Source organism: Hippocampus guttulatus, chromosome 13, assembly GCF_054856545.1.
Source record: "Hippocampus guttulatus isolate MCC_2025c chromosome 13, RoL_Hgut_1.0, whole genome shotgun sequence".
In the NCBI taxonomy this organism is placed as follows: Eukaryota; Metazoa; Chordata; class Actinopteri; order Syngnathiformes; family Syngnathidae; genus Hippocampus; species Hippocampus guttulatus.
This window is the reverse complement of record NC_141273.1, coordinates 8,327,982-8,472,160: the sequence shown is the minus strand read 5'-3', so window position 1 is coordinate 8,472,160 and position 144,179 is coordinate 8,327,982. Positions and strand designations below refer to the sequence as shown.

General features: G+C 42.0%; 1 protein-coding gene across 1 annotated transcript; it reads left to right on the top strand.

Moving 5' to 3' along the window:
* The first annotated feature begins 125,172 nt into the window (after nt 1-125,172).
* On the top strand, nt 125,173-127,728 carry sox11a (SRY-box transcription factor 11a). The gene has a single exon (XM_086127849.1). It carries the CDS (start codon nt 125,403-125,405, stop codon nt 126,567-126,569), a length of 1,167 nt encoding a protein of 388 aa, XP_085983975.1. The 5' UTR covers nt 125,173-125,402; the 3' UTR covers nt 126,570-127,728.
* The last annotated feature ends 16,451 nt before the right edge of the window (nt 127,729-144,179 follow it).

Sequence of the window (144,179 nt, the reverse complement as noted above, 5' to 3'; positions counted from 1 at the left end):
ACAAAATCACAGTCAGTGTTTATTTGACCAAGTATCCACATTCAATTCTGCCTTTAGAGTATTATTTTACAAGCACTCGGCTCATAGGTTTTCGCCAGCATTTGTCCAACATGATGTGAGCAATGTGGCTCGAAAGACAGAAACGCATAAATGAGTGCCAAGAGGCGTGCGCGACATGAGGGATAATACAAATTTGCATGATTACGTGGACAGATGAGTGATTTACCTGCGCTTGTGCGTGACAGCCATTTGACATGAAAGATGCATGAGGTGTCGACGTGATCCCGTGTTCTTTAACTGTAGTCAACGTGGTTCCGCCTGTACTTGACGTGTGACCACCAGGACGATAGACAGAGGGTTTCTCTCCTGTTTTCCACTGCGGGGACAAAGATGAATCATATGATACAATATTTGCTGCATTCAGCACTTTCACAATAATAACCGATTGTGATTCCAAATACTTCCAAATGTTTCTAGTTCGGGTTTAAAATAATTTCCAGTTGATACATTTTGCTGAAACTGTATTTGCGGATATAGTGTGCTGCCATTGTTGTTTGGATTGCAAACAAAACATGGTTGCATGCTTGTGTTTTTAGCAGTCACAGTGATATATTTCTCTTTTTTTGTTGTTGCAGCTTGGAGCTCCTCTGTTCAGCCTTTTAAATTTGAACTTGAGTGTGTTCAAAGACATGAGCAAAGTGAAAAAGAAGCCCGTCATGAAAATGGAGGTCATAGCCGGCAAGAAGCTAGGTTGGTAATTTTCGGACATGACAGTAATACGAGACTTTGGAACAGATTAGGGGCAGCCAGGTGGTTGACTGGTTAGTGTAGAGGTGCAGGGTTCGATTCCGGCTCCGTCCTTCCTGTGTGGAGTTTGTATGTTCTCCTCGTGCCTGCGTGGGTTTTCTCCGGGTACTCTGGTTTCTTCCCATATTCCGAAAACATGCGTGGCAGGTTAATGGAACACTCGAAAATGTTTCTAGGTGTGAGTGATTGTTCGTCAATGCGTTTCCTGCGATTGGCTGACAACCAGTTCAGGGTGTCCCCCGCCGACTGCCCGAAGACATCTGAGACCGGCCCCAGCACGATCCTTGTGAGGATAAGCGGATCAGAAAATGGATAGATGGAAAAGATCGTGCACTCCTTTGTGCTTTCCTGAAATTAAAAAAAAATATGCCGTAGTCCAACACATGAAAATTCAAATGTGATCGAAATGGCAATTATAACTTCTGCAGCGGTATTCCACTTCAGAACAGTATGGAACTACAAAAACAACAATGCATTGAACACATTAGTCGGAGCAACAATGGAGTAGAAAGAGTATTATCTTCTCTAAGTTCAGGTCACTGATGGTAACGTCGTTAACTCCCTTGACTTCAGTGCAGGCAGGCAGTGTGGGCGCACTTCTCACTCAGTGACAGTGAGAATGTGAGTGTGAATAGTAATCTGTCTCTATTCGCCGGCTAATTCATTGGCTCCTGAGCAGTCCAGAATGTAGTCTGCCTTTTTCCCAATACAATAATAGAATAGACTCCATTCCAGCTGACATAGGCTCACCGGGGGCCTTCTCGCAGGCTGGCCCGGTGAGGACAGATTTGAAAAATGATTAGTTGAACAGTGGCGTTAATAGTTTAAGTTACATAGGCCAGTTCTACTTGATTCTGAAGGCCCTTGCAGATTTAACTGACATGGCAGAATATGGAGGCTGATATCGATCCATCCATCCATCCATCCATCGATTTTCTGACCCGCTTTATCCTCACAATGGTCGCGCAACGTGCTGGAGCCTTTCCCAGCTGTCACCCTGACACCCTAAATTGGTTTCCAGCCAATCACACATAGATGAACGACCACTCATGCTCACACTCACACCTAGGGACAATTTAGAGTGCTTCATTAACTTGCTATGCATGTTTTTGGAATGTGGGATGAAACCGCAGTACCCGGAGAAAACCCACGCAGGCCCGGGGAGAACATGCAAACTCCACACAGGAAAGCCGGAGCTGGAATTGAATGTGGTACCACTGCACTGTGAGGTCGATGCGCTAACCACTCGACACCGGGCCGCCCAGGTTGATACACGATTGGATAAAATAAATAAATCAATAAATACGCATCCACAATACACGTACTGGAAGGAACACAAAAAATGGAGAGAATAGACTGCTGGGACTTAATTACATACAATTTCATTGCACACATCTTAGAGTATAGGCTGTAAATGTCAGACATTGCTTCTCATCGTGTTTAGGCCAGCACGGAAGGCCTTTCTGGCTCACTGCCCAAATAGTATCGGCCCATTATGCTTGAAACTCCATCGTACTGCAAACGATACCTTGCGGTATTAGCTTTTTTTTTCAACAGAATGGCATTATTGAGTAGACTCATCTCGAGCCGAGTAGGCAAAATTCAGGGCAAAAGGCAAAACTTGATGGAAGGTGTGTCAACATTTTCCAAGCTTCTCTTAAGTTTTCCAATTAGACTTTTAAAAGTATTATCTGTCTAATTCACTTGCTCCATTGCCTCAGGGCAAGATACACTGTGCCGCTGCTGCCGCACACATTTGGCAAAATCACGCCCAGCCTATTAGAAAGTAAATGCTACGACGGTTTCGCACATGCAACGTTATCCTTCTCCTCTGTCTGATACACCTGTGGCCAAGCAGTCTAACTAAAGTTAACACTGTAATAAGCCATTAACATAATGTTTGAATTAAAAAAGGAAAGAGATAGAGAGAGAGAGAGAGAGAGAGAGAGAGAGAGAGAAGAGGGAGAGGATTATTTTTTTTTGAATGTAAGCAGAAGTCTGAGTTGTTGGTTTGGGAGGAGAAATATTTGATTAATCTTCTTAACACGTTTCATGTGCAGATTCTTTGAGTTAATTTCAAGGACCATGCCTAAAGGAGATTACCTCCCCATGCTCCTGCACATTTGCTCATGAGTGATTTTGTTTATTCATGTTTTATATTATAATGCTCCTCTTGCCGTCTGCCCGCCACGGAACTACCAGCAAAAATGTAATTTATTTCCCGCTCGCGCACACGATGGAGACAGCTGATAATGTCACCGGAAAATATGAAGACTGCTGGGATGGGACCAAGGAGCATACTATTTATGTATGGAATATAAATAAAATGTTTTGTGCCATTTAAAAGAACCTAGATGAGACACACAAACCCAGGCATGCGCCTCTGAAAGTTAGTCAGGTTAGCACTGTCGAGTTCCTAAGTAGAAGTTCGGGAGTTGCACTGGGAGTCTTCAGTTCACATACAGTATCTGCCATCTCCCTGCAGATCTACGATGACATGATTCATTCCCGAGGGTTCATTCAAAAGGTCAAAAAGGCGATTCACAGACGTTGCACATAGCTGCAATCACACTTAGCGTCGGAGGCTTTTGCGAAGCTTGTTTTTGTACCCCCCCCCCCCACCCCCCTTATATGAAACAACATCTACAGTGAGATGTCATGACATATAAGACACAGCCTGCTCATATATCATTGTCTCCCTCTTCAGGCCTGCTAATATGGATTTATCCGCTGCTCTCACAGTGATGGGAGGGCTGACGTAATTGTTTAGAGGAGGGCGATGATGACCCTCTTTGCCCGGCGGATGGTCCGATTTATGGCCGGCGGGTAACCATCTTCAATATACATTGCTTGCTGTGTCCTTGCTTTATTGATCCCACTGCTCACAAGTTCACAACTTCCATGTTCCTGGCGCTGTACTTGACAGGAAGGAGGTTTAGCAGGAGGATGAGGTCAGACAGAAGAAGGATGGATGGAGATTAAAGGACACAGGAGGTGGGATGAGACGGATGGCACTGAAAGGAATGAAAAACCAAGACGGCGGGAGAGGAAGCAAAGGGATGAAATGAGAGGGAGGAACTTCTTCCTCCTCTGGGAGAATGCCGCTCAAGACCAGGTCAGAGAAGGTTGATACTTGTGAGGCATCCTGAATTAGTCTTCGCTATGGTGGAAATTTGCTTGTCAACACTTCCCGTACCTCTTAGAGGTGTGGATACAAAACTGAGGTGTAAACACGGTCAGTATCAGAAGCAACCAGTACAATGTTCCGCTTCTTCCCAACTTCAGTACACTGCCTGAAACATACAACTTAGTATCTAAAATCAGTCTGTTCTCTTCAATTTAAGTTCTGTCGAATGTACATTTCTAACTCTTGCCCATAATTCAAGAAGACAATAATGTTACAGCCACCCATTGGCTCCTGGAATTTTTATCCTAACAGGATTCTCAGTCCAGTCATGCGCACACTGGCAAAAGAATACGTCGTCAGTCGGCACAAGGGGGCAAGCTCAATTACCCCGCAACGTTTTTAATGTCTTGATTTAATTGTTCCATATTCAGGTCCTAGTAGTTTTAATGAGCATGAAGCTACACTTTGACAAGATGGTTTATTTATACTGTCGAGCCTCTTGTGGCAACAAGCTCAGAATTCTACAATGTGTTGTTGGATCTCTGCTGGGCTAGATCACCGCGGTCTCAAACGATCACATTTCTTGCAAATTCATCCGGTCTTAATGCGAGTGGCCTGGAACTGCCAACTGTTCCTCTTTCCCACTGCAATGACACCCCAATTTAAAAGTGCGTCTGCCAACTCGGAATGGAGCTTGAACCAGGCTTGATTTTTCAATTTTAAACCCAGTTTAAAATGGATTATTCCCTGGATAGGCGCAGGTGATCCACACGTCTCCCGGCATCCTTTCACCTTTTGCTCTTAGCACTTTTAAAAAGCCTTCTAACACTCCTTCAAGCCCGGGTGGCCTTGTACAAGATATGTGCACAAGCATGTGCCATCCTGCTGACAGGCTCTCACTGTACTCCAAAAAAAGCATACGGTACGTTTGAAGGGATCATGTTAGTTCCTCAAATCGCCTAGGAGACTTTGAATTTCATTCTGTGGTATCTTTCATGAGTCCTTTTTGAGGGATCTCTCCTTGGGGCTTATGTTAGAGACACAGATGCTCACAAAACCCACAGGGAGGGTGAAAAAGGCAACCAAGACCAGGACACGTGTTCAACCTGCCAGCCCCTAAGGGAGGACAAAGCCGAGGCTTCACGATGTTTACGTCAACCCCTTGTACAGCCTAATTGGCTTTGCAATTATGGGATACAGTCGAGGTACAGTTTTCCAGTGCATCCTATGTGTATTTATGTGACGCGCTAACACATTTGCTCTGTGGTCATGTACACTAGTCACTGTTAATAAACTGACGGTTCGCTCCTTTGCCAGTGCACTGTTGGAGCGCTCATTGGGGGCACACAATGAGTCCATTTTTACATATATCTCAAATTTGTAACTCAAGTCAACCCTGTGATAAGGATTTGTCGATGACATCACAGTGGAAGTCTGTTCATTGATTTTTATTTTTTATTTTTGGTATGTTTTTTGAAAAGTGGATCCCAATGGAGCAAGATTGTTTCTGGATGTAGTCTGCAGGTCCAAGGCTGTCTCTATGCTACTTTGTTCAATTGACTATTTTGACTTTGTTTGTTTGTTTTGTTCCCAAATTGCCAAATTCCAAAAAGCATCATTGCAGAGTAAAGGGAAACATGAAATAAGATATCTTCACATCAGGATTAGCCTCTTCCAAATGTTTAAAAAAAACAACAAAAAAACACCTTGAAATATAATCACATATGTGCCATTACAACTGCAGCATGTACAGACCGACCGGATGACATGTTGATGTGATTTGGACCTGATCAAAATATTGCCATGGAATATGTGAATTTAAACACAATGATAGCAGCGATAGCAGTTTTGGGTTTCTTGAAAATAAAGTGAATTTAGACAAAGATTTATTGTCCACCTCAGATTTCATTTTGTGTCTGTCTATTTACATATGAGTGTCTTGATGTTCTTTTTTACCCAGTTGGATTATTTTTGACAGGTTTTCAAGTGACGTGTGTCAACATCTCGCAGTAACAACAGAAAGTAAAGTAAATAAATAATTGATGCAAATATTACAATTAATTATTTGGCCTGAAATAACCAGCTGATAGGGTAGTTATATGCTGGTAACCCACATTATTACTTCTTCGGGAGTTGCTTTCAATTTTTTTTTCTGACTTGATGGTCTAGGCACCTCTAATTAAACCACTTTTAGCATCCTATGCTTTTGAAGTTTTTACTTTTTAATTTTTTTCTTTGTTTTTCTGTGACGTAGACACATATTTATATTGGTCATTGGTGGTCATATATAAATATGTCTGATTCAACAGGTTTATTTTTGTTTACGTTTATAAGAACTGGTACTGGGCCACATGCGAGTAAAACAATTGTAATAAGTCAATCGAACCATGTAATGTAAAGTCCAGTCAGTGTGAAGGTAGAATCAAAACAAACTGATGGAGTGAAGATAATTGTACAGTGAAATATATCCGCTCGCGTGAATACGATTCGATAATGACGCTGTTGTATTCTTTTACCTGGGTGGATGCCTAGAGGACATACCATCACTCATTATGGTTGTGTGTGATCCAAAACTAAAATGGCTCACCAAATTATCCCAGCGTTTGTGTCTACCTGCCCAATTATGATTGATCTCTGCAAGAGGAAACAAAGTGCCGCATTTTATTTGCATGTTAAAAGCCACTCACTCTACTCACTAACATCCCCCCGCACCCCACCTTTCCTCCCTCCCCCAGCCATTATTATCTCCAATGTGAAATGCTTTTTAGGTATTCATAATTTATTTGTGTGAGGGGACGGCACAATAGACAAGCCTGTAACCCTCTGCCAAGGCAGTTTTTTTTTAAAGATAATTGAAAATCTCATTTGCATGAAGAGAAAATCAAACACTCATTTCCATACATGAGATTATAAGAAGATAACTGCCTGTGTTTGTTGTTCCATATTCGATCCGAGCACTTGCACCTAATTGCTAAATGCTGCAAATAGGTCCAGGATGTAACCTCCAAGCAACTCGATGTTAGCGACGTCATGTCGTCTTATCTATTCCAATAAAGTTTGTCTGTGCAACCAGGCATATTTGTGTTTGTTGCACGGCCACTGATTCCAAATTAGGAACCTGAAAAAATGCATAGCTTTCAAACTGGCGAGCGGCCAACTTCATGGACTGCAATTGCAGCCCAGCAGGACGTTGTAGCGGGAAGCACATTCACAGGGTTGACGCTGGCAGTGGAAGCTAGTGATCTTTTTCTGTGTTTGTGTGCATGAGAGATCAGAGGTGTCCTGTTTCACCTCTGACAAAAACAGCCCATATATTCTGTCTCGACCTTCTACCACACCCTCTCTTGTCAACACATCCACAAATGTCTATTCCAGAAGGACACCATTAAAGACCGAGCCTCATCCTCCCTTTTCTGACTTGAAGCTCATTAATGCAGCCTCCAACATGGGTGGACACCAGGAGATTTCACACAACACCCACTCCCCCCCCCCACCCCCCAACCCTTAATGTTTCCTCGTTTAACACCCACCCCAAAAGGAAAATGTGATTAATGAGATTTATTTAGCAGGTAAAATTGCTCTGAGCATGACTGGTCATAACTTATCGTGCACAGATGACACTTTTCAGTCCCAAACATTATTAATCAATTGAGAAGCAGTTAGCTGTTTTCAAATGAGAACTACTAAATATGTCCTCGGGGACTTGCTGTTGATCAAACACTTTACACACTTACTCGTAGACTGTAGAAATTAACGCTGTAGTGATTACTTATTTAATGTACTATCCATTTTGAAACACAAAAACTGCACCGTGTGCACCAACTGGGATGTCAAATGGTTCTGCTAATGATTGGATTAAATGAGAAACTGGATTACTCTCAGGGATGGTGATGAAATTAAAGGGGGAAAAAATGAGTAATGACCAGTCAACATCCTTTCAAGAAATATACGCTTCTCCTTAGGGTGTGGTTTGGCTGTTCCAAAGCAGCAGTTTTATCAGAACTGGATTAAAAAAAATGCTCATTTGATTTAGAGAAGAAGAGCAAAGAATACCAGTGAGTTTCCCATTTGGTAGGTTCACTTTCTGTCCTGGCGTTTCCAATGGAAAACAAAAGCAGGGATACTATGAGGTACTGATTCAGCATTGCTCAGTGCGACACGGCCATATGGATGATGCCAACCACTGCTGGGCGCTCATTGGTCCAGCACTATTGTTACTGCCGTGTCATGATCATTTTTTAGGGTACATTCTTAGAAATAACAAAAATAAAACCTCACTTTAATGTTAGCTTACTCTGCTTCGGTGCCTTCTTGCTACTTGACTGTCACCACCTGTTTTCTTTTGTTTCTGCGTTCTTGCGCTCCTTAATTTCCACTTGAATAAAACCTCCTTATCGAACAGCTTCGTGTGGAAGTACAAATATCAGAGACCCTTGTGGTTGACTCATTTTGGCTCCAAAGTATTGCAAGAGTAATTATCTCTTCCTGTTGACCTGTTGATCTGGCTGGCCTATAGTGGATATGAAGGTAAGTGTGGCCACCATTTTCCAAAGAGTTTCGATCAACTCTTTCCCGCATGAATTCAGGGTTAAATCTATTTTGTACCTTCCCCGGATCCAGTATTAAAACACACTCAGTTGACTGCATATATACACACACACACACACACGATCGCTGTACACAAGGCATGTGACGACCTCTATTGAAGTGCTGGGAAAGGACAACTGTCAAATTAAATGACATGAGGTATATTTTATTTCTCTGTGTGCTATGCATTTTCGTCTGGGGCTCCAGCGCAGGTAATTGAAAAGCATTGCTCAGCATAGCGTATGCACTCAGACACGCGAGGGGGCCACCATTACGGTTCAGCGTGGCCTGCAGGGATGAGGGAATGGAAGGATAGAAGGGACAGCGTGCCATGATAGAAATTTAGATTAACTGGGACCCTCACACTTGGCTCAATGTCAGTCCGGGGAATGGAAAGGCATGTTATCAAACTTCACATACAAGCGGGACAAACATAATTGTCTCCGTTATTAGTAGCTGTGTTTTGCTGCTCTTAGAAACAGTTAACAATTTAATTACGGCAGTTTATGAATACTTATAGTACACTAGCACTTAAAAAGATTCTCTTTCTTATGGCCTTGTGCGCCGTAAATGGGCAGGGAGCGTGAATACCCAGTTCCTCATGTAATAAGCATATAATTAAACCCCTCTGACGATTACATCATGCATTATCAGCCTAAGCCAGATCCATTACCCCTCTTCGATCAATGGCTCGGCCACAATCGGCCTCCTACTCTGACCACACCAGGGACCGGCAGCCAGTCAGCTGCAGGCATCTTTGCTACAGTGCAGCCACAGTAAGTGCTGTTAGTGACATCCAACACCCAGGATACTTAGTGCTAGGTATAGAAGGAAGGAGGAAGTGGGAATTAGTCCTGATGAGGGCAGTGAGGAGGCGTCAGAGAGTGCATGGTGAGTCATGCTCTGGAGCCTGCAGCTTCACAGATGGCCATGTCCAAAAATAAATTCTTCGAAAAGATTACAGCGATTGTGTGTAGGCTTCTATGGAGGAAATCTGAATGATATAATAAATGCATACCTTTAAACTATCTGACTGCTGCGGTCGATCTCCGTTTCCTGACTCACCAATGGTCACAAACTGTGGGTCGTGACCAATAGCACAAGATCACAGATACAAGCGGCCGAAATGAATTTTCTCCACAGGTTGTCTGGACACTCCATTAAAGATAGGGTTTATAAATGTGGTCATCCGGGGGGAGGATTCGGAATAGAGCCTAAGATGAGCCAGATAAGGTGCCAGGTGAGGATGCCTCGTGCATACCTCCCTTGGCCAGGTTTTCTGCCATGTCCCGACAGAAGGAGGGCCCAGAGACGATCCAGGACATGCTGAGAACGATCCCACGGAAAAGGCCAGTCGAAGTGGTTTAGAAGAGGGAAGTCGACAAGTTTGCAATTACCATGTTAGATAATACATAGAGATCAAGCAAACCAGCTTTGAGCTACATTAAGTCAATAAGTAATTTGCCAGAACTCACTGAATGTAACAAATTCCTTGTGTGTTCTACATACTTGGCCAATAAAGATGATTCTGATTCTGATGTGGGGGATTGCATCAATTAGATGTGTGACAACATTAGCACCAGTATGTGGTGTGACGCATAAAATGCTTTCAACACAACAGGGTGGGAGAAGTGAGTGTGAATGTCAAATTTCACACCTGGTTGTGTGTGCCGCAGCCATTAAGTGAGACGTCAGAAATTCATCCGATGCAAATGCAGCCAGTTTGGAGCTGGCGTCCACTTGGTAACCACGTGATAAGCATTTCTAATAATTTATAGAAAGGCCAGAGAGATTTCAATCATATTTTTGGTAGTCAGCGCAAACATATGTGTATGTACTTCATTATATTTTATAAAACATAGTGTACTTCAGTCTTAATCCGGCAGCACTGACAACCCCTGATGAGAATTGTAACCGGCCCATGTTTGAAAGCGATAACCATCTCAGAATTGGCCTCGAAAAAGCTTTCATTTGCTCAGCGTATGCCCGGTTTTAGATGAAGCAGAGGGGAATTGGGTAGTTTCTGTCAAAAAATAAATAAACAAATAAAATAAAAGCAGGTGAGTGCTCACCTTCAAATAAAATCATGAATACTCGTCTTCGATGGTTTTATTGGCAGGAAGAAGCATATGCATGCCATCTGCCAATGTGGTGTGAGAGACGTATGAGATTATCTTTTTTTTTCTTCTGCCAAATCCCCTACTGCCTGTCAGAGAGGTCTGAGCAGAGCGACCACAGGCCCTGCAAATAGATTAAATCAGCCCAACCTCTTTCTGCCTCCATCTGCTTTCCCCTCGTTCTCACTGGCCGCCTCTCACCCTGCCCTCTATTCATCTATTCCCCTACTCATCCATCCATTTCATCTTTTTTCACCCCCACCTCCCATATACCCCTCTGCTCCGGCTCCTGCTCCTTTTCACCAAAATTATTACATTACACATCCAGTGAACATCCATTAACTGGGAACATATTCACCCCCACTTCTTCCTCCACCTTCCTCTTTTTCTTTTCTCTTTTTGCAAGGAATCGGCTGTGGCAATGTTATTTCCGATTCGACAGCTGTTAAAGCTCATTCAGAGCGAACAACGGGAGATCGGAAGCGGTGAACCCTTCACAGAGGGAGAGGAGTAGGTGTTGATGGAGTTTCTGGACAGGTGAGAATTGGAGAGAAGCTGTGAAGTTGAGACCTGACGAGATGGAAGGGGAGAGAATCGGGGTGGGGGGGACCATTAATGGAGGCCCCTTCTGAAGAAGGAGGTTGGCTAGGAAGGAGAATACAAAATGGCAAGAGGAGGACAAAACTCTCGTTTTAGTGTTTGACATTTATTTAAAAAAAAAAAAAGCACATTACAACATGTGAGAAGGGTTTGGGCATGTTTGACTGTGGTCACCTCGAGCGCCTTCCCTTTTTAAGAAATAACTGCACAACACCAACCACCAAATAGTAGTTTGAATGACTGATGAACTGGTGGCATGCTGATTGACTTTCTGATTACAAGCTATCAATGAAGAAAGGATAAAGGGTACGCAGCGCACGCCAGGACAGATTTCATTTCTAGAATTTCTCCCCATGGAGTCAGCTTCTTTTTCACCCTTTTTCCTCCCAGGGTGAACGGGCCGAATGGCAGGACAAAACTCAAAGCATTTTGAGGAAAAAGCAGCTTTGAGAATGGATGGACTTTTTTGATTTCATGAATTCAGATCATCCATCCATCCATTTTCCGAACCGCTTCATCCTCACTAGGGTCGCGGGGGGTGCTGGAGCCTATCCCAGCCGTCTCCGGGCAGTAGGCGGGGGACACCCTGAATCAGTTGGGTATATATCCGTTGCAGTTGATTCAAATGTATGAAACTAACATACAGGAAATCATCTGGATATTTTCGAGGAAAACAGTCGGAACTTTTTCATTATGTAAAACTGAAACTTTTTTTTTCAAAGAAAAATGATGATGGTGAAATAAATTTCACTGTTTTACTTAATTAAGTCAGTGGTCCATCCGGTCACTTGTGTTACAATTCATAATCAAATCACTAGGATTTGATTCTCCATTCAGCTAATTTTTCCTGTATTAGTGGTTGGGATTTCAATAGGTAAATATTTAATACGCTTTTGTACTGCCTGAAGGTTTTAATTAGTATTACGTTTGTGCAGTATTGGATATAAATATAAAAAATATCAGTGGTTTGTAAAGTATGTTAGGGGAAATATTTCTTGTTCAAGTGTTGACAAAATGTATTTTTATTTTGTATTTCTTAATTTCTCTCAAAACGACTAATTCCGAATAATATTTTTGGGGAATGAACACAATAAATTTTGATTTCATCATCATATATTTTTCTAATTCTGGAATTTCTTCCTGATAACATCCTTTTTTTTTTTTTGTACAGGCTTCAAACCATCAACAGCCAGGAATCAAACCCATCTAAATGAAAAGCAGCAGCACGAAGCTGGTCAACACCAGTGAAAAAAAATGACACAATAATACTGATAATAATAAAAATTAAAAAAAATATTCTCTATCGTGAATGTGTCCCAGTGCACAAAGCAAGTCCCATGAGTTTCATTTTGTTTGTGCCTCCGCTCTGCTCTTCTTCCGTATTACTTCCCATTCTGCTCGATTTGCACCGTGATTTTTGGTGCACGGCTCGCTTTGAAATATATTTTCTGCTTGAAACCTTTGTAAAGCTGCGTATGATTAGAAAGTACACTTCACAAGTAACGCACGTACGCCAGGGCTGCGTCTCAAATGCATTGCGTCCTGTGCGCTGCTCTGTATTTATATTGGGGTTTCACTTGATGAGACACAGATGGAGTGTGTCAAAGATGAAAGGGAAGAAAGTATGAAGTATGACTAAGGTTATAATGACGCTGAGCTGAGACCCATGGAGACAAGTACACATTTATTTCTCTCTGTTTTCCATTTGCTTGAACCGTTGAGCCTCGCACCAGATCTTTTCCCCCTCAGCACAATTATTGAGGTCCAAGTACACACCAGCAGTGCAAGCAGGACTAATACCAAGACCGATCGGTCGATCGATCCAACACAATATATGTTTAGCTGATCCTGTTCCGAATTCCTTTCAGTAAACAGTCTGCGCTCAATACTGTCACAGCACGTTTGACTAACACTTCCACGCCAGGCCACCCAACCAGCACGGCGGTGACTCATGCTGCATGTGGGGGTCAGGCCAGAGCTACTTGAAATTGACCAGCAATAACATGCACCAGAATGATGGTGGTGGTGGCAGTCCTGAACTGTCATGTCACTGTACAGTATTGCATAATCCAGCCCCCCCCCCACCCCCACAACCTCCACCCCGCCATGTGCACCTACAACTTTTGTATTTCATTATGAATATTCTTTAATGGCTTTCAAAAGTTTTAATAGCAGTTTTCTTTTCACATGGGTCTGATAATGAATCACTCTAAAGTCGCGTGTGTGCCTAATGAGAGCGCCCACTGTTTTGCAGAGACACAGTGATGAGAGGAGCCTTTCTTATGAGTGTCGTGGATGTGCGGGTATGACGGATTAGTGGCATTTCTAGGTCGTGAGCTCAAAATCTTTGAATTAGTTTCATCACATGAATATATATATATATATATATATATATATATATATATATATGTGTGTGTGTGTGTGTGTGTCTATTATCCTGTTCATTTTTTTAAGTGTGCAATTTCTTCTGAAATCCCTCTTTTTGTGCATTAAAATGATTTCAATCACATTATCGAATTAATTTTGAATTGGGGCGACATGGCTGAGTGGTAGAGTGGTCATCTCCTAACCCAGAGGTTGCAGGTTAGTTTCCCGGCCCTACTGACCATGTCGAAATTTCCTTGAGCAAGATACTGAACCCCCAGTTCAGTATCTGATGCTGCGCCGTCAGTGTGAAGCGCTTTGAAAAAACAGCATAGATTGCCATTAACAGCACTCATTCAGACACCTGCACACTACAATTACTTTTTATGTCTGATGACAAATAGAGAGGGGAGTGCAGACACTGTGCTCATCAAGCACTTTTTCTGATGAATCACTGTTATGTCGGCGGCAATGTCGCTTTTGAGGGAGGCCACGGTTCGATATTTTCACTCTGTCTCCTCTAAAGCAATTGGCAGCTGTCCGTTTCCCACAAATCGACTGAAGGAGAGGGCGGGCAGTGGGTGAGCTGACATGATGAAAGAGTATTAGTTTGTGTGAGGACCTGTCCTGGAGTGAAGGTCATATGCAGAAATTATGTAACCCACTCATGATGCTTTTTTTTTCCCTAGTAGGACTACCTTTAAGGAGCCTTTTTAAAATGACATAACCAGGATTTTGGAAGAGTTTGAATACATTTTTTCACTTAGGAATTCATGTAAAGTAAAAAACTTAATTGTAAAAACTCTTGACCCATATTAACTGTCAGATAGTTAAAAAAAAAGAGTTAACCAATGGTTACGTGAACCAATTTGCATGCATCTCAACTTTAACTTTGATGACAAATAAGCAGGTAGAGGGAAGATTACTGTTTATGTTTGGGAGGAGAGTCTCTTAACATACAGACTTAATTATCCACTTCATCTAGTATATTCTGTAGTGCAGTTTTTTTGTATGAAGCGATATTTTATTTTCAGCTCAATTTTTCAGTTGATGCTGTTTTACAAAAAAAAGTAAATCACTGAGCTGAAGTCTCACAGGATACTGTCACCAGATTTTTCAGTGGTGCAATGTGATGTTACGCACGACTGCTATTTGAACTCTGTATTTTGGATCGGATCTAGAGGCTATTTTTCATTTCAAAATTTAAGAGATGCAGCTGTATGAATAAAAGCTGGTTCAACTATCAACAAGGTGTTCCACAAACTGCTTGAAAAGACCGTACACACAATGTCCAACTTGAAATTCCAAACCTGCACAACCGTAATTTTCCAGATGAAATGCCGATTCCTACATTATGCAGTGTTCTCCTCCTAGTTTGGCTTCAATTGCTCGTGTACATATCGACCCAATACTATTCTAATAAATTGCAATGAATGAGAATGAGGCTTCCTGGCAAAAGGATCCTGTGAGATGGATCCGCCACACCAACTAATGTGGTGACATACAGCCGTGTTGTTCCCCCTCCACAGGCAAACACACTCTGTTTTCAAATCAATCAGACTGTGTGAGTTATTCACACAGTCCAACATCAAAAAGGCATTACTTATCTAAGGAACCTTAATTTCCAATCCGTCTGTCAAGTGATTTGAAATATGGAATCTCATTACTTTGAACAAGTGGGGAGGGGGTACAACATAAATCATTTTATTTTCATTTTACACTGACACAGTCTGTTTAGAAGCGGAGGGATGCCAAAGAAAAGTGGAAGTTGAAGAGTGAAAGCGACAGCTGGAAAACAAGATGTAGAGCTCTGAAGTGACACCTGCAAGGGCAAAGATAGAACGACCGATGAATCATCAAAACAAATAAATAAATAAATAAATAAGAAAACCAATATAGTTCCAGTTAGGAATATCATCAAAAACAAGAAATGATTCTCACTCATTTTTTTTGCCGTCCGTATTCCTTTCTCAATTGCACTGGGCAAAAATATGACAGTCTCAGTGTCCAGCAAGCAGTACACAACAGTGGTACCCTTGAAAATTTAGCTGTGCCATATATTGGAGGAACAATGACTATAACATAAGAGCAAAACAGTTGTTGACATGAAGACGACCCAAGGTATCTTAAGTGGATGAAAAGCCAGCCAACGGCACTTCATTCTTTGGCAGATACTGTATACCAGAGGGAGTAAGTCACATTTGTGCAAGTCACAAGTAAGTATTTCTTGAAAACCTTTAAATCCACAATAAATCAAGCAGAGTTGCCAACAAATTTTAAGGAAGTCGCATTAAGTCATTACCTGGTTCAAGTAAGTCTTAAGTCAAGCCATAACATCTTGCTCAGTCACAACATATGTTGGCGTGGTTTATTTTATTTTTTTTCACTGATCATCAAACAATCAGAACATTATCTCCAAAAATTAAATGAACATTTCGGTGTCGAAAAATTAAACGGACAGCTTAAGTGTATGAAATGAATGTAAACACTTGAAATATTTACAAAAATGCATTTTTTTTTCTCAATTGGTGAACTGAACTTTCAAGTTAGCTTAGCGAGCAAGCTGCACAGTTCACGCAGCTATCTGATGGTCACTGATGTTGTAATCTTTGAGTTTTAGACCACTCGATGACTGTGTGAACAGTTGTCTTAAAACAAGATTCTCACTGAATGGCTAGAATATATTGTGACACATTACAATACATGCAATATCAATGAAATTACGGTAACACCAAAAAAATATTTTTTAGGGATACCTCTGTCAAAGTGGTCGGTAAAACTTTACTTTGAGTGTGTAGCTTTTGTTGTAAGCAGTTATCAAGGTATTGGTCATTTGACACTGCAACATTTACTTTCATAGACCTGTAAAAAAGACTGATTGGGGGGCTTCTTTTCTACGAATTATTCATGTCACCTTGGGAGGGATTGAGGCACAAATTGAGTGTTGGGCCGGTTTAAATCCATCACTGTACCACATTCTAATAATTCATGTCTCTTACAGAGTCTCTAAATTATTCATTTACCATGATAATGAAAATATGTTAATTAGAGAATTGTATCGGGGTTGGTGGGGGCGGGGGGATGCACTCAGCCATCAAAATTGGGATGAGTAATTATTTAAGCATGAATTTGTGAATATGACTTATTAGGGCCTGTCAGGTTGTTAAAATATGAGAAACTCTGTTTGATAAAAGGCAAAGACTCATTTTAGGAAATACTGTATGGTCCTCATAATACAAGAGTGCATGTTGTAAAAGTTATTGCCTGCACAAGACGTATTATTTTAAATTGACGGCGGGATTCCCAGTTTCTGCATTGACCACATAGGTTTTAATACTAATTTGAACCAGAGCCCAAAGAGAAAAAAAGAACACGTATTCTCTCCAAATTGTTATCTGTCTCTCAGCTGCTTGTGATTAAGCGGGGCATTCAATAGCTCTCTCTCAGTCTTCAGTGCTTAACGATGAGGCCAGCGAGCCATTTCCAAAAGGGAACTATTCTCAAAGTTTATCAACAGCTTCAAGTCAAGTTGCTCCTTCTCCTTTTGTGATAGCACCTCTGGATTTCCCTTCCTCCCGCCACGGGGGCACGTTAGAAAGGAGGGCTCTGTCATGGCCCTATGGCAGGAAAATGTCGGAATTCATACCATGCTGTGCCGCGTGATAACACTCGCTGGCATGACACATCCCACCTCCGATTACAAGCACAGTATTCATTCCTCGGCTTCTCGCTGTCACCTTGCCCGGGCATTTAGCAATTTGCAGCAGAATAATGGGCCCTATCGAGAGAAGCGGCCCTGTCTGTGCAAACATGTTACTGGGAATTACTTTTAGTGGGGTTTGCCTGAGGATGGCTTGTAGATGCACAAATACATGTTTCAGTAGAAACCAAGCTGGTGGGGTGACCAGATGTTGTCTTTTTCCACAGACATGTCCCCTCTTCGGGATTATATATATATATATATATATATATATATATATATATATATATATAGAGGTCGTAAATTAGGATTTTTACAAAAGGCCTTAATTTCAATTTGATAATTGAAACATTGGTCGAGAATTACTATACAATAGTACTAATTATAACTACAAAATGTTCCATATTTATTTTACAAAGTAGATAAAAATATTTGGACAAAACTTCTCAAAATACTGTCACATAAGTGCCCACATCAGTCACTCACAAGGTATTAAATGTGATGGAAGATGCATAATAAATCTTCAATTTAACTAAACATATATTCTTTGTGTTTCTGTTTATTGCCAGCCATCCTGTTCTATTTCTAAGTCCTATGGTCTGCTGCTTCGTCATAATTTATGCAGTCATTGGGCAATCTGTGTCAATAATTGAGGTCAAGAAAAGTCAAGACCAATACAAGGTTAAAGGTTGCATGATGGTTGTAAAACAAATGAATATTTTAATATATCAAAAAATACTTTCAGAATTATTTTTCTGGGAAGAGTTTAAGAAAATGTGTATGTTTTTATGCAACACTACAAACACAACCTCTCTTCGTAAATCCAAGAAGTGTTTAAATGTGAATGTACCTGTATATGAAGTAAAGTAACTGCTGTCCCCAAAATTGCAGTCCTGAGAATTAATCCAAAGACGGAGTTCAAGATAAAACCAAATTAAAATATATTTGATTCCAAGATGATCAACATTAGACTCTGTTTCAACAACAAAAATAGGGTCACAACACAAAATGTCAATTGAGAATCAAAGGCCCTTGATCCTGATATTGTATTGTATGATAGTGAGAGCCAGATTATAAAATCTGTCAGTAACTATGATTTATCAGCTGATCGGCATGCCCCTCCCTGGTGGGATCTAGCGCCAGGCAATGTGGTCTGACAGCAAGGATAGTGCTGACTAATGTCTCTCTATGTGCCTGTCTGGTGCCAGAGCTGATGTAACTCTGCCAGGAAGCAGTCTGTTAACAGATATTTGAGTCGCTGGCGCTGCCAAGACTGAATCACTCCATTCTTCAATGGGTATTTTTTTTTAATGCCTGCTCTGTGGAGATTGATCAAATTTCCCAACAGAATCGAATGAATGACCATTTGCCGGATTTCAAGTTAAGTGAAAGCTGGGCCCCAGGCAGAGCCCTCTTGTTTGCCCTTGTTTTCAAAAACTTGGGAAGTCCTGCAGAGTTGTAGTGTGCATGCAAGGGCAGTCTTTGACAGACTGGTGAAACAAAAACAATATGGGACAATGTCATTGCGGTCTGCGGGACCGAAAGATATAGAATATGTTAGGTTTTGGTTTTTAACTGAAGTCTGCCTGTCCTGCGCCTGCGTGTGTGTAGTAAGTACATTTGTAACACAGATTGTCTGTCGCTACCACTGACGGACATACTTGGCCAGTTTGGCATCACGATGGAGGGATGACTGACAGACTTACATGCCCTTCGCTGCTTGTAAATCCACTCATCCAGAGGCAAAATACCAACTAACGTGATTATATTTACGAGAAGGTATTTTGATGTCACACAGTTTTTTGGCAATGCAGACAAGTGAGCTAAAAGTTTAAATCCCTGGAGAACCCACGGGGTCAAATTTGGCCCCTATAAATTCTGCTACTCAAATGTTACCCTTAAATCCCAAAGTGCCAGATTTGGCCCTAATCCTAAATTAGGATTAAAGCATTGAATATTTGAAAAAAAAAACATATATTTTGGTGTTCAGTGAACATATAGCAGTCATTTAATGTATAATTCATCTTTTTCCAAAGAAGAAAAAGGTTCTTGGGTTCTCCAGGGTTAATACTGTTTCATTTGGTATATCACACGTACTTTTCCCTGGTGTGTTATTTTTCTCCTTCTGTGACGCACCAAATAAAAATAGTTTTTGTAATGTGGTCTATAGATGGAGAAAAATAAAATTAAAGAAGCTGTACTTTCATTGTACAGCATGCGGTTATTATTCCCGAGTAGGTATGATGTTTCAAAATATGATAACTGAGTTATGTGCTTTAATATTTACCGGGTGATAGTTTCAGCGGTCTTTCATTACAGTTCTGAAATGGATTACCAACAAAAGAAATATAGCTGCATGAATGCGTGATATACTCAGAGGTGGACATTCCGTCATTAATGGAAGCCTGATTTTATGAAAAAGGATGACTGTTGACCAAAAAAAAAAAAAACTGGAGAAAGCATAATTTCCACTAACTGGGTGAAGTACCGACATACCTGTCATGTTAAAATGAACAAATATGATGGCAGAAATATGTTCTAAAGTACAGTACTTTTGATGTGAAAGTATTTCCCCTTCCAAAATAAAATGTATCCAGCTTCCAAAAATAATGGCTTAAGCCTTCAGGAGAAATGTATAGTGTAATGGTTGGATAATGGAATGAAAACAGCTCTGTGATGATTTCTTTTTGTTTGCCTTCCATTCAGTTCATATCTCCTAGCATGATAATTGACAATTTATTCAACTTTTAAAATGACTTGATTTCTACCCTCTCTGCCTTCCAGAAAAGCACTTTAAATCTTTTAATGAACCTCCTTGCGCTGGTTCATTTAATTTCATTTTAATACAAACACTTCTTCCTGCAACTGTTTAACAATGATGACCCTGAAGAACCCTGACACAAATTCACTGTCTTTGTGTGAGTATATAATAGCCAAAGGGCCTCATCTCTCCATTGACCCCTTGCCCATACGGGGGTGAATTATGGCACCTGAGCAGCGCTCTAATGCGGCAGGTCCTGACACGGAAACATCAGTCCAGAAGGGCCGATCTAGGCGGACTAATGATCCAAATGCTGCTAAATGGTGGCCAATGTTGGAGCAAGACAGTCAGACAGAGAGAGTGAGAGAGAGAAATAGAGCTTATTAGGGTTGATTGCCTCATCATAGTAAAGGATGGACAAGTAGAAATACTATGGAGTTCATTTCTCCGGGGTTTCTGCCTGGCTTCGTCCCAGGCTAGGATCAATGCATTATGGACCTGATCTAGAGGATACCAAAGACCATTGCACTGCTGTCAGTCGAGCTTTGACTTAATGTCTTGTCATTTCTTTATCAAGCCCCCGACCCTCCACACACACATACACTATATGCCAGAGAAAGGTCAGCTTTTAATGTGTTTGGTGGTGTTTTTAATTTGAATGAGATTCGATTTTGCATCGCACTCACCTTGTTTGTTGATGATGTCGCCTTTTTCCTCTCTTGGAAGGGAAACAAACGTTGTGTCCTCTCGAATCTAAACACATTCCGCCTCCTACTGACAGTGTAGAGAAGTGTTCACCCACCCCTTCCCCCACATCTCCTGTCCCTAACTTGGTTGGACTGAGAGCATGTGATGACAGAGCCACCGCCACAGGTAACAACAATCCTCTCCTGAATTTTGGTTCCCACTGGCCCAGGACTCAACAAATTCCTGGCCATGTCTGTGGTCTCTACCCTCTGTGGATCCACATTCCAGCCCATCAAGAGCTTCCCAGTGTTCAGCCTCACAGGGGTCTGGTTACAGTGGACCTCAAGATGGGGGGAACCCCCCCCCCCAAAAAAAAACAAACAAACAAACGGTGGGAATGTTTTCAAATCCTGCATCTCATCATTCAGTCATCAAGTTTAGTCACTGGGTCTCTTGTTATTTTCGTTCCACCTTCCTTATCAGTGCTCAACGTTGCTGTCAAAACCATCATGTAATCAGCACATTAATTGTGATATCTCATTGGGGGAAGCAGTCAATGCGACACAGTAGCATTGTAATGCGTCATTGCGATTTTACGAGCATCATTCTCTTCTCAGAATCTGTCCAAGAATACTTCCTATAAAAATGAGAGATTTAGATGTTATTTGACATAATTGTTGGAACGTATGCATTAGTTCAAAGCAGCTATGTAGCTCTGTAGCTCTCAGAAGTAGTATTACCATTCTGAGCACATGCCCGAGACGAGTTAGTTCGCTCATCAATTATTTTTATTCAATATTTTGACCCAAAATCCATTTTAAAACAATCTTCCAGGTATCGTGTTACCCTAAAGAGATAAACTGATGTGGGAGGTCCACTATAAAGAGTCATTGATGTAACTGGTAGAGTGTGTCAAGACAAGTAGACTGACCGATGAAGATACAGTGATCTAACCAGCCAGCTACTGGTGCCAGATGTAAGATTTGACATAGAGATTGGTCAGTCAAGATTTTATGACTTCACTGGCTAATTATTGGTTCTGCTTGTTTGATTGGCGTCTTTGCTGGCCACTGTTAGAAAAGCTGGCATACAGGCCACTCCCTGGTGCTGTGCTATGACTGACATGTACATTGGCTAATAATAGACTGAGCTTGGTAACTGGAAAACCTGTCGTGTGGCTGATGTCGACATGGCCAATTATTATTGAGTGAAATAGCTCGCCAATCACTGGTGCTGTATATAACGATGGACATGTAGACCGACCAGTGTTCATAGTCTTTACAGTCGGGCAAACACAATGCAGGGATGATTGGATGAATTGATGGAATTCCGGATTTCTAAATCCTGGGGCTTTTTTCCAAAAAAAAAGGACATTTTATATGTTTATAAAACGGCAGATTTGGTTTGCAAAACCTCGTCACAATATCTTGTCACAGTGAGCTACAGAACAGGTGATTCTAGTCATGTTCCACCAATTAAAATGTGTTCCTATGTGTACATATTGTTGCTTTACTCAGCACAGCAAAAGGGAAAGTGCTTTAATTGTGAGAGTCCGCTTAGCAGCCATCATGTTTTACACATGAATAGCGTGTGCATGTCTACAGCTGTCCCAAAGATTTACTCAGTTTGCATTGCTTTCCGACACCACTATTTTCCAATATTGCAAAATTCACCCATCATTCCATCAGCCTGGGACTATATGTGTCACAGTGTGACAGGTGATATAATCCTAAAACTCTAAAATCAGATTCCATCTTCCCAATCTTTGTTCGCTTTACTAAAGCTGTCATTACTGAGGTAGAGACAGAAACACTGGAAGTCTAATTTTAGCGATTCTTCAGAGGATAGGTACCCATAGATTACAGTTTTGTAGTCTGTGTTTTAGATGCAATCCCTTCCACTCGCACACCCCTCCATCCTATCTGCTTTATGAAGTAAGCCTTGCCATATATGTTGCATCGCTCCCTTGGCTAATCTCACATCATCACATCAGGCCTGTAGTATTGATTTCCAGGGGAAAGTAGTCCTAAATTGCTCTTCCTTTGTCAATCTGGTCCTTGTTACCAGGCAACAGGATGACCCGACTCTCTTCAGCTGCCCCCAAGACCCAACACACACACAGTGGCTTTGGCACTGTTGATAACAATGCTAGAAATGCAATCTATGAGCACCTTTCCCACTCTCTCTTGTGCAATGTGACATGTGCATACTGCCCATACTAAATCAATGTTTCAGTTCACAGCGTCATTCTCAGTGAAGATATTAAGTTATCCAGACCAATGTCTGGTGTGGAGGGCAATCATTGCTGTAGCATACTGTATATTGGTAGACATTGAGATTGACCAATAAAGAATGTGTGATAAAACTGGCCAATCAGGGGTGCAGTTGTAGACTGGCCAATTGACTCAATAGAATACCGACAGTCAGAGACTTTGCGGCATCCTTTAAATCTAAAAGTTATCAATTGGCTAAAATATGCACGGCATCCCAAGTTTGATGGTCGGAAGCCGGTCTAAATTGTGGCGCAGGGGTTGTAGCAGGATTTTCGTGGATTTGATAAGTGATGGGAAAATGAAGCTTCAAGACGCTTCATAAACCAGTTGCTGTATTTCTTCGACTCTAGATGGCACTCTCTTTTCAACATAGGGCTGAAAGCACGCTGAATTGTAATTTCCTAAATCCCATCTAGAAGAGCCAAAAACATACAACACCTGGTTGATGAAGCATCTTGAAATTTTATTTTCCCATCACGAGATTTGATGGAGGTGCAGGTGAACTCTGGTGCCTACCAAAATATGACCCACAGTGTCAGAAGGCATGGAGACGCAGAAAGAGGCCAATCATGTCCCAGCACGCTGAGCTACATTGTAAAGGAATGAAAAAACTTTGAATTAGCTCCCTTGAAAAACCTTTGCTTATCAAGATTTCAACAATGTACCATCTGTCTGCAATGTGTTCTGCATCCCAACTTTGTATGTGTGGTGATGATTTAGTATCATTTTGTTGGATTATATATATATATATATATACACTGTATATATATATTTTTGGTTCATCTTGATACACTGTAGGATGTGTAAGATATAATTTAATATCACTGTAGCTTCAGGCATTTTAGTTCAAGATGGTGTTTGAGGTAAAAGCGATGGCTGTCAGGCTAAATTCCAGTGACGGTGCCAAGCTCGAGATAAATTGTCACTGGCTTTTAGACAGATCAAATATAATTATTCAAACAAAATCCATCATATTAATCACATTTTGGACAATGCTCTTCTTGCCTCTCAACTCATATCTCATTTGTCACACCTCCACACCCCCACAAATTCTAGACATTTGAGTAATTTCTCTTTCATTCAAATATTGGATCTCAATGGCACGCTGGAGTGGACACGCACACATCCATACATTCCTGGCCTCGGAAGTCTGTGGGGGGAGAGGAATTAATTGTGGACCACCTGCTTGTGTCACCTGGGACACATTTCACATGATTGAGCCAAATGTGTGTGATTGGACACACATGACAACATCCAGGAAACAGGGCTGGATGAGAATGTGGGTTTTTGGCAAGGAAAAAAACATGCATGTGTTTGACTGAAGACAGCCCCCGCCCTCTCGCTGCCCCTCTTCTCCTTTTGCTTTCCCATTTCTTCCCTAGTGTCTCTCATTCCAATAAGTTATTCCAAACAAGTGATGGATAGGGATGGTGGTTTTAATGAGAAAACAGCAGACAGAACAGGAAATGAAACAGTGGTCGTCCATACAAATTGCTGGAATGGGCACATCTACATTAAAGCAGCGTAATAACCTACACTGCATTGCTTTATTAAGGTGTGGAGTAGAAAAACAAAATAAAGCCAACAATTGCTTCCGTGCAGCCTTTTAGAATGACTATCTCATCATGCTTTGACGTGATCATTTTTTGGTGTCCTTGTAAAAGATGCAGTGGATTTCACACTACTTACCGATTGCCGCGAGTGTTTTCAAATTCGCACAGGGAAATCTCGCCGTTTCATTGAGGTGGGGGGTAGGGGGGGGGGGGATTGGATCATGAAACCAATGAATGCCACTTGATCCCAATCGTATTTTGTTATTGTCCAATGCAAACTATGGATCTCCAGAGAGTAGAGAGAACATATTGCTTTTTGTTGTCAAACACACAGGATTTTCTTTCCTGCATATTAAAAAAAAACAAAATTAAATTTGGTGACACATAGTTTGTGTATAGGTGGATAGCGGTGAGCACATCTGCTTCATAGTTCTGAGGTTCGAATCTCGGTTGCGGCCTTCTGAAAAAAAGCTTGATAGGTTTACCGAAGACTCTAAATTGCTTGGATGCAACCCTCCTGAGGATAAGCACTATAGAAAAGGGATGGGTGCATTTTTGTGTTCATATTTTTCAAGTTGGAAATAATGGTAAAATAAATTGATGTTAATTTCAAACAGATTTTATGAACTACACTGCTGCATTTTTGAAGTACAATGTTTTTTTTCTGTTATTAGCAATACAAAAAGTCGATAGATGGTCGTATAAATAAGCGACGTAGGTGATTTGTACTGCAGTTGTGCAGAACAAATTTTGAAGTGGAAAAATATTGTTAGTATTCTTCTGTTCCCACATTCTACTGTTTCCAGTCCTATCAAATATCATTTAAAATATTCCCAAAAGCCCTCCAAAAAATTTCCTTTGATTATCACTGAACTGAAGTCTTGCGCAATAGGTTGACATCGCACGGGATAGCCATTCTCTGAATTTTTCCTCACAATTTTGGGTTGAATTCCCAAAGGAAAAACTTAAAATCTTCCACCGTATTCTGTCTTATTAATAAAAGCTTTGCTGTTCTTTTCAGACGTCTGTCCTTAGCAATGCTAGCCTAATAAACATCACCGCCTATTCTTGAAACCATTTTTTTTCTCACTATGTTCATTCAATCGCAGCATGGGGGGCTTTATTTCCCTTTTGTGGGCATACAGTATATTCCGAACACCGAGCTGAGAAATAGAAATCCCTCGCCACCACGTCCTTCCACTGATGAAATTGGCTCCCTTTGGAAAGTAATCCAAATGTGACAGCGGACGTGCCCGTGCGAATGTGTGTGTGCGCACAGCGGCCGCAGCCTGAGGCAAAGCTCCTCTCTATGTATCTGATCCAGGCCTAATGAAGCTGAAAGGCTGGCAGTTGTGAGGAGCATCTGCAGAGCCGCAGAGTGATGGGCATCTTATTCCGCTGCCGTTTCCCAGCGGGGGTCGGCGCACATCTGAGGGCCCTACTTGCCGTTTGCACGAGGACTGTGCCCCCGTGTGCCCGCGTTGCAGAAGGTTACGCCACATATGCTCTGGGTACCATCTGGAAGGTCATCTTGACCTCCACGGTGACTTCTCATGCTGCCCTGGAAAAGGTGACGTAACCAGCCAGCTCACAGTCTGAACACCTCTGAATCAAATCTTGATGAATATGCAAACCAAAACAAGTAAATATTTTCAGCAAATGTAATGAATGGAAACACTTCTTGTACGGATTTGTTTGTTTCTCAGTTCAGTTGAGCTCAGCTGTGAGCATGCTGGCTGGGAATGGAACTGCCATGTTTTGTCACTCACTCGTGAATCACCGTCGAATGACCCAGCCAGGTTGTGGGTGAAGAGGGATTGCACTAAGTGAGGCTCATGCACGTCACAAATTATTATATGCTACGTATTTTTGCCAAAACCACCTCTGTCACAAATTGGCAAATTTCCTATTTTTTCCCAAATTTTTACTATTTGTCAGTCCGCGTGTGTGGGTGTTAGTTTAACAATTTATTAACCAAGCTAAATGTTGAAAATGGCTTGCTCTCTTTGACAATGTCGAAAAAAATGCAGTTTTTCAGGTTGAAGGTTTCGCCCGATGCCAGTGATTAATTACAGGTGCAATGTTTCTTTTGTGTGCCCTGCGATTGGCTGGCAACCGATTCAGGGTGTCCCCTGCCTACTGCCCAGGTGACAGCTGGGATGGGCTCCAGCACCCCCCGCGACCCTAGTGAGGATCAAGCGGTACGGAAGATGAATGAATGAATGAATGTTTCTTTTGTTTGTTGAATAATAACAAAACATACTCTCAAGACGCTCAAAGATGCTTCACAAAAATTAGATAACAATAAACAGCATCAAGAGATGTCAGTGAAGCAGTCAACCACCGAGATGGGACGCCTTCTACTGCGGCAGACAACAGACAGGTCCCAGGCAGGAGCCTCAGTTAATGCAGCTGGATTGGCAAAGACGCCGCCATCGGTCGTTGGATTTCGATATCTGTGCCCGAGGAGCCACACCGATGTTCAAGATAGTGCCACTATCACACAGTCACTGTTTGTTTGTGCAGAAGAATGGGAGAAGGGTGAACAAGATCCACCACAGAATGGAAGACGACAAGAGCGAGCTGAGAACAAGAGAGTTAGCTGCTAACGGATCTGATCGCACAGCCTATCACAGCAGGGCAGTAGGCGGCTACACCCTGAATCGGCTGCCAGCCAATCGCAGGGCACACAGAGACAAACAACCATCACACCTAGGGGCAATTTAGAGTGTTCCATCAACCTGCCATGCATGTTTCTGGAATGTGGGAGGAAACCGGAGTACCTGGAGAAAACCCATGCAGGCACTGGAAGAACATGCAAAATTCACACAGGAAGGCCGGAGCCGGAATCAAACCTTGCACATCTGCACTGTGAGGCCGACACGCTAACCAGTTGCTCAATGGGCTGCCCCAATTCAGTACGGTCAAAAGAAATTCCATTTCCATCACTCCACTTTTTTCTGTTGTACACGATGCCGGTACCCCATGTCAGTCATCTTGTTAATTGCTATGAGGTGCAGCAAGGAAAATCTTCACTGCTTATTGTCACTAAACAGTAGCTTTGGCAAAAGCTTAATCCGTAACATTCTGGGTCAGCTCCGTTTGCAGAGAACATAAAAAAAAAACAGAAAACAACAACAACAACAAGAAATTGGCACTGATGGGCACCATTTGTGTGCTCCATCTCTGGAGGATTATGCACAAATCAGCCGCCCGCAAGTTGAACTCCCTGCGGAGGCCAGCATGGAAAAAGCAGTCACGGAACCTTCAGTCATTCAAAACAACACTTTCTGGACTCCTTGGCGTACGACCAAGCATGCAAACAGCCAATAGATCCCAAAACGGCAAAGCTCCAGGTGTGATGTTATGCCATGACACACACACATGCACACACCAAGTCTATAAATTGAAGGTTTGAACCATTCATTGTTCATTCTTTAAAAAATATTATATGTATTATCCCTACAATTATACCGTAAACTTTTTTTTCATATACTTCCTCTAATAGTGTACTTCTGTACATACAGGTATGTGCCTGGGAGAAATCACGTTATTAAACTCCCTTACAGTGAAGCGTCTTGTGTCCATTTCAGTTTAAGTGTCAAGGAGACACATTCACTGCTTTTTTTCCCCCCCACTAATACTCTTAATAAGTGACTGTGACATGCTTCGGTCAAAATATAAATGACAGCAGACTTTCCTCATTTTTCATAGTTGTCTTGAAATCACGTTTGTCTCATATGCACATGAGCCACTGTCCCCCAAATACAATCACACACACACACACTATTGCCTTCACTTTGACCGTTGGGCAAACATCTCAATGGCATCTCAAAACAGTAAACAGGCAACTAACAAAACACATACATAATCCAATTTTTCAGAACATCCTCTGAAAAATACCTTATTTCATGAATGACAGCAGTTAAGTCCCTTCCACCCTCTCCAGCCCCTAGGTAGCTCCTTCAGCCAGAGACTGTTACACCCGCGCTGCAAGAAGGAGAGATACCGACGCTCGTTCCTACCGACTGCTGTCAGGCTGCTGAATAAAAATAACAACAATAATAATAATAATAATTAAATGATGTGAAAAGCAATTGTAAATAGCACTGCGATTTATCCATTTTGTATTTATATTGCACTTAATTGAACGGTGATTGTTTTTTTTTTTCTTCTTTCTACCCACATTCTTGCTGCTGGAGGCTGTAAATATCCCCAGTGTGGGACAGATAAAGGATATCTTATTAAGAGTAGAGTAGTACATCGAAGCACCAATACCATTTGTAGTTTTATCCTCCTTCCCCTTTATCCCTATCAATTTATTATTTCATTTCCACAGCATGTCGACAGTTAAATTACACACAGGTGAGGACCAGGTAAACACATGCCTCTTGTATAAATTTAAGAACTGGCTGTTATTTTTTTCATCATAGTAACTATATCGTTCCTTCCCCTTGTTTGCATTTGAACATTGAAATGTACGTCTGGGCAACAGACTTACTGAGTGTAATGAGAGCACTGACTGAATGTCTGATCATTTGTTTTTCAAGCTACATTAATCGCAGAGCCAGAGGATGCTCCCTGATAGATTTCACAACATCGCTGGTAAAGAAAAGAAGGAGGGAAAAGAGCTCTAACCAGTCATGTACGGCTATGAAGGGTTTGAACAAAAAAAAAGGCTAACATACATCAGATTTCTCAACTCGACCATAATTTTAAAAAGGGGGACGGCCCGGTGGTTGACTAGTTAGCGTGTCGACCTCACAGTGCAGAGGTTTTAGGTTTGATTCTGGCTCCAGCCTTCCTGTGTGGAGTTTGCATGTTCTCCCCGTGCCTGCGTGGGTTTTCTCCGGGTACTTCGGTTTCCTCCCACATTCCACAAAAATGCATGGTAGGGGGATTGAACACTCAAAATCGTTCCTAGGTGTGAGTGAGAGTGCGGATTGTTGTTTGTCTGTGTGTGCCCTGCGATTGGCAACCGGTTTCAGGCTTCAGCAACCCCCTCGACCCTTGTGAGGATAAAGTGGATCGAAAAAAGAATGGAAAAAATAAAAAAAAAATATATATATATGGTGGCATGTTGTAAAAAGTAAAAAGCTTTCAACAAGATTCTTACAAGACATGAAGTCAGGTTGTAGAGCCTCACTGTGAGGATTGTGTTCAAAGCGACGTTTCTTTCTCAATCGCCATGTAAAACAGTTTAGATCAGGGGTGTCACGCTCAGATCCTGGAGGGCCGCTGTCCTGCATGTTTTCCAAGTCTCCCTGTTGCAGCACACCTGATTCCAATGATCAGATCAGCAGCAAGCTCTGTGGAAGCCTGACATTGAACCTATTCATCTGAATCAGGTGTGTTCCAGGGAGACTTGGAAAACATGCAGGGCAACGGCCCTCCAGGACCTGAGTTTGACACCCCGGGTTTAGATCACCTCATCAGAATTCAAATTACGGTCTTTGTGTTGAAGGTGTTATGTGTCAAATTCTAAAAAAAAAGAAAAAAGAAACGATTGCAACACACTGAATTCCTCAGCTGGCATGAAGTTTATCATCTCTCTCAAGATTCTATCGGTGCCTGCTGAGTCTGCAGAAAGCCACTGGTGTTCTTTTTGCTTGCATGTGGCATCCACGGGGTCCATTGAATGTGTCTGACCCTCTGTCTTTTATAGAACATCTTCCACTGGTTTCTAATTACCTTTGGTTTTATGGTCAGACTTCTGTCATTCCCCCGCTCAATTTGTTCCTGTGAAATATAGCTTGGCCTTGGGTTCAAGCAGGGGAGAAAACAGCGCATTCATTAATCCAGGCAGTACAGGTTCAACTTCTGTTCTCAGATAAATCTATTCAGTGACATCGTTTCACCTGGGGAACATTCCGATAGTTTGAAGTTGCGTTCGCTTTTAATCAATGTCTTTATTTCTTTTTGTCATCTTTAGATCCTCTTCACTTCTCGATGGAAATGATGATGGCAATCCATGCTCAATATCTTTGTAAAACCTTTAAGCCAAATTAGGTGATTTGGCAATGACACGTTTTTCTCTGCGGAGGATTTTTGACTGGTGTTCTTTTTACTTTGTATGACCTTAAAATTCATACATAGAAAGCCCTAAAGATAATCCAGCGAGATGATCCAGCAATTTTAGTATTGTTTGGAAGCAAGTTTATTTTGTAACCATCGTTGTGTCTGTCATTTGAGTCCACACTACTATAATAAAATGGAAATTAAATTGATACACTACAAGCAATGGCATGCAAAAGCCAAATTAAACAGGGGACCGTCCATAAAAAAAAATCCAAAGCTAAACCATTTGTGAGAGCAATTTGACTCTGTAGGGTTATCTAACTGCCTTTTGATAGCTCCTCAGTTTGCTTTATTAAGGAAGTATCTGTCTTACCAAGAGCAGTGAAAGAATTACCAAGACAATTTCACGGCGAGGGTTTTCTATAATCATCAATGCATGCTGGGAGCCCGTATCAGACACAAAAAAAAAGTTTCATTTGGACTGAAGATAATTCATTTGTACTTTAAAACTTGAAACACAGCCATTTGGGACAACTCTCTATCAGGGAAAAAGATGGAACACAGAAAATGTGAAAACAACATGCAAATGGAGGCTTTTGAGCTCAACTGGGTGAGTTAAATGTTTGCAACAGTGGCTACTGACAGTTCATGAGTCAAAGTGTCACGCATCTGTAAACGTCCCATGGCGGAGTGTGTCTCCCTCAGTGCAAAGTGCAAAGAAAAGGTTTTTAAAAAATTTAAAAAACGAAACGTGATATATAATTTGGGAAACGCAGCTAAAACAGTACGGCTATGCGGGATCAGTTTCGAGAAATAACTTTGCATCCTCACTGACTGGGGAAAACTGACATGGCCTTTCCGTGCTTGTCATGTCTATCAGGCAGTGGGAGGAACATGTTGAAGTACTTGTAAGATGTCAAATGGGGATACCATCACAGTAAAAGGCTAACTAGATAAAAGATAAGTGGGAGTTGCAGAACTGCTTGAAAGTTTGAAAGGTTACAGTGTTGATGCACTTCAGCTCTTCTGGTCCCTTTGAAATGCGCCGCATTCGAACTCTGCCAAACCTCAGATCTTCGTCCCGTGCCTTTGGAGCTACAACAGGCTAGAGTCAACGACCGCGCCGGATCAGCTGGAAGGCTTTTTGGGCATGACTCATCTTCATGCGAAAGCCAAAGTCTTCAAAAACCTCTTTGGTGACATGCTGCTTGGAGCTGATGCAGCATACTCAACTCACACTCAGCAAGGACTCCGGACAGTCATGGATCACATTTTTTTTTCAAAGGATGCTTTTGTACGGACTGAAAGTCTTCTGGCTATTCTATTAGAAATATATCATAAGAATGTTGTTATTAGCCAATATTTTACATATGATTAGCAGTGAAAAGAGACTTTCAGCACCTGCTGCTTTGGCATGCACTAATCAGCCTGTGCAGCTCGTACTGTAAACTTCGATGTGGACTGACAAAAACTATTATGGACCAAGTCTTGAGACTTCATTACTTGAGAGTAGATGCTGGGCAATTGTCATGTAGTTGTTTCACTGCCTTTCATGGAGGCGTAAAGGCTCACTTCTGAGTAGTTTGCAGTTGTCTTGCAATCGATACCGCAGGAGTAGCACTCCTGCCTCACAGCAAGAAGGGTCCTTGGTTTGATTACGGCTCCGACTACTCTGAAGACTCAACTTTGCATGCTTTCTAAATGTTGTTCGCCTGCTTTCGCAATAGTTGTGAGGACCCTGGCTTCACCCGCAACCCATAACACAAAAGCTTCATTTCCAGTCACTTTTCTTGACCAAGGCGATCAAGTGGGTGCATGCAGAAAAACAAATTTAGTCCGTCAACACATTAAGGACCTTTATATTAGTAAATGCATGTGATCTCAAGATCATCTCATCGCATATACTTGACGCAAGGATGACTGGCCCAGACAAAAAACAAAAACAAAAAACAAAACAAAAAAACCCCATACATTTCCCCACTATTGTACTAAATCATCCATCCATCCATTTTCAGATCCACTTTATCCTCACAAGAGTCGCGGGGGGTGCTGGAGCCTATCCCAGCCGTCTTCGGGCAGTAGGCAGGGGACACCGTGAATCGGTTGCCCAGCCAATTGCAGTACACACAGACGAACAATTTACAGTGTTCCATTAACCTGCCATGCATGTCTTTGGAACGTGGGAGGAAACCGGAGTACCCGGAGAAAACCCACACAGGCCCGGGGAGAACATGCAAACTCCACACAGGCCGGAGCCGGGATCAAACGCACGACCTCTGCACTGTGAGGTCACTGCACTACCCACTGGACCATTGGGGCGCTGTACTAAATCAGATGATCCTCAACATTACTTGAGGTAAGCACAAGGCAGCATGAAATGCTTCTCAACCAGCTGTTTTACGAAGCGGAATTCGAGATGGCTAACATCAGGCCACTTAGTATAATCTCCATTATGCATGCCTACATCAGGCCATTGTGTTGTTTTGATGAAAACATAATAAGTCTTAATGAATGGAAATGCATGTATGTTTGCGGGATTAAAATAACACGTAATTATACTATTACCCCAGACGACGCAGGTATGACCCCATCTAGCACCACAAACAGGAAGGTCTCCCTCGCAAATACTTCCTTGATGTTAGCGTGTAAACAAATTAAATTCATTAAAGGGCTACGCTCCTGGTAAACAGTCACAATTCTCGTGTGTTGCTTGCAATCTAGCAACAGATTCTCCGCCGGTTGACGTTAACACATCAAAGCAGGATCAAAACGTTGAAATTAGACCTTACTAATTGTACTTTCCTCAAGATTTAAGTATATTACATTTACAGGCGCGCTGTGTCAATGATTATTCAGACGAATGGTTTTGGGCCACACTATGCTTTGCTATTAAAGGCTAAAACGGAGCTGGTACACACACCCACGACATCCACAGCAATCACTTTGAGCCAGATCAGAGGGTGCCAGCATAATGACCCATTTCTTGGATTTTACTCCTAGTCTCCATTTTTCGTTTTTGTTTCCTATTTTTATTTCTCTGTCCCTCTACCCCCGCTGTTTTGGCCCCATGAAGGAAGGGGGGAAAAAATAAAGACGAATGCGACTGTTTTGGTCCGAATTACCACTCACACGTGACTCCCTTGCTTTAGCGAGTACAATTACACACTAAGTTTGATGGGCGCTGATAGACAAAACAGCAGGGGCTCATAAATATGGATAGGGTGTCTGAGAAAATAAATTAACCGGGCCTGGCCTCTCGGCTGCCCCACTTAGACTGTCAATTACGGACCTGACAGGAGCCCCGTGAAAGAGAGACACACACGCACGCCTATACGCTGGCACGCACACACTGAGTCATTAAACTGTGCATCGGAGACCATTGGGAAGCCATACAGAAGTCACCTGGTTCATTATCAGCAAGCAGAGTTCATGTTTTATGACATGTATCAAGAGCTCAGCGCTGCTGAGCTGCTGCACAACATCCGACATAAAAAATATATACTTGGATTTGTGGTATGGTTCTTTCAAAAAAGAGTAAAAGAAAAAAAAACAGCGTCAAGTGGCAAAAACGTAGAAACGAGGGTTACAATTTATTCCGTTTTATTTGAATATATCGTGACAGTGAATTGCATTATGCATTCGAAAGAGATTACCATATTAGGAGGGCAACGAGCGGAAGGACAAACGGGTCGAGACAACACGTGCCCTTCTTGGACCATGTCGTGCACATGATTTGGGGATTCATGTTCCATGTGAAAGGTTCAACCATGCAGGTTTCATCACCCCATAAACTTTGCACAGCCAATTTACAAGGATTTGCGGACAAAACTAGCATAAATTGAAAAAATGAAATAATTTGATGCACAGTTGACCTTGGTTGTGATTGCTTATGTACTTGATAATCTAATCTATTTACTGGCGCTTTAACACCGCAGATGCAATGGTGCATGTTTTGATGGCACTGTTGCAATTTTCTTTTGTTTGTGTTGGTATTTACGGTTGTGCTGTCTAAAAAAAAAATCACCGTAAGGTGTAGAAATGTAAAGACTTGTTGTGCCATGAATATGTTGCGGTCCCATAATCTATGTGCTCTCTTTTCCCCTGGCCAGCTATCCAAAATTGTATGTGGGCACACTGACAAAAAAAAAAGATTCAAGGAAGACATTTCCAGGCTTAAAACACTTTTTTTTTTTCTTGGCAGTGCATGCGCGGCATCATTTGGTGATGAAATGTTGCTAATGCAAGTGAAAACAGAGTCAATGCTTTTGCTGTCTTCATGGGGGCTTGCAGGCTCTTGCAGTTCATGCCTGTTTTTTTTTTGTTTTTTTTAAGACAGGGAGCTCAACTCCTTATCATGTAAAAAATAAAAGAAAAAAGAAAAAGCACACGCAATTATAATTTCCCGACAGACAGTACTTACTTTGCTCCATATTTTTGATGATCTCTTACTTTACTTTATTTTCCCACTGCTGCTGCATCGGATGCATCTTGAATGGTTCCTTTCCAATCCCCTCTAGCAAGTATAACCATCGACAGTATTCAGAGTACGTATACAAATAGACCCCATCCTGAGTCATACATTGACCTTCACAACCGTATTGCATATGGCAAGGTAAAGTTGTCTGTGCAGATGCCACGTTCATTTGATTTGTGGAGATGTCATCAACACAGAACTCAGAATTAAGACTCAAGCATTACTTTTGATTGTAGTATGTCATTCTAACACCATTTTACAAATATATATCGCAGATTGTATAGATTATGAAATATGCGCAGGACTCAAGCGCCAACATTCATCACGCTGAAGAACGGCCATCTTTCAAATAAAATCACATCTCTGTTCCTTTTTAATGTTTAACTCAACACTACTTCTTAACACAAAAATTGCTACTATGACATTTTTTTTCTTTTTTTAATCTGTGTCTTGAATGTGGAGGGGATAAGCACATTGGTACAGCGCGACGAGTGTCGTCTGCCAATAGAAATGAAAGAAATAATTAACTCATTGAGATTTTGGACAGCAAATTATGCATAGCCAAGATCCTGTCTTTTTTTTTTTGTTTTTGGGCAATTCCCCCCTTAGCCAAAAAAATGTTTTTCCTGTAATAAATAAACAAACAAACACACATTCTGAATCATTGCTGTTCTTTAGAGTATTGTAGATTTACAAGGAACTTGAAAAAAAAAAAAAGATTTTTGGAAGATTTTGATGATGTCTCCAGTATTGATTACGCCACCTCACATAAGTTGCCATAGCAGTATCTTATTGACCAGAATCATTGATGATATACATGAGTTTTGTCTGCCCTGTGGACAAATTCAATTGTATTGATGTGGGAATGTTGGGAGTATCAAGTGCTTAGCAAACCCAGAGTCGCTTGCTTCGGAACCTTTTCTGCATCGAAGACACCAGTTTTGTGTAGCATATCAAGTATCGGTCAAAGTTTTAGTCATGGTCTGCTAATTTTCTGTCTTTGAAAGAGTGTGAAGAACACACGGAAAAGAAAACGAAGTATTACTTTCAGGAAATTACATTTTCGAACATTGTCTTATAGTGATAGTTTTATGATTACACAACACAGAGACACAGCACCTGTTACTATCATTGTTGCATTTAGCTTTTTCAACAAACGACACAGAATATTTATGAATGGAGAGGTATTTTTTATTTACTTTTTGTTTTTGACTGGATTATTGTTTTATGTCAATTTTTTTTGATCCTGTCGGCACTTGAATATGAAATCCTCTCTGTTTCACCAAAATTGTGGATTGACCTAAAAATATATGCACTATTGTCACGGCACAGAAATGGATTCCAGAAACATTAACTCAGAAAGAACTGACAACAAGGTTTATGATTAAAAATAAATAAAAAATAGGTCGCAAGACCGACAAAGTACAACAAAGGACGCTGATAAAACACCAGGAAAACTAAACAACCCAAAATGCTTGCAAAAGGCAAGGACAAAATACAAATAGCTTGTCAATAAACAGACAAGAAAAACCCAAAATGTGCATGATACAAAAAACTTGACGAATAATTACAACAAAAAACTACTTATAAAGGTAAATGCAAAAAACATAGCGAGGTCAAATAACAAAGAGCATGGAACATCTCGAAAAATTCAATACTGTCGATGGCAGAGCCGAGAGCAAGATGAATAAGACTTGACTACTTGCAAGTTCTTAAATAGTCAGCTGATTAACATTAGCAACAGGTGTGCATGCCGGTTCGGATTGGCCCTTTTCTGCTACTTGCTGGAGACACACAAGAACAGAATCATGACAACTATACTGGACCATACCAAAAGAGAATAAAAGTCAATGCCAAAAATAAACATTAAACTGCATGAGGACAGTTTCAACAGTAACTTATACGCTTGAATGCACTTGGGCACAGGGAACAATGAATCAACTTGAGGGGTAATGAGAAGATTAAAAAGAAGAGAAGAGAAGACCATGACATTAAGCATGAAAGTCCCGTTTGAATTCTTCAGCTTTTTCGATTAAGTAAAAAAATAGAATACGCAACAAAATAACGTGATGATGTTCAAATGAAATGATGACATCGACAAAGGCTACACTGTGTGTTTGAATGAGAGGGGAACATGGACACATTTTGCAGATGTAAGTAGAGGACAAACTAACACTTAATCTCATTGTAGTATTTCTTCTTTCGTTCACAGTCATTCTAAGAAAGAAGAGCAGATTTGAAATCCATCCAAATCTAATTAAAAACCGTACAGAGGACATGTCTGCTTTTTTCGACAGTTTGATTTGAAAGATGAGAGGCTCAGAATGAGGAGGAGGCCAGATGGGGGGATGAAAGGGGGGCTACTGTAAGCATTTCACAGGAGGCTTCATATCGTGTTTTGCTTGTGAGGGATGCCTTTTTGTTGTTCCTGGAGACGGAGATGTTTTCCCGATAAACGGGAAAATGTGTCAAAACTCAGGAGAGAAGCCAGTGGAGGTACTGGCGGTAACTGTGGCCTACTTGGGCTATGATGACAGCATGTGGGAGCGTCAGTGCACCCACTTTTAGTCCACTCTGTGGCTGAATTTCATCTTGTTGGGTTGGTTTGGTGGTTTGTTTGTTTGATGGATTATGCACCACCACACCCCCCACCCCGCAACCCACAAAAAAAAAGAAAAAATAACTGGAAAAAAAACCCCAAACTTGATCAATATCTGTTTTCTCAGAGCATTAAACATGTTCAAACATCACTTAACTGATGGTAACAAATTTGGTTGAATGCATGAAATCATTTTCGCTCTACCTTTAAGCTAGATTGCGCCTTAAAATAGCATTACAAAGAAAATAATTCATGAATTGTTAATTTCTCCACTGTCAAAAAAAAAGTATATTTTTGTCTGATCTTTTCTATTTTAAAAAGGGTAGTCAATTAGTTTAATTCTAGCGTTTGATAGTCATGGATATATTGCCAATTGAAGTCATAGACATATTTACAGAGAATTAATACAATGACAACTTTGTGCTCCACTACAAACGCCTTCAAACAATTCACACTTTGTCAGAAGGCATTAATGGAGAGCATCTCTACATGGACAGGATTACACATTCTGGCTGACCGTGGGTAAAAAAATAAAATGATAAGAAAAATCAATACTGGCCTCGGACTCAGAGGACTCGCCTAATGCCCTAACAGCATTTTTTTCCAGGACCGTATAACCCGCCTAAACCTATCAGATCCTTGTAGTCTTCAACTCTGCCCGGTGACAGTGTGTGTGCACCCTCTCGCCTCTGCAGCCTACCGTCCTGGTCCTCAGCCTCTAGAGGGCCAGCAGCAACAGTCCTGTTAGCATTGTTAATGCCTATTGTTATGAATGAGGACCTCTGCTCCTCTTTCTTCATTGGCGGGCCCCAGGCAGGCAGATGGATAGGCTGCTACTTCTTCTCTGCTATCAGGACGACCCAGACACTGGACGCAGGACTGGCGGAACGAAGTAGGAGAAATGATGCCCCGGTGGGAGGGAAAAAGGGCCGAAAAAAAGCAGGGAGTAGGGGAGGGGAGCAAGGCAAGGGTGGGAAGGAGTGAATGCGACAGAATAGGTGGGGGCAAGAGACAAGGGTGAAGGAGCAAGGGAGCAATAGAAGAGAGCAGGCGTCCCCCCCCCCCCTCAACCCCACCCCTCCACCCCGCTGAATACATTTGGCGCTCCATTGTAAAGCATGTAAGAGAGGAGTGTGGCTCCTGTCTGTGGCAGAGGCCTGTATTCTCAGCAGCCTGTGGAGAAAAGAAAAAAAGGGGGGGAGGGTGAAAGGGGGGCACACACTACCCCGTTACCGGCCCCCTGCTGTACCCCTCCCCTTCTTGCAGCACCCCTGCCTGGTGATGAATGGAAGCACTTGGTGAAAACGAAGCCTGCTGGCAAGCTTTGGCTAAGGCTGGAGGGGAGGCCGTTTGGAAGATCGCGGGGACACACGCAGCAGACGGCGGTCCTGTCTGCCATAGTGTGGAAGGGGACCAGGATGGCCGGTCCGCACTTGGCAAACAAGCATGGAGATGGAGACACTGCACTTGTGCCCAAAAAATATGGTTTTGATGTGCCTCACACAGGAGATTCAGAATCAGCCCTTTGGGCCATTGTGATGTAGTAGCTCCTTATTGACTGCTTCTTAATCTTTTCTTTTTTACAGTGATTAGACTGAATTCAATTATGTGCACAGGAATTAGTTCAGTTTGATGAAAAACAAAAGCTGCTTCGGAACAAGTTGTTATTTGATTGCAGTTCTCAAATAGTGGGGCGGGCACCCATGAGAGGGCACGGTGCGATGCTAAGGGTGACGGGTGTGTTTGTTGTTGTTGTTGTTTTTCGCTGTACTACAATAAAAGTGCAGTTGCACATGCACTACAGTAGGTGGTAGTGGTGCACGCCTTGTCAGAGTGTGTGAAGGGAGCATTATCTCTAAGGTGTCAGAGCATGTGCACACATAGCACAGAGCAGGCGATAGGAAGTGTAGTGAACAAATCCTTAAGAAACACCACGGGAAAATAGGAATTACAAGAAAGGTCGAGAGACTGAAAAATGACAAAAAAATAAAGAAAGAATCAAACAGAATAAAAGTCATCCCACAATGGACTCCAGTTTTTAGTTGCGGCACAGATTGAAGTCAGTGTTAGTGGCTCAAAAGAAAAACATGAGAAGCCGCACGGTAAATGGACAGCCTGACTGACAGTCTGACTTACTCCAGGTCTTGATGTCACTCACTCGATCACTCCTCTTTAGGGTACACATTAACACATGTTTGTGTCAGTGGTATTTGATGAAATGATTTCAAATCCAAATTGTTGTGCTTGGTGGGGGGTTAGCACTAAAACACAGTTATTGTTACAAATCATTCAAATTATGAACATTGAATTAAAGGTTGGATTTTCCTCTTTTTTAATGTTGGTCCTATATTATTTAAACAAAAAATGTATTATTGGAATTTCATCTACAGTTACTTAATATGAATCCTTCCCACCTCTCCAAATGTCTAGATAAAGTCTATTCATAAAAAAGCAGTAGACCATCCTCCAAAGCGGAGTTTAGTATTGGGGCAAGAAAATGAGAGGTGTTGAGGAAAGTGGGAGGAGTCTTGGAGGGAGCCTGGGGGCTACCCTCTGTCCCGGCTCCCCCGGCTTCTCTGGATGGCGGCCATCTGCCACAGCTGCTGCCTGGCTTTAACTGCCACTCTAATTGACAATGAACCCAGAGCCCTGTGATAATTGTGGCTGCTTGGTGACTTGGGCAGGTAATGCCTCCCTTTCAGGATTTATCAGGCCCCATCTGTTCCTCGGCGTGCTGTATGTGTGCAGAAAAGAACCACCCCCCCCCCCCCCCCAACCCCCGAACCTCCCCCTTACAACCCCACCTTCAGCATTGCACCCCTCCCCTGCCACTCCATCTATCCCTTCCTCTGACCTCCCCTCCCTCCTATCTCTGTCTTCATGTGTCATAGCCAACCAATATCGTTCCTTGCTAACGGCTCTTCCGCCTCCTCCTCCAGTTGCTGAGCAAATATCAGGCTTTTTTTTTTTGTCAGGGGAGGCGAGTGGGGGTTGCTTATTAGAGAATGGCCCCAGGGGTAATCACACCCACCAGAGAGCACGGCTCCAAGGCGAGGATTGTTTGTCCAATCATTAACTAAAAATAAAAGACTTCTTGCAGTAGCTTGGAACTCCCACTTTTCCGATGCAAGGTGGTGTCGGATGAGTGTGCAGTCTGTCACGAGCAACTTGAATGAGTGTTACTAGGGGGCGTCCACCCTTTTCCAGACCGGGGTGGGGGGACAATCTCTGCAGAGTTAGCAGGTGCTGCGTCTGACAGTGTTTGCTTATTGCAATGCTCAATCTTGGTCACGTCTATATGCACGCCATCACCCCACATTCTCAAATGTCACTGTCAACATTGGCACACATTTAGCATGTCACCAATGGTAATGCAGATAAATTGAAAGATCATTTGCATATCATTCTTGATGTAGATAATTGACAATCCCAATATGTGGCTAATAAATACAAAACAAAAACACCGTAATGGCCAGTAGTTTCTTTTTTCTCTTTCTTCCAGTCCTGGAAGAAAATGACAACAGGTTTTTAAAACTGATACTTTATCGGACAAGTCATGTAAATATTTTTCATTGATCATACATTTGAAGTTTGAACAAAGTTTCCTTTTGTTTTCCTTTTCTTAGAATGTAAACTGTCTGTATTTGTTTCACATTCTTTTGACTGACAAATGACATGTGAGCATGGTGTGGTTTCTGCAAATCCAGGAGACACACCCACTGTATTTGAGGGCAGAGACAACAAATCAAATTTTCACACGTTTGAAGCCTCATTTAATACCCATAATAATTTTCCCATACCTCAAATTTGGCAGGTTTGTTCACAACTCTCTTCTCTATGATTTGTCAAATTTACAGGACATTTAGATTTGGTTAACACGGTTTATAAAGGTTTTTGTGGATGTTATTGATATTAATAATTTATTTATTGCTCAGATGTTTCGGACCCTTCCGTGCATTGCAGTTAAGTTTCATGTGTGCTTGTATGACCAGGACAGTTTTTTTTTTGTTTTTTTTTTTTTTAAATCATCATTAAAATGCAACGCAAACGTGGGAGTGAATTTAGATGTTTCTGAGCTGATTCTCACAAGATGACACATGATGACAGTTTGAATGCCAGGTTCTCTTTGACTTCGGTGGCATATTTTTTCCAGAAACCTTTGGCTGAACCCCAAATGATTTGACTTTGGAGATTTCAATGCAGCTGCAGTATTTTTCTTTCCTCCTTAGTGAGGAGCAAGCATACTTCATTGTCGGGCATTCTGAACAGGCACTTACATTTTCAAATGTGGTGCTCTGCTCGATATAAGAGCAATGCATAAAGTCATAATTATAATAGGATCTGAGCTAGAATATCATTGAAAGATCCAGTCAGGAAACGCCTGCCACTACGGGTACTAGAATTGGGCCGGGTGCTTTTATCTTTTGCCAGATTAATGTCAGACGCTGGCAGATAACTAGAAAGTATGTCAGATCCACTTTCCAGAAACGGACAGATCTTGGCAACGTGCTGCCTAATTGTGGGCAGTGTGTTACCATCTGTCAAGAAGTGATATAATATTAAGACAGAGAGATCAGATATGTTACACATTTACCATCATCTAAATGGAGAATGTTTTTTTTTTTTTGCGCATGACTCCTGTTATTCAAAGGCTGAGGACAATACGGAAAACCCATGTGGGAGTTACCACAAGAATATATGAATGACTACCTCAGTGGGTTTTGATAAGTTAGGAAAAAGCTACATTATATCTTTTGGTATTATTTCCCCCAACTCAGGGCAATGATCTTTATTTGTCTTTAAAGAAGTAACATACAATAGTTTAGTATAAACCATCTTAAAAGTGCCTCCTTAAGTACCTATTTTGTTGACGCACCATTCTGGAAACCTATTTAGTATTACATCAGTGCTAATTTTAGAATTGCTAGCACAAATTTACACACATCAAAATTATATTCAGGAATTCTTGTTAAAATGAAGACTTTCACCACAGTGTTTTGTATTGAATTTATTTCACTATTGATTTATTGATTTATTTTGTGTGGGTGTTTTATTTGTTGGTTTCTTATTATCGTCAGCAGTTTTGTTACCATTGCTATTAGTTATATTGAATCAAACTTGTCCAGGAATTATCAATGCTTGTCTCACAGCAGAGATGCCATCAAAGTGCTGACAACTGTTTTAGCTTGCATCCTCCGTACTGTATGATAATTCATTCATTCATTCATTTTCCGATGCGCTTATCCTCACAAGGGTCGCGGTGGGTGCTGGAGCCTATCTCAGCTATCTTCGGGCAGTAGGCGAGGGACACCCTGAACCGGTTGCCAGCCAATCGCAGGGCACACAGAGACGAACAACCATCCGCGCTCACACTCACACCTTGGGACAATTATGAGTGTTCAATCAGCCTGCCATGCATGTTTTTGGAATGTGGGAGGAAACCGGAGTTCCTGGAGAAAAGCCACACAGGCCTGGGGAGAACATGCAAACTCCACACAGGGACTCGGGAGCTGGAATTGAACCCGGTACTTCTGCACTGTGAGGTTGACGTGCTTACCACTTGGCCGCTAGTTTTGTAAATAGGCAACGTTTCATCACTTGATGTTATATGCATTTATTTCATGTTACTCATGTTAATTGGACGTGTGTTACCTGGTGAAGAACTGTACTGTATTTCTTTATATAGGATATAAAACAACGAATTCCAAACCTTTGCTTCAATGTCAGATTTTGCACTCATATTGACTCTGCAGTATTGCCACTTCTTTTTTGAAATCGAACTTTCAATTTCATTGTGTTGACTAGCAGAAAGTGTTTTAAAAGATACATCAGAACGTTGCAGAGAGAATGACAACTGGAAATAACTCAGCTGGCTGAGATTTTCGATGGAAGTTCTGCCTTTGAGTACTCACATTGCATTTCTGTTCATTTTGTAACATTTTTTTTTTGTGATTGTAAATTAAGGCCATAAAAAAAAGAGGCTTCCAAATCTATTCACAAAAATCTGATGTTAACATTATTTTAGTGCACTAGAAACTGAATATGTAAGTAATTTTAGGCTTGAAAGCAGCACTTGGATAAGTGTCCTCTCTAAACAGTAGTGCTGTGTGGACAGATGAAATGACAGAGAAGTGGGAAAAAAATGCCTCACAAAGAGCCTATGAATATGAAACAGGCCTAAATCATGAAACATATTATTATTATGTGAGCAAGTTCAATAGTTTGGGTGTGACGAAATGGAAGTAAAAAGCAGCCCTACATGAAATGTGCGAATGGAAATAACCGAGAGTAATGTCCCTTTCCATCTCCTTTTTTAATGCCTCAACACTGCAGATTTCAGTATTTTCACTCTCATGAGCCGATGTAGGCCATAAAAGCTGCCATCCACCGTGTTCAGCAGGCAGGTGATAGCAAAACAGCAAGATTTCCGTCTCACCAACACCGTGACACACACACACTCAGACTTTCACAAATGCATCCTGCTGACAACCCAACACTCCTAATCCCTCCTCATCATGGCTGCCTGAGCCCCCGGGGCTTTCACTCAATTGGTGTGTATGCGCCCTGGGATAAGATGCTGCCATGTTGCCTGCTTCGGGTACAGGTGTGAACATGCGGATGCGAGTAAGGGAGAAAAACTGATTGCGGGTGAATGAATTAAAACTGGAATTAGCACGCTAAATACCTTAGAGTGCCCACCTGCAACCTTATACCGCCTGTGGTCTGTTAATCGCTCATTGCACAAATTCATATATGTAATTTATTGGTTTCTGAAGATGTGCTCTGGCAATCATAATCAGGTACATATACTTTGCATTCTCATTTAAATTACCATGGAAACGTCCTTATGTGTATTGGGTTGTCGAATGAGATCAACATAATTCTTGTTTTGTACTGTTAAAAGAAATAATTTAACACAAGTGAAAATGTCTTCTCACATGGTCGAATTGGTGTGATTACATTGCGTAAAAGTATAACAATGTACAGCATATCTCACCGGGTAAGGCTAATGGCCAACAATAATCCAACCACAAATATTTTGAATTCTAAACAACACAAACATTTTTTTTTTATCCAAACCAAAATATGTTTTATATGAACCCTATCCCTAAAATGTTGTTTCCTAACTCAAATGCAAGACCTACACTTGTTAGTGCCCATTATATCATATAACCATAATATTTGGTATCCTAACATTATGGACTCTATTTTTTTCGTTGTTGAGCATAGAAAGTGCCACATCCTGGTTTTTGTTCGACCCAAAGCTTCATTGTGCTTGGAACTTTGATTCATCGCTCTGTGACCCGCTGGCCGTTCCGGTGTCCTGAGGGCATTTTCTTTGATATGTGTCTGAGGCATCTGACCTATTGCTGGCAAGAATTTGTCCAAATGTTATGCCGATTGGAGCCACTTCTCCATTTTGGCAAAGGTAGTCAAATGTGATTTTGGTGAATTCGAATGGGGCAGAGACAGACGATGCTGAACTCTGTGGGCATGTGTGGTGGATGGTAGTGATGGGAAAATGAAGCTTCAAGATGCTTCATGAACCAGTTGCTGGATTGTTTTGGGGGGACTCCTCTAGAAGGCATTCTCTAGATAATATCTCAATGCTAACAGCCTCACTCACGTTTCGTCACATCCCTTACACAGTATTTTTCACTAGGTGAGCCTTCACAACATAACCCCATCCTTAATTGAAACCCTACTTGTTCCATTTTGGTATCTTGTATGACAAATGGCCATTTTGATATTTAATTTATATGAATATAACTACACGCTTTTTTAAAATCCATGCAACCTAGGCAACAGAGTGTGAGATCACTCCGAGCACAATGAGTCGGACAAGCTTAATTAAAGGCAGCCCTCTCCGAGCACTCAGATTCACGTTATAAGTGAGGACAAAGGCAATGACATGATCTTAATCAAAATGACAAGAACATTAAAAATGTAGCATTGCTCTGCACAGGCAAAGATAAGAATCGATTTGGGCTGCTGCTGATGGTTATCACCATTAATTATTGAATTTGTTCTCCATTATCATATTATCATATAAGCACATTGTGGCCTCCTCCAAGGGCGGCTGACAGGGAACATGCCTCTCTCTGCTAATGTACATTGATGCAGCTCTCCTACACACCTTACTACATAGTGCCTTGAGATAAATTCAAATGTACAAGTTTGAAATGTAAACAAAACATGTTATCTCCGTCGCAACCTGTTGTCTGGCTATGAGAAAACGGTGTGATAACCAACCTTCAGCTATTTCCTGTAACAACCACGAGCCTTATGTCTGTTGTCATCCTGTGATCCTATGAGCTTGCGGCCCATCACACGCACCGTGTCCCTTTAGGTGCATTAATCCGACAGGCAGAGCCCAGGAGACTGAGGGCCAAGACCCAGCTATCCCTCTGGCTTGGCCTCCCAGGGTGGCCCTGCTTAAGGCCGGGGAGATCCCCGCTGACCCCAGGCTACAGAAACTCCGAGATTAACACCGCTCACTCGACTTTGTGGGCTGTCACAGGCCAGTACTGCTGGGAGAGACTCGGCTGGATTAGCACAACGGAGAGGAGATCCACTCTTCATGCACACACAGTTAAGAGAGGAATCAGGATTCTAGTCACTACCCACAGAGATTGCATGCGTGTGTGATGTGTGTGGATGATTAAAGTAGATAAAAGAAAGATTAAAAATGTCATGATAGGGTTTGGGGGGCGGAAACACTTTATGGGCAATATGATCCTAAATCAGTAGGAAACCCAGGACCTTTATTTAGTACAGATAAGGGATTCTTGTTTTAATTTGTTTTTCTCCCTGAAAATGATTTCTTTTACCGAATGTAGGTGGACTGTATTTACTTTTCGCAGGAAATGTTGATTAACATACTTTGCCCCTTTTTTAAAAATGAAGAAATAGAAAATGGAAACATTTAGGGTCAACAATGAACTACAATAAATGTGCCTTTCTCCTTACTGCAAGCCAATGTGCCATAAACATGACTTTGAAGCAAAGGGAACATCACATACTTTCATGTAGTGAGTGTGTTTATAGTGGCGCAGCATTTAATTGCTCTAATTTATTGCAAGTGGATAAACAGGCAGTACACTTGTTTTTGCATATTTAGATACTTCAACAACGTATAGCTGTATAAATTTAAAACAGGGACCATTTAACGGCAGTCCCTGCCAGCCCCCGGTATCATTGACACTCAAGTATTATGAGGACCATAAGCACACGTTTTAGCTGATGTAGTTACTCTGCTATTTGTCGGTCAAGAGACCCTAACACGGTGAAAAGGAGCATTCATTCATCAGACACTCCAGGCAATGACTCAGATGCTTGCCAATTAAAAATCTACATGTTATTATTCATGGTTTCATTGGATTGAAATTGTTTTTCTCTGTGTGTCCCTTCATTCCATTTTAGTTTGACTATGAATATGTACAATGAAATATAACCTGCTTGCACATCACCCCATGCACAAATAATGATGTTAGGCTTAATAGGACTGGCCATTGAGCTCAGACACATATGGAGTGGCTACAAGCCAGCAGGGATTCCTGGAAACCGAAGGGCGAGCACCCCCGGGGGCTGCACGAATGCCCTCCAGGGGGTGTCCAAGATTAAACGGTTAATGGCGGTCTGGTGTTGCCATTTCCCCCGCCCCCCACATCAGGAAAAGTTCAACATGAGCTTTCCATTTCACATTTTATTCATCCAAAAGACTATGATCAAAATGCCCACAATGTACCACCTCAGCTACTGCCAATCAAGATAAAACAGCGATGCCGACATCTGCCAATATTCTATAGCAAGGGTGTCCGCTGACCTTTTTTGACCCACAATCTACTTTCCAACAAGGCAACCTCCAGCGATGACCTGCTTTTTATTCTTCGATGGGAGTGTGGGGGAAGAGTAGGGTGGATTACGACAGATGCATATATGCAAATGCCGTTTTACTCTTGCGCGGGCCGTCCAGTGAGCCAAAGTTCCAAAATTGTCCATGTAAGGGTCCCGGGTGAGCTGCAGCTCAAGTTATTGAAGTTATAAAGACAACCATTTACACCTATGGATGATTTATACTGGTACTCTTCAATCAACCGAAGAAGCATGTTTTGGGAAGGAAACGAGAGTGCCTGAAGAAAACGCAAGCAAAGACAAAGAGAACATGTGAACTTCATGCAGAGTTGTCTCAATAGCATACCTGTCAAACTGTACGTTTTCCCCGTATTTTATACGTTTTTTTTTAAATCATTTCAAATCCTGTACAGCGTATTACAACATTTATACAGGGGGGAAAAAAAACAATTGTGAACCGATCTCACAAAGACCATTTTGGCTCAAATCCAGATCATCTCACCTGCTGGTAGCCAACAACAATGCCGTCCTCAATCGCTACTATTGTCCCGGCAAACCAGCAAAAGTAATCCTCAATCGTATATATTTTTTTCATCGCTGCGTACGGTCGGATTGATACAGCATGATGTGTGCATGCGCGGTAAGCCGTTGTACGGGTTTTTGTTGCTTAGTAATCATTTATAAGGGCAGGTATTACCCGAGGTTGACAGGTATGCAATAGAGATTTGAATCCGTATCTCTTTATTGTGAAGCAGATGGGATAACCACTTTTCACAGTGATGTGTCTTGCGTGTGGAAGTTAATTCACTGAAGTATGCAAAATTGATTAGATTTTTTTTTTTTTTGAAAATTATGTTGTTACCATCTTATGCACAAAAATATGTTTTCAGCTTTGTTTTGACTTTGCAGGATGGGCTTGGGGCACACGGTGTACCAAAGTTCGTTCTGATGAAATGGCTGTGTGGCTTAAAAAGTTTGGACTTTGCTGTCAAATAAATCATAATGCAATACTTTTCAACAATATGAGTTCTCATTTGCAGCCATTTACTGATACAGTTTAAAGGTGACACTTGTATTACTTAATTAAGTATTGGCATTGTTATTATTATATATTATGTTTTGGCACAATCTAATTTCTTATGAAATCTGAGTTATTTTGGTGGCTATTTTTTGAACCAAGAAGTAGGAAGCCTGGCTCACGAAAACCCCGCCAAGCTCCTCCCATGCAACAGTAAATTAGTCACAAAGATGCATGGAAATGTTGCGGACTCTTACGTCCTCGATCCAGAATCCGATCGTGAATTTGAACGCAAGTATCACAGATACCTCAAACTACGTCTTTTGTTGTTTATTTTTCATTCAAACTTGCTAGTCATGTTGCTCCCCTTATTTGGAGACATACATGTGGAAATTGCCAAACAATACCCAAGAGAAGAAGAGAGAGTTTGCCCTCAAGAAATTCCATCCAGCCTCTTCATCAGGTTTGATTTTGGGGATTGCACCAAATTTTTAGGTTTAATCTCCCAGCCCATTCACTTTGTACTGGCCATGGTTAACCAGGCAGTCCTCTGAGAAATATAGTTAGCTTTGGTATCTTGTAGACAGATTTATATTTTTATAAGGCCATTGGTGTGGATTTAAAATAAATAAATAAATACAAATAACACAATTAAAAAAAAACATGAGTATTGAAAGCTTGGATAAGGCACGAGTCAATTTGAGTCACAGAGAGAAAAGATGGACAGAAGTAGACATCCATATTAGCCTCAACCAGAAATGGATTAGGATAGCCTGATTCATCAGCAGCTCATTTGTGCTGTAAACACACTTTAATTGTCTGACGCTTCCTATTTATGCTGTGTCACTTCCAATCGTTTACTCTTAGCCTTCCTCACATAAATGAGCCATGTTTGGTATTTGCCGGTGCCCCAACCGCCTGGCATCATGTCGGCATCACCCTGACATCCTACAAGTGAGATGGGGTCAATCAAAGCCTAATTGACTAGATGTGTGCAGTGTGACACTCCCCTTTCTCCTTTGAGCGTCTTGAATTGTGACACATGAGAGTGAATGTTCCAAATCAGATGGCTAAGAGGAGCTTCATGGCCAGTGCTCAGAAGCTTGATGCATACGGGCCACTGAGTTAAGATGACTTATTAGCGCACATACGCTGCAGGTGATGGAGGCATAGTTATACAAGCTCGCACTTTGCATGCCGTGATTATTCAACCATCACCAAGTCTTCTGAACAGGAGGTTCAAGGGGGGAAATGCAGACAGCCAGAATCACGTAAAGAAAGCTGCTGGTCACACAGCGGGAGAAAAACTGCAAAGGTGAAAGACAACGCGATCAATAAGATTTATAATGTAATGAATAACGCCCTGGGTATCTCATCAATCGTAACAAAGGCTTATTAGGCTGAGCACAGGTCTATAAAGCTGAGTCACTTTGGCTTTCTTGATTGCAATTTCATCAAAGGTGAGCGAACTAAACTAACTAAAAACTTGCAGTAGCTTCAGAAAAAATGTTTCACAGAAGGTCAGAGACTCTCCATGAAGAGTCATGGCCATGTTTGCAAAAAATGTATCAATATTTTGGAATTGACTTTAACAAAGCCAAAGCAAAATTAAATTTAATGGGTTTGTGTGTGCGCGCATGTGTGCATGTGTGTGTATATATATATATATATATATATATATACTGTATATATATACAGTATATAATATAGAGATACATCAGGGAAAAGCCGAAAGGAAAAGAAGAAGACGACATCAGTGTCATCTTGTCATTTTGTCTTATGTAAAAATGTAATGGGAGCCAAATAAAATACCGGTAATAAAATATTGGTACTTTTCTTGTTGTTTTCATCAACACAATATATTTTTAAAAAAAAATGTTGTTTAAAGCATTTTTTTTCGGGGGTGGGGGGGGGTTATTATTTCAGTTCAGGTGCATTATTGTAGGCACTGTGATGACATTGGACATTCCGTCATTTCTCCCTTCATGCGTACGAGGAAGAAAATGATAGCTTATCCCTCGATGCCCTTGAAGCAAGGTGTCTCTACATAGTATATCCATCACAATCAACGCCAGATCATTTATATTAAATGCCATCTACCTCTCTCTCCCTTCAACCGTCCCCTTCCTATCGCGTTGTAATATGTCGCTGTGAATGGAGGGTGAATTTAAACAGCCATAACAGTAGCAGTCACATACAACTTGTCCTTCTAATTTACAGCCTGAAGCTGGTCACTGGACTAAAGAAGGAGGAAGAGGGGGGAGTCCGGATGCATAATGACCTGCGTATTTCCACCTGATCCCCGTTGGCGAGATACCCAAGCCTCCCTCCCGTAAACGTGCATAAAAAGCCAGTAATGGAGAATGCGTTTTACAAAGAATAATATGGTTATTTCCAAAAATACAATGTATGTTGTGCTTTCTGTTAATCTTGATGATATTTCAGCCTTATAACTTAATTATGGATATGAATACATATATGACCAATTTAATGGCATATAAAGAGTGAGGATCAAGCGGTTCGGAAAATGGATGGATGGATGGATGGATAAAGAGAAAAAAAAAGCATGCTTGTTAAGATGAAATATGTTTTTTAGTCTGTATAGTGTTTTGCATTTTCTCGGTAGCCAGGGTAAACAGGAAACCAAATCCATCCATCCATCAATTTTCGAATCCGCTTATCCTCACAAGGATCACGGGCGGGCTGGAGCCTATCCCAGGGGTCTTTGAGCAATAGCTGGAGTACACCCTGAACCGGTTGCCAGCCAATGGCAAGGCACACATAGACAAATACACAGAGGGACACTTTGGAGCGCCCAATCAACCTGCCGTGCATGTCTTTGGAATGTGGGAGGAAACCGGAGTACCTGGAGAAAAAACACAAAGGCACAGGGAGAACACGCAAACTTCACACAGTAAGGCCGGAGCCAGAATCGAACCCTGCACCTCTGTACTGTGAGGCAGATGTGCTCACTCGTTGCCAAACAAAACCAAATCTTTATTTTAAATCAGGCAATTTTGGGGGGGGGAATACAGCGGTGCGTTGGAGTATTGTGGTGATTCCCAGCCAGAAGTGTCACGTTTGCAAGGTGGTGGTGGACCCCAAAAAGCAGGCAGGAGGAAGGAGCAGGGTGTACTTGACGAATTGTATTAAAAATAGAGAAAACTAAATCCAAAACCAACAAAATCCAAAGTATCAAACAAAAATCATGACTGAAGATAAAACATAACAGCAACCAAAACATGACTGAAACAAACCTGATTGCAGCAAACAAACATGACGGTAGCCAAGAGCAAACAATGACCCGACAATGAGTGGTCGGGTTGGGAGCCCTTTTAAAGCACTGATTACCTAATGACCAACAGGCGTGCAGCTGCAGGGGGAGCTCTACAGTGCCACCTGTTGGTCCCAAACCGAATCATGACAAGAAGTATGTGGCACCATAGTCTGTCATGAGAATTCCTCTTTTGATGCATCAATTTTCTGTACGGCTTATCCCATTTGGGGTTGCAGAGAGCTGAAGCCTATCCAAGTTGCCTGAGTATAAAAAGTAAACTATATGTATTTATTTTATTTTGGAACACGTACATATAAGTCACCATTCACACTCCCATTCACACCATCACGGAGCAGGACCTGCACTCTATACTGAAGTCAGGCCAGGGTACTGCTAATCATCAGTGAATAATCAATGATCAATTCCACAATTTAAAAAAGAATCCACAATTAAAAAAAAAAACCTTTGACTGATTTATCAGTTTTGTCTGCATATCCATATCGAACACTAGCATCATTACATAGTATTTTTGTCTACCAGGTTTAAAATTCAGCTTTTCTCGATTTGTTGGCATTGCGCTGCATTCCGTTTTTTGATCATTTTTGTTATTCCTGTTTTAAATTGTTTTAATGTGCTGTAGCCCTTGTAAGAATGCATGACTAATGTGAGGAATGTGAGCAATAAGATAAGGTTCAAAAATTGAGAGAAAATCCCGTCTCAGACAAGGATCAAGCCTAAAAATGTCACCAGTGATGAATCAGCATTACAAAGCAGGGCAGGACTTTGGGTTCAAACCATTGCACAGTCACTAAGCACATTGTGCATGTGCGCCAGGCAGCAGCTTAGTGATTACAGGCATGAGCTCACCTGACAAAAATGAACCTGAATCACCTACCTTCTATGGCCATTTTCCCTTGTAGCAAAACCACTATATCTTTTCAAATGTCAGCCTGGTTCCGAATGCCAAATGGTGTTCCAGATCACATTAGTTTTGTTCGACAGAGAGAAATGTTTCCCTCATCAGGCGCCGATGAGTGAGTTCCACGACATTGCCCTCCCATGTATATTTTACATGTTTATACATGGGGGGTAGCCTCCCATCTCATGAATTGGAAATTTTCCATTCGGAGACTTTCTATGACGAATGGCATTTTGCTTTCTGACTTACAAAGACAGATATGGCGCAAGCATTGCAACTGCATAAATAGGCCCTGCCAGGCGTGCTTCATTAATAAAACAGGTCGCATCTATTTTTCTGTTGGCATGTGATTGGTCACTATTGGTTTTATCATGGGATTTGCTGCTTCAACTAGCAAATAGCAAGTGGCGTTATATCGCTTCAGACTGCTGTATAATTGATTGAGATCCTGTCAACGTCATGAGGTGGGCGCAGCAAAATTTTGCGGCTACTGCCTTTTGACCTGCACCTCCTCTGTCTGTCGCAACTCGCCGATGGAAATTTCTATGGATGATTAATACAAAAATGCTGTCATCTTATTCAGGCACAATTCTGCTTCAGAGTGCAGAGGGTTATTCATGTCAAGAGGAAAGGAGCGAGCTGATTTCACACATTCACATATAGCCAATCTGAATGTGGCCCGCGCAACCGTCCATCCCAGTGAACACTGAAATGCTTGAATGAAGATGGATAGGATTTTCTGAAATGGAATCCGCTGGAAGCTGCTGGTCATTGCCAGTCACCCATCTTGGTTTTCATACATGATGTCACTTAGTCACCCAACCCAGTCGTGTAATGTGCCCTTGATTCCCCCTCCCTCACACACAAAGGGAAATTACCATGGATTCTGGTATCTGGCATTCCATGGCCATGCCTTTGTCGAAGTCCAAATTCAAGGTCTCGCTCACTTTGGCCTCGTTCCCCAGTTCACCTGATCAATATGTCAAAGAGCACCTCCGAATCAAAGTGAACTACTCAGGACACGCCTCCTAATAACATATTTTCAGCTGTAAATGTTAAGATTAATGATAACAAATGACCAGGCTGGTCTTATGTATGGCCAGGCGCTCTCCCAATGCGAGAAATGTTCAGACTAGCCGCTGCTTGTCTTCAGGTTCATTACCTCTGCATGGGAGGCATCAGTGTTGGGGTAGGGAGTGTCGGGGGGGGGGGGGGGGGGGGGTCAATCATACTACCCAAAATATAATCTCCATACATCCCCGATACATGTACACACACACACACGTGCACATGCAGAGATGCTCACAAACCATCTCCTCTTATCATGAAAACATAGGTTAGGCACACATTAATCAACGCAGACACAAAGTTCTATGAAATCTAAATGGACCAAACATATTGTGACAGGCTAGTGAAATGAAATACAAAAATAGATAGATATATACATCAGGTATATTGATTCAAAGATGGCTTTCATAGGCGTCAGCAGGTGAAAGAAATGATTTGTGAGCAAACCAATGTGTGTTTTATAGCACTCTTGACATATGCGCTTCCACAAAGGCAGTGGTCCGAAGCAGATGATTGGTTTGAAGCCTTGGTACAGTTGGTTTCTTTATAGAGAGTATACAGAAAGCTAAGACAAATAATAATAATAATAATAAATAAATACACCATTGGCCATCACCAGTTTGTCAGTCTTGATCTGGAAGTCCCACTGGATCTTGTGGTGGTGTCTACCACTTGGAACCTCTAGTCCATGTTTGGTAGAGGTGTCCCAGTAAACTATTCCCGCTACCTGGTTATGCCGCTCCAGGTATGCCTTTCCTGCCAGCATCTTACACAAGAAATTTAAAAAAAATGCAACATGGAGCACAATAGGGCTGTAACTCAATAAGTGTATTTATAATCTATCATGGAGATGTTTTGGTTAAATTGTTCTCCAGCACTACCCATAGTCTGATTTCATTCACCTGTTAAATCACTGTCATCTCACTTTCTAACCCTAACCAAAGTGGGCCGCTACTTTAGGATTACTGCTGGGAATGGTTAAATTGGCAGGGAAAAAAAACTAGTTTTTGATAAAAATTCAGTGCAGAATACCAGTTTGAAAGCGTTGTCGGATTCAAACGGGACTAAATGGCTTCGCCACAACTTGGTTGATTACTTAATTGATGTTGTGATATCATTCCATGCTAAGATGTGTTTGGTTTTGCCACGGTTTTTAATCGTAGCAACATTATGACAATTTAGGTCGCAGCTGATTTTATTTTGCAGTTAAAGCGTAATGACGTCCAGACTGATTTTGTTGCTCCCCCAAGTTTGATGGCTAAAAAGAACTGCAGATTCATTCCAATGGGCTACAGATTTCTAGTGTTCAAGCACTCAACATAAAACAACACAGAAATCAAATGGGCCAGTCCATTTTAGTGCAGAAATACAAACTGTGACAAAGCGCAGGTATAATCCGGATGAAGGTCACTATCAGATCATAAATGCTGACACACTAAAGTATAATATGTGTTTAAACATAGCCTTGTAAATTTGCAGGTTTGTGACCCTCATTGAGGATGAAATTAAGCTTACGAAAGACCAAATACTGTCTTGTCATGCCTCAGAAAAATGTTTTTTCCATCAATTTTGACAAAAATTGTACCCCATTTCCAGCTCTTTTTTTAAACAATGTGAACGTTGCTGAAATTAGACTTATTGAAAATGCATCAGCCCAACCAAGCAAAGCAACTGACTCATGTGGGGTGACAGGGTGGGTAGCTTGAGGTTTGTGGCCTGCCAGCTCGCACAGTACGTGTGGCTTCTTCCGTGCGCCTCTGCCGGGCCGCGAGAACTGAATGAAAGCCCACTCTGATGTGTCCGCAGGCTCATTTTGTCTTCACGCAGGAAACGATGGCTGTATCAAATAAGTTATCGTGGATGTATGTGTAGACAGTCGACAGAGAATAAAAGCGTTCTTTCCAAGCTATTTAAAGAATACCTCAAGGAGGCCTAGGAAATGTTTTGGTCTGTGGTCCAGATGGCAACCCATTTGAAGTATGAAAGACTTTAAATCAATATTTACAGTTGACCTGTTACCCAAAATATCCCATTTCCTGTTTTTCTTTGGGGGGCGGGGGGGACATGCTGTGCAATCAATGTTAAAAGAGTGATCATCTTATAGTCAATTAGGTAGTACTTCCATGAGTAGTTGCAAAAGTGTGTTTCGGGGAATAAAAATGTCTTGGACAACATTTGCTTTTATTTGTCAAAGTTTTAAACCAGCCAACTAATTCAACCATGTACATTTGAGAAGGTGTTCATCAAATGATAGAAGGCAATTGAGCCATATTGTTAATTAATAAAGCCAATGCTGTTTTGTTTTGACAAAAACTAGCAATAAGATTTGTGTGTGTGTGTGTTTTAATTAATTGGGTATTCCAAACTACAGGATGCATGTTTTTCCCAAGTGCTTTTTAGGGTGGTCGGTTTTATGCTTCAGAATACAAAACTCAATTTGAAACTAAATCACTTGGAATGAGACGCCTAAACAAACATCACTGGAGGAGAACAAGGTTCACTTGTAGGGATGATTTATATTCAAAGAGACTGAGGCAGCAAGAAAATGATCCGCTGCGGCAAGATGGAGACTGTGGCAAATAATAGTGCAACTTATGCAGAACAGCAACCGTGTATGTTCATGTTATGATTTGTGTTTATTTTGATCATTTCTAATCCGTCCTCACATTTGACAATGGTGTTATAGTTTGATAGCAGAAACAAAGTTTTATCATTGAAACATTGACATTACTTTCATCAAATTTCCCAATGGGAACTGTAGTTAAAATACAATAGATGTTGAATATAATTATTGTCAAAATGATCCCCATGACCAGAACGGGTGCTGAGCTGTATGATGCAGTGTCCTCCAAGGAAAGTGAGTTATCATCTAAAAGAGCTGTCAGATCTGAATTTCTCTCCCTAGTATAGTGTCCCTTGTGTCTTGCCATTGGCTTTTGATGATCTGTGTCTTTAATGTATATTGTATGCACCCTATACGAAGTAACAGCAGCAGCAGGCAAAAAGAAAAAGAAAAAGTGAGTATTTAATTCGGGCTCAACTTGTGAATGTCACGTGACCAAACCCAGAATCAGGTGAGTCTTGAGCCTGAGGCAGTGTGATGTCATTTTCAGTCAAATGCAAAAAAAGGGGCAAATGGCTGAATAAAATGAATAAAAACGAGTCGATTTTTCTACTTAATTCCTTTTCCGCAAACGCAATATTAATCCGAATACTGTTTTCAGGCAAGTAGAGGGTGCATAGAACATCTTACTGCAAAGATAATTTGTGACTTGACTTCCCCCTTAAAGCACACATTTGGTCAGTCAAATAGCCTCCCTCACACTCCCTCCTCCAAGCTGACGTTTGTGACATGCTCACATCTGACAGCAGACGCTCGGACCAATAAATAATCACCAGCGGCGAGCCATGCGAGTCAGTTCTCACCGCCGCCTGCAGCGAAAGACTGAGAGACTGTACCGGTTGCCCTTTACCGTGCTGCAAATTACATGCAGAAGTGGCATGTCAGACATGCGCGACTGTTGGCCTATGAATACATATGCAGTAATCAACATTGTTTAAAATGCTCATTTGCATATGCATGCACCATTAATTTTATGCAGATGAGGGGACTGCACAAGTGTGACTCTCCTTGTAACCCAATAGTATGGCTGTCAGAGGAAGGTTACCAGAGGAGGCAAAGTCATTAGTATATTAGTCCCTCCGTATAGATTCAGCCCCTTTCTTGATGATTAATGAACAAGTTGAGCTGACCAACTTTCCAGTGATGTATGTCCTTTCTGTGTGCTTTCCCATGCCAAATACAGCACACTGATTTACAAAGAGCCCATAGGGAATTAAAGATAAGAAGCTGTCTGTGCACATTTGTGCCGTAAAACGTATTCCCACATTACGGAAGACCCCAGTTTATCCCTCAAACCATGATAATGTCACTTTTTTTTTTCAATTATGCATGCACGGCATGAGGAGCCCATTTTATAAGTGATCATTTATTATCCTTTGCGGAATGAACATCACTGGTTGACGTGATTTGCATTAGAATGTGATTCTGGTGTAGTGGACATATCTCCTCATAAGATATTCTGTTTCATCCTTGTAATAGCCTCGATCGCCACCCAAAAAATAAAATAAAATACACACCAGAGAGAAATTGAAATGCTCTATCATGTGTTTTTTTACAAGCGAAAATATATACAGAGAAAAGTGCCTCGTTATATCAGGCCAAATACTCAGCTCTAATTCTTAATGTTACCGCGATCAAACTCTGCGTGAACCGAATATGCATAATGCAACAGAGATGCACTGCTAGCACAAATACAACACATGATGCACTCTGGTTTTAGCATTGGGTGGAGGCGGGAGCCAAACACAGATGAGAGTTTGAAGAGTTAAAAATGAAAATAAATAAATAAATAAAAAATCCCATCCCTTGCCACGTAAGCCCCCTTAGCTGATGCCTCCGGAAAAGGGCCGAGGAAGACGATGACAGCCACGCTCGGAGGAAGATGATAACAAGATGTGATGCATAACACATGAGAGAGGATGGGGTGTCATTACAGGGGGATGAGCAGGCTTCATCAAGCACATCAAAAATGCATTTTAGATGACACCCCGCTTGTGATGCGCTCACTTACAGAGACAATAACAGTTATTACGCTGCGTTGTGTTTATTGGGACTATGCAGGCGGTTGCCACATAGTAAAGTAGGGACAGATTATTGGATTCACATGTGTTACAAGTTTTGGTGCTATGTATCTTCATGTTTACATTCAAATGGACTATTGAAGAAATATGCAGCAGTGCGTCTGTCATGAGGTGGGCGGGGCTTTGCAAAAAAAACAAAGATTTGCATCCATTGCAACTCATATTTTTTTTTCAAATTGTTTTGTTGATCGTCACGAGCAGCCCTAAAACAATTTATCCTAAATTAAAAACTTTAAAGACTATCTTTAAAGGCTATATTTAAAGGCTATTCATCCATTTTCCTATCCACTTTATCCCCACAAGGATCGCGGGGGTCTTCGGACAGTAGGTGGGGCACACAATACACAGATGGTGGTTTGATGCTCACTGATCTGAAATTTCATCAGTTGTCTTGTGTAACATGTTGTGATGGTCCTGCATGACTATGGTTCACTTTGAGTTTTGAGACAAATATTTTGCTACAAAAAAAAAAAATCCATCATACTTTGAATTGTATGACTTCTGGGTCATACTTGAGAAATTCCATTGTAGCTTTCATTAAAATACAAGAAATGGATTGTAATGCACAACAATCAAGCAATGAATGGAATGTTGTTGCATACTTGCTCTTTTTTCATTCGATTTTTAGTTGTATTTTTGTTGAAAAAAAACATACTTTTCATAAATGGAAGATCTGTGTATGTGTGCATTTTTTCAGTATTGCTTAAGCAGCACCTATTTTTTGTGTTTCCTGTTCCTCAGCTCTGGTATTCCCAAGCAGTTTCTTCGGGGCTACCCAGAAGTCTGCTGGGATGATGCTGGGAACACGAAAAAAAAATAAAATCTGCTGAGCTCTTTAAAGTTATTACCGAGAGTAGGTGGTGATCAGGGCAAAAATGTTTTCCTCCACTTGCCTGTTAGCTAACAAAAATGCTTACATACAATGAGACAAAATACACAAGAGTGATCAATATTTTATGTCTGAAGTCTGGCAGGAGTGCAGTGGGGAGAGCAGGCAGGGAGAAGATGAAAAACACATTGGATTAATTCAGCCCAGTGATTTGCAGCAATTATGTCATTCGTCTGATAGGCAGCAATAGAGAAACAGATAGAGATGAGGTCATGAATCCGAGCCTTAACGTATATTTATGGGAGAGTGAGTGAGGCAACTCCCATGCAAAAATGAGGGTCCTGATGAGTACATTGTGCTCATCAGGCCATGTCATTCCAACGAACGTCACTTTTGCAATCTGATTGTTTTTAATAAAGACACACACACACACACACATGCACACACACACATGCACACACACACACTGACTTCTATACAGTACATGGTAGGTAGCCTGGTGGTCAACTGGTTAGCGCGTCGGTCGCGAATCAGATAAATATCAATATGTAATAATTTATTTCGGCAAACCTATTCTGTTATTTACATTTTTAAAGGATCACTTCTGCAACATCCCAATAAATCCTTATGTCTCATCAATAGTTTTTCAAACAGGTTCCCTTTGTGCTATCCTGATTGTTGGGACTTGTTGAACAATTTAAGTGTGTCGGAAAAGTCACAGGAAGGGACTCAATTTAAAAACAAACAAGAATTATGAGAATGATTTTTTTTCATACATTTTAATTTGGTAGGTAAACCACTTATCTCTGGATAAAATATAGAGCACATTTGAAAGAAGAATCAGTGCAATCCAGTCGGTCACTACCCTCCTGAGTCACCACTGCCCGACTCCCCGTGTCACTGTCCACATTCTCCTTCCCTGCTCAATGTTCCATGACAACAAGGTGAGGCAGACAGTGGAGGTTAGGCAGAACAGCTGCTTCCTGGGTTGGAAATTCCAGCCATTGAGGGCCATCTGTCTATATGTTCACTGATGTATGTGGGAGCCATCTATCAGACTGCGAGCCCCGCAGCTGCCGGGGCCGTCACAGCCCAGCCTGCCACCCGCCAGCCGCCTGCCTGCCTGCCTTCTCCCAACCTCAAGCCCAATACAATGAGATCTCCTTCTTCACTTTGTGACACGCAGAATAGGCTGATTTGATTAAGTCCTTGGCTCTCATTATGTTAGGTAGTGGTGTAGAATTTCAATGATAATCCATAATGCATGACCGGGGAGTTTTGTTACCATGGCGACATAAATTCAAGGTTACCAGCGCGGACGCATAATTGGGTGCGCATTGAGCGCTGAAGAGGTGCTGTTAAAATTCCCCTCATGAAAGTGGAGCATCAATCATGCTGTCGCAGATTGCAAAAGTACTCGTAATCAGACCAAACGCCAGACAGAGAGAAAACGTCACAGCAGGACGCCTCTTCCTACGTTTTGAAAAGTAATCCAAACATATGAGGCTAGGAAACATCTTAACCTAATAATATAGGCATTGTGGGATGAAAACCTTTCATTACAACTTTTGGAATACAAAAACTTCGACTATTAGTTACCATGACTACTATTTTGCTTTCAGTGTGATTAACAATGCTATTATCTTACCAAAGTGTCTGGATGACAGAAATAATTAATTTGCCTCAATATAGTCGTGCAAACCATTACTAAGAACATTTCTGCAATGTAATACCCGCATTTTATCCGTCCGGTGATCATTTTTTGGGGTCCTGTAAATTGATTTGTGCTGGATTTTAAAATCATATGCTACTGATCAACTCGTGTAATACTCTGCTGCATGTAATTGCGTTTCCAAGTAGGTTTTTGTACTGTCAGTGGCAGGATTTTAAATCACTATTGCTACATGCCCTGCGATTGGCTGGCAACCAGTTCAGGGTGTCCCCACCTGCTGCCCATAGACAGCCGGGATAGGCTCCAACACCCCCGAGGATAAAGTGGATCCGAAAATGGATGGATGGATGGAAATTGATACACCGTTCATCATAGCCCAAACCAGTGATGGTTCGGAAATGTTAGCGCACATGCTCATGTTTACTTAATTTAGGGCTTCAATTAATATGAATGAATGAATGACATTTTTATTATTTTGTCAGAAAGACAGGAGTACTCCCAGCCCGCATGTGTTTATAAAACAATAAACAATCCAAATGACCCAACACCAGGACCAAATTGATTTAAAATAAAGTCTTCTTGTCCTCTTTCACAAGCTAAATCACTCTTTTGTGTTATGTTACTAAATACTTGCCCTGTAACAGTGTTTTTTTCCAGCTTTGAAAAAAAACAACAGCAGTATTTGTACATACTGCTTTTATCAGATGGCAGCTATATTTTTCGTTTTCTTTAATCCCTCGTCTCGTTTTTCTGGCTTAATTTGTAATTAAGTTGGTGTCAGTTCATTTGGTTCCTTATCTTGCTCCGCCAGGCAGAGTGATAGCCTCGGTTTGCAAAGTTCCCGCCCCAAATGATGGGAATCTATTCAGCCGAGAGCTCAGGACCTGTTTGACAAGCAGAGCTTCCAGCTAAAGGCTCACTCGTCCCATTGGACTTCCAGACAAAAGCGAAGAGATATTTGCTTCTTGTGACCGCTGAAATCCAATTGGTAATCTATACCTAATTTCTCCAATCTATGCCGTTCTTTAGGGTGGGGCGGCGGTGAAGAAAGGTTCATGCTAGGCAGGAATGGTGTCATTTCCGTGATTAAAAGTGAGAATTTATGATGGAATTCGGACCAGTGGAAATAAACGACTCACACTAAAGGTCCAAGTCTACATCGAGGTTTGGATCAGTTTGACTCACGATGGCCCTGGTGTGGATCATTTGTATGTATGGAATGACAGTGAAGATAAGTTATATGAAAAAAAAAATTGTAATTAACGATATATGTTCAGAGCCAGTGAGAAATCTATTTTAATAGAACTATTTTTAATAAACATCCGCATGATGTAACACCCCCCCCCCCCTGCCCCCCGCACATTTGGTTAAGTATTGTGGGGTTGGATATTGGCTCTCCTGTGTGAGCAGTTTGCATGTTCAGGTACTACGACTTCCTCCCACATTCCAAAAACATGCCTGGTAGGTTAATTAAATTCTTTTAAATAGCTCATCATTGTGGATCTGAATTTGTATGATTGTTTCTTTGAATGTGACCTGTGAATGACTCGCAACAACTCCAAGGTATACGCCGCCTCTCGCCCAAAATGAGCGAGGACAGATTCAAGCTCGCCAATGATCCGAATGAGGGCATCAACTAAAGAAAATGGCTACACGGACAAAAAAAAAAAAATATATACAGTAAATATTCTCTAGTACGGACTCGTGTTTGCGCTGTCCAATTTGTCCTGATAACAGAAATTCCTCATTTGGGAAATGAGCATGGTACATGTCCTTTATTAACCTGCAAGTATGTTGACAAAATGTGTGTAACAACACAATCAAAATACAAAAATATACTGTCCAAAAACTGTTAATATAACAAAAACTGCAATACAGGTGTATCCCAAAAAAAATCACAACAGTAAAATACATACAGTATTTTAATGTTTATTTTTTTCTGTCTTGGGAAAAAAAATTGTATTTTGGATTGTTTTGTTGGATGCATTCTTTGGTTTATGACAATGTTTGCCTGCGTGTCATACAGGTTTCTTGCTAGTTGCAAGTAACTGTCCCGTTGATCACCGATGTCTGGTAATTCTTGTACATACTGAAGGATTTTTGTTGCCATTTGCATTGCTTCCTTGCTGGATGGTGGCTTGTCATCAGGAGTTGAATCGATGCCTTGTTGTTTAAAGTTTCGTAGATTTGCGTCTTTCCGACTCCAAGTGTCTGCTGGATCTTTTTAACTTTGTGTCCAGCCTCGCTCAAACGGATGCATTTCACTCGCTCCGCTCCAGTCGTTAACAGTTCTTCTACGTTTCGATGCGATGATCTACACGACGTAAGTGAATAAAGTTAAAATCTTTCGCAATTACAGTAAAACGCACGCCAATAAAAAGTCGCTTTTACACGTCTTCGTTTCGAATCTGATGAATGAAAATGGCGAAGCGAACACGTTTCTTCGGTCATGTCGAGTGGGTGCTGCTTTTAAGATAGTGCCGCGTTCTCCAGGACGTAAGTGAATAAAGTTAAAATCATTCACAATTACAGTAAAACGCACGGCAATAAAAACTCACTTACACGTCGTCGTTTAGAATCTGATGATCAAAAAACGCGAAGTGAAAACTTGTTTCAGCGTCAGTCTTTTCCGTCGCATCGGGTGGGCGTTGCGTGTATTTAAGCTCCCGCGGCATTACACCTCCATCCGGGTTACGGGTACTGGAATTTCCGCTTACGCAACTTCCGGTAACACGTAATATCGTAGTCAAAATGTTAATGCATAGGTTTTTATTCCGGGTGAAGGATATTCGTTTCCATAGAATTCCGGGGATGGGAATATTTACTGTATATAAATATATATATATATATATATATATATATATATGGAACAGTGGGTTTTAGTAAGCAATTACCCTAAAGCAGATAAATACATGTTTTCAAAAACAATGACATTTAAGAAGAACTGGTGTTTAAGTGTAAAAGACGAGGATTTGTTTCACTGAATTTTCAACATCCAAATGCTGTCAGCTGGCAGGTAGTTCCATAATCACACGAGTGCTATCCTGAAATACCCCCACCCATTAATGCAGCACGCACTATGGTTAATAACCATAGATCAAATGAGATCCATAAACCATTAAGATGGTGCTTATTATCTCATGGACGAGCTAGTTCAGGTATTCATAGCCTGGAGGTATGAACCTCCAGACCAATAATCTCTTCCCATCTCTGCAATATTCCCCCTCCTTTTATCACATGAATTATGCTTTGTGTCATAATTTACCGGAACATTTCTCATCCCAAGATTCGTACACTGTACTGAATTCATTTTCACTGCTTGCACACTTCACCGCTATCCCATCTTTTCGCAGAGTCGGAAGTACAAGGTCAAACATCGCTTGTGGAATGGAATGCGGTTCATGGTGCTAATCATAGTTTTGCTGCCGGAAATCCAGCGCCTATCTTTGGGACCGGTGCATTAAAAATGAATGCTGTTTACTTCAACTCAAGTGACAGGCAAGTCTTTGGAAAAGAAACAATCGTAGTGAAGGTCTTCAGCAAGTGTCAAATCCTGACTAAAAGGTGCTCAGTGCAAGAGTGGAAACCATTTTGTCAGAGAGTACAAAGGAAAACCGGTTATTAGGAAGAAGGCTTTAACAATCAAATGGGCTCCAGTTTTACCCCGTTACCAAATTTGCCACCTCTCATTTTGATGAGTGCACAACTTAAAAGAGACTCAACAGGGTTCCTGCGCAACATCTGAATCCAGCTTTCTTTTTAATGAGCGCCGTCCTTCTTGCTCCACTGTCACACGGGGATCCGCCGATGCCAAAGCGAACTCTGCGGAGATCAACACAAGGCTCACCAAGCCAATTAAGTGCCATCAGATGTTCACGCACAGCGAGCTCTTTAACATATGTGCACCTGTGCAACACAGACTTCTCCAGCACTCTTGCGAAACCAATCGAGCGGAACCTCTAAAGTCGAACGCCCCTGAGGTCGCATCACTCATGAGGCTTCAGAAAAAGCACACGCTCCTTTGGCGTTAAGCCCACACATACTCACTGAGCTGAAGTCGCATGCGAGTTGATGGCCTATCACCTGGCGTCAGCATGATGATGGCCTGAACTCCCAAGTTTTGTTTGACGTTTTTCGGCAAGTGTTTTGGGGCAATTGACTTCATGTTGTCATTCTTGTCTCAGTCCAATCCCAAAAATTATTTGTATGCACTGTTTGACATATTCATTAAGCAATTGTTTACCCTCCTTTATTATTCCAAGGCATGGATTTAATATCTTGTGTTCCACCACCAAACCAAACTGTCACCAAAATACGCTGTGTACGGAAATACCGGTAATAATCTCGTTTCAATTCGGTCACAAATGTATTTACCGAGCATGCACTCTGGACCGGTTTGGTTGAACACAAAACAGATATAGTACGCTTGCAGGAATTGAATAATGACACACATGGAGCGCTTAAATACAAATTTTCAGCTCAATTAAATGAAACTGGATCATTTCCCAGGCCACATACCGTCTAGCATCATGGTATTAGTTATATGACATTCAACCAGTAAAATTGAATGCATTAATGCAGGAAACAACTTTATTTTGACATCTCAATCAAGGAATTATAACGTCTCTAAATATACTGCCTGTTTGTAAACGTTTTTTATAAACTGTGACATATTTTATCATGACAATGTCATTTGGGCGAAAGAGCAGCGACATCCTGGTGCATTAACCATTAAAAGACATGGTAAATACATCCTGTATAGTTTTCCCTTGCTTATTTATGTTATGAACTTTGTGTAAATATCCGTGCCGGTCTCAGCTCCCTTGATTGTCCCACAGGGATAAATAAAGTTACCGGTATATAAATTTGAATGGGTTTTTCGGGTTGCCGTTAATTTTGGACAGCTGTGGCATAAACTCATTGATTCCCAACCAGTGTGCCGGGGCACATTCTTCGGCCACGAGAGCTCTAACGGTGTGCTGCGGGAACAAATTTCGCTTCGTTGGTGAGACAATTATTTATTAATAACAAATAATGTATCTTTGTTCATCTACCGATGCCAGCAATTTATAGTGACAGAAAGAACAAATAAATTATCTTCTATTAGATGGCAAAAAGTATTACATTGACATACGTATCCTATTTTTGTGACATTAGATGGTATGCCGTGCGCTTTGTTGAACGTAGAAAATGTGCCTTGGCTCAATAAAGGTTGGGAATCACTGGCATAAACCATACTTTGGGTGCTGGTTTAATGAATGTGATGCAACCCATCATGCACTGACAAATGAGAAATTATTGTTATCAAATCAGGCTTTTATCCTGGAGCCTGGAAACAGCATGTATATGTTTATTTCCATTTATTTCTTATATGGGATTGGGGGGGGGGGGGCATTTGAACAAATCAAAGGCCCACCAACCTTTCAGAACTGTTTTTTTTTTCAGGCTTATAGGTTCCAGTAAATTTCATAATCGTGTACAAATCTAAACATGATAAATAAAGGGAATTCTCAGTTTAGGAGAGCCCAGTTATATGCTGTTTCAAGTTATGGACCAAACGGGGTGAATTAGCTTGTGCAGTGGCCTATGAAGACGACGTCATCAAGCAGCACATGAAGACAGCTCGGTTACCGCTGCCGTTGCCGTTTTTCACTTCATTTTTTTCCATGGATGGCAGAGAAGTATTTTTTGTATCTTACCTTCGCTCAAACTTCACCAATAAGTTAACGTAGGTGAGTGATGTACTACGCTTTACAATTGCAACCCAAACGCCATCTGCAAACCTTGAATTTAGCAGACATTTTTGAGTTTTAAGAGTGACTGTAAACAGCGACTGGTGTCTTCTCTTTGGTGAATGTGTTAGACTTTGGGATTGAGGGATCCCACCTCTCTGTGCGCACATCTATAAGAGTGTGAGAGAGCGAGAGAGAGGAAGGAACTAACTCTGTCCTCCACATGAACCCCTGATACTGTCCTATATGTTATATTCAGTCGTTTCACTTGTCAAATGGTTGATCTGTAGCTCCTATGGAGAACAAACATGTGCAATGAGTAATGCTATGCAGCGACCTGACCTCTACGCGTATTTATGTGCAAGTACATGTTTTGTTTGAATATAAGCAATGTGTAACAAGAGTGACACTGCTCAGCGGACTCCCGGCTACCCACCCGGAAAGAAAAATAAACCAATAGAAGTGCGATTGGAGAATTAGAGGCAAAGTAGGAAGTTGAGAGAGGGTAAAAGAGGGAGGGGACCCCGTGGAATATATTGGTCAAGCACACAAGCGTGTCAACAAAGCGGTGTAAAGACTTGTCACTCCTGGTCAGCGCGCTTACTGCTCGGCGACTGGTGAGGAATGCATCGGGTCATTCAGCTCTTTAGAATAGGCAGTGCTCCTTTGGCCCTTCCTCCCTGTGCTCCACCATTGTATCTGCGAGAACATTGTTCGCCAGGTTCTTTTGTCCCTTTGGAGGTCCGTTCTCAAGACATGCACCAAGACCCCCTGTGCGGTTCGACCCTTGTTGTTCTTCAAACAGCTGTCCAGGACCAAGTCAGACACACTAAGCCTCGCTCTAATTTGAGTCAATGCATTACAGATGTTTATCCGACTGAGTTAGACTGCAGACGAGATGATAATGCATACTCCTATTTTTTTAGCATTGGGGTCTGAGACAAACTTGACCTTCGCTAAGCATTTCTCCCTTCTGCCATTTCCATTGCGATTGAATTGAGCCTAGCTTAGTGGGCCATAATAAGCTCTTTCCAATGCTCCACCGAGCAGATCTCCAATCCACAAACGGTGACCTCCCCCCATTGTAATGTTTACAAGGTCAAGGTTGAGGGAGGGTCACTGTTTCTGGCTTACCGTAGTTAAATTGCCGTGCCTTTTTTTTTTTTTTAATAATGGATTACCAACTTGGTGATGGGTTCATGCTCAGTGTCACTTTTATCAAGGGCAAGAGAATAACATGAGGACAAGCAGAGGATTTAAGGCTAAATGCAGACAATTGGAGCATCGCAATAGATATCGAACGCATACCGCGGAGGCGTTAGGTGTCGCAAAACCTGGTCGGAGGCAGATAGCGTAGGAAAACACTCTTGGAGCTGACCGTCTGAAGGATCATTTGAGTGATTTATGCAGGAAATTGTATTTGCGAAGCAAGGGAGATAATTTAATAAAGCAGGGCCTGGCCAAGTCCTTAAGAAGAGGGGAGCTCTTTGCTGAAAAATGATACGGCCTCCTGTCTGAAGGGAGTGCAGATAGTGAAGGCCAATATTTACTGTGGATCTGTGCTCCTTCTATTTCCTGTCTTAGTCTTTAACATTATCTCGCCTTGTTTCCTGAAATGTATTATACGCACACATATAAATGTTTAATATATGCAAATGTAACCGCTTTCATTTCCTTTTATGCAAATGTTTCATTATTATTTGCAGGCAAAAAAAAACAAAAAAAGGCAGAGAATATCAGCGAGTCACCACACGGCTTTAACTATAGCGGTGAATAATCACACAATTACAGAGGCAAAGGGAGCTGATAATGTCATGTTCATCACGTGTGCAGCAACAATCCTTGACACGTTATTAGGTACGTTGTTTCAAACTGATATTTTTAAAACAGCAGGCAGCAGTAACAAGACAGCAGATATGGCCGATGAGCCGAAAGATCATAAGGCTGTAATATTGGGACACGTGTTAATCTTGAGAAATTGCAATAAAACTTTGGTATGGCGCAATTACTTGAGCACTATTATGAACAATATTTTTCCAAAGAAAAGAGCTTGCATAAAAATGACGTGGGACGCGGTGTGCAAATTTGGACATCCTTGTTTTTCTGTTGGACAATTGGCTCCATCGTGAAACAGATGCATAAAGTCAGAGCTTGATTGAATGGCCTATTTTAGATTTATACAAAATATAAAGGAATTCTGTCTACAAGAATAAATATGTTATATTTTTTTATATCATGTCCTGAGATGCTATTAAAAACTTCTGCACACAACTGCGCAACACTCAGCCAGACACAGAGATGGCAACGATACAGAGACTTGACTGAGATAAGCTGCTTTTTAAGCTGAAATGTTTGTGGTATCGCCAAACTTTACCTGTGATTTTAATTGTGAAAATTAAGATTAAAATTTTGATTTAAATGCAAGTCAATGTCACTGTCTGTCCAGCTTTCTCATTTTCGCTCCGATGAGCCAACCCGCACCAAAGTCTACTTAGAAGCAGATTGAGATGATCTGTCAAGTAACATTTTGGTCTGCAGTACTCATCAAAGAAATATTTACAAGCAGATTAATATCCACCTCCCCATGGTGGCTTGGTCTACTTGTGGGTAAACTCTGGTACAGTATGGTTCACTTCAGATCAAGTGTGAACATTGCAGAAAGCAGAACGCATAAGGAAATCCATCCATCCAGTCATCCATCCATATAACCAGACGAAGAAAAAGAAAAAAAAATGTGCAACACACATTGGGTGAAAATGGGAAGTTTTCACAAGTCTAATGGTCCGAGGGGCAGAAGCTCTTCATGTGATGGTAGATTCTGGTCCAAATGGACCATAGCCTCCTTCCTGAGGGGAGAGGCTCAAACAGGCTGTGGCCAGGATGAGTAGAATTGTCTTCAATCCCACCTGCACGCCCCCATGTCCAAAAGGGGTACAGGCATAACTTTCTCAGCAACACGCACATTGCATTGCAGACTGTGCTTGTTCCCGACACTGGTATCAGCGTACCACACCATGATGCACAAGGTGGGGATGACTCAATTATGGTGGTGTAGAACTTCATTGGTATCTGGGTTTGAGTTTCCTTAGTTGCCACTGGCAGAACTTCTTCTGCTGGGCTGATGGTTAGCTTCCACTTCAGGTCCCGGGTGATGGTGGTGCCCAGGAAGCGGAAGGAGTCCACGACAGAGATGGAGGAGTCTGTGAGGGTGAGGAGGCACCTCATGATATTCATGAAGTCCAATCTCATCTCCTTTGTTTTCTTGGTGTTACGTTCCAGCTTGTTGCTGTAACACTAGGCCACAAGCCAGTGTACCACCCTCATTTGAACCCACTCTGAACTGTGAGGTATTTGTGCTAAGCACTTGGTCGCCGTGTCGCCCACGAGGAAACCCCAAGTACATTCGTGATTGTTTCAAGTTTTGACACCATGCGTATGTTTTTAACCCGCATTAATTTCACAAATGCAAATCTTTGCATGAGTGTGAAATAAACCAAACCATGTATCTCTTCTTTGATTTTATCTCTTTAGTCCAGAGGTCTCAAACTCATGTTTGTCGCGGGCTACATTGTAGGGACCATTTCCTTTGGAATGCCGTTATGACTGAGAAATCATATAAAGAAGTCAAGAAAAGTGGTTTATTCAACTATTGTCTAAGTTCCAGTCATGAGGGGTTAGCTAACAAGAAAATGCTTACAATATCTCTTTTTACATATGAGAATTTTAAATGTTAGTCCAAATTTTATCAAGTTGAAATGTTTGATTTGCTTTCACGAGCCACATAAAATGAAGTGTCGGGCCAGTTCTGGCTACTGGGCCTTGAGTTTGATACCTTTGCTTTGCTCTGACCAAACAACTAGTCTAAACATAGCCTTAAAGCAAATGAAGTAAACAGAGTCTGTATTGGATCAATCAAAACACATTGAAACACACATACATGTGTAGTGATCTCTAGATATGGCCTTTTTTTTCAATCCCGGCTACATTTTGACTAAATACACTGTTTCACCTCATTAGTGCGCAGCTGGTTGAAGCCTCCCTGCTGCATGGTGCTCCTTAAATGTGCCTTTGCATGTACATTTCGAAGGTTTCACGATATTGTATAAGTATGCCGTGTGACTTGGCCCCCGCTTAATGTTGCATGTCAGCCGGGTAAGGGTCTCTCTTTTTCCTCCTGCAGCAAGTCTGTTAATGTTTAGAGTCAGGAGGCCCAGGGGACTCTAAATCCCATGGACACAAAGAGCCTCTGTGTGCCGGCGAGGTCACATCTGCCCAATGACTCTGCGTGCATATAGGGAGCACTCTATGGGCCATCACAGGGGCTTGCTGCAATTGCCCCACTTCCATAATACTCGTCTGTGTGCACCACACTGGCCAGTGGGCTTGAAAAAGCTTGACATTTCACCACACGCTCTTAAATTTGCTGTCACGTACGACCCCATTCTCTTTAGAAAGCCAAGTCAAGTAATTGGACACAAACATCCTGTACTTTTTGATTTTTTTCTTTTTTTTTTTTGCATTGCCTCTCCATGGTTGGTTACCCATTGCAGTTTGACCTTCAACTCTAAATCTAAAAAAAAAAAAAAAGCAAAAAGAAGAGTCTGCTTGTCATTGCCATGAGGGATCCACATCTACTTGAGCGTCGCTTTACACGAGACTGCTTTAACCAAAAACATGTTTGTGTGTTTTTTAAGCCATGAAACATTTTGAAAGGGGTCCTAAGTTTGTGAATACAGGACGGTCTCCGTGTAAAGGCTGAATGTAGGCTGCTTGAATGCACCACCATCAAAACAATAAAGGTGGACCAGAGTTATGCCACGTTTAAGCTTGGAAAGACCTTTCCAGCAAAGTTTGGATTCACAGCATCACTAATGTGTGCGTTCAAAAAAATGTTCGAAAGCAAAGCACAAAAGATTTTAATCAACCAGGTATAATTTGGCACAAAGAAACTTTCAGATGTATTCCATTCAGTCAAAAACAATTGTATGTGTTAGTATGAGGGTGTAATGATTTATAAATGTATTACAGAATGTGACTATGTATGTAGGTATAAGATAAAATGGTATTAATATGAAACAAGTGAAAATATAGAAAGAACAAGGGGGGACTGGATACGTTTTATTTTTTTTTACTTTTTCCCAGGTGCTTGATTGTTTCTCTTTTTTTTTTTTACTTTCTACTCCAATTATGTTGTCCATTAGCTGGCAGAAGGTACAATAAAACCCTGTACCCACCTGTTGCCATTACTTTACATCAGTAAAAATGTGATTGTCTTTATTATGCTTTAATCATTTTATTACATTACTTCTTATTATTGTTCCAATTTAGATGAAGTCATGCAAATAATACTTGCTTCCTCAAAAACTCACATTTGGGACTCTTTTCTTTAATGAATGGACTTAAAGATGAAATGAAAGTCGCAGATCCATTCGCAGTGTTGTTGTTTTTAATTATCATCTGAAAGAAACTAAAACACAAAATGGTTATGCTTGTGTATTGGGTCTTCTGATCCAATGCACTATTATTAACTCACTTTACATAATTCGCATTGCATTTGACATTGTAAGCTCAGTTGAAAAACGTGTGCCGTCTTAATGGGCCGCACTCTTGCCAATCAGCAAGCATGCAGTACAGTCAGCGCTGATCTAAAACATTAGGCCTGGCCAGAGGAAGCCACCACCGTACACTGGATCCAGTGTCGACTCGATACGGTGATATCAATGAAAGCCTTTGTTTCGTTGAGCGCAGCAAATTAGACATGCTACTGTGCTCACTTAATCTATTCTGCTGCAATCGTGCCTGAACCATCCAGGCTGAGGCTCTCGTATAAAGTGCAAGTTGAATCCATTTGACTACACAGAGTTATAATGTGGGTCAGTTGACCAGGCCTTCAACTTGCCAAAGGAAAATAATCTGGAGTCATCCAGCGAACAAACATCAGTAATTAACCAGCTGGAAGGAAAAAGGCAAGCAAGAACTTACTGTCCAGTTGACCTGTAAACACGCTTATGAAGCTCACCCACTGGTCAGTCAAATGCACTCCAGCTGCATCCAGAGGAGTGGCACTCCAGGGACAAAGCAGAGGAGACCTTTTAGGAGGCCACAATGACAGCATCGGTTGGATGAGGTCAGTCAGGTTTGATACCATCCTTTTGAGCCTTTAATTGCTCGTGGAGAGCCTATAGGGGCCTTCTGTGCATCCACTGTGAAAGGAGCGAACCAGGCTGGGTAATTTATAACCAGCCCGGGTGAGATTACAGGAGCACGGTGTCCTTAAAAGTGTGGTATGCATGGCGTGGCCCCTCTCCTCGGCTCAAGTGGTTCAATAGATGGCAATTGAGCTACTTGGGAGGTGGACCTACGCTCTCATCCTGCTTCCCGCCATGTAACACCGCTCGGCTCGGCTCGCTTGCTCGTTCCAAGATCGCCTCATCTGGGTGCTCCGTGGCAGGATATCAATCTTAATGAAGCTGCCGGGCCGGTGTCGTATCAACCTTAGGCTACAGGCCTTGATAAGCATACCAATTCTGTTTAACAATAGCTAGGGCAATAACCAGGACAATACGGTCCCACAAAGGATAGAGTGTCGGGACATCTGAATTTTATGGCTGCTGTCCGTTTTGTTGTGCTTGTGCATAAATTGTTTCTCGGTGTGTGTGTCTGTGGAGAAGTAGAAGAGAACATGCCGTTGCTCTTAGGCCTCTGGAATAATCCGGGTAGGAGTGGATCCCACAAATGTAGCCAAAGAGTGTATGACAAAAATCTGTTTCTTAACAAAAACAATGCAGGATCGACAAAGTACAGCTCAGGATGCTGGGAACAAAGAACCAGAAACATGCAGAACAAACCAAAAGAACTTGTAAAATGCAAGAAAAAAAATGAGAAAACGTAAATTGCTTGTCAACCAAAACACGAGAATACAAACCGAAACTACACAGTCATGAAAAAAAATACAAGAGAAACATAAATAAAGAACATCTAGAAAATTGAAGCATTCGGAAATGTCGTGAGCATGGCTAAATAATCCGACAGCCAGTTGTCGGTAAACATGGCTTTTTAAAGGCAGCAGGTAACAAGGCATGATTACAGACAGGTGGGGCTCATGAGAGAAACCCCTCCCATACCACCTACTGGAGACAAACAGAAAAAGGACCATGACATCCAAATCAAGATGTGCTGTAACATGTTTGATTCACCGACAAAGCCAAATCACATGCTAAAGAACGCATACTTCTTTAAAGTAATTGCATGTCTGGTGGGAGGGGCCTACAGGTCATGAAGAGAGAATCAACCTTTTGTGGAACTTTGAAGATCCAAAACAATCAGTCAGGAAACACTAGCATTCAGAGATTTTCTTGTTTCCAATGTTATGAGTTTCCAAACGATCGGCTTTTTTAACTGGCGCGATTTAGACTCCAGAACGACTTAAAAAAATACGGTATGAGGTTTTAATTATCACTGTATTACATAAAACATCTATTTTCTAATCAGCTTATCCTCACGAGGGTCGTGGGCGTGCTGAAGTTTATATCAGCCATCCTCAGGCAGTAGGTGGGGTATACCCCGAACTGGTCGCCAGTCAATCGAAGGGCACACTCACACAAACAACCATTCGCACGCACACTCAGACGTAGGGACAATTTAGAGTGTCCCATTAACCTGTATGAATGTTGTTGGAATGTGAAAGGAAACCGGCGTACTCGGAAAAAAAAAACCACGCAGGCACGGGGAGAACATGCAAACTCCACACAGGAAGGCCATAGTCGGAATCAAACCCTGCACCTCTGCACTGTGAGGTCGACGTGCTAACCAGTTGTCCAGCGTATCGCCTGTATAAAAGCAATGGAGAAAAAAAAGAAGTGAATTGTTTTAAATAATTTTGGTTAATAAATTGCTGTAAGTCGGGAGAAGCCAATTCACGACTGCAACCGCTATAATATTGTATGTTTGCCTTGAATTGCGAGGAATCGTGTTTGACATGATCAGTCAGATGGTCGACTGTAACTGCAAGCAGTGTTCCCATTTTGTGACTGTGTGTTTGACGGTACAATTTAATAAACAGCTAAAGGAGCATCAGTAACTGTGTCTCTTTTTTTCCCCTTCACTGGACATAGCTGAATTTCGCTTGTAGCTCAAATTTTGGCTTGCAGCACGAAGCAAAACACCAAGCGATGCAGGCTCGTGACTTGAAAACGCGTCCATTGAGGCACGCCTAAGTCACGGTACCACTGAAATTGTGTTTACAGTGTGGTGTTATCTCAGCAGACATATATAGACAGTCTAGAAGAGTGTGTGTGGGTGGGGGGGGGATCGCGGGCGCCTGCTTGCTGCTTGTGATTTGGAGGTCATTAGAGGACAATGTGTGACTTTGTGTCTGTATGGTGTCCCAAAGCTTCCGCCACATGAGGACGAAGATGAGCGCCAGTGCTCTTTAATTTATTACGGTGGCTTTATCGCGCACATTAGCAACATTACTTGTCACTTTCATCTGCAAAGTTTCTCTTGGATTAAAAATTGAGGGGGAGAAGACGGTAACCACAAACTTACTTGAGAAGGAAGGAGGGAGGAGGGGATTTCCATGCTGACTTCCATGCAAGGGCAGACAGGCATGTGGTTGGATGTTTGATGTAAGCCTGGAGGAATTTGTTTGCACAAATGGCTTATATGTCATTGAGTCCTTTTATTACCTTGCTGGAACCATCTACTTGTAGGCATGGAATTTGGGCTGAGATCACATTTTCTGCATTTGAAACAGCTCAAGCTGAATTTGAAATCACTCTTGATTTAGGGCTTTACGACACCAAGGAATGTGACGAGCCAATTGATTCATTCATCAGGATAAAAGCTGACAGACGCCACCGAGCAGACTTGCTTGTCACAGTCGGCTTTTTGAATGGCAGGCCTTTAATCTTGCTTTTGCAGTTCAGAAGAGCTAATTAAAACGACACGCCAGTGCGCTTACACTGTACAGACCGGGATGTATCCAAGCCGTTATAATAGCAGCTCCTCTCGCCCCTTCTCTGTTTTGACACTGATGCAGAAAAAAATAAATATATCTACAACATGCAGTTACAAACAATTCACACTTGTATATATGATCAATGGGAGGATGATTGGTGGGGTGGCTTCACGTAGTCTATGTTGAGGCTCCGTTGGACATATGAGATATTTATAGATCCAACCACTCTGCAGATTGATTGTCTGGCGGGTTGTTTCGTATCAATCCCAGGTTGAGGAAACTGCAAACACGCCGCAGGTCAGACAGACATCCACACACACCTTGGGAATGTGGAGGCTGGAAATATTTCATGGACGAGTGGTAGGAGGCATCACTACACAAGAACCCCCACAGTCGAACCTTCCTGAGGTCATATAATTGAGAATAAATTTGGAAAAAATTCAACATTTGAACCATCTCCATATGAAATCTCAGTGAACCACTACTACTACTCCTATGCACAATTTTGGAGGAATGTAGCCATGCTTTGTGCTTGGCAGAGGTAAGAAAAATGGAACCTGAAAAGATGAAACAGCAATCCTTTGACCCAATTTATTCCCCCATCCGAAATAATAGAAGGTAACACCTGTAATAATGAAGCTGAAAAAATTGTCTTCAGTGTTCGTTAAACTCTTCATTTGCCATAGCACGGAACAGCCAGGACAGAGATGTGTGAACCATTTCCTGAATGAAAAAAGTTCCATTTCCACTTCTATGGTTGTCATCATAAATTTCTTTTTTTTTTGCCATCACTGGTACTTTCAACATAATAAGATTTTGGATGACAGCTGAGCCAAAGTCCCACATCATTTATAACAGTGGCTTTGAGCTCAAATACCTATAAATTTGACATCTGCCAATGCTTTGAACTTTCAGAGGACTTTAACCACTAATTGCAAATCATATACTTTCTAAATGACTAATGAAGGAAATGCATAACCCGAGTGTTTATTTGGAAGTATAGATTTAAAGGTTTATCAGTGATAGCTGTCTGAGCAGTTGGGGATGTGAAAGTGGGGTTCTTTTGTGCCCTCTTTTGACATGGAAGTGGGATGATCCAAATAATAATGGCCTATCCGTCCAGACTGTGACGCTTGGTCTAGCTACTCAGCAATTACGAGGAGGTGAGCGGAGAAGGAGAGCGGAGGGAGAGAGGCCCGTGTGCCCCCGCTGCTATAATTTAGGGCGCTCTTATCCATGCCATCAGTTCAAATTGTAATTCAAGAAGCAACAGTGTGGAGGGCCTGCTCCTTTTTTATGCATGGCCATTATTGGGGGTAGGGGAGGGGTGACATACAGTAGTGGCTTTTAGCACACGAGAGGCCAGACATAGATTGGCTGTCGAAGTGTTTTACAATTGAATGTGCTAAAGCGCTGCCACCAGCCACACAGGAAGCCAAGCATGTGGGCCCTGATTCAGGCTTTTTCTCACTCACCAACCCTCCAACTCCGATCCACCCCTCCTGCTGTCCTCTACTGCAGGCCTCAGTGATGGCCAGTGAGGACCGGAGCTTTTATCCCCCTCGGTAATTACCACCATTAAAGCTAATCCTGCTCCAATTCAAGCTGCTTTTGTTTTCAGCTTTATCTCCTCAGTTATGGAGAGTTTTCCCTTTCAGAGCAGTACACAAAAGACACCGTTTTCGGATTTGGTAATTATCTGTTATACCCTCCTCCTCCTCCCGTGGGGACAAGGATGAAAAGTAGTCGAGGTGGTGGACAGGTGTATATATATATGCTGTCTCTCCATCTTCTTTGACCTTTGTCTGTTCTTCTTATCACTGAACTCCTTTTCACTCATTTTCATTCTGGACGGCAAGAAAGATTAGAATCAAATTTGGCACTGGATGAGAATTTAACAAGATGGAGCATGGATTTATCAATCTTTGTGACAACACTGCCGCACATGTAATTATTTCGGCACTTATTAGCATGATGGTAATACTGCTGGCTAATTTTTCGCAGTAATTGCGGCTCTATTTTTACGATGCCTGAACTGCTATTAATCACATTGATGATTCGGTAAATGTAGCGCAAAGATTTCACTTCCATTTCCTTTGACCTATCGCTCAGCAGATCAGCCTCTTATCACATGAATAAAAAAGATCATTGTTACATAAAAGAGCCAGCTCCTTCCGTGCACGACCTGCTTGAATGGATTTTTTTTTCAAACATAATTTTCTCCAAATTAACTCAATGTCATCATTTTCTATTAGCACCCTCTTTACATTTTTTTCACTCTATGATATGGCAAGTTAAAATTGCATTCAGCTGTTAAAATGAGACTTTCTCTGTGTTAATAACATTGAATACTGAATGAGTGCTCATACAGTCCTCCATCCATCCATCCATTATCCGAACCGCTTGATCCTCACTAGGGTCGTGGGGGGTGCTGGAGCCTATCCCAGCTGTCTTCGGGCAGTAGGCGGGGGACACCCTGAATTGGTTGCCAGCCAATCGCAGGGCACACAGAGACAAACAACCATCCACGCTCACATTCACACCTAGGGACAATTTAGAGCGTTCAATCAGCCTGCCATGCATGTTTTTGGAATGTGGGAGGAAACCGGAGTACCCGGAGAAAACCCACGCAGGCCCGGGGAGAACATGCAAACTCCACACAGGGAGGCCGGAGCTGGAATTGAACCCGGTACCTCTGCACTGTGAAGTCGACATGCTAACCACTGGACTACTGGGCCGCCCTCTCATACAGTCCTAATTGTTGGTATTGTGTATCATTTTTGTGTAATAGAGTTCAGCACGCCATCACATTTCACAAAAATAAACAGAATAACATCACGCAGAGTGTTAAATTATTTTCAATCAGGAATAATTAAACAGTAAATAGATAAATCAGTTAATCATGACATGAACAACAAAAGAAAACAGATTGATTACCCAACACAATCGTTTTATAAAGGACTCGTTTGATTATTTGGAAATTAAAGATTTCATCCCTACAATATGGTATGTTGCTTTGTAATTTAATTTCTTATATGTAAATGTGAGATAGTATTAATACAATGCTAATAATGCTATCTATCTATCTATAGAGAGAGAGAGAGAGGCCCGGTGGTCCCAGTGGTTAGCGTGTCGACCTCACAATGCACAGGTTGTGGGTTTGATCCTGGCTCCGGCCTTCCTGTGTGGAGTTTGCATGTTCTCCCCGTCCCTGCGTGGGTTTTCTCCGGGTACACCGGTTTCCTCCCACATTCCAAAAATATGCATGGCAGGCTGATTGACCTCAACTAATGATCTGGCACATCTAGTTTGGAGTTTTCATGTTCTCCCCGTGCCTGCGTGGGTTTTCTCCGGGTACGCCGGTTTCCTCCCACGTTCCAAAAATATGCATGGCAGGCTGATTGAGCTCGACAAATGAACTGGCACATCAAGTTTAAAAATCAAATGTGGTCCTTGGGCACAAAACTATCCCTAAGCCCGGTTCTATTGTGAAGGTCGTGGTGTCCATCTATCAAATACACTTCTTAACTTTGAGCTCACTCAAACAGATATAAGCAAGTTTTTTACAATCAATATGGGACCAACGACAGCTTGTGCAAAATCCCCATCTAACGAGCACAACCATAGTCACCAGGAATCCATCCTCACGGCTTTCCTCCGGCATGTTATCACGTTGCGGGAGAACCCCACTCGCAGCTCATCTTTGCTCCAGATGGTGATTCACTTCCTGGTCCTGGGGCTGTTGTACTGGGATCGTCTCTGATTGGTGAGTCCACCAGCTCCCCCTTCTTCCTCTGGCCAAATGATTGACAAGCGCCTTCCCCATACAGAGGCCCCGAAGCTGCCGGCATCCTGTCGCTGAGTGACAGCCCCCATGGTGCTTGCCTCCCCGCTGACTGTTCTGGGCATGACATCATTAGTTTCTCTCTATCAAGCAGCTGTTTGGAATTCCTGATGTTCACTAAATCAGACATCTGACTCCACACTGAATGTAAATAACATCAATTAGCTGTCTTGCAAATACGCTGTCAGTGGCAGGAAGCGTTGCATGTTTGTCAATGAGGTAAATCAAAGCTCATGTTTATTGATTTAAACCAACCGTAAGATATAATTGAGTTTTATTTTTTATTCCCAGGCTACCCCTACACAAATAAAACTCGGCAAATAAACCTCGGCAGGATTATAACACCATGCTGTGAGAACAACTCTTATCATTCAAGCGTGGGTAAATATTGGTTCAATCGTTGGACATGACTGCGAAAACTAGTGTGAACAGATGCTGGCACTACCACAACAAGGGATGCACTGACTAATGTACCAATAGTTTAGTCTTTACACAGATACAAATATAAATTAAAACCAAACTACAAAAGTCCTCAAATCCCTCAACAATAATAAACTCAAATGACCATTTACAAAATGACATCACTAGTCCTGTTTCCATTCCAAAATTAGTATCACTATATGCTTGATGGACCAGGGGAAATACTCTGCTGCCTTATTCTCAATCTTACCAAAGCTTTTGATACTGTTACTGGAGCCATACTCTGCTGTGAGAAAGACTCAAGTGTATAAGTTCTGTTTATCCATCCATCCATTTTCTGATCCGCTTTTCCTCACAAAGGTCGCGGACTGTGCTGGAGCGTATCCCAGCTGTCTTCGGGCAGTCGGCGGGGGACAGCCTGAACTCCAGTTTTTGGAATGCGGGAGGACACGCCAATACCCGGAGACACCCCACACAGGCACGGGGAGAACATGCAAACTCCACACAGGAAGGCCGGAGCCGGAATCGAACCCTGCACCTCTGCACAGTGAGGCCGACTCGCTAACCAGTCAACAACCGGGCCGCTGAGTTCTGTTCATTTTAACGATTATAATGTGTGAGTCTGTTACTCTCATTGGTTTCCTGCCATTAACCACTAGTGTTCCACGAGGCTGAATGTTCAGGAAACACAGGACGAGATGTATAACATGAGCACATACCAAGACAATGTTCATGAGCATGGAGTTGACACACAGTAGAGTAAGGAATAATATATCCTCTCCACACAGTCAGTATGTGCCTGAGCGATACTGACCTTGAGCAGCGAGCATATCCTGGCTCCTCCTCCAACCACCGGTGGAGATTGCTCAGTGTTGGAGGGACAGGGTAAGTAGCTCTAATGATAAAACCGATTCGTTTGGCTCCACATATCCTTCCAGCTGATCCTCCTCTTGTGCCGACTCTCCCACCTTGTCCACCTGACTACTTCCTTCTGAAGGTGTATTTCTTCAACTACCAATTTCCTCCATTATTTTTCTGTGCGTGTATTCTGGGCAGGCTACCAATGGGTTAGCCCAAGCCTCCAATTCCATGCTGGACATTTACTACTATGTCTGCATATCTGAGAGCAGAGCTTGCTTCCTGCATTCTCCATTTACACCCTGTCACAAATGTTGGTGAGTTGTTACTCATAGCCCGGGACACGGGTCTTACACTTGAATTCTTCCAAATTCTGAATTCCTCAATACTGGATCCTGTCCTCTTCAAAATTCGCAGTCGTAGTGTTTTTGTGATCGGCACTTCAACTCCAAGCCTCGTCAGCATGCATAAATGCTGCTCTAGGGTTTAGTCTGCTGGCACTGATTCTTTTTTTCGCTCATTAATATGAAATAATGGCAGCGTTCACCCATCACTGTAATGTAGTCGGGACACATATACAGTCGTTGGGAATTCAGTAATCATTTCAGGGCCAAGTGTACACCCAATATGACATTTCATCTTCGAGGGGCGCTAGACCTGAATACAGCCTCCAGCGTTGAGAAGAGGAAATATGCTTGAGTCTCAAGAGGAAGAGGGAAGTGCACCTGTATTGACAGCATTGACGAATTATGTTTGAGTGACAGGACACGTGGTCAAAATATTTGCCCTAGCCAGATGGTTTCCTTCAGGTGTTTGTGTATACTGTACATTGTGTGTGTGTGTGTGTGTCAAGGAGGAGGGAAAATATATCAACACGCAAACACAAGCGCACACACGCGTCCAGGTGGCTAATTGTGAAGCGCCCTCCAGTACCCACGGGCATCCTTGAGCAATACGCTGGCACAGAACCTTCAGCAATGGAGCCAGTCATTATTCAGGCCCCAGGCAGTGGTAGCCATGAGGAGCAAGTTTAGCTTTTTATTGTTGCTGTAGCTTTTTTTTGTTTGTTTTGTTTTGGGGTTTTTTTTTGGAAAAGCACATGGCCTTCATATTATTTTGTCGGTCTTGTTTCTTAAGGGAGGGCATGGCATATAAATCATAAATTTGGCATTTTTGTGAGCCGTCAAGCAGGACCTCACACCCACCTTAAAAATGACAAATTATTTCAATTTGCAGCAGCACCCTTGAGCGCTCGTGTGTGTTTGATGCTGTTCCAGTCTCTCTAATTATTGAAACCGCTTTGACACGGAGATACTTTGTTTAATGCTGTTGTCACCTCATTGCTGGCAATTTGTGACCACAAGGCATTTGGATTGTTTTGGTGCCGTTGTATATATTTTTATCGACTGTGAGGAGAAAGTGTGTTTCTTTTTCTGTGGAGATTAGCCATCTGGCTGTGGGATGCAGGGATCTTTCTGCTTGTTAGTGACTCGCTTTCACAGTTTCTCCCTCCACCGAGCTCAAAGCGCACTGAGTGACACCGCTGCCCACTCACACAGACAAAAATACTCCACTAACTGGATGGCACATATGAGGCATTCACCGCAGGCCTTTGGCTCTGTGTGTGTGTGCATGTACAAAAAGTGAAAAGAAAAACGCCAAAATTTGTATTTTTTGTCCTTTTCTATCATCTATGGGACTTGGGGGAATTAAAAGAGAAGTCGCACAGATGTCTTTCCTCAATAAAGTGGATTCTCACGTCAAAGTCCAGGACATCTCTCCCTCCAAGGGTTTGCGTGTATGAATATTTGTCCAAACTTGGCGCTGAAAGGCGCGAGTGGTGAGCACATGTGGGAAAAGGTAGGCTGAAATATGTCCGACAAATTGGACTTTGTCAGCTGGTGCCTGAAAAGCTCTTCAGATGGTCTAATTGAAGCTGACACGGCTTTAGGTCTGCGGCTTCCTCTTTGGCTCGCCCTCTATTTGTCTTCTTGCTCATGTTAGAGTCATTAGTCATATTGCTCTCATTGTCCTACTGCACTGCTAAAAAAACACAAATCCCATTTAATAAAGCCTTTATTGTCAGATGATGCCTTATTGGATTCAAAATAAACTTATTCTCTCCTTACCAGGGAGTGGGAAGAGATGTTGTGAGGTGTGAAATGTCCACAAATACTCATCCAGTCCAGCGTTAGGAGAGTACATTTGGCAGGAGCAGGAACAAAAAGTCGAAAGGCGAGAAATCGGAAATCAGTGTGATACCGTTTTTTTTCTCAGTCCTAAAATAAATTGACGAGATAAAAACATTCAAATTTACACTTCCGGATCTAGAGATAGTCCACACATTGTACTTGTGCTCAATGTAATGACATGTTATGTACAGGAACTCGGTTGATAGTTCTGATGCATTAGAATAGCAGAGGCTAGCATCATGAAGCAAATCAAAACAAACCCTTGGACCTACATTTTCAGCCAGATATGCACTGAAACATCATGGATTTTTCCTTTTCCCGTGATCCATTTAAAAAAATGTTGCTAAGCCGTTGACATGTAATACCTTTAACGTACAAACAGCAATGTCAACATAACCAAAAAAACACAACTTTCAACGGGGGGTTGCCACTTTGCCTTGTCAAACTTGAACGACTTCAGTGAAGTGAGAGTGCAACTGGCTGATTCAAAACACACACGCACGATAACACCCACACGCACACAGGCTGTTAGAAGCTAAAAACAAGAAACCTCTTTGACATTTATGCAGGGCTGCTGCTTCTTTTCAGATGCACTGTGGGATATGACAATACCCGCTGCAGGAGAGGCATTGAAAAGACTTGTGGGGAGACAGGAAGCTTCCACTAGCACGTTGCACCTGGTCTATCTACACAAGCTGCACAAAAACACCCACTTGATTGAGTGGATGCTGCGGGACCCAATAAAAGAAATAGAGTGGTGAAACAATGCCAAATGATGTCACCTGGCAGTCAAGCGGACTCCCGCCACAGCGCCGCTCTGCTCGGCCGCCGCTGACCGTTACGAGTCACTTACTCCCTACTTTGTTTGTGAACCAATTTCCAGCTCTTGCCGTTCGAATGGCTCGCCGCGGCAATTTTTCAAAACACACTTCACAGATCGTACGGGTACCATGAAAGACCCGCGGAGGAATATTTGCATAGAAGAGTGTTTATACTTCTCATTGATAGTCCATTTACTCTGGCAAACATCAAAGAAGAGAGTATCGGCTTTGTTGAACACCATTTACGCTGGCACACCACGTTTGATGAAACAGACCGAAAGAGGCTCACTCTTAATGGCTCTTCTTGTACTCTGAGGAAGCCACAGAATTGATTTGAGTTGCATCACAGTATAATCAAATGAATACAAGGTAAGTTCATTTTGACATATTTGGCTGATTAGGGCTCCCATTTGCTAATATGAAAAAGAGTGCCAGAAAGAACTTTGCGCCTGTGCTCGGAACTAAATTGATATAGTTGAACTGCAACAATTATGTTTTTCTAGAATATGAATTGTGGAGATGGAACATAATTGTAACCCATTGAAAAAAATATGAGAAAGTACTCCGGTTTCCGTCCACATTCCAAAAACATACATACCAGGTTTATGGAACACTCGAAATTGTCCCTAGGTGTGAGTGTGGATGGTGGTTTGTCTATGTGGTTTGTCTATTGGCTGGCCCTCGTGAGGATAAGCGTATTAGAAAATGGATAGATGGATTCAACTAATCTCTTTGTATTTGACATGGATACCAGAACATTGACAGCAATTACATTTCCTGTTGTGAGGAACACTCATTCAGTTCATTTTATTATTTTGGAGTCCAAGTTAAGCATGTTGTGCGCAAGGTAGCCCGGCTTTGGATAGGCAGTGATTGTAAAAATAAATATTCAAAATTATTATTTTTTTCATTCCACACAGTCGTGGTTCCAGTTGCTTGTTGTGTGTGTGTTCATTTATTCGGCCAGATTAAAAAATGTATTCCTCCTAGAAATGAACCTTAGGCACTGGCCCTCACGTCTCCTTCGTACTAGGTCTTTAAAAGTGAAACCATTGCTGAAGATCATTTTCAGGTATGAGTTTCAATGCTTTTTTAGATTTTTATATTTTTTTAATTTCTACAGAAGTGCCTTGCAAATTTTGTGTTAACCGATGACTCATAATCGGTCAACAGCCAATCACAAGACACATATAAACGGACAATGTCAAACATATGACCTGAGACTGCTAAATCAATTGCGTTCCAAGGACTCAACCATGTGAGACACCACAGAAAACACACTAAAACATAATTTGTGGTGCAAAGTGATCCACTTCATGGTACCAGCCTGTGGCCCAGTGGTTGGGAACCACTAGACTAACACACAGAGGCCATAGTCTGTCTATTCAGGTTGACTGATTTCATGAGTATCACATAGCCAGGACCTTCTTTAGCTTCCTGTGTTGCCTCTCCATTTGGTTCCCATTTAGCTCGCTTCAAAGCCAATAAACGACTAGTCAATTACGACAAACTGGAAACTTTATATTAGGGAAATAGGCCAATTATATTAAACCCAGCATGCCAGGGGTTAAATGGAATAAAATGAGGGGGTTTGTAAAAGACGATGTAAAGTCGGGTAGAAAAGCGGCTGGTTTGGGGCTTTCAATCTGCCAGTTAATCTTCAAACAGCAAGGTGGCAGTGTGCTGGTCACTGATAAAGGCTGTTGTGGTCTGTCATCACACAGCCCTCAATGCTCTGTCAGGACGTCATTTGGAATCTGGGAAACCGCTCAGGGCAAGTGGAGAAAGGCCACAGAAACAAGTCAAGTCAACAAGTCAAGTCAACAGTATTTATAGAGCACTTTCAAACAGCCATCGCTGCATACAAAGTGCTGTACATGGAGCAATTTAACATGCACAATAAACAGTAAGACAAATCGGTAATAAAGGCGGTAGAAAGCACCAAACAGTAAAACCAAGAACAAATCTAAGTCATGCTGAGTCGAATGCCAAAGAATACAAGTGAGTTTTGAGGAGGGTTTTGAAGATGGGCAGCGAGGAGGCTTGCCGAATGTTTAGTGGGAGGTCATTCCAGAGAGAGGGACCAGCAACAGAAAAGGCTCGATCCCCTCTGAGCCTCAGTTTAGTTCTTGGTACTTCTAATAAAGTCTGGTCCACAGACCTGAGGCGCCGGGCAGGTGTGTAGGGGCGGATGAGCTCAGAGAGGTAAGGTGGCGCGAGATTATTCAGAGATTTGAAAACAAATAAGAGGATCTTGAAAATAACTCTAAAATGAATGGGGAGCCAGTGAAGGGATGCCAGAGTAGGAGTTATGTGCTCCCTCTTACGAGTACCAGTCAAGAGGCGAGCGGCGGCATTCTGGACCAGCTGAAGGCGCTTAATGGAGGACTGGCTGACTCCAAAGTAAAGGGCATTGCAGTAATCGAGCCGGGATGTGACAAAGGCATGAATTACCATCTCAAAGTGTTCATGTGAGAGGAGAGGTTTTATTTTGGCCAGCTGTCTAAGGTGAAAGAAGCTGGATTTAACAACGGCACCAATTTGCCGATCGAGTTTGAAATCACTGTCCAGTGTGACACACCATGGTTTAAATCCAACCATCCATGTTCTAATCCGCTTGTCTTTATGAGGGTCGCAGGCGTGCTGGAACCTATCCCAGCTGTTTTCGGGCAGTCGGCGGGGTACACCCTGAAGGTGTGTGTGTGTGTGTGTGCGACTCTGCCTGTTTCATTCCCTGCAAGCCTGCAAGTCTGTTTATAAATGTGCTGCTTTGGCTTGCACATCGGCAGAATGACCCTGTCCGGGACTTGCCCATCCCCCTCCCCATCTTTTTGTCTCCCAGCATGCACAAACACACACTCCTGCGCTCACATAAACACACGCGCACGTACATGTCGTAAAGTCAAACGCTTATCGTGTGATCATGGGTAATTGTGTGAGGCAAGGCCATAAAGTCCAACCAAAAAGTGTGTGTTAGTGTTTTATTGGAAGGTGTGCTTTTACGTCTGGGGACGGTGGTGCTGAAAAGTGAGACGGGGAGGTATCAAAGAGCTGACTTTGTTGTTTAAGGACAACCCCCTCGTCCCCCGACTCCCTCACCACCACTCCGAGGTGGACTGCTGGTGAAAGACAGTGTTTATTGCCTGCTGACTGACACTGTAAAGGCGCCCCAGCTGAGGAGCTAATTGAATACGGCAGAAAGAGTCACCCGTCCTTGTGTCCCCATATGACTTCATAATTCATGTTGACAGAAGATCATTTGAGATTCATACATCAGTTTCAGATAGCTTCATTCATTCAGCAAACATTATTCCAGCCATGAATTGCTGTGGAAAATCTGCTCCGTGACCTCGCTTCGGTATCTCCAATTATTTGAACATTTTGCAAAACTGCTTGTTTGCCGAATTCTCCAGTCATGGAGAAATTCTCATATATGCTCATATTATTTGATTGGTGAGAAAACTAATGAAATATCTTTATTCTATTTATTATTTTAAACATGCAGTGGTACGGTGGTCGACTGGTTAGCATGTCGGCTTCACAGTGCAGAGGTACAGGGTTCAATTCTCCGGACTTCCTGTGTGAAATTTGCATGATCCCCCCTTGCGTGCGTGGGTTTTCTCCGGGTACTCCGGTTTCCTACCACATTCCAAAAACATGCATGGCAGGTTAATGGAACACTTTAAATTGTCCCTAGGGGTGAGTGTGAGCACGAGCGCAGATGGTTTGTTCATGTTTGTGTGCCCTGCGATTGGCTGGTAACCACTTCAGGGTGTACCCCGCCGACTGCCCGAAAACAGCTGGGATAGGTTCCAGCACGCCTGCGACCCTCATAAAGACAAGCGGATTAGAACATGGATGGTTGGATTTAAACCATGCAAATATAGAACAATAACCGTGGATCTAAAGCTTACATCTAGCAATTGTTTTCTGAAAATAAGAACTTCATAACAACGTCACAACACATATTCACAAACAGAGCGTGCAGTAGAGCATTTTTATTAGCCAAATGGGTACCTTTGAGATTATAGCAGACTGTAAGACATTGTGTTAAGAGATATAAACATATATTTGCCATTGTCCTATTTAAGATTAAAAAAATAAATATATACCGTATTTTTCGGATTATACGTAACTCCGGATGATAAATCGCACAAGCCAAAAAATGCATAATTAAGAAGGAAAAAACATATAAGTCGCACTGGAGTATAAGTTGCATTTTTTGGGGAAATTTATTTGATAAAAACATACATGTCATCTTGAAAGGCAATTTAAAATAAAAATAAAATAGAGAACAACAGGCCGAATAAGTGTACACTATACTAATGTTACATGACTGACATGCCTGGTCATGTCAGTAAGGATGTAACATTTTAAGAGCTATTCAGATAACCCTACCATAAAGAACATGCGAACAAGTTTGCCAAACTCTCAATTTCACCCCAAAACACTAAATCCAATGAAATCTCGATCCTCTGTGTCACTTTTAAACAACTCCCCCAACTCGGGAGGTAGACGATGCGCCGCTTCCTCATCTACATTGCTTACGTCAGACTCATTGTCGATTTATCTACACAGACCGAGAGCGCCCTCTAGTGGTTCAATGTGAAAATAACACGTGAATTGACATAATCATGTGTTAATAATTTCACACATATGTCGCTCCAGAGTATAAGTCGCACCCCCGGCCAAACTTTGAAAAAAAGTGATTTATAGTCCGGAAAATATGGTATCTACTAAAAGTTCCATGTCCAGAATTATTCATACTTCCAAGATGGAGAACAATAAAGACAAAAACCTTGTTCAAACTGAAAAGGAACTCAGCAATGTTTTGTACACCAAACATAGGTGTCAAACTCAGGTCCTGGAGGGCCGCTGTCCTGCATGTTTTCCAAGTCTTCCTGTTGCAGCACACCTGATTCAAATGATCAGATCATCAGCAGCCTCAGCGCAAGCCTGACATTGAACTTGTTCATTTGAATCAGGTGTGTTGCAACAGGGAGACTTGGAAAACATGCAGGACAGCAGCCCTCCAGGACCTGAGTTTGACACCTATGGTCTACAATATAGGAAGCCACAGCCGGTCTGGGATTTGTTCAGGATTAGGCTCACTGTCCGTCAACCCCACCTCGACATTATTCAAGTCACCAGGAGTAAAGTTTTAATGGTATACAGTATGTACATGCATACAGTACATCTGCACAGTGTATGTATGTACACATTCATCAATTTGTGACCTATTTGTATCCAGACAAGAGTAATCAAAGCCTTTGTGTGTGTGACCTCCAGTACTAACATGAATTGTGGGATACTTGTTGGCGTACAGCATAGGTGTCAAACTCAGGTCCTGGAGGGCTGCTGCCCTGCATGTTTTCCAAGTCTCCCTGTTGCAACACACCTGATTCAAATGATCAGATCATCAGCAAGCTCTGCGCAAGCCTGACATTGAACCTGTTCATTTGAATCAGGTGTGTTGCAACAGGGAGACTTGGAAAACATGCAGGGCAGCGGCCCTCCAGGACCTGAGTTTGACACCTATGGCGTATAGTCAGCTTTGGTCTCTTTAAAACACACCGTTGCATGTTCAAATGATTTATACATGCAAACCAAGGTTGCTCTGGATACAAATGTGGCATTGGCAGGAGCCTCATTTAATGTATAAGGTCTTAAAGCAATGCCCTGGTACACCATGTTGATGACTGCTTTCAATATTGACTTCTATGTTTACAGGATAATAAAATTCAAATGCGTACATTCACACGTCTTAAAACGACCTTGATTTTGACTCTAATGACTGGGTGTTTTGATTGGTTACTATAATGATTCTGAAAACTATTGGCAAGAGTCACTACATGCAAAAGTAATCAATTTGTTAGAAAAATCCTCATTTCCAAGGAGTTCTGTCCAAATGATGGCAGTAAAGTGAAATCCAAAGTAACATAGCAATAATGTGAAGTTAATTAAAGGGGGCATACAGTATATATTGACTTTTAATTGCTTCTAAACAAACAGTTGGCTCAATGGGGTGCCTGCCCATCCATCAAGTGTGAAATGAAACAACAGTTGTTTTTTGTTTTATCAAAATTCTAAACATCAGGAATAAAACTTGTGTGGTTACTCTAACCGACTGCAAATGCTGTTGGTGGACATATTACATGTCATTTTTTTAGACTGCCATATTTTAGTAAGACCAAACATTCAGGATATTCTTTAAAATACATCATCATTGTTGCCTCGGGAGAGACCAGCACCGGTTGTCACGGTGTGCTCAGATCCAGTGACCCAAATACGCAAAAATGCAGAGTTGAAAGGAGTCTTGTCAGGTGATATGGCATGACGACTTCTTGTGACTGGCTTCAAGTCAGACCTTCGATCATTCAGAGCCCCCAAATCATCGCTGACTAGAGGCTATGTCGCAATCATTTTTGTTGGCATTTCAAAAATGTTGACACAAGTGGGAAAGTTCTTCTTACCGTTTCTCATGTTATGCTCGCAACGCTTTGTGGACACCTGCCTTTCAGATGCCCTTTTTAAAGAAGTAAAATCAACCATTGCAATTGGCTTCAGTTTTGATACATTAAAATTCAAATTTGTTCATATTTCTTCCAAAACACACAACATAAAGTGCCCAGCAATTTAGCGAGTTTGAAATCCCGCTTGCGGCCGGAGAGTAAGTCAATTTCCACATCTGTTTGCGCTGCACAAACCTTCAGGCCCAAAATCTTCGATGAGCTGCCTATTTGCTCAAATGTGTCTGTGAACAAGCAGTTCTAAATTTCACTCGATTATAACCTAACAATGTGGCCAATATACATATTACCCCCCCCCCCACCCCCAATTTTTTCGGCCCATAACTGGGCCGCTAGGCACCGATTTCTAAATATGATTGGACAGTACAGAAAAACTATCAGGTCAAAGCCAAACGCTAATTCCAGATGCTATGTTAGCACAGACAGTTGCTGGCTAGCAGCGTTATCAGAATAAGTTTCCCATCAGCGGCACATGCTCAAATGTTTGCTCAAATTGTTCACATGGAGACAGTGTGATTTGTGTGATTTGCGTGGTGTCTGCCGCATGCATTTTTCTGGACCGTCACCTCATCGCAAGCTCCTTGATCCAGCACTCATCATCGTGTTAATGAAAGCGGTACTTGGCATGGGCCAAGAGCAATGAGAGCAGTTGCTGATTTTTATGAAACAAGAGCATCCCGTCCAAACACCCTGAGATTAGCAAGGCTAAAGAAATAGTGTGTAAAGCAGGGATCACCAACATTGGACCAGGTTGACCTAAAAAAACTGGGCCCGCTCTAAAAATAATGCTCCAGTCAAATGCGTCAAATTAGTTTGTCTGGCTATTCTGAAATGGCGGCATTTATACGTGGGCTGCAGAGAACTTTTTTTTTTTTGTTTTGTTTTGTTTTTGTTACCCTTCCTTTGTGAATCACAGATGCATTTATGTAAATTTGGTTGCAATTAAAAAAAAAAAAAGTAAGGTTGGAATCAGACAGCTGCAGCTCATTCTGAATGTTGCAGCTCGGGTTCTTACAGGAACAAAGAGAGAACATTTTACTCCCGTCCTAAAAACTTAGCTGGGCTCCCAGTCAGCTGTAGAATAGATTTTAAAATGATGCTACTCGTCTATAAATCACTGAATGGTTTAGGTCCTGAAAAAATTAAAGGAATGCTCATGGAACATAAACCCAGTAGGGTTCTGAGGTCGACAGACTTGGTTCCATTAGTGGAACCCAGTTCAAAGCAAACATGGTTTGAGCCATGCAAACAGAATTGAAGTTAGCCCCAAATGGAAATGCTTTTTAAATCCTGGTTTCTAAAATCAATTTCTCCAATTGTTATGTGTCCTTTTCGTAAATTTAGTCAACTACTGTTCATTTCTCTACTTTTCCTTTCTTACATTCTTGTGTTTTTATCCATGTCTTAAAATGGTTTGCCTTGAAATGTTTTTTTAACTACGTATGTAAAGCACATTGAGTTTACTTGTGCACAAAATGTGCTATAGAAAAAAAAGGAAAGAAATGTCAGTATTGCAGTGTATGGCGAAATCATGGCATTAATTGACACCTAAGAAACATTGAAATAAAAAAACCAATTCTGAAAATGTCATTTTCTGGGAGCCCTCCCTTTACGTTTTAGTCAGTGTCCAAGAAGTAGTTTTCAGTTTTACAAAAGTTGGTGACCCATTTTTGAAGTTGCTCTATAATTCTTGAGTCTGAAAGCATATTTAGACACCTGGGAGCTGTTTTCAATTGTGAAAACAAATACATGATATGTCTCCAAAAAAATAAAAAAAAAGGTGAAGCAACACCTGTTTGTCATTAGTGTGATATAACAGATTGAGAGCAATTCCATCCAGAGTAGTAACCTGCATAACAACATATTGCAAGTCTTGGATCCAATTCTACATGGTGGCACATTGAGACAAGCTGGCATAGCCGAGTGACTCATTCAATCTTTCATTAGGCCTGAGGTGAACAGGGTCATTCGCCACTCACTTACCAGGACCAAGACGAGCAGCACATCTGCTCTGAGGCTGATGCTTGGAATGATAATACCTCCTTCTCCTCTTTCTCCTCTCACTCTTGTTTGCTCCACTCCCTCCCGCTCTTCCCCTTTTTTCTTCGCCATCAGTCCGCCTCCTTCCTTCTATCTGGTTCTCCCATCATTCGCTGCCGTCGTATGGGGCATCGACATTGTGTGGGAGGTGATTTTTTAAAAAGTTTTTTTTTGTGATCTGCCGACTCAGGCTTGACCTTTTCCATGTTAACCCTGCGACTGAAACCAACATGCGTGGACTTGCCTCCACTCATGTTTCCAATTCGGCCATTCTCTCACTTTGACGAGTGGTAGAGATCTGGTCGACCGCATGCCTGAAGTAAATTAGCCAGCTTCACTTGTAATCCTTGTGGTTTTGTGTCTGTACAATTTGGGGGAATAAGGTTTTTAATTACAAGTGTGGCTGTTTTAAGGGTGCCGTGAAACGAATAAGTGAATTTAAATGATAGCTGTTGCAATGCAAAGCCAATTGGTCTGCTACAAAACAGTGTCTCGAATATATTTGTGATGCATAAAATTTTAATCAGTCACATATTCGGCAAATGAACGCCATCAGGAATATTCACCTACGCTCTCCACTTTGTCGTTTTAAACATTCTTCGCCATCCAATTTACTTTGCTTTTCGTACGGAACCGCGAACACGCACCTCTTTCCTGCCGTGTCGGCCGAGCTTTGCTGTCACAGCAGTCACTGTCTGTTTGAGGACTGCCTGCCCCCAAATACAATATAATGGGGTTTTCTCCACTTCCTCCCAAGGGATTGAATGGCGGGAAAGAATTCACCATGGCTCATTTGGAGCGTCAAAGGGTAGCTCCTCCGTCACTCCAGGCAGGTTTGTATCTTTCCAGAAAGGAGGTGTTAACACCAGCAATAGGGTTGAATATTGTTCTGCACAGGAAAAAAAATCATAATAAGGTTTATTTTGTGAAAATCACAGCAATGAATTTCACTGGTGACAGCTGACGTGAGGAGAAAAAAAACAACAACACTTGATTAAACAACAGTGAAGATGAAATATTGTTGACCATTTTGATTACCACTTAGCTGCTCTTCCTTGCCATGCTAATAGTATTAGCACCAAGTGAAGTTTTGGTAATCGATACTGTAGGTACTCAGGACAAATAAATTGTCTCTTTATTTGTTTCCAGTTTTCCAGGTACTGCATGCACAGATTTGCGTCACTATTGGGCATGTAAAAGTGTGTTATTCAGCTGATTGGTGATGAAGTGCTACCTGCACCAATGAAAATACAACTAAAGTGGCACCTTTAGTCATCATGGTAACGGATGCTGACTCAGGACTGGCCCTCAAATGGAGGTGAGCTGCGGTTTATTTGTTCAAAAGTGTACTGTACTTATTGAAGTTTTGGTAACTTGTGCAGGAGTCCAAATCACAATTATGTGCCCCAGTGTGTGTGTGTTATTATGTGCACATTTGACTTTGGTTAGAGTTGCTGTAAAAGCTGAACTAAACTGATAAAAGGGTGAACCATGTAAACATAACCAGTTATGATACCAAACAAATTGTGACAAATGATCAATTAGCTACAGTGAAGCAACAACAAATGCTCAACCTAACGTATATCCATTATCCATTTACCGTATTTTCCGGACTATAAGTCACATTTTTTTTCATAGTTTGGCCGGGGGTGTGACTTATACTCTGGAGCGACTTAAGTGTGAAAATATTAACACATGATTATGTCATTTCACATTAAACCACAAGAGGGCGCTCTCGGCCTGCGTTGATAAATAGACGAGTCTGACGTAAGCGACGTAGAAGAGGAAGCGGCACATCGTCTACCTCCCGAGTTGGGGGAGTTGTTTAGAAGTGACACCGAGGATGAAGATTTCGCTGGATGTAGTGATTTGTAGTGAAACTGATAGTTTGGTAAACTTGTTAGCATGTTCTTTATGCTAGAGTTATCTGAATAACTTTAAATATGTTATGTCGTTACTGACATCACCAGGCATGTCAGTCATGTAACGTGAGTATACCGTACACTTATTCAGCCTGTTGTTCTCTATTTTATTTTTATTTTAAATTGCCTTTCAAGATGACATGTATGTTTTTGGTGTTGGATTTTATCAAATAAATTTCCCCCAAAAATGCAACTTAGTGCGACTTATATATGTTTTTCCCTTCTTAATTATGCATTTTTTGGCTGGTGCGATTTATAATCCGGAGCGACGTATATTCTGAAAAATACGGTAATCAGCCTGTATTGTTCTTTCTACTACCATTGGCTGTTTTTCAGCAAGTTCGAGCATCATTGGACAAAAGAGACCCCCAATCATTATTAACGAGAAGCACTGATTGGTTGGATGGCACTCATGGTGTATCCATGTTCATCACGGAATTCAGTTTTTTTGGGTTTTTTTTTTTTTTTTTTTTACCTGATTTAGGGCCATCATTGACTATAGTCGACATTAATTTTATCCTGTGTGATACTGATTTCTTGGCTGTGTATGTTGTTTCTCACCTGGTGCGATAGTCAATCTTGTCCCACTTCTAAGTCATAGCCACGTTTAGCCCACTCCCAAACCACAAGTCGATGTCTGCACTCTGAGAGCTTCTTGTTGCTAGACAGCTGCATGCCTTGGCCTCTTCACAGCGGTGGACTGAGCTCTGAGGAGCTTGACAAAGAAGCTTAAAGTCCTCCCTAAGTCTCCAGCCCCTGGGTCGTCCGCATACCCCGAGCCCAGCTTTGGAAAAAGGCCTGAATGCAAGTTAAGCAGCCATGGTTACACCGCGGCCGACCCCTGCCGCCGCACTGACTTGCATTGCCATTTTTTCCCCGAGCTGCTTCAGTCTTATAGCCCGGCAACAGGTTCCTCCGGTGCTCTTCTCTAATTTCATAACACCATGAAAGAGTTGACAGCTATAGTGCTGCTGCTGCTGTTGCTGTTGGGGATGTGGTGCAAGGTTAACCCCCTTTGGGAATGTGTGGGTGTGCATTTGCATGTACGTCTCTGTGCACATGCATGCATCCGCTCAGTTATGTTCTTTGACATGATTTCTGCATTGTCCCACGTCATGTTTTCTGCCTGTTTGTAAAGGGAGAGCATCATATTGCAAAGGGGATTGTCATGGCAAATTTACTATTTGGAATACCTGCAAAATTTATTTAAGTTTTTTTCGGTTAGGGTAACAAAAGACGGACCACCAAGACTAAACCATGGTACCTTCACTGACAAATTGAATTCGTTCTCTGAACACGCTCAATTTACCTGGATAACAAATCAATATTTCCTTTTGAGATGAAGTGATATGACATTTGTTTTCCAGCTCCCCATCAAAAAACACCACCATTATTTTCTTGCATGTTTTTAAATGAAGAATATAGCACTGTCTTGCAGAAAAAAAGTAAAAAAGAATATACAGTAGTGGGATAAAATGAAAAGAAAGACTTTGTGTGAGCATCTGGATGCAAGTGTTGCTAACTGCTTGTCAGTTTTCTCATCTTGTTTTTGTGAGTTTGGCTGTTTGTCCTGTTCAATAAACAATCGGCAACTGTGACTCTCCTTGCCTACAAGTGAGGACATTACAATACGTAACTGCTCCATTTCTTTTTCACTTCCCTCGAGCAGTGGTTTATCTCAAGCAGGGTTAGGGAACTCCGGTTCCTTGAGAGTCATATCCTGCCTGTTTTAGATTCCTCCCTATTCCAACACACCTGATTCAAATGATCACCTTATCAGCGAGCTCTGTCGAGGCCTGAAATGATCGTGAACAATTGAATCAAGTGTGTTGGAGTCGGGAGGGATCTAAAACAGCCAGGATACAGCTCTTGACGAACCGGAGTTCCCTACCCCTGATCTGAAGGGTGCTCATAATTCAAATTTTGATTCGCAGCAGAAATGATTCACTTGTTTAAAGGTTGAAAAGGATTCACAATTTATCTTTTTTTTTTTAAATTCTGTTTTGCACAACCTCCCAACTTCATCGAGACTGTGGTTAGTATTTGTCGAAAGAGAATGGCACTAGCAACGGGGGCTACGATTCCATGGTACTGTCATGAGTATCAATTGGGTATCGACCATACTCATAAAGTATTGATTCTAAGGATGAGTTCGGAAAGACACACCAAGCTGCTCCACTCTGACCGTTTAGAAACTCACAGGATTGTTGGAATGTGTCGTTGGGTTACGCAGAGTGCACACTCTGGGGGTGCCCAGAGTGCATTCCAGCCATCTGACTATGTTCCAATGCATTTTCACTATGGCCTGGGTCGACCGTAGAGTAAATATACAAGTTGAAATAGATATATTGCTTCATCTTCTAATCAAATCAGTGATTGATTGAGCATCATTTTTTTCCGTCCTTCTGATCGCTGATCAATCACGAAAACCCTGATCGTGTAAAGCCTATTGCTGTAATGAGCTTTTTGTGTTATCATCAGTGTAAAATATTTATGATCTTTGATTCCTCTCGAACTTTTCATTGAACTCAATGGTGAGTTGTGAGTGTTTTTAATGCTTTTAAAGTAACATTTAACACATTTAGCTGTATAACCATTAAGAATGTTGAATGTTACTTAGAAAGGTCTTGTGGTGCCCACAGTTCGATCTTGCTACAGATTATTTCTATTTCCCATGGGAAATACGGCACAAATGTATTGAATTAAACCTTAACATAAACAATTTGCACCAAGTGGGAGTCCACACCCACACACAGAATGAACTTGTCTTCAGAAAGTTGAAGGAGCAAGAAACTTTCGTGGATAATTTAGAAAATGAACAACAGTATGTGAATGTGTATGAATATTCTATATCGCACCAGTTTGTACCAGCATATATGTGTGTGTGTGCGTGTGTGTGTGTGTGAGTGTGTGTGTGTCTGTGCATGTGTGGGAGGTGGTATTCAATGTCGGCAGCTGGAAGTACTCAGAGCGAGTTCTCCTGCTGCAAACAGGGAGAGAGAGAGAGAGAGAGCAAAAGAGAGAGACAATGAAAGCGAGGAGGCGCCTGCACAAAAAAAAGACTAAGAGAGGTACCAGCACGGACTCCATCTTTACAGGGGCTGAGCTCTTGCAGAGTGAATGCCCCTATAGAAAGAAAGCAGGGTCCTCTCAGCTGCACACACACCCTCACACACGCAAACAAACACACACACACACACTTCTGTGGCCGACCAACGGGGCCAGCAGGAGGGCACAGCAGTGCTCCTTAAGAAGGCCTTGTTTGGACTTGCAGCTATGTGTAAAGAATAATAAGAAGCACGACAATGTTGGTCCAGACATGCAACCTCTTAGGAGTGCACAGTCTCCCTCGTCACTTGGACAGATGCCTCCTTTGTGTTCGATTGTACATGAAAGAGGATTAGGCATACCTATGTTATGGTCACTTTCGAGGCCTCCACCCTGCGATGCCAAAAGACTCCTCAGATGAAAGCTCTTGTGGTTTGGAAACGTCCCTGCAGGTATTTTGCCCAAGCTCCCCCCTTTGGAAGTTATTCAACTTCATATCTGTGTTAGACATCCTTTTCTTTCTTCTGCTGTTGACTTTTTCCAAGGAAAGGCAATGAAGGGGAACTGGATTGCGCAGCTTGGGATGGCTACGCTTACGATTTGCACAGCGAGATGTCCGAAGTTATGGCGCGCAGCTGATCTCGTATATTTGAAGCGGTTGGCACGCACGAGGCTCCTCCGGCGAAGCCACGTGTTTCCGAGTTGAAAAGTTAACAGTGAAATGAACAGGTGTCTCAGGCAATGTTACTGTTTTTCAAGGAACTATATCATATTATTGGCCTCCTCGACTTAGTCCAGCTGTTGGAATTGGAAGTTTTCTTTGAACACCAATGTTTTACCTCACTGTAATGGGCACCTGTATTTTGCAGGAGGGCATACAGTCCCTGTGCTTTGTGTTCAGGCACAGGCCAGCCATGTACGGTATTGAGACAAAGAGGAGAAGAAACCATTCCGTCACACAAATTGAATTTGTCAAATTTCAAAAATAAAACAAACTGCCGCATTGTATTTAGAACAAGAATTTAGCAAAAATGTACATTAAACCCTGATGAGGCCTAGAATCAAATCAAATTACCGTATTTTCCGCACGATAAGGCGCTTCGGAGTATAAGGCTCACCTTCAATTAATGGCCGATATTAAAACTGTTTTCATATATAGGGTGCAGTGAATTATAAGGCGCATAAATGAGGCCACAATAGTGGCTGCAGTTGTGTTATGCATCCACTAGATGGAGTTATGCTAATGGAATGCAATACAATGCGGTTTTAGTTATATAACACTCTCACAACCGCTGCAGCTGTTTAAAAAAAAACACTTTACAGAACATAAATTATTAAAATACTACTTCCAAGAAATCAGAATAGTGATCTATATATAAGGCGCATCAGATTGTAAGGCGCACTGTCAGCTTCTGAGGAAACGGTCTTTCTATTATTATTATTATTATTATTAGGGTGCCTTATAGTGCGGAAAATATGGTACTTATGCTTTGAAGAGGTTTGACAAACATGTAGAGAGAACAGAATTGAAACTTTCACCTGGTGATGTTCCCGGTGTTGCTGCAAAATGTAAACTAATACGCAGTAAAGTTTTCCAGAAATTTTAGATTGAACTCCAATTCTGACCACTTTTGGGCCATTCATCTTTGGAGGTTCTGCCTATATTATCGAAAAAAGAGGAGCTAAATGTCAATTGAGGGTTGTTGGGTTGCAAATGAGACTGCCAGCGGAGTGAAGACTTGCCAGCGGGAGAGCATGTGAGAGAACCCAAACTTAGTGGAATTTCTCCATTTCATATGGTGTTCCAATCAAAGTCCATTGACCCGACGGGCCTGCGACAAATTATCCCAGCGGTGCTACACATGACTCAATCAGTGTGACGGATAGCTTTGTGATGAGCTGTAGGTCTCCTTGCATATAACAGCCAAATTACCCCCCGGTGACTGCATCCCGTGGCCCATCCTGCGAGCGGAAAGTGAAAAGCGATCATGAAATCAGGTTCCCCTTGTCTTAAGAGCACCCTTTGGACTGATGATGCACTCCATTGCTCTTGAGGTAGGCTATACACAATATTGAGTTGCTCAATGACATGTAAGTAAATCACTATCACATTCACAGCAATGTTTTTCACATCAACAGCACACTCTTATCGGATGTATTCAAGACAAGAAATGTATTCAATCTTCGTGTTCACGGTCCTCATGGTATTACATTTATATTTTTTAAGCAGGCATTCTGGAATGTCCTCACTTGTTTTTTAACTCCTATTTTTGGCAAATCACTGTTGGAGAGATAGAGAAAAATCATGGTTCATTGCTTAAACATAAATAAAGACAAAACGTGATTCCCATGAAAATCTCCAGTTTCATCATAACATGACGTTTCTACTGCTCTTCTTCTGATATATCTTATGTTAAAAAAAAGGCAGAAATTTCCGGCTTGAAAATGGACAATTACATTCTAATAAGTCAAAATTCTAATTGAAGTGATTGTCATCAAATACAGAAGATATTTGCTTGGTATGATTTGTTCCTTTTTTTTTTCTTTTTTTTTTTTTCAATGTGTAGCTACATTCCAACAAATATTGTTGAAATTGTGAATACATGATTTCACCAAAAGCTACTTTGAGTGTGTATTAAAACAAATTAAATAAAAGGCTGATGGCAAATTTAGCTGAATTTACCTCAAAGGAATTGGAATTTGAACTTGGTTCTGTGAACCTTGTTAATAGCGGTTGTTTTCAGACAAAGAAAACAGCTTCGTTTCACCTTGTGGGTCGCCACCAAATCCTTTAACTCGATACTTCTAGTAGCTCAAAAAGAGAGGCACCCGTTTCGACGTGGTGGCGTGTTCAGTCCCCGTGCATTACATAACCCCTACAATGCATGGTTATTGGATGCCACCACATCAGGCAGAGTCCCATCTGCGGCTGCGGGACGCGCGCACACCAATCACGCATGAGAGACATGCCAGAGGACACCTGATACGCCGTGGAAGCCTCAATGGATGGATTTACTCTTGTAGAAGCCAAACAGGCCAGGAGCAGCCGTAGCTTTGAGCCGCAGAGTAGTCTGACATCTAAAGGCCCACCTCTCTTCTTATAATTGAAAGTGCATTCACCGGCAGAGCTGCAGTGATGTGTATACGTCTGTCTTGCTTGAGCGCTTCCCCCAGAGGGCATCTATGGCAGCATTTCATTTTAAAGTTGCTATCTGTCACATGAGCAAACTAATCAGAGAGACGGATGAAAGGTAAGGGGTGGGATGGGATGAGATCAGCTCCTCAGTGATAGCTTCCTCTGATGGCTGGCTGACCCCTCACCTTTGCCGAAGCATCCCGGGTAAAGGGCTAAGCCATGTGTGACGATGGAACTTAAGTAGCCGCTCCGACATCACTTACACTCAAAGGGTCGTCGTATTGGTAACCTTAATCATGCAAATTGCAATTTTTATGTGCTTCAAAAATGACCCTGCTACTCTGACTTTACAGACAATCAAATGTTTTCATATTCTCGGATTTGCTTCTCCCTTTTTTAATTACCTACTAGAGGTTTGGTCTAAATTGAGGTCTACTGATCGCTATTTATATTCACTGAAATCAAGGTTATATTTTCACATGTACAGTAATGCTTTCAAATTAAAAATAATTTTTGTTTCATCCTTGTTTTGAACAGCACTGGTACTGTTAACTTTTCAAATGACACACTGGCTAGCAAGAAATGGCCAGATTTTCCTTTCAACATTGTCCCGCAACACTGTCCCCTCTGCAACATACTGTCGTGCATTTGTTACTTTTACTGTTGGCCGCATGGTGGATTAGTAGTCAAGGCCCTATTTCACTGAAATGCTGAATGTTGACAGCTGAGCACCCTTCGTCAATGTGAATCATGAAAACAATCACGCAAGTAGGATGATGAAAAGGAGACAACAAAAAGTGGGAGAAAAAAACCTCCGTCTTACTGATTTGAATAACAGCAGCTTTCAGGGTTTTTTTTTTCCAAATATATTTGTTCAGGCTCATCCATCATTTGAAAAAAAAAAAAAGATTTCCCAATAACCACTCCCTTGCCCCAAAACATTACACACAATTTAATCCTTTAAACCCGGTTTAAGGTATCAACCACATCATTTATTGGCATATGGACCGATTCAGAGGTGCGGCCTAGGATTTTGGTTTATGTCATGACACTCATTTAATGTCACTCATTTGTTAATGACGGTTTTAATTCCAATGTTTAAATTATCTACATGATGGAAGATGAGGCATGATTTGCCCTCTTTCTGAAAACAGTCTTCTGCTGCTTGTGTATAAGTAGTATAACTGGAGACACAAACATGATTCTCTCCCTTAATGGAACCAGACAGACAGCATCTATAGCAGCAGCAGCAGACATCAACGATATTTACTTCTATCGTGTTGCAGTAACTCCCGCTGGCAAACCAACTCTCCTTACATTTTGGATAAGGTGTCTGTGTAGAAGAGCAAATAACAACGGCAACTGTCTGGGTCAGGAAGTTCAGCAACATGATCACAGGAGCGGCCTGATGAAGCACTGTGGCAACTGACTCATATGAAAAAAAAAAAAGAAAAGTTAAAAGAAAGTCCACCGCCCCGCTGAGCACAAAGCAGATTTCCACCGCCTTTCTTCTCAGTGTGGATACGGTGTGAATTTAATGCTCAGTGGGCTGTTTATGCCTTATTAATCGTATCTCAGGGATTGTCAACGCAGGGCCGGGCCACTGTTAACTACCACATAAAACTTCAATGTGCTCACAGCATCTGGGTGCCTTAATCTAAACAAAACGATGAAAAATACTTTCAGCATATTCCAAAGGTTTATTCTTTTGGCCAAAGTACCCAGGCAGCTGCTTGGCTCCTCTGCTCCCGTCACTCGTGTCGGCACATGTCCGCTGTTAAGGACCGGTGCCAAAAACCACCACTGTGTTCAATTATATGACCGTAATTACGTCTGATACACTTGAATCAAATCTAATAATCAATCTTAAACAGCATATGCTTAGCGGGGGCCTGTCAAGTGGACGATAGCTACGGAATACTCTCAACTATGCTGAATTTAAAGAGTATATTAAGTTAGATTGCCGTAATCAAGTTGAGAATTACCATAAATGTAATTTGGATGTCATCTGAGGCTTACGGATGCAAAGCAGCAACAGCTGTTTGAGAGCGTCCACGTGCGAGGGGCATAAAGCACGAAGGTGAAATTGAAATGTGATGTCATTAAAGGCTGGCCGGCCAGCACATTATTTACATGATGTAACCTTCCTCCGCCACCATGTGTCACTCAGGACTCCATCTGCTGCCAGCGCAGTGTGACGCCACTCTCTCCCCGTATGCGTGCGTGTGGGTGGGTGTCACTAATATGTGACCCGAGTGATGGACCAAAGCTGTCATCTGTTACCTGTGACGAATAGGACAGCTTAACAACTGATTATCTGATGCACTGGCCCTCAAGTGCTATGGGCTGTGGTTCACTGGAAAGTGTGCGGCAGAGAAAGATGAAAATAGTGAGTTTGAGGTGATTTATATTCCCGTTTTATTTATGCATGCCCTATCATTATTGACATTGTTACCATTTTGACAATAACAACTACTACTACTACTACTAGTACTCTAAACCTAATGTCAACAAGCAATGTAGGTAATGGGTGGATAATAATAATATGAACAAATAATTTGAGTTTGCTGCTTGTAGATGAGTAGCCGAAAATGTTCCAAACTGCAAAGTGCGTTTCTAAAACCACAATAATAAATATTGTTAAATGAATACCTCTTGGACAAATGTAATCATATGACGCAGCTCGTCGTTGGGTTTCATTAGATCGTGCAAGTGTACCTAATGAAGTGTCCAGTAGGTGTATTTCCTCCTCCCTCCATCATTAGGATAGAGGAGCATTTTGTTTGGACGCTTACGTCAAGAGGCTTTATGAATTGTTCAGAGAATCCTTTGATGTTTTTTTTTCCCTCAGTTCTTTTTCATTTCATCCTGCTCTTTTTTTCAAAATCATCTTTAAATGGGAGACTGCATTGGCCTATTCCAGGACACCTGCGCCACAGGGCTATGTTGAACTCTCTTAAAGCATGATGATATTAATGTGTTCCAAGTTATTCAAAGCGTCTTTTTTTTCATTCATTGATATAAATGCACCTCTTGCGCGCTAATTTTAAAGGTAATGAGAAGAGCTGCTTCCATTGGCCGGGAAGCTAATTGGCTGGTTTGACGCCTACAATGACGCAAATTCTCATTTCAAATTCCGATCCTCTGTGAAAATTCCAAAATAGAACTCCACGTTTGCGTACAATTATATTGCACTTTGCGCTAGAATTGGTCACAAAAAACAAAGTAGTAGTCCATAGAGAGACCAAATCATTCGCTACGACTTTCCATTGCAAGCGATTTACATGTGCAGCGTGAATTAAAATTAAACAAACAAAACACTTCTAAATTCCAGTCCAGCTGTAAACTCATTGAGAAAAACACTGATCACCTCTTGTCATGCCGGTAAGACAACCTTGTTGCCCCTGCTCCCATGTTTTGATGGTTGACAATGTCACGGCTAGTTCACGTGTTGTTTTGATCCCTGCTGTCGGAGCCCGGTGAGCTCACACAGTCACAGCTGGCTTGGGTGGAGCTGCTGTGGGGTGAGGTGGGGGGAGGGGTTCTGTAGAGGTAGGGGAGGGGGGGGCAAGCGCAGGGAGTTGAAGGACATGGATCCTTGCCAACGCATTTCATACATAGTGCATATCTTACAAGTGCAGCTGAGAATTAGAGATAGGGGACCCTCACCCTACTCTGCCCACCCCACCATCTGCCCGCCTGGGGCTGGGGGCTCTGTGGCTTAGCTTCCACATTAGCAGGCGTGACAGCTCTGCCCTCAATCAACCCCTCATACACATACACACGTATACATACACACGCGCACACACACACACACACACACACTCACCTTCTAGGCCTCTCATCTCTCCTCTCACTATTTTAGTGACAGGAGCTGGTTAGTGTGAGTCCTGCCTTTCGTTAGTGTAAATGAGAAACGATTACTGTTCTTCCAAGGAATGTCGTTGAATTCCTCTCCTGTCTAATCCGGTGCTCACTCTTGGAGAGGATTGTCGACATAAGTGCTGCTAAATAAATGTGTAACTGAGGTTGTGTGTTTGTCTGAGTGAAGGCTGGATCTAATCTTCAGTCGATGTTCAAGGGGGAATAAATAGACAGCTTCACCTGTTTACCTTTCATCATTTATCTCCTCCATTTCTGTGCCCCCGTTTCTCCACTGATGTGAACCTCACATCCTGTTCCCTGTCCAGCAAAATAAACAGTCAGGCTGGGAATCCCCAGAATCTGTATACATGAAGACAGAAACTCATTCCTCTCGACCTGGTCCGAAGAATTAAAGCTGTGCATGACTGAAATAGGATACAAGGAAGGAAAAACATAAGTCAATGGTTTGGCTCACCAACCGCGTCTGTCTGGTTTTGCAAATATTTAAATCTTATAAAAGTCATTCTCAGACTTTTAGTGGTGCTTTTCAGATGTTTTAAGGTCAACTGTTAACTTTGCTTCAACTGACAGCTCTGCCCTATTTGATGAGAACGGAAATACAGTGGTGACTTGAAGATCAAACTCCCCAAAAGTTACAATTTGGAGTTCAACCAACCTGTGAAAAATGATCCTGAGAGGTCATACCATTTTTGTAGTTTCAACCTCAAGAACAATAAGGCAGTTTGGGCTAACCCAGAGGACGCCACAAAATCAGGAGAAAAAAATCCCCTACAATACTGTATATATATTTTTAAAAAATAGTTATTACTTTTAACTCTTAAAATGGACATGGTAAAATAGATTCAAATGTAATGTGATGTCCATGGTCTAGTTGGGAATCATCAAAACTGTGTTTGCTTATTCAATAACTGAATGCAGTGATTTATGTAACTTGGGTTCACTATTGCGTGTTCAATATATGATGTTTTGCCTGAGGTCTATGTTGCTGCAGACCACAGTAAATAAACCCATCTGAACAGATACCAGCCTGTGTTCTTAAACTTTGGAACACCACTCGACTTTGTGACTGTGAACACCGAACCACCTTGAGACTTCTTGGAGGGGTCTTGATTGTCTGATGAGCAGGTTCAATGTCAGGCTTGTGCAGAGCTTGCTGATGATCTGATCATTTGAATCAGGTGTGTTGCAACAGGGAGACTTCGAAAACATGCAGGACAGCGGCCCTCCAGGAACTGAGTTTGACACCCCTGTCTTAGATCATTTGGAGAGATTACAACTACCGTACTCAGCAGATGTCCACAATGGCCCCATGTACACTTTTACTATTTGTTGTATTTACCCCTAACCGGACAGCTAACATTTCCCTTCCTTAAATATTTACTCAAAATGGCATTCGCAATAGATCACTTTATATATTAGTTCACCCAACTTCATTCTGTTACAGTCAACCTCAGCAAAACAAAGCATGTTAATTGTTCTATACTTCATCAGTGTTAAAGTACACATTATTATCCATCCATCCATCCATTTTCTAATCCGCTTATCTCATACAGGTCGCGGGCATCCGGGAGCTTGTCCCAGCTGTCTTCGGGAAGCAGGCAGGGTCCACCCTGAACTGGTTGCCAGCCAATAGCTGGGCACACATAGATTAACAACCATCCGCGCTCACACTCACTAGGGACAATTTAGAGTGTTTCATTAACCTGCCACGCATGTTTTTGGAATATGGGAGGAAACCGGAGTACCCGGAGAAAACCCATGCAGTCACGGGGAGAAGATGCAAACTTCACATGGGGAGGCCGGAATCGAACCTTGCACCTCTACAATGTGAGGCCCGTCATGCTAATCAGTCGAACACTGTGCCGCTGACACATTATATTATTTTTCTTATTATTATTCTGATGATGATTATGATGATGATGATTATTATTATTATTACTGTTGTCAATACTGTACTGTAGTCCAAAACTTAGCATTTGAGTCCATCCGTTTGTGCTATTTAACAAGAAGGCTCACTGCATGAAAATCTGAAATAACTTCATTAACGTCATGTGCAGGGTTGAAAGATATTAAGAAAGTTAAAATCGTACTCCAAACATATAGTTAGGATCTAATTGTTCCAAAAGAGAATTGATCAAACTGAAGTTGGACCAGTGTGACAGAATTGATTGTGGTTAGAAAAAAAAATCAGGTTTTTTTTTGTGGCTTGTATGTTAAGGACATTACGTTAGATTAAAAAAAAAACATTCTGAAAAGTATCACATTTGATTGTACAATATTTGGACCCTCTTAGATTATCATCATCGCAAAGATTCAGAGATGATGGTGCACTTCCAAAAGCGTCCAACCACACCACCTCCTCCACCACCATCTGGTTGTCTTCAGCTTCTGCCAAGGACAAGGGCAGACTGCAGTGGATCATTCACGCCACCGAGAAGGTGATTGACTGCAATCTGCCATCCTCCCAGGACCCCCGAGTCATGCAGAGTATATTGTGACCCTTCCCACCCTGAACTTAAACTTGCAAATCCATCAAGAGCAGAAACTCAGAACACAGAAACTTTGAATTATTGACTGACAATCAATAACTCTCAACACTCAAGGTCCCCATAGGGTCATGATCACCAACCTTCCCTTCGTCTCTTTCACACAGAGATCCAGCAAAATGGTGCAGTCATATAAATAGATAAGACAGCTTGGGCCTTTCGTAAAGAGTGTGTTGCTAGCTGTTAAACTTCACACACATTTCCTTTGACACAGACGCCTTCCTGTCTCTGTTATGTTTGAGGAAATCGGGAAATAGCCCAGTCGCATTCGCACCCTCTGTGCCTTTCACACAGAATAGCGACATGGGGGGGCAGACTGTCTTTTTACAGGCGTTGTGAAATTCTCCTACTGTACCAGCACAAAAGTCTCATCTTAAATTATCTTTAATTCATCTGACTTGAGTACACACGGACACCTGGAAGCAAACAAATGTGGATGTTTCGAATCAGGTGAACCTAGTTTGAAAATGAAAGAGAATATCTTTTGCTGTGTGAAGATCACTGTTTAATTCCTGTTTCCAACCACGAGTCAAGACTGCTTTAGACGTGTGTGCGTGTGAGTGAAACTGTAACGGCACAATGCTGTTCACTTCCTTTCCAAATGCTGGTGAAGAAGCCGTAATGGGAGACTGCTGTTCTTTCCTGTTTCCAACCGCGAGCCAAGACCGTGCTTTAAAAAGCATGATTGTCTGCTAACCTGATGAGAAAGACTTACTTGAACCCATATGAGGACCCTCTTAAGAAGCATTACTACAACTGATACACGCAAAGACATGTTTCTGTTAGCCACAGTTTGTGAAATATCTTCCAGGGAGAATATATGCTCATAAATGTTCCTGTGTTGTTACTTTCTTGTTGAATTACTTTTATGGCGTTAAAAACAGAATAGTTTATTAGCCGAAAAGGCTATTTTCCCGTGCACTGTGACTTAGTAGAGTATCCAGCAGTTAATGGCAGCTTACTAAAGATAGGTCGATTGACTCAAACACTAATCTTGCCGTTACTAGTCCATTTAGCACCGGGCATACTCTGCCTCATTCAGAAATACACATAAACTGTTAACTTTTCAGCTGGTTCATTGTAGAATGTAGAATTGTAGAATTTGGTTTAAAAAAAAAACAGGAAAAAAACACTGCAATTAGGAGCAAATGACACAAGTCACTTGAAATGCCACTTTGAATTTAGATTAAAGTAATGTCCCTTGTTCTTCAAATTATGCCAATTTATAATGTTTTAATGACAGACTATAACGTTCTCATCGCATACAATCATTGTGAGTGAGTGTCAACGAGGAAAAGTCTCAATTTAGTTGTCTCTTGCTGGCATTGAAATGATCTTGTTGCAATAAAGAGGCCGTTTACATGACTTTAATTTTTAACTGCCTTGGCTGTTTTGTTCACACAACAACAACGCTTTGGAGTTGGAAAATGAAAACATTAAAAAAATAAATACATTTTTAAAAACGTGTTACAAGGTGATGATTTTGGGCAACATCGCTATGTTCGTTTTTGTGTGAACAATGAAAAACACAGCCAACAGTTGTGGTAGATGGACCACAACTGTGTTGATGCGTTCAATTTGATCTTTGCTATGGTGTCCAATGGATTCACTTAATGACATCCGTCATTGCAAATGTATGCATCTAATTAAACATTTTAATGAAGGAATACAATATATTGATTTTATCTCCTGTATGGAAAGCGGGGTCAGAGTTAGCGCATACCACCATGATTATCCTTGCTTCAGTAGAGCTGTCACTCATGCTGCAAAATCTCCTCTCCCTCCAGCTCTCGTCAAGAGAGGACAAGTAGAACAATGGGTTAAAGTTATACTTGACTTATAATTAGTCTCATGTCGACTCCCATGTTGACATGATCACTCTTTGTTTCAACAATTACTTAAATGCAATAAGCATCCGTGATAGAGTCATAATCTTGAATAAGCCGTAACCAGCTCTGGACTCCTATGATGAGCTCATCATTTGCTTGGTGACTGGGCCTGTTGCACCCCCCCACCCCCCACCTGTTATGACCGGATGGTCTCATTTGGGTTACAGTCTTTACCAGTAACATGCTCTCTCAAATTAAACCAAGAGTGTGTGTGGATGCACGTGCGTCAGACAACAGCATGCCCGTGTATGCAAATGCTTTCAAGCGTGCGTCCGCATTCTCTTGACATGTGCAGCTTCCGGCATGAGACACACGCACACAAACACTTCCCTTCACACGTGCACTTGCAAACAAATGCATCTGCCCACCTGCCCACCCAGACTCCTACACTTCACACGTAAACAGCCTGGCATCTGTCACATGAGGCTGGCGAGTGCGCTTGGAGGGGGGTCTCTCTCGCTCTCGTACACACACAAACATCCGGACACACCGACACCATCTTGCTGTCTGCACCCGGTGTCCCCTTCTGACCTTTTGACAGGTACACGAAGCATCTCAAAGTGAGAAGGGGAGGCCAAGTCAGAGATGCGCCCTAACCGTAGGTAGCTGTCCAACTCTTCGGGTCTCCGTTGGGATGGCGTTGCCTCTCCTAGGAAGCCATAACTCTCCTCTCAGGAAGTGAGGTGTGTCTGCGCCTTTATCTACATCTGCCTGCAAGAAACGCAAGAGGACAAGAGGTCAGACAAGAACAGGACCATTTATATCATGTTTTATGTATGATGTTTGGCATGTGTTTGAACACTCGCATGTGTCTCAAGGTGATGCAAAAAGAACGGAAATATAGGGAGGATGTCAGGGGACCTGCATTTCCTTTGCCAGCAAAGACTATGCAGGCATTTAAGTATGTGGCAAAATACACAATGCATACCAAACTGACCAGAGCCGCGCCAATATGTTTTCCAGTCGCCCTTTGAAATTTAAGCCATACTTACTTACACAATACTGATATAGACATTATCAAGATGAGTATAAAGTCAACTTTACGATCCCTGAAAAAGAGCTCAAAATGTTACAACTCAACACATTAACGTTCATGCCAAGCACAGGAGTTGGCACACATGTAGTGGTTGCTCCCAGGTGTTTTGCAACACCCTTTGTTGATATATTTGTGGCTTGACAATCACCATGTATTGGAAGTAAGCCTTCAGCATAAAAAAAAAGCACGTCGAGGAACACAAACGAATAGCTCACACCAAAGTTAAAAGTTTTTGGGGGTGATCTTCTGAACTCCTGGAACACAACCAGGCATATAATTAAAAGGTAGTTTCTAATTTCCTATGAGAGAAAATTAGCGCCTGTGCTTCTTTGTTAAATCACGGCTGGTGGGATGTAGCCTGGGGAGATGGATGGAATGGATCAGAAAGGGTTGGACAGTCACTGGAAGATTTTAACAATGGAGTACAGGGGGTATCATCCATCACTCAAACACTCACGGGAAAGTTTTGACAGGCAGAGGTCATGGCAATGTGGCAGGAGCCAACGGAGTTGGAAGCCTTTAATTTGGGTCATGAAGAGTTAACCATCTTGGGAGAGGAAGAGGAGCGTTAAATAGGGAGAGCCATCCGCCATTCAAAGAAAGTCTTATTTAAATTCTCCGAACCTAATGAAAGACATGGCAACACAATCCTTGATTGACAACAAGGCCCCCACTGTAATTCCCTGCAGACACTTCACTTAAATTCTCTCCCTTGTTAATCTCAAATATAATGAATTGCAAAACTAAGGTTAAATGTGGCAGCGTGAATTCATTATCGCTAATACATGAGACACTAAGATGATTTACAGTGCAGTCCCCCTCTTATTTTCATTCACGGTCAATGGCAGTGATTTACTCGGGATTTTGCCACTCCGTTCATTCTCGCCATCACTCCCACCAGCTTGGTCATTGTCCTCCTTTATTGGTGACCTCTTGGCTCCACAATGGAGCAAAGAATGAAAATATGTAGGTGTGGACTGCATGGAATTTTTATTCAGATTTTTAACGTGAGACCCCATCTTTATCACACCCTCTCAAATTATATTGATCCTGAGCTGCCATTCAACTTCATTCCTGACCCATTCATGGAGCAAAGAATGAAAATATGTCGGTGCGGACTGCATGGAATTTTTATTCTGATTTTTAACGTGAGACCCCATCGTTATCACACCCTCTTAAATTATATTGATCCTGAGCTGCCATTCAACTTCATTCCTGACCCTGGCCTTATCGTGGCTGGCTTAATGGCAGCGCCTTTGCCAAGATAATGGTTCACGGTTTTAATGTCTGCACTCGAACAGACCCGCAAAGATCCCCTACAAATTTGTTCCCGTGAGAATTTTGTGGGATATGGTATGAAAATCATATTATAGAAAACGAGTGTCAAGACTCCTGCCGCAATCTGAAAGACATGGTTTGCAGACACACATTTCCCACAAGCAGCTCGGAATATTCGGGTGAAATTTCAGGAGCTAAATGGCAAATTTCACAACCAGTGTTTGACCCAGGAGCAATCAATACGCTTCTCAGGATGACGTCTATGCCTTTCTGGGATGCTTCCAGTCTCTCTGTCGCAACCCACTGATGAAATACAGCAAGACCGTCAGCTCAATGGCCGCTTCCCTCGAAGAGCATCCTGTTTGAAATCTCACAATAGCGAGGTACTGTTGATAGATTGTGAGTTGTTGTCATGTTTTGAAAGTGTCAAAGGATTATGTTCGCTTCAGGCTCATAATAAAGTTTCAGAGCCTATTATCCCCACATTTTTATGAGTAGTGTATTAAATTTTATTGTAATTTGTAAGTGGTTTTGTAAGTAGGTAGTATTCATTCGATAGGTTGTATAAAAATGTGTTTGACACGTTTTTCAGATGCCCCTCCTGACTCAGGATTTATTAACCCTGCATCTCCTCACCATGAAAAAAAAACACTTCACTTTGTCAAAGAATTTAAAAAAAAATCAGAGCAAGGGGTTTTTATTTTTTTAGGGTAAGTTATCTTCTGTATGTTATATTTCAAATTGACTATTTAAAAAAAATATCACTTCACTGTGATGAGGCCTGTTGCAACACAAACGCACATTCCGCAAACATGGCGAAAAAAAAATTACCATTTTGGCTTATAGTTTTACTTTCATTTGTTTGAATTTCTGAAGTTATTTGAAAACTAATTAAATGTATTTGAGTATTTTAGTATTTGAGCTTTTCAAGAAACGTGACGATGACTCCCCTCAGGGTGAGTGCAACTGCAACACTCTCCACAAATATGGCCGACATTTCATGGATCTGCTGCACCCAAAAATTTCATTTTTTTTTCATTTTTACTTTGTCTCAAATTCACACTATGCACCTCATCTGCATACAGAGCATATGGTTTCTGTGCATGCCTCCCTTGGCCATTCATTAGCCAAAAACAGAAGCGCAGGCTTCTTTCTGAGATGTGTCTCCAATTCCAAACCAATTCCAAAATAAAGTGGCATGAACATTCCGTAAGGCCATTTTGCAGCATTGCCTGCTCGGCCACATTCGTGCTCAGACGACGTTCACGCAACACAATTATCTCTTTCATGTCTTTTTCTGTCTTTATGCATCTGTTCATAAATGCTGTGTATACACGAGTGTGTCAGCGCACATAGTCTCCAGACTGCAGCAGAAACACTGAGTGACAGGGAGGTTATTGGATCCTAATGACTGGGTTTTAGAGCCAAAGCATCTGCTAATTGGGGTGATGTGTCCACCCTGTGCCCCCCCCCCCCCCCCCCCCACACACACACCAAGACATGCCTTGCTTGTTGGCAGGGATTAGCTATGATTAAGGTACTGGTCTTCAGGGTGCTTTGAGCAAAAGAGTCCGATTATTCCAGTAATGGACAGACAGTGACAGTCAGGGCTCAGTGGGGTCATAGTCTAGCAGAGGGTTAGTTTGAAGCCTATTATAACTGTCGTATATGCTTCTGAAAGTTTTATATATGTAAAAGTATATATATTAAAAGTATGCTGCAGACAGAAAGCTAATGTAATATTTATGCAATCATCTTGTTATCTAAAACTAGTTCGAAAACACTGCCTCAGGATGTTTTTCACATTTTCTTGTTAAAAGAAAGAAGAGACGCGTTTCTTCTACAAAACACAATTAGGGTGAGTAAAATCATTATGTTGGTGCTGGCAAACAATTTAGTCCACCATCATATTAAGTAGACTGTAATGGCTCCCCTCCATTAACAAGATGCTAATTATGTATTGCTTCCAGCCGAGGTTTATGTGAAATCTCATATTGTATGACCAGCGTGCGTTTCGATATGACGAACAACACAAACGGATCAAAAGTGTTGAGCCTTGTTCTGTTCTCCTTGTTAGGCCCTTGTTTGTACCATGAGAACCTCTCATGTGTTTTCATTGGTGAACGCTGTGAGTTTCCATAAAAACTAAATAAAATGAAAATAAAATTGTAAGTGTATCGTCATCTATGCATGAGACAAGCTAATCCACCTCATGTTTACCTGACGGTTTATCCTCTCATGTTTTTTTTTTGGGGGGGGGCGGAATTTTAGTTTTTCATCATCAAACATCAAAGCCATCTGAAGGAAGTACGAATCTCCGTGACAACCAAGTCAGGAAGTGTGATTGGGATGACACATTACCTTCCATTATTGATCCCTAGTTGTTAAATGCTCTGCCATGCACAGAGCTTAGCCTCACACTATCCCCCAGTCTCCTCCATTGACCTTTACTGCTGGCTCACAGATAGCGTTAGCCTCGTTCAGAGGATATGGAGGATTTGCAACAAAAAAATAAAAAAATAATCACAATTATGAAAATCTTTCTTGAAGCCTGTCGAATATTTCAGTAAGAGACATGAAGGAAAGGACAAGAGAGTCAATTCATGGAGAGACTCTGATATGGCAGAGAAAATAGCAGTTTTATGTGCATTTGTGTTTCAGTAGCTAAATAAGAGAGTGTTTTTGGACATCGCACCAAATTTTCTGGAACATCTACAAGAATAGCTTTTAAAAAAAAATTGTTTTGAACTCCCCTGTACCCCTAATGAGGATGTTCAAAAAAATGGATGGCTGGATGTTCTGAAGTCCGACTTCCATGCTATTGGGACAGTGTTCCTCCTTTTCGTGGGGTCGAGGGGGGCGGCGCAAACCTTGTGCCGAAAAGAGAAAATATGTTAGCGATCGGCACCCTCCGCTCCTGAAAAAACGGTTTGTAATTGCCTCTAGATACCACAACATGGTAGCAAAGCATTCCTTATTTCTAAATGAAGCGCTTCAACTCACTTTAACATCGTGTATTTCCTTTCCTTGGCACCAAGGAATAGTTTCATTGGTTTGGCTTGAGCACAGGAACAGCATTTTTGTTTTTAATTGAAGCGCTTTGGATGCAGCTGGGGGTGTTTTTTAAAGTCCTGTATAAATAAAGTTGAGTAGGGCACTCAATATTTCGTGATTATTTTTTCTTTTTTTTACAATTGACTAAATTCTTGACAGTAAATGTACTAATTATGATGTCCATCCTTAAGAAGAGACCACCGAGCTGACTCCCCGTGGCTGTTTTCATTCTGGCCCACATGGTTATGATGATGTTTACAAACGTGTTCTACTTGCTGCGATGCTGGAATGATTGTCCTTTACATCTTTTCCCGACTCGCTATTCCTCAACCGGATGGAGCCGTTGAGGCTGAGCCTAATTCCTCCTTGGTTTAAGGTGGTTATTTGTCACCATGTGGTTTGAGGAATTGATTTTCTCCTTCACACTACTTGATGAAACCCCTCCAAGGGGGGTCCTCTGGGAATTCATCTCGCGCTGATAACTTTGAGCTATCTTATCTGGTCACTGTTCAAACATGACTGAATGCTCAGATTTGCTTCAGGTGTTTGTCTCTTCCCGAGTCTGTTTCTTCTTGTTTTTGTTTTGAAGGTTAAAGCCTGATCGATGCTCCAGATTTGCAAGACTGTGTTAGAACTTGAAAAAAAAATCTTTCTTTTCTTATCAATTTTACACAATTACGATTGACAATTGTCGAGCAAGCTACATATGGTTTTACCGATTTTATATGCATTCTTTAGCATGGCAGTGTTTCCAAATTTGACGGGCTGAAGGGACACAAAATCAACCAATCAATTTTCGCTGGTTTGCTGAATATCCAAATAAAAATCTACAGGGAATGTTTTGGATCCTTCCAAAGGTTTGATTTGGAGTTTCCAAAATCTATTTATATCTTAATAAATCTATATCTTAATATTACTCAAAAAAGACACTTATGCCTACAATCCATGGGCAAAGATCCTAAAATGCTAATGATCCAATAATTCATGTTGCTCAATTTTACTTGTAGTCTTTGTAGTATTTGACAGCTTCAGAATCGTGGCATTGATTATGATGGAGATCGGAATGAGCGGAACCACAAAGAATCCCTTGGTTGAGGATGCAAATCAAAAAAAACATATCAAGTGTACTATTGGGGCGGCCCGGTAGTCCAGTGGTTAGCACGTCGACTTCACAGTGCAGAGGTACCGGGTTCAATTCCAGCTCCGGCCTCCCTGTGTGGAGTTTGCATGTTCTCCCCGGGCCTGCGTGGGTTTTCTCCGGGTACTCCGGTTTCCTCCCACATTCCAAAAACATGCATGGCAGGCTGATTGAACGCTCTAAATTGTCCCTAGGTGTGAATGTGAGCGTGGATGGTTGTTCGTCTCTGTGTGCCCTGCGATTGGCTGGCAACCGATTCAGGGTGTCCCCCGCCTACTGCCCGAAGACAGCTGGGATAGGCTCCAGCACCCCCCGCGACCCTAATGAGGATCAAGCGGTTTGGAAAATGGATGGATGGATGGAAGTGTACTATTGCACACTCTTCATGGTCATACTTAGCGAATTGGAGGTCTTGTTTGATTGATATGGGCTTGGAGGGGTCTGTAAAAGATATGCAGGTTGTAGTAGCTCGGTTTTATTGAGCATCAAGTACAGTAAATCATTTCTTGGTCAAGGGATTTTTCATTGATGCTTGCCATAGAAGTCGAAGGTACTGTACATAATGTATATAGAATGTTTGGGACACGGGTAGGTGTTGAGATGATAAAGTTAACTTCTCGAACAATCATGAAAATCAGCAGCTCGTAACAAATAACTTTGCAATTATATTGTCGGTTGTTTGTATGTTTGTATCGATAGACGCGCCGCACTTTTCAACTTCTGTCATTTTCATAGAAGATAAAACAATGTATAATATGTTAACGGAAATCCAATTTGCATAATCAAGAACAGAAGTCTCCTCCTTCTCATTTTGCAAACATTTGATGAAGCTAAAAGTTCACGTTAACCTTAAAAACAAACCCTGATTTGAATTTGGGCTCACCCCGGTGTCTCATTATGAAGAGGTCCACAGGGCATGGATTCTCAATTTGTCATGCTGCTTTGAACTGTCACTATTCTTAGGATGGTGCAAAGATCATAAACCAGTAAAACTTCAGAGCACAGGATGCGGCTGAGGGTGACTAAGCACAGCGGAGGCCCCCCGCCACTCCTCCGTACCAGTCAATACACACACTGACCTGCAGTCAACACTATCTTATCTCAGGAAAGGGGCAAGTCTGGGCTGGCCAGCAGGAAAGCAAACGCACATGGCCTCAGCGGGAACCTGCCCCTGTGTTTCTTTTTTTTTTTTTTTTAGATCTTAGTTGAGAAACATGCTAAACCCATGCATATAAAATCTTTTTTTCTCTTGAATTCAAATTAACAACAACACTCAGTAGACAAGCAGAGCGCCCTGATTCCATGAAATATTTATTTGGCAAAAACAAGATTTTTTTTTGCTGTTTTTGACCTTCGGAGAAAAAAAATGGTTGTGAATTAAAAGCGGGTTGCTCAAGTTTGTAGTCGGTGCTTAGTAAAACCTATAGAACTTGAATAAATCGAAAGCAGTGCGGAAAGCTATTTTCCTAAATTTAAAAAATAAAGACGCAATATTGTAATTTGAGTGCGACTCCGTGGCGTATAAGCATTCCGAGGCTTCTTATCTATTATATAAGTATATATATATGTGTGTGTATATATATATAAATACACACACACACACACACACTCACGCACACACACGTACAACACACAGCATGTCATTTGTGTAAGGACTTACTTTTTCCTGTTCTCATGTTGCTGTAATGTAATCCAATTTGAAGCCTTGCAGTCTGCCCTTTTGAGCACAGTATTTACATGAAAACAATAATGGTACCGGTTTTTAAACACCAATCTGGGACCGTAATTCAGGTTCCACACTGATGCAGGTTTACATTGAAAATGCATGTCACTTAAAAATTCTGGTATTGATTGCCTCCTAGCCAAGAGCTTCAGGTAAAACTGTAGTTAAAAGAGCAAATAAAGCAAAGGAAACAGAATATATATCCATCCATTTTTCACACCACATATCCTGCTCACGATGTTAGGTGAGCTGGAGCGTATCCCTGCTGACTTGGGGTGAAATGCGGTCTACATCCTGTACTGGTTGGCAGTCAATCACAATGCACATACTGTACATATAAAGAGACAGACAACCTTTTTTGAGAAAATACGCTGTCACACTGTCTGCACAGAAGTCAGGCAAGTGTACCACTACACCCTCACTGACTATTCAGGAAACAGTTTTCTTTGTATATTGGTGCACCCAAGTGTTCCTCTCCAGTTCTAATGGTGGTGATGTGTTTTAGAGTATGAATGATGACCGGATGTGGAAGCCGTGTCAGCCAGAGTTCCCACATTCATATTTTTAACAATAAAATAAACTACTGGACAGAGATTAGCATGCACAACCTTTTTGGTGTAATGTTTTTACCTTTGGCCTTTGAGACTTTTGTTGAAACTGCAAACAAGTTCAGCAACTGAAAGCAACACTTTGAGGCTTTACAGTGGGAATGAGCGGAATTTTCATTCGCAAAAAAGAAATGATCTTCTTGTTGACTGATACACATTTTATACACTTGCAAATGAAAATTTTCCTCATCCCCAATTGTGTCTTCCAGTGTGTGAAAGAGCACAAGACTGGACCTGCAGCCATACGATCCATCAGCATTAGTCGCACACAGTCTCCAGACTAAACACACTCTCATTACGAGGGCTGCGAAGTGCCTGGAGGGCTCTTCCTCCACAAGTTTATTAACACAAGACACAACGTACAAGACAACCTGAGGAGAGCTACATTCGTACGGAAAACGTTGCCACTGCTGTTGCTATATAATTAAAAGATTTAAATGAGCCCTGCTCAGGGATAACGTGGCGACATGATTACTGTGGAACATGTTGCAGAGTGTAAGCTGCGAGATGATGTCATCTGATTCTGACCACTGCACTGTCATGGCTTTGTGGGTCTTGGAGCAGAGAAATGCAGGAACTACTTGTGTCATGCTTTCTCACAGAACAAGTCAAACACGTGTCACCTTTACAGAGACATTGCACTTTTAGTTTTACACTCAGTCTCTTTATTTAGTGATAGATTCACTTGAATTCCATAATATTTATGTTGGATTTTCTCACGTGTTGGAGTTTAGTTTAGAGTATGCAAGAGTTATCGTTCTAACCAAATATAGAAAGAAAAAAAGATGTGAGGAAGCTAAATTTTCCTGACAGGGATCCAATCGGGGCTAGCTTGTCTGCTTTACAGTCAGGATGTTCTCGGTTTGAATCTTTGCCCCATTATATGGAGTTTGGATGTACTCCCTGTGCTTATATGACTTTTCTCCAGATACTCCAGTCTCCTCTCACCTTCACAAAACATACTTTTGGTTAAACTCAAAGACGAAACTGTCCATAGGTGTGACTGTGAGTGTGAATGTTTTTCTACTGGAGCTTTTCCATTACAGGTACCTGGTCCCGCCCTCACCCAGACTCAATTGACCTGGCCAGTCCTATGTTGCTATGTTGCTTCTCCATTACAATAGACACCCAAGTATCAAGCGTGACACACTCGCAGTATGCGGGGTTCTGCCACAGATTTCACAAATGGCCAAGACGGCTTAATCAGGCCAATGGTTGACTTTGACCGATTGCCCGATAGCTGACAGTTGGCTAGTTGTGATGTAGCCTTTCATAGCATATTTTTCACAACGATTGTGTTGAACATCCCCATCTTAAAACTGCCGGTGGGTACAACTTTAGCATTATTCTCTGCAATTAATTTGAAAAGATAAAATGTTTACGCAAGAGATGCTTCCTAAATATGAGCTGACTGTTGAACAGGGTGAATGAAAAGAGGCTTCGTCACAAGCCGTTTACTACCGCTTCTATTTGGCTGTCTGCGAGACTAAAATTCCGGCACAGTGTTCAAGCATCAGCTGTTTACATTCACGAGAAGCTACTCCACTCTCAAGTACCTGCTAAGCATCAGGCCTTTGAGACACACAGGCCACATCAAGGAGGTCAACAAAGAACCTGACACCTGGGAGACCCATTTGCATTGAATCGCTGATGCGAAGCGGTAATGGGTGAGGAGTTGTGGGTCGTTGGGGGAGATTAGAAATGGCCCGAAGGCTGCAAACACTCAAGTGATGGAACAACAAATTCCCAAATGCTCCTCATTGTCTTATCTGCAAAAAGAGACAGTGTGGTGTGTGAGGAATTAGATCATATAGCGACAAGCAGGCAGCGAAGAGAACTGCGGAGCGGCTGACATAGCGGCTTTTAGTGTCAAGACATGAGCCGAGGCCGTGGCGACTGACTCGTGAACCGTAAATCATCACATTTATAAGATGAAATTGGGTTCCCCGTGTGTGCTGTACAGGAGAAGCAATTTACCTTCTGTTGCGGTTTAACTTTTGGAAATTGTGACACAAATTCAAACACGTGGCAAGTGTGAAGTGCGTCCACCATACGGGGCTTGGGAAATGGCACTTCACGTGTGGGCAATAAACACTGTAACCTGAGCACACAGGATACTTAAGAATTTGTCTGTCAACTGAAAGGTTAATTTGCATTTTTATACGCAGGCAAAACACCTCCTACCCCCTCACACCCTCACTCGCCCATTGTGAGGCCATCAGATAGCGGCTTCCAGAAGTCCACACCTGTCTCAAGGCTATGCAGAGGAGATGGATCCACGCATTTTGAACATCAGATAGCCTCCAGCCAGGGTTAGTATTGATCTAACGCTTCACTGGCCCTTTGTGAGTGCACCAGCTGCTTTCAGGGGGGTTTTAGATAAGCAATGCAAAGAGAATTGTTTTGCTTTTTCCTCCCTTCCCTAAAACCCTATTTCAATGCTCCTACATGAAAACCCTCACTTAATTCAACACTCCATCGCTTTACAATAAAAAGTCCTTTCCCTTGACACAAGGCAGCAAATAAGCATTTAAACATCAGCCTTGAGGGGGAGCAATTGGAATGGGGCTCATCGGAAATCACATTGTGATAACGCAGCAACGTTGCGGATTTTTACTGTTTAATCATGTGCAATCTCTGAAGCAAAAATGTAACCATGTTTCAGTATGACGAGTACTGTATTCAGTCAGTAAGACCCTGATTGCACATGAGGCAGACAGGTTGTCTGTTACGACCGACATGGCAGTGAGTCATAAAGTGCGGGGTGGTCACCTGGTCATATAAATATTTTTGCTGCTTTGCAGGAACTAAAACATGGAAGAACAAAACTTGGAAGAGCGTTTGTGAAGACACTTGCTCTGTCCATCCATCCATTTTCCACATGAGGGTCACGGGCACACTGGAGCCTATCCCAGCTGTCTTCGGGCAGTGGGCGGCATACGCCCCGAACTTGTTGCCAGCCAATTGCAGGGCACACATTGACATACAACAATTCACACTCACAATCACACCATGAGAGAATTTAGAGTGTTGCATTAACCTGCCGTGCTTGTTTTTGGAGTGTGGGAGGAAACCGGAGTACCCGGAGAAAACCCACGCAGGCACAGGGAGAACATGCAAACTGCACACATGAAGGCCAGGGCCTGGGATGGAAGCCTGCACCTCTGCACTGTGAGGTGCACGTGCTAACCAGTCGACTGCCCTCAGTGCTCTGTATTAAGTATAAAATACAGAACAAAGAGAAACTGTCATCTGTTGGATTAGCCTGCTTGAATGTCACACAAATGTACTGAAGCTCCCACACAGTAAAATCAGAGAACCAAAAAGAGGTCTCAGAGAAGAAACGTTGCATTGTATAGATTATGAGACAAGTTGATTTTGTTGATACATTTTTATCTGAATGACAACCCGGGAGTATATATAAAGTCTATGGAAATTTCAAAAGAACAGTGTTAGACATTTGTGCCACAAATGACAACAAAAGTTGGCATAGCCAGCCACACCCACAGTCTTTTGGTTCAGATTGCTTGTGAGACAAGTTGATTTATACATCAACATTTCACCGTTTGTATCACTACTCAATATTGTACGGTAGATACATCCAGGTCGGTTTATGACAGAGTTCTGTTTCAGCAGTGTCCAAAACAAAAAATCTACAGTCACCAATTCGTAAAAAGCCACAGGTTGTAATTGTGGAGGGAAAATGAAAAGATGCTTCAGTATTCCAGCAACTCTTCTTTTCAGTCTGATCACAGAGGCAGTCAGGTAGGTGAAGCAAGGGGGATGGGGTCTGACGGGGGGTGGGGTTGCGTTACGTGAGGCAGACATGGCGACCGGCCCCTCCCTAAGATGACTCATAGAGCTGCATGAGCTGACACCACACCTCATTCACAGCCAATAATGAGCCATGCTAATGAGCAGCACAGCCACCCTGCATGCTCATCATTCAGCAGGTTGGTGATTCATGTGTTCAGCCTGGAAGCATCATAAAGAGATAAAGGGAGGGAAGCAATAGGCATAGATCACAAAAGGTCCTTTACTCATTTCACCTGATCTTTATCTTTTGGATGTTTAATAAGCTTTTTTAGCAAGTCCGAATTGGACTAGAATTCCCCTGAAATATGGAATGTACTTGTAACCATGTGTGATTTGAAATCACCTCCTAAAAATAATCATTAAATGTGACCTCCTGACATACAATCTGTCTGATGCACCTTAATCAGCATCATCATAATGAATCATTTCAGCTCTGAGAGAGAGAAAAACATGGGAAACAATCTCAGCATCGTTCTCCCATGTTGCACCTCCCTTTGCATCTATATGCCACACCTCTCCCTCACTATGTTCTCCCTGACTGCCTTGGTAGAGACACTCCGAAGCCCCAGCTGGGGGAAATAAGGTGGCAGGGTGTACGTGGGGGGAGGGTTTCAAAAGGGTAAGTGATTGCCCTCTAGGGGATGCAGCAGAGAGAAAAGACGGGGGCGCCTTATCGGCCCAACCTCCAATAGCACTGCTGGCTACCACCCAGGGCCTGCAGATAGAGAATCAGGGAAGGGGCCAAGCCAAGACAAGCCAACCAGATGTAGCCCACTCTTGACACAGCAAATCTCAACAGGGAATAATAAGAGCAAGGCTACACAGATATATTTCAAAAAGCTTTTTTTTTTTTTTTTTTTTAGATTACACAAATACATAGAAAACTAATATCTTGATGAAGGCGGGGGGGGGGTAAATTCAGATGCAGTTGTGGAGATTTTGGGGTCATTTATTATTTTGAACTTTAGACACATTTAAGCAATGCATTAATCTTTATATAATGTGTGTGTGTATGTATATACTGTGTATATATATATATATATATATATATATATATATATATATATATATATATATATATATATATCTTGGTAACACATCACCCCTACCCTCCAACAGATCCATTGGCCCCCCTTACCCCTCCACCTTCCTGCAACGCCACTGTCCCACCCGCTCCTACCGATCTGCTGACTCCACCCTCATCATGCTCATCAACTGCCTAAAACGCCACAACCCATCAGGGACTCAAGACACATTGTAAAACTTCAAATCCCTTCTGAAAACCCACCTGTTCAATTTGGTTTTTCTTTAATATCTGGGGGTGGTCCCTTAATCTGTAAGCGACGATGAGTGTCCAAAAAAGTGCCATATAAATCAATTGTATTGTTGTTATTAATATTATTATTATTATTGACCTGTGATTGGCTGGCAACCAGTTCAGGGTGATGGATGGCTGGGATAGGCTCCAGCATGCCTGCGACCCTAATGAGAATAAGCAGTTCAGATAATGGATGGATATTATTTTTTGCATTATTATTATTCTATCTGAATCATTGTAGAAATAAATTCTGACTGTGCGGAACAACATTTGGGGGAAGGCGGTCACACACGGGCACACACTCATGGGTACAAGGTGGTCTCCAATTACCTGCGGAGCTGACGACATCATCCGCAAAGGGAGGTCTTGCAGTTTAACTGCCAATGTCATGTACAGACCCCAGTGAGTCTATTTCTGTTTCTGCAGTGTCAATCACGTCATTCGTTCCAACTGCCCTCATTTTAGTGCAAATGAAGGATGCTGCTATAATTGGCTGGGACTCGGCTATGTCTATCACACAACTATGCAAATGCGGTTATACCCAATTCTACCTGTCTGGCAAAATACCAAAAGCCAGAAAACTCCCCCAATGCACAAGGTTAGTCTGCATTTTGCACTAGAATTGCGCTGGGGACAAAAACATGACCAAAGGTGTGGAAATTAAGCAAAAAGTATGAATCTAAAAAGGGGGCAAACACTTTTTTCACAGTATTCTAGTTATTTCCATGCTTTGGCGTCTGTGCATGTTTAATACCGCTAATCCAAATTATTCACCTGTTTAAATTTGATTCGTTTTTAGCTGTCGTTGACTTTTCTTCATCCTCAGTCATGTCAAAATATTGATGACTTAGGACAGATGTAGTAGTTCTATCGGTGAATTTGTAACTAATCCAGATCCAACACTTTTGCTACTCCTGTGAGATTTACGCCTGCTAACTCCAAATCATGCCACTCATATTTCATTTCTCTCATTTCTTTTTTTTTTCACAGTACCATTGCATTAGCGCAAAAGTCAATAGAGTATTTTCTTTCGTTTAACTTTTCATAATTTTTCTGTGATCAGTCCCTGAATACCACTCATGAAATGCAAACCGGTGTATCAGTCAAACACTGTATCAATGAAGGTGTGCAGTTTGGTGCTGATTCATTATATGCCTGCAGCATTTACACACTTAAAACTGTACTGTTTAGTCCAAATAAGACCATTCACTCAACTGTATTCAAGGGTGTTTTGACTTTTCAATCACACTGTCTTTTTTATATTGTGCTGAATAGCTCGGTACATTATACATGAATCTTAAGGACGCAAATCAATGCAGCGTGTGTGTTTCTAGGAATTCGTTGCTTATTAAAATGATATAAACACTTTTTACAGGCAAGCACAAACCATACCAAAATCTCACTTGCATAAACACTACAGTATTTGACTTTTTTCATTTTTATTCAATATATGTTTACATGTATTTCTCCATTTATTTATTTTATTTGCATTAGTATTAGATTTCCCATTAGTTACCAGTTCATGAATGTTAATGACAGAAATCCATCCTTATGCAGAATTTCAGTAGCTACGAATTTTGTGCAGATCCAAATGAAGACTGTGGTACCATTTCGGTGTTTGCATGGTTTAACTCACCACATGGGCGGTAATCCATATGTAAATCAAAGCAAAAAACTCACTTGTATTTATTTGACCCATATTCTTTCTGAATTAAAATGTGCAAATAGAATGTTACTTGCAACACTTTGGGGAGAGGGGAAAAAAAACGACCTGGAAAAAAAAACTGTACTACTGACCTACTTCTTTCTCCCCAATGCAGACACACACACAGAAACACACAACCGTGAACGAAACAGCAACAAAATAGAATAGCTGGGACAATAACACTTGGTTAGATGCATCTGAGGGAAAATAAGCTGATATCCAAGAAATAAGAGACAACACCGTGGTTCCATTTTTCAAACCACACAAGCACGTAGACGGGAAGCATACATTCAGTGCATCCAGGCGTCTGCAACAGTGTCCAAGCGCCACCTTCAGTATCCAACCTGAGAGGAAGAAGGAAAAAGAAAATCATCACATCCCTTTGCTGCATAAACATCTGCACAAAAGTCTTGTTTATTTAGCACGAAAGAACTAAAACAATAAGGCATTCGCTTTTTTCCCCCTGACTTTTACGCACGGTAAAGCTGCGCGATTGTCATTTTGCTACGTTTATTGCTCTCGTCTGTGCCGAAGCGTTGGCCCAGACACCGCGTAGCCCCACCACCCCCCCCTCCCCCACTTCTCATCCTTCTCCCTCCTCCACTCCGACAGGGAGGACTAAAAGGGTTAAGAGGAGTCTTGGATGGAGTCCGTTGGGCGGAGTGCAAGCGTCGCGATTGGACGGCGTACCGTGACGCAGACCACGCGAAAAAGCCGATAACTAGTTAAGAAGGCAGTTTGGAAGTCTGCAAAAAGAGTGCAGAGCTTGAGACGCGCGCGTTCGGAAGCTTCAAAAAAGACCGGTGCCCAGACACCAGAGAAAGGGGAAATAGAGAGAAAAGAGAAAGCACGCAGCCGGGACTGACTAAGTGCCGAAAGACGTTGTGGTGGCACCATGGTGCAACACACCGACAACAGCGAGACGGACGGGAGCATGTCACGGGAGGCGACGGACTCGGAGGAGAGTGAATTTATGGCGTGCAGCCCGGTGGCCATCAACCCGGACTGGTGCAAGACCGCCACGGGCCACATCAAGAGACCCATGAACGCATTCATGGTGTGGTCCAAGATCGAGCGGAGAAAGATCATGGAGCAGTCGCCGGACATGCACAACGCCGAGATCTCGAAGCGGCTGGGCAAGCGGTGGAAGATGCTGAAGGACAGCGAGAAGATCCCGTTCATACGGGAGGCGGAGCGGCTCCGGCTCAAACACATGGCCGACTACCCCGACTACAAGTACAGACCCAAGAAGAAACCAAAGCTCGACAGCTCTAAGTCGTCGTCGGCGCCGTCTCCGGAGAAGTGCGGCAAAATGGCAAAGACCCCCGGCAAGAAGTGCAGCAAGATTAAGACCAAGAGCGGCCCCAAATCCTCGCACGGCTACGCGGACGAGTGTGGCGGCGTGTTCCCGGCTTTCAAGGCGGCCAAAGTGATCAAGAGCGAGCCCAGCGACGAGGAGGACGACGACGACGACTACGAGGAGGACTACCACCATATGCACCACCACATGCACCGCCACCATCGGGTCGGGGGGATTAAGGAAGAGCGCCTGAGGCCGTACAACGTCGCCAAAGTGCCCGCCAGCCCCACGCTGAGCTCCTCGGCCGAGTCGGAGGGGGCGAGCATGTACGAGGAGCTGCGCGGCTCCGCCACCGCCACCACCACCACTACCACCAACAGACTCTTTTACAACATCAAGAACATTTCCAAGCAGAGCACATTGCACGCTGCTTCCCTCTCACCAGCATCCTCCAGGTCGGTCTCCACGTCCTCCTCCTCCTCTTCTTCCTCATCCAGCAGCTCCTCCTCCGGCGAGGACGCGGACGATTTGCTGTTTGACTTTAGTTTGAATTTCGCCCCCAGCGCCTCTGGCTCGGAGCTGGGCAACCCCAATTCAGGGAACCTGTCGTTGTCCCTTGTGGATAAAGATCTGGACTCGTTCAGCGAGGGCAGCCTGGGCTCTCACTTTGAGTTCCCAGACTATTGCACGCCTGAACTCAGTGAGATGATCGCAGGGGACTGGCTGGAGGCCAACTTTTCCGACCTGGTCTTTACATACTGATTTAATGAGTAATAATACAGAGTGGAGAAATTCACTGATATGTTTGTCCTGATCAAGTTGTCTCTTAAGACCCTGCCTCCTTCCTATTTTTTTGGGGGGGTGGTCCTGTGTTTCAGGACGGAGAGGCAAGCTGAGGTTTGAGATGCTTAAGAAGCTGGTAGCAAAAAATGTAAAAACAAAACAAAACAAACAGAAGTCTGCAGACTTTTTTAAAATTGTTATCTGGCAGCATGACAGGGTTTTATGGATTTTTCCCTGCCACATAAGGGGAAAAACATGAACTTCTATGCATCTTATCCTCTTTTTAGACAAACTGCAGGGAGATGAAACTTGTGGACTGACTCAAAGCAAATCTGTGAACTGTTCAGGATGTTACTTTACCAGAGGGAGAAAAAAAAACCCCACGCTTTTTCTGTAATTTCTAAATCAAAATGTTTTTTGTTTTTTTTTGTAACCGATTCCGTTTACCTCCTCCTTGTTTGGATAAATTTGACAAACCTCAGCAGTGTACACACAATACATGGAGGAAACATTTTGATACATGACAGACCTCATCTTTTTAAAAGAAAAAGTAAGATATTTTCAGGCATATTTTTGTACAGTCGAAAGGGAATGTTCTTACTGTGCTTTCAGTGAGTTTCAGGCACTTCTTCCCTTTATCCTTTTTTGTTTTGTTTTTACGCATGCAAGGGAGTCCTGGTTTTAAGGATTAAGTTAAATTAAAACTTGCATCAAAAATGCCTTGTGATTTTTCAACTGGGTTTTTTTGTACAGTTGTAGAGCAGATTTGTTGAGTATTTGTAGACAATACAATGGCGTCCTGGGGGATACACATACCTCAGAGCTGGAACTAGTTTCAAGATTGTATATGTACTGTAATATAGTAAAGTTAGGAGTTTATGTCTATCATACTCGTGATATGTGGATGGGTCCCGATCGCAGGTGTGAAACTGGATTTTTTGGTATTTTTATGGCACATACTGTTTTTTCGCCCCTCTCATTTTTTGTGCAATATAATACTCTTTAAGAAACAGACCATCAACAATTGTAGCAAGTGATGGGAAAATTTGAACAGACTTGTGCACTGTCGACATCGTCTCATGTTATGATGCCGAAGCCTTGTCCGGGCAGACAAAGAATAAAAACAAATCAGCTGGAACTGATGCAAAACAAGTTCGTATGGCCTGTGGTGTGATACATACAAACACATATTTTGAATGTTATTGGAAATACTGCGGGGGAGAAACAAACCAGTTGACACGAAAATTAACTTCTGCAAAAGGGCACGGTGTGAAACGGTGGTGGTCAAAGCAAGCAAAAAAATTTTTAAAAAGTACATTCCACACTCCTGTTTCATTAAATGAAACTTTATTTTAAAACTGAAGACTGCCTTCTTTTTTTATCATGAACCATAAACCTGTATTTTTTATTTCTTGCACTTAAAAAAGCAGTTTATTTTTTATGTGAGTTTCATATGGAGTCTGTTTGATAAAAGAAAAAAAAAAGGTTTTGGAATATGACTTAATGATATGCCGAGACTTTTTTTTTTTTTCCTCGAAGTTCTGGGCAGTAGTTCCTTCACATTCTGAGTGTGAACCTGTCTTCTTTTTGGAATAAATAACAACCGACTACCATAGACTGTCCTTTCAGTTTGTGAATATGTGTATATGTACACAACTATGTTATTTGTTTTGACAAAGGATGTGTTAACAGTATGATGCCTAGTTTGTATTTAGGCAGCTACTGTGAGAAATGGATGGGCTCAAACTAACATGTGATTTCACATTGAATAAAAAAAAAAAAAAAGAACGAAAGAAAACTGTTTTACTCCAGTGTTGAAACTGATTTACTTCCACAACGTGTCCAGCTTGAAAAGCGGTTGCTGCGTCTTTAAGCAATTGAATCGCCCGCTTGCTGGCGCTCAGCGACGCGATTGGTGGGCTCGTGGTCCCCTTGGAGACGGAGGGAGAAACAGGAGCCGCTTCCCCCCACTCTTTTCCCTCCCTTACCCAGCATGTGGGAGCACTCGGTGTGTCTGGCTTCCATTCAGAAAAGTAGCTCCATGCTCAGTGCTGAGCCGCTTGAGAGATGTGCAAAAAACAAAAAAAAACCCCACCACATCTGACATATGTTCACTCTGAGATAAACATTTGCACTTATTCCAGGCAGATGTCTTCTAATCTATAAAAATGTGTTGTTAGTAACATAATTCCACTGTGGAAATCCAGTTTAGCGATCCATTAATTCTTAAAAATACGACAATGTTAGAAGTTGATCGTGTGTCTTTTAGAAGTGAAAGCATTTCGAATGATTATTTCACTGGACGCCACATGTCCTATTCAGATACGATAAACCGCACTCATGAGAAAAACATATGCCTCCTACTAGAATAAAGCTGAACGAAAATAAATTGTAAGTGAATGAAGTCATGTTCATTCCAATCAAAAATAAGCCTGACGTGAAATATTTTTACAATAATCATATGTACAAAGGATTTCTACGGCTACAATTAAAAATAGATCTGAATATCATAACATTTATAAGAATCAAGTCAGATTTTTATTTTATTTTTTGTTCAAGTAGTCATTCTACAACAATAAATTGTATGGAATTGGCATGGCAATTCTTTATTTCTAATGACTATTTCATTGTTTATAAAACTTATACCTTTTCAAGAGCCTCAACAGTCCACATCATCACTATGATATGCGTGCGTTCTGAATATTACAACAATTTTATGAAGATGGGTAAGCCCACAGTTGAAAGGAAAATAAAGACAACAAAATAAAACGAAATAATTATAGATCACCGAAGTCATTATAAAAAGAGTCACATTTTTCGAAGCTGAAACAAGTCGCATTTTAAGGGAAAAACATCTAACATGGAATTTATAACAATACATCATTACATAAGGGCAGCTCGGAGGTCGACCGGTTAGCACATCCGCCCTGGCCTTCCTGTGTAGCGTTTGCGTGTTCCCCCTGTGCCTGTGTGGGTTTTCACCGGGGACTCTAGCCCACCCACCCGATTCTAAAAACGTGCACAGTAGCTTAATGGAACACTCTAAATTCTCCCTCGGTGTGAATGGTTGTTGTTTGTCTATGTGTGCCCTGTGATTGGCTGGCAACCAGTTCAGAAGACAGCTGGGATCGGCTGCAGCATGCCCGTGACCCTCGTGAGGACAGTGGCTCAGATAATGGATAGATGATTCATAACATAAGATAAAATAATATATATAAATAAAATTATCACAATTTGTATTTTTTTCCAGGAAATGAAAAAGGTTAAATGGTAATTTCCTTGTTCTTCTTTTCAGTGTGACTAATGATTGTAGTGTAAAGCTTGGCGACCATTATAAGTATCCATACTTTATGTTAGCTATTCCAAAATCCAGCCACAAAAGAGACACATATTAAAGGATGCTGTCATTGGTGAAACTTGAGTGTAATTACAAAAGGTATCTCCTCCTTAAGTGATGTCACATTGCCATGTCAAAGAATTTAAAATTATGAACTTTTAAGTGCTTACGTCTTTGCACACATAAGTCCTCCAGTCTCCTCCGAGGCGTGGCCTAAGAGCTCCGCCTCTAATAGATCATGCGAGCCGCACATCCCGGTCTGCTGTGAGATTTGTGTTCATTATGGCAATAGAATCTAATGATTAATATCTGCCATGCATGGCCGCGCAGGTACTGGCCCCCCCATTAGGTCGTTTTGCAAATCTGTAATAAAACATTTATCCAGCTATTACTTTAGCTGACCTATTGGTCAAAGTTGCTAATGGGTTCCTGGGCTATTCCCAGCAGAATCTCTCCATTGATTTTGTGTTATGCTGAAATATCTGCTCAGGGCTAATGCCACTGCTATATGTTGAAATGAAATTAGTGATCCGTTGAAATTTCCTCCTATTTCCTGCTTAAATAAATAAAAAGGAGGAATCTGGAATGTACGGGAGATACTGGGGCACTCGATCCGGTGGGGCAACACGAGAGCCACGTTCAATTCTATGAGCTTTTCAATCATTCATATCCATCTGGAAGGCATAGGCAAATGGCCCGACACCTACATAAAGACTCCCTCATGCCCAACAAAAGAACTGAAGGTACAAACATGTGATAGTGTCTTTGCCGTCTTAGCCCCTTGTTATTAAATCGCTGAATAACAAAGCCTGTTATGTTTCCCCCACATCTTCCTTACAGCGCCCCTCCTTCCCACTCCATGCTGACTCTCATCCGGTGAGCTCAGATGCATTACATCATGGCTGAGCTTATGCCACTGCGCAGTTAGATTCCATGTTGTGTCATCGTTGAGCCACGTGGGCTCAGCTCCCCCCCCCCAGTGGGGAGGCTGTCTAATATCGCTATGGGAATACTGCTCAGAATGCTGGCACTTTCATCACGACAATAACAGCGACGCTCACCTAAAATTAAACCTGTTTACTGTTTGTTAATTTACGAGTCGGCAGGATTTATTGTCCCCTCGTCTGCTGTCTGCTTGACTGACAGCAGTCCCTTCTGTCCAATACGTTACACCAGGCTGAAAATATCACTCCCACATCATATTCAAACCTAAAACAGATCAGGAATTAACTTGAATGCAGGGGAGAAAGGAACGAACGCTTATCCATCGGACCTTAGAAGTGCTTATTCATCCCCTCACTGAATTTGTCTGGAAAATTGTATAGACCCAGGATCCTCGGCTCCAGTCTTGACCCTCGGGCGACTACTCCTGCTGCTGTTAATGGCTATCCATTTGGTGTGTATGGGCTGGGAGGCAGAGAGGAAGCGCATCAGCCCCATCTGCTGTATTTGTATCCAATATCCCTTCAAATTTGTGGGATGGCGAGTGGGGGGTTGCCCGAGCCCAATTCACCCTCCCCCTATGGTGCCTGAATAGCCTGCTGCCTTGTGCACATATATATACAGTATATGTACATATTACAAGTGGGTGAATGGGAGAGCTAATGAGCTTGTTGTTAATTCTCATTTTGCATCTGAATCAGTTCAACTCGGAATAAAAGCCCACTTTTATTTAGATCTTGGAAATGTTTGTTTTGGTAATTTTTGGAACTGCAGTACAAGTGGTTAGCAAACCTGCTTCTAATTCTTAGGTACGGGTATCGAATCTCAGCATTGGCCTTCCTGTTTAGAGTTTACATGTCCTCTCCTGCTTGAGACTCCAGATTTGTACCGCATTCCAAAAGGATACCGTACTTTCACGACATTACGGCAGACCGCATTAAAAGGCACGGTGTCAGTTACGAGTGCTATTTCTGTATTTAACACAAACACAATGCGCATTGTATTATTGGACGCAGGCATGGTAAAATGCACGCTATCTTAAATAATAAGGTAGCATGCATGTACGCTAGCCTAAGTTTTTAAAAATGCAGCAACAGCAAAATTGAGTTTGGTTGTACTTTATTGAAGTATTTAAGAACGGACTCACATTATTTTTTGGATCAACCCTCATCCACAAATCCATCAAAGTCCAAATCTTCTATATCTGAAATTAACAGCTCGGGAAGTTCTCCATCTTACACTGCAGGTGCCCTCGTGTCATTGTCAGAGTCAGTCTTGTTGCCACGCGGCTCCGCAGAAATAATGCCGGCTTTTGCGAAAGCTCCAACAACAGTGCAAGCAACCACATTTGCCCAAGCCTGCACAATCCATTCACAAATTGTGGCGTAATTTCCCCAGCGCTGCAGAGTCTTAGTCAAGATGTGTTCCCCATCACTCTCATGTCACTCGCTACTTCACTTTGACTCTGGCTGAAACCTTTTTATCAGCTTAAAAAAATCACCAGAAGTGGTCATTTCTGTCTATTCCCATGGCAACCAAGCACCACTTAAAAGCCCACTTTTCTTGTCCTGTTGTGTGTATCGCTGCTGTGCTGGTCACTTTCTTCTCTGCAGTGCGGTTCACCGGGATGTCGAAAGTGAGCTTCATCTCGTCCAATCTTTTTGTTGTATTTCCGAATGCAAAGTATAATTGTCTCTCATCATTTGCCGTAGCCCATAAGGCAGGGGTAGGGAACTCCAGTTCCTCGAAAGCCATATCGTGCCTGTTTTAGGTCCCTCCCTACTGTCTCCAACACACCTGATTTCAATCGACAGAGCTTACTGGTGAGCTGATCATTTGAATCAGGTGTGTTGGAGTAGGGAGGGACCTAAAACAGGCATGGCAGGATATGGCTCTCGAGGAACCAGAGTCCACTACCCCTGCCATAAGGTAAGATAAGAATGTGGGGATTGGTTGAGAGAACAATCGGCAATGGAACCCAAGTGAGGCCGGCAGAGCAGCAGAATAAAGGATTAAAACAGGCATGTCCAGCTCCGGGCCTGGAGGGCCACTGTCCCGCCTGTTTTCCAGCTCTCCCGGCTGCAACACACCTGATTCAGATGATCAGTTCATCAGCCAGCTCTGAAGCAGCATTAGAACATTCCTGATTATTTGAATCAGGTGTGTTGCTCTTGGGAGAGCTGGAAAACAGGCAGGACACCGGCCCTTGAGGACCGATTTTGACACCCCTGGATTAAAAGCTCGAAGAAAGCGTCTTTAGTTAATATAACAGAGCACATTATACTTTTTACTGCAGTCGGAGCAGAAGATAGCCAGCTTTTCCTTGTAATCTGTCAGATGTTGTTGTGACACAGTCATCCTTGCTCAGATGGATATATGGCGCCGTTTCATTAATCGAAAGCACCTAGCACCATGGATTAGTTGATTTTGAATTCTCTCGCTCAATACCCATGGTCATCCGCGTAACTGGTAGCTTGCAGTTTATACTGTGCTTCGTAAGCGTGTCTCTTCGAAGGTGTCATGTTGTTTTGCACAAAGCACGTAATATACACTATATACACCTACTTCGGGCGTGCCTTTAGTGTCCTCTTTCACGCCCACTTTCATGTCCGCATGCTGTCTTCATTGACACCCGCCGTTCCCTCTATATAAGCAGTGTGTTGGCACAACATCAGTTAGTCAAGCAGACCCCTCATCGAAGTCACACAACAGCATTCACAGATTCTGGAACTCAGTACATACACATGGCGACCTGCATTATTATGAAGAAAATGTAAGACTTTTAAGTGTGCCTTATGGTCGTGAAAATACGGTACGTTAGGTTCATTAAACATTCTAAATTGTGTGAATTCAAGCGAGAAGGGATGTGTTTCGATAAGAGCATTGTAAGTGTCCAGCAACCAGGTCAGGGTTTAACCTGCCTCTTGCCCAATGTCGCCTGGGTCAGGCTCCAGCTCATCAACGACCCGAGATAGGATAGGTGCTACAGAAAATGGATTGATAGCTTTTGGTAATTGGATCCGATGCTCGACTGGGTCCTGGCAGTGCCCCAACTTGGCCAGATCAGTTGTACAGTAAATATTGCTGTAGTGTGCTATACTGTATGTAGACCCAGTACTCTGTACCTGTTGTTTATGTTGTTAGTATACTGACGTTTGCCCAGCACTTAACAGCCATGCGCATGTCCCAGCTTCACGTTCACAGCATTTCGTCAGAAACGTTTGCTTTCAGACCTGCTATAAAATGTCTTTGACATGTTAATGAATGGCCAACAAGACAGCAAAAAGTGGCCTGTACCCTGAAGTAGAGACGTTAAAAACATTTGTAGTGGCTCTTAGGTTGTATTTCTTCATTTAAAAGTATTATAGAAATACTAACCAAACACCCGTATCGTAACCCTGAGTATTACAAAATATGGTGTTGGTTGTTTGTAGAATACATTCCTTGACAGTTTTCTAGCGTATTGTATAATAATAATGATATATGTTTACTCTATATTTATCACATCTTTTATGTTCAGTTTCATCTGTGCTATATTGATCCCAAAGGAAATTCACCATTTTATGTCTATTTAACAAACAATGTTTTATGAGTGGAAGAGTGGTTGTCTCTATATAAGCCCCACCACTGGATCCTTGATTTTTTTTTTCCTTTATGGGGATCAATAAAGTATATGTGTTGCCACAGGATTTGCCATTTTGCTCAAGTTGATGAAAACTAGTCTAGTTTGAATGTACATTAATTCAGGACAACCAACAGACTGTGTCTTGGTAAATAGACTGTTCTCAAGGCAAAAGCACCTATCCCCCATTCCCGATTGTTCGCGTTGCTGTTTCATTATTTAGTAACAATCGGAGAAGTTTAGAGGAGACTCAGCGGGTTGTCGGGGGTTGTTTGAGCTGGCAGTATTGTCTCGCCGACACAGAAACAAACAGTTCAATCAATCCTCCTCGAAAATGTTCTGACATGTGGGAAGATCTCATTGGGATAAGGTCACTTTTCTGTGGGGAGCTGCCGGAGGTCGTGCATCAGTCATGTGAATTATCTGTTGAGGGGCGACAGGAACTCGGAGGCGCACCTGCTTCTCCTTTCAACTCGGAGTAATCCTATTAATTAAACAGAGCCCCTTGGATGACATTCTGCCAATTTGGGGTTGAGAATTCTGTTTGCACTGCCGACTGCGGAAGAAAACAAATCATTTCGATACCATTTCATAAATACCTCAATAATGGGATCATTGTAATTAGAGGCATTTTGTAATGACATTTGTATAGAGAGCAAGCGTAAAAGTCAGTTGGCTTGATTGTGCTCAGTTTGGGATTTGCAATTAATTAATAATAATAATGCATTTTATTTAAAAGCGCCTTTCATGCCACCCAAGGACACTGTACAGACAATAAGAAAATACAATGTAAAAATTAGTAAACGAGATATATAAAATGGAAGAGCTATGTGTTGTAGGCAATCCTGAACAGGTGTGTTTTTAGACGGGACTTGAAAGTGGAAAGAGGTGTGCAGTTTTGGAGGTCCGGAGGTAGGTTGTTCCAGAGCTTTGGAGCAGCGTGACTGAAGGCTCTGGCTCCCATGGTAATTGTGACTCTGCATTTGATATTTGTCTGTACGGCAGAAATGGCCGCACGGCCTCACTTTCTAATGAGAAAATTGGAATTTAAATTTCATCCCAAGTTGTAATGGGATCAAATGTATGCATTGCGTTGGTGGTATATTTAAATGCTATCATTATCCATTTGATAGAATAAGGGCTGGAATGGGTTAAAAGGTTTTTTGTCCACAATTTCTTGGCCTATCCATCCATTCATTCATCCGTCCATCCATTTTCTCATCTGCATATCCTCACACGGGTCGCGGGCGTGCAGGAGCCTCTCCAGCTGTCATCGGGCAGCAGGCGGGCTACACCCTGAATTGGTTGCCAGCCAATGATTTCTTAGCCGAGAAATACAAATAAGTGTTAGGATGACACTGGCAAGTAAATACATTTCAAATATGCGATAGTTATATTTGGACAGATACTATATTTGCCATCCAATCAAAAGGACTGTGTAGTACTTTATCATTTCAGTTCAGCATTCTCATTGCTAGCTGTTGAGGAGAGTCTGTTTGGCTATCTGCCCGGATGCATGGATTTAAGGTTACAGCAATACCTCCTCCCCCGCCTTCAGAGCAAAGATTTCCTGCATGTGTGCAAGTGTGTGTGTGTCTGTGTGTGTGTGTGTGTGTGTGTGTGAGCGAGAGTGAGAGAGAGAGAGAGTTCCTGGGGATTTGCGGGTGTTGTTAGCCCAGCAAGTTGTATGAACTTAAAATAAATCAACTGTATACGGTTCTCACCACAAACTAATGGCTTAATTTGGAGTGCTTGGGTCGCCCGAGCTGTATTGTAAAATCGACTTAAAAGAGGTAAAGCACCTCGCCGCAAGTCTCCATTTTAATGGCACCGGCGACCGACATTCATGACCCCCTACCTGCCCGCACTAGGATTAAGCAAAGTAGTCATCTAGATTCAAAAGTGCAGCTCAAAGGGAGCCCATGCAATTTCCCCCTAAAGCTAGAGCAAAGCCAGCAGTTGGTCATTCATATGCATCTGAAATCTAATACTCTGCTGCTATTCCCCCGCTGTGCACCGCCCTTCTCCCTCCCTCCCTGACTCACCAGTGAACCCGCACTCCACCAGGGCAATCTGACCATTCCACGTCTCATTCTACAGCCTCCCGCCCCAGAACTCCTTCTCATCTTTTTATCTACTTGTGTTTTACCCAGGTGACACCACCAGGGCATCCCCTCACAGTTCAACCAAATGCTGGTTTTCATTTGTTTGCCTTTGCTGCATCAGTAAATAATTAGCACACAGGGTCCTCCATGGCTGCACACAGGAAGCATGGATTGCTTAACATGGATGTTGCACTGATTGAAGGAGCAATAGGGCCACAGTGAAAATGAAGAAAATTGTTCCGTTACTGGAAAAGATCGTAAAATTGTGAATGTTGCCAAAAAAAAATATATATATAGATTCTTATCGTTGTTGGCCAATAGATAACAATCATGTCTTTCATGCAAATGCTTCTCCCTTCAGAAACAAAATAAAACAGCTAAATACCTGATTCAAAGCATTCCGCAAACAACTGTATTGGACAAAGTTGGTGCTAGCAGCATTCATCTTTCCAAAGCCATCACTGTGCGATGTATAAACGTGAACATAATCACGTTTTGAAAAAAAAAAAAATCAACATTTCCAGAGATTTTTTGGGGATACTTGAATCCGAATGAGGAATGTGCAAATATGAAGACGTCCTGTGATGAATAAATACATTGAGGTTTTTCTTATGCGACAAAGTTCTTTCTCATCATCTTTGATGAATGACCACACAGAATCTTGAATCTGAGTCGTTTAAATTCCTCTCAACTCGGAAAAATGTATAACAAGGTAAAATGAAATGTTTTCACAAAGCTCACAGTCGTAATGGGTTACTCTAAGTGAATCAGCAGAAGTATTGCTAATTCTGTCACCTGATATTGACTTCCATGAAACTCGGTTCGCTGATATACATTTGTTAGTTAAAACATTATGATCATTCTCTAAGGTTTTGGGCCCTTGGTTGATTAAATAAAAATAAAAACAATCATTGATTTTCTTAGCATCGCTGAGTTTCCTTGTCTTCCGAACAAAATAATCGGGGGAGGCCTGGTCCCCCCCAAAAAATACATTTCTATGTTTGAAAGACAGGCGTTGGTGACCAACAACAATTATGTCATCATGGTAAAAAGTTTAAATCCCTAGAAAGTGGACATGTTGATTCTAATCCAGCCATTAAGCAGTTCTGTAACAAATTACGCCAGAGTGGATGATGGATGGTTGACCTCACTAATTAGAAAAAGTCAGTAATGCCCTCGCAGGCTTGCATCTGCAAAATGATAAGCGCTGCCAAAAAGTCCATTAACTGCATGTAGATTCCAATGGCTCTTGGTCAAAGTGTTGCTGCAGACACAACTTTGGATGTTAGAGCATGGGCTGGATCGGCAAAATGAGCATGTTCCAGGAAGCGAGTGGGACTTGAAAAAATTCCCAGTGCCCAGCAGTGCATGTTGAAACCAAAAAGGTGCAACACGGATCACTCAGTTGAATCATTTGTATGCAACATGTATAAAAGCAAAACTAGAAAGTAACATTTGGATTTATTGGATTTGACCATGCAATTAGCAACTCCCTTCTCCTGTTTAGAGGTTTCATTTACTGAATTGATTGACTCCCACTGCCCTTCATCGATGGACGATGGGAACTTTCGAACCAACCAACACAATAACATTTTGGCAGACAAAGCTTCAGTGGGAGTCTTTGTGTGACTGCGTGAAGCCAGCAGGACCACTCGTCTCTGAAAAGATGTGACGTGTGGCCTCACTCTTCATCCTTCATACACACAAACATGACAAAGACAGACACTTACCTTGCCTCGCTACTTGTTTCCTGGCTTCTCAGAGTTATTCATTTGACTGAGCCGGCAGAGGACGGTTGTCGCTGGGTGGCCACAGGCAGGCCGGAGCATTTTTACAGATAGAAGGAAGATATGGACCCGCTGCTTCTTAATGTTCTGGATGACCTACATTTCTCTTCTTGACATTTTTTTTACAGGCTGCTTCATAAAATTGTGGATCAGCAATGCAAGTTTTCACAGAAATGCAATTGACATCAAAATATCTCAGTCAAAGGAATAGACATTTGCTCAAAAAGTGGCCGAAGCGAGGCACCGCGAATAAAAAGGTGCTCCAATTAATTGCATTCAGCACTACCCACTGGAATAGAACACAGCACCTGATATAGGCATGCATGGATACCTTTTTAAGACACAGGGCATCAATACTAGGTATCGATACTTAATAATGCCACATCTTGCAATTGTGAAGGAAATGTCTTACACTTTGTATATATATATATTTGAACATAGCATAAGTTTCACTCAAATACAACACATTTTAGAGTAACTTGTCAAAACATATTTTAACATCTGAATGTGTTTTTTTTTTCTAAAAAAGTCTTGCCATGTATTTGACTTGTCTTGTAGCCTGTAACACAAGGTGTTTCGGTTATGTGGTGCCTTAGTATGAGCACTATGTAAAAAAAACGACAACATAACACACACCATGTCACGTGTGCGTGAACTACAAAATAATATATACCATAAATTCCGCGACTTTTTTTCCCACACTTTCAACACTGCAGCGTGTAATATGAAGCGGCTTTTTAATTTTTTTTTCCATCGCGGGAAAAACATGGACCAATAAAATGAATGAGTCTTTCACTGAGGTCCAATGAGATTGTATGACTAATCACAACTTCCTCTCTTTTTGCCGTAGCGGGGAAAAAAATGTGTTACCCGGCAACAGTCGACCAATAAAATGAATGAGTAGTACACAGGGGTCTAATGAAATTGTATGATTACCGGTAATCATGACTTCCTTATTTCAATCTTTCTTCAAACCCTGATCAACATGGATAATACCAGACAAAAAGCAGATGATGCAGCTTTTAAACTAAAAGCGATCACTCTGGCAGTTAAAGAAGGAAATCGAGCTGCTGCCCGTAATCTTGGCAAAGACGAGCCGTTGTTGTCGCTTCATTTCTTACATCTTGTCATTGTTAACGTTGCGTCCCTTTAAAGGTCACCTGATGTGTCACTTGTTTGTTTGTCTCATCTGTTTGACAGGATGGTCACAAGCTATTAAATTGGGTGATGAGATGAGGGATACAACTGTGATCAGAGGGAGACAGCGCATTGATTGTCAAAACCGCAACACTCCAGACAAGTCGGGATAAGTGGTGAAAACGTATATCAAAGGATTCAGCCCGCATGCCCCGAGTGTGATATGGCCCTGCTCAACATGCTTAACTTGTGTTAGCCTCAAGCTAACACCAATTTTACTGGGCATGAACGAGGTGCAACCGCGTGTGATTAGGAATCAGTGAGGTAAAATGACCGAGGCAAGGAACGGTGCCACTGTGATCGCATGAATTATTAGACTCTTTGCAGATTAGTTAATTAGGAAGGGTAATGCCGTAATTAACATGAAGGCCAGTTGGTGCAGCATATTCCTGATTCATACGATACCATTTTCCATATCACTGTGAGCTACATGGTCTCCCATCGTAAGAACTCACTAATAATCTCATTTGGCCTTACTACAGAAAGGATACTCATCCTTTCAGTGATGGCTCCAAGCGTGTAATTGCTGTGCATTTGCAGCCATTTTGTCCACGGTTACAGAAACCTGCTCAGCACTGAAAAGGTAATGACGCTGAAAGCCACAAGTGTACCTTGACCAGCCCACATGACACTCCACAGAATGTGTCATGACTGAAAATCTTTTTTGAATGTTTCATTGGCCCCCAGATCTACGAAGGCAAAAGAAAACCACGCAAAAAAACGTAAGTCAGCCATGTCAGCTTCAATTTGAGTGAGTGAGAGAGCAAGTGTTTGTCGACAAGACACAAACATCGATGTCAAGAGATTCGCCATCCAAGAAAAGCTCTGTGGAGTTGATGGAGAGCTGCAATAAAGATGTGCTTGAATTTGTTTTAAAAAAATCAAGATACAAGGCAGAGTAACAATACCATTGCTGCAGTAATAGGTTTTGTTGTTTTGGTACAATTTCCATCACGGCGCCAATCTGTTCCTGTCAACGCAGCACCCCTTGCACATTGCGATTGTGTGACTGCTATCTAATGCACTAGATTTCTCACTTCGGTGCACTTTAGAATCCCACGTGACCTCATCTCCCCACTTCCTCCCACTCCTGTCGCCAACACGTTGCCTGAGTAAAACCTAAGATTACATTCAAGCGCATTCATATTTCTTTAAATTTGGAGAGGCATCAACAGCTCAGCCCGTGGGCCATATATTTATCGTGAGAGCAGTTGTACAATTCTATAAAGAAAGAAAACGTCAGAATGTTATTAAAAGCCCTCAAATATGTCATTCACCAATCTTCATATATACAGTACAGTATGTGACGATATAAATGTATTGAATTTTATTTATTTATTTAATTATTTTTTTTATCCCATACGTCGCTATAACCCTAACCCTACCATGGAAGCTCTAACAGGGGCATTGCCCGAATCAAGTGGTGCCCAAGTCCTGTTTTAGATGTCTCCCTGCTCCAACACACCGGATTTGAACGATCAGGATCGTGACCAGGCGTCTGCAAAGCTTGCTGATGAGCTGATTGCGGACACCTGCCCTAAATGAGTATTAATACGACTACTACTACTACCACTACTAATAATAATAATAATCGGCGGCCTGGTGGTTGACTGGTTAACACGTCGCCCTCACAGTGCAGAGGTCGTGGGTTTGATCCCGGCTCTGGCCTTCCTGCGTGGAGTTTGCATGTTCTTCCCGTGTTTACGTGGGCTTTGTCCCGGTACTCCGGTTTCCTCCCACATTCCAAAAACATGCATGGCAGGCTGATTGAACACTCTAAATCAGGGGTAGGGAACTCCAGTTCCTCGGGAGCCATATCCTGGCTGTATTAGGTCCCTCCCTACTCCAACATACCTGATTCAGAGCTTGCTGATCAACTGATCATTTGAAGCAGGTGTGTTGGAGTAGGGAGGGACCTAAAACAGGCAGGATATGGCTCTCGAGGAACCAGAGTTCCCTACCTCTGCTCTAAATTGTCCCTCGGTCTGAGTGCGGATGGCTGTTCGTTTCTATGTGCCCCGATATTGGCTGGCAACCGGTTCAGGCTGTCCCCCGCCTACTGCCCGAAGACAACTAGGATAGGCTCCAGCACGCCCTGCGACCCTTGTGAGGGTAGGTGGATCAGAAAATGGATGGATGATTCTCATAATAATAATAGTAATACCAATAATAAATGAGAATAAATAAATTGTTGTCCTCAGGGATTTGCGACTCAATAGTTGTAATCACCTTTCCTATGACATCCAATATGTCCATGTGTTGCAGTTGACGTCATTAACATAGCACATATTGCCTGAGAGGCACCCGGCATCTGTATAGTTTGCTTTGCAGTTGAAAGTGAAAGTGCTGCTTCCTGCAAACTGATTAGTCCCCCCGAAGAAAAAAAAAGATACAAAATCTACCTTGCCTTGATTTTACGTGGCACACCCAACCTTATTTCTTCCAGTGGGGCTGCAGTAATTAGACGAACGCCATAAGGCCCCTGCCTCGCGACAAGCGATCAACAAACAATGATTTATGGTCCCATCTTGTATCAGGGGGATGACCATTGATTTAAACACACAGAGGGAGCGCATGCTCATGCAGACGTACGCCAAAGATGACCATGCGCATTAATCAAATACAATACGGCTACATACGCTTGTGGTGTTGTTTTTATGCTGACTTGTCCCTTTTACCTGCCATTCAATTTTAATAAACATCAAAACCCCATTGGGCAAGTGTTTGACGACTGATCCGACTGGCTGCATCGCACTGTTTTAAGTCCTGCGATGGAATCATCTGTGGATCAATGTTGTCGCTCTCTCATTCCGTAGATGCTGATTCCACATATCTGCAATATTGATTGTCACAGAAGCACGTAAACAGAACGGTGTGCCTGTGCTTTGCAGGCTGGTGAGTGTGGGTGTGTTCTTTCGTTTGTGAGAGTATACCCAAGTATGCTTTCTTGACAGACAATCTGCATATGTTATTACTTTGCCGGCTGCTGGGTCAAAATACATCCCTCTCACTCTGAAATCATCGGATCATATTTCCACATGTTGAGTAATGTGGTGGCCGTGGCTCCTGATTAATGAGAAAACAAAGAGCTTTTAGTTAATACAGAAGGAAAACATTAATATGAAATATGCCGAGCGAGAAGTACGGCACCTTTATGATGTTAGCACGCTCATCAGCTGATTGATCCGTCACAGGTTCACGGCGTCGAAGATATTACCATATTCGTCATCAAACATGCAGTAATGACATGAGCAAAGGGGCCATGAGCGAATGCTCTAAAATGTTTGATACTAATTCATTTAGAACCTCGGCAGGAAATGGCTGCTGATTTCTTCGAGTGTAAGCCAAACGTTAAGGGCCCCCGAGATTTTGGACAGTGTGTGGATGAACTCTGCATTATTGTCTTTCCTTACCACAGATTGATCACCATTGCAGCCAGGTCGATACATGTCTAAACATGACGTTAATGAGGTGACTTTCCTGAATCTCTGTACCGCCGCAGCATGGCAGTATGATGGTGTTGAGTGTGTGGAAAGAGTTCACAAGATAGGGTACTGGTTGATTGCAATTCTGAACACTCTCATGTTCCTGTGGTGTTACATGATAACAGAGGCATTGTGATAGTCATGGCAGTTATTCCGTGGTCAGTGACTGTTGGTCGCACAAGGGGAAGATCCATATTGATTAGCTGCCATTACTTGGGAGTGACCACGTTGGACTCTCAAGCTATGGCAAAAGCTGTGCGCTATACATGTACATTGACCCCTTCCCTGCTCTAACTTGTGGTGTGGCAGTGGAATAATTGAGTATGCAGTATGAATTCACTATTAAAGATTTGTGTGTCTCACCCTACTTCAATCGCCCTGAGCCCCTTTCATCTGGAAGATGATTGAAAGGCCTCCGGTGTCTTCCAGCTCATGGATAAGCAGTTGTCAAAGGTAATATGGATATGTGAATGGGTACCGTTTTAGCCATCGATTAAACACTGCACACGCACTCAACCCTACATCCATGCCAGTAAGTCCCCCTCCTCCTTTTTTTGTGATTTAGGGTACATTTATGCAATAATCTCTAAGTGTGGTGTCATTCCCGCACAGCTCGCCATAACTGTGAGAGCAGGATCGATAGCTTCATTTGATCTTCAATAGATTGGGATGGAGAGTTGAGGTCGTGAGGAAAGCTATGCTTTATGCTGTCGCATAAGGTCAGAGCCCCGTCGCCTGTTCGGTGAATGGGCTCGGAAATAGCCCTATCAACATTGATGAAGCAATGACGAAAAGGAATTATGGTTTGGCAGGTCAAAAATTGCCATGGAGGAAAAACGAGTCAATCATAAGTGAAATTATATTGTTAGCAAAATCCTTTCAGTGTCTTCAAACTGTTACTGTACATTGACAATTGAATGCCCATTTTTTTATTGAATGGTGCTTATGCATTGGCACAGATCTATTCGCTGTGCAAGCATTTTCACTGGTAGTACGAGTCGAACCTAGGGACAATTTAGAATGTTCCTGGAATGTGAGAGAAAATCGGAGTACAGTACATGCAAACTACAACCCTGCACCGCTGCACTGTGAGGTCGACGCGTGAACCAGTCGA

Bases quoted from the DNA above. Each gene is read 5' to 3' on its own strand.
- sox11a (XM_086127849.1), top strand. From the start codon at position 125,403: ATGGTGCAACACACCGACAACAGCGAGACGGACGGGAGCATGTCACGG.